The sequence below is a fragment of the Peromyscus californicus genome, unplaced genomic scaffold (assembly GCF_007827085.1).
Source record: "Peromyscus californicus insignis strain IS unplaced genomic scaffold, ASM782708v3 Scaffold_10__1_contigs__length_136768540, whole genome shotgun sequence".
Classification (NCBI taxonomy): domain Eukaryota; kingdom Metazoa; phylum Chordata; class Mammalia; order Rodentia; family Cricetidae; genus Peromyscus; species Peromyscus californicus.
In genome coordinates this window covers 28,321,240-28,465,418 of record NW_026294391.1, presented here as the reverse complement: position 1 = coordinate 28,465,418, position 144,179 = coordinate 28,321,240, and the positions used below count along the sequence as shown (strand labels likewise).

The following is a 144,179-nucleotide window of genomic DNA, read 5'->3' as shown; positions in this document are numbered from 1 at the left end:
CCACTCACTAATATTCTTCCCCTCTGAAACTTCTTGAGTTGTTCAAAATGCATCACCCCACAGTGCTCCAATTAGGATGGCCCATTAAGATCTGTTTAAAGTGTCCAACCTCTTTTGTAGTCCAAAGTCCCAAAGGAATATGGGAAGATTTCTCCAACAAACAGTGTGGTCAGGCCTGTCAGAGTAATCCTAGCCCCTGGTACAAACTTCTGTCTTAGTCACTGTTCTGTTCCTGTGAAGAGACACAATGACCAAGGCAACTCTTGTGGAAGAAAGCTGCCTTACAGTCCATTATCATCACGGCAGGGAGCACGGTGGGATGCAGGCAGATGCCAGAGCAGTAGCTGAGAGTTCTACATCCTGATCTGTAGACACACACACACACACACACACACACACACACACACACACACACAGAGAGAGAGAGAGAGAGAGAGAGAGAGAGAGAGACTCTGAGCTTGGCATGGGCTTTTGAAACCTCAAAGCCCACCCCAGTGACACTTCCTCCAACAAGGCCACACCTCCTAATCTTTCTAACCCTTTTGAATAGTACCACTCCCTGGTGACTAAGCACATTCAAATACATGAGTCTATGGGGGCCACTTTTATTCAAACCACCAAAAGGTACATACAGCCATACCTGACTTTTATATGAGTGCTGGAGTTAAAGTAAGTGATCTTATTGCCAGAACCATTCCCCTATCACTGTTGTTTTATTTTACTTTTTTGTTGGCTCATAATTGGACATATTTATAAAGTACATTATGATGTTTTGATACATGTATACATGATCTAATGAATAGGTTAGCATAGCTATCATTTCCTACACTTACATTTTATGGTAGAACATTCAAATCTTTTCTTCTATTTGAAAATATACAATGCATTATTGTTAACTACTCTGTTAAAGAAGAATGAAATCCTATTGTTTGTGATAATATGCAGGAACATGGAGGATATGATGTTGCAGCAAAGGTAATTCAGGCACAAAAGGACAGCTATTACATGTCTTCTTAAACCCACAGGCGTCAAAGCAACCAGAAGCCCCTCTTAGGCAAAAGAAGAGTGTAACATTGTATATCCCAAACCAGATATAGCAATATCAAGTCCATCATAGCCATAGCTCTACTCATATCTTCCATGTCCAGTCCACCTTTGTAGATGTAACCAACCGTCTTATTAAATAAGAAACACAAAGCCGATTCAGAGAAGAAAGCCAAGAGGTCAGAGCTAAGAGCCTCACCCTTCCTGATTCAGCGATCCTCTTCAGCCAAGAGAGCTCTCCGAAAAGGCCCTACTTTGTGTGTGTATGTCTTTATATAGTCTAGCTGTTCTGCCTTCTCATTGGTTGTAAACCCAAACATGTGACTGCCTCGTCACTGCCTGTATGTACCGCCCTCCAGGTCCTTAAAGGCGTGCGCCACCGCCGCCACACACTTGCTATGGCTCTAATAGCTCTGACCCCCAGGCAACTTTATTTATTAACATACAATTAAAATCACATTTCAGTACAAGTAAAATACCACCACAAACCTTCCTCCCTCAGTACTTTCCCTCAAATGTTTGCTTTGTTTCTTGGGTCTTAGTGGCTTCATCATCATGTGGAAGCAGCCTATTGATCTTTAGACACAAGAGAACTTGTAGGAATCTATACTTTGCAGAGGTTGATCTGAGCAATGGAGGAAAAAGACACACTAAAGACATAGAGGTTAACTTAGAAGCAAAAGTAACATCTAAAGCATCCAGTAAACTGGAAAATGTACACTCTTGTTCATCCAGTATTCTAATATATATAAACATTGTCGTCCTGAGTCCTGTCAAAATCCCATGTTCCTAGGGCTTCTAGTTGAAGATAATTGGGCTCCTCCAGGGGCCAACCTGAACACAAAGACACAAGTGCACATAGCTGCTTTGAGAACTGCTCTGAGGAAACACCATATAGAGAAGCACAAAAGTGAAACAAGACAGCCAAGGCAGCCAATACACGGGGCAATATCAAGGCAATTATCACTGCAGACAACTGGCATTAATTTCCCAGCACTTCCAACCTATCATATGAGAGTGCAATGTAGACCTCAGAGGCCAGAAAAAGCAAGAAAGTGCATGTTCTGGCAAGTGAAAGCCAAGCTGAAATGCAATGAAGTGGCAAGGATGAAGGAAAACAGGAAGAACAGCTACTAGCTTCTAACTTTACAGCCTACGGCATCTTGAGCTTGTGGATAGCACTTCTAGGGATCAAGTATTTATCTTGCCAAGCACCCTAACAAGCAGCAATTCTTCATTTTCCAAAGCATTTGGGTTGAGACAAATAGGATGGTTATCCTAAAATGATAATTGCTTTTTCCTGGAAACCAACACAGGTTTGTTTATATGCCATTTGTATGTTGCAGCATAAAGCACATGCACATCTCAAGCAGCTTGAAAAAGCAGCACAGGGACCCAGCACAAGTCTGCTCACAGACCTCCCCAAAGGATCTCAAATGGTATGTTATTTCCTCCTCTCAAGTGCAAGCCACCAACAAAGGAACCCTAAATACTGCAAGCAGTGGTCCTCTCTCTCTCTCTCTCTCTCTCTCTCTCTCTCTCTCTCTCTCTCTCTCTCTCTCTCTCTCTCTCTCTCTCGCAGCAGGCTATAGACATGAGATTTATGCCAGAAGAAGGTCTGGCATCCTTTCTGCAATGTGTCAGTGGCACAACGGGTGAATACTCAGCATGGGGAAGGTTGCTATTTTAATTTACATGCTATTGCTACCATATTTGGCTGACTTACCCAGAATGTCCGGGATACCCACTTGGATGGGAAATGTTCCGGATTTGGAAGACAGGCCATCTTGTGGTAATTGGTGTTTTGTCACTCTCCTGAACAGTGTGAATTTAGGAAAACGACTTACGTGTCTTGTTTGTATTACAGGATCCTAGCTACCCCCTCTTCTTACTTCCTTACCAGAATTTTTCTGAATAAAACTTGGAAAAGACAGAAGGATCCTTTTTGTTATTTTTCAAAACCATTCAACGTGGAAATATATGATTTTCCATTATATCATAACCATTGCTTACAAAATCTATAAGTAGTTTTAATGCCATAATTTTTATGTATTATTCACATTGCTTGGGAGAAATTTTAAATATACCAAAAATCATGTTTCTTTTACGGAATCTCTTCTTTCTATTTGCTGCTGGAATACTGATACAGTAAATAAAAATGATCATTTCTCTTTGACCCAATACAATGGTCTGAGTTGCTTTAGATACTTATTTGCAGAAACTATGTAGTTTTTAAAATTCTATTATTTTTCAACAAATGCATTATTGAGCTATTTTTAATTTAATGTTTACATAATGAATTTTGTTTATATACCATTCAAATTTCCATACATAAATATATACATATTTAAATGACAAATAGAGGGCCAGAGAAACTGATTGGCTAACTCCAGATCTTTACCTCTTCCTCCTCCCCTCCAAATCTAATACCCTAGTCTCACCCCGAGTTGCAGCCTTTCCTTCTCTGTCACCACTTCCATCGGATCACACACATCCTCAAACCTTCCTCCCGACTCATCTCTTTGTCCCAGCCCCTAAGCAAGCATTCCCTGGGAACCTGCGAGCCAACCCTGCCAGAGAAGCAAATAGGCCAGCAAAGCAGGTCTTCAAACTTCAGATCTTCACTCTCCCTTCTCTCCTCCAAATCCAATCACCCAGTCTCATCTCCAGCTCTGTAGCAGACTACCTGTTGTGGCCTCTGCTCACTCTCCACCCCCATTCCCAAGGGACCAAGCACATCTCAGTGGACCATCCTGCTTTCTTCCCTCCTATGGACCCCTTCATGCCCCCTTCTAGCCCATCCCCATTCTTTTTTTTTAATTTTTCTTTAATTTATTTATTTTTATTTTATGTGCACTGGTGTTTTGCCTGCATGTATGTAAGCTGCCGTGTGGTTGCTGGGAATTGAACCCAGGTCCTCTGGAAGAGCAGTCAGTGCTCTTAACTGCTGAGCCATCTCTCTAGCCCCCCATCCCCATTCTTAAGTGTCACTTCCAAATGCCCAGAAACATATTTGACCCTGAATCCCCGCAGGCTACCCTGGCAGGACCCCAGAAGAATTCCCTACCAGGCAACACACACCTTTCTAGGAACCGGAAAGGGCAACAGAAATCAAGAAACCAACAAAGACAAGACAAGATATCAGCACCTTGAATTACAATCATCCCAAATCCAGATGTGTATGTGCCAGCATAAAAACACAAAACAGCCAGGACAATATGTCTCCACTAGATCCCAACAACACTACTTCAGTAGGCCATGCTAAATACAATGTAGCTGAAGCACTAGACAAGGACCTTTAAATAGCCTTTATGAATATGATAGAAGTCCTTAAAGAGGAAATGAATAAAATAAACCTCTTAAATAAATCAGTAAAAAACAAATAAGCTGTGAAAGAAGTTAATAAAACAGTTCAAGCCGGGCGGTGGTGGCGCACACCTTTAATCCCAGCACTCGGGAGGCAGAGCCAGGCGGATCTCTGTGAGTTCGAGGCCAGCCTGGACTACCAAGTGAGTTCCAGGAAAGGCGCAAAGCTACACAGAGAAACCCTGTCTCGAAAAACCAAAAAAAAAAAACCAAAAAAAAAAAAAAACAGTTCAAAACCTGAAAGTGGAAATAGAATCAATAAAGAAAACTCAAACTGAGGGAACTCTGGAAATGAAAAATTTAGGAACTTGCATGGGAACTCAGAGGCAAGCCTCACTAACAGAATACAAGGGACAGGAGAGAGAATCTCAGGCTAATTTAAGACAAGATAGAAGAAAAGGATACCACAGTCACAGAAAAATATTAAATCTAAAAAAAATCATGCACAAAACACGTAGGACATCTGGAACATAATGAAAAGACCAAATATACAAATAACAGGGATAGAGGAAAGAAGAGAAACTCAGGCCAAAGGCTCAGAAACTATTTTCAACAAAAACAGAAAAAAATACTCAATTAAATAAAGAGATGCCTATCAATATGCAAGAGGCATACAGAGGACCAAATAGATAGGCCCAGAAAAGAAATTCCCCACATTACATAATAATCAAAACACTAAAGTAAAAAAAAAAAAGAATATTAAAAGCAGCAAGTGAAAAAAACCAAGTAATATACAAAGTCAGATCCATTAGAATAAAACCTGACTTCTCAGTGGGGATATTCTACAAACTCTAAGAGACCACAGATTATAGCTCAGACTACTATACCCAGCAAAACTTTCAGTCACAATAAATGGAGAAAGAAAAAGACATTTCTTGTTAAAAGCAAATTTAAGCAGTATCTGTATATAAATACAGCTTTTTTTTTTTTTTTTTTTTTTTTTTTTTTTTTTTTTTTTTTTTTTTTTTTTTTTTTTTTTTGGTTTTTCGACACAGGGTTTCTCTGTGTAGCTTTGCGCCTTTCCTGGAACTCGCTTTGGAGACCAGGCTGGCCTCGAACTCACAGAGATCCGCTTTACAGTAGGCTCTAGAAGGAAAACTTGAGCCTGAAATGGTTAACCACAGCCAAGAAACACAAGGAATAAATAATCCCAGACCAGCAAGTCAAAAAAGGGGGGGAAACACCACCACAACAAAACAACAGAAATCAACAAACACTGCACATTGATAACTCTCAACATCAGTGGTCTCAATTCCTCAGTAGACCCAGACTAACAGATTGGGTGCAAAAATAGGATCCATCCTTCTCCTACATCCAAGAAACATGCCTTAACCTCAAAGGTAGACATCACACCGGGGTAAAAGGGTTGAAAAAGACATTCCAAGTAAATGGACCTAAACAGCAAGCTGGTATAGCTATTTTAATAGATGATAAAATAGACTGCAAATTAAAACCAGTCAGAAGAGACAGGGAAGGACACTTATACATGCATCAAAGGAATACCAAGAGGACATTACAGGTCTTAACACCTGTGCACGAGACACAAGGACACCCAAGTTCATAAAAAAAAAAAAAAACTCTACAGCTTACATCACATATTGATGCTCACACACTGATAGTGGGTGACTTCAGTACCATACTCTTGACAATAGATGAGTCATCCAGACAAAAAACTAAACAGAGAAATGCTGGAGCTAACTGACATCACAAACCAAATGGACCTAACAGTTATTTACAGAACGTTTCGCCCAAACACAAAAGAATATACCTTCTTCTCAGAAACTCACGGAACATTCTACAAAATTGACCACATACTTGGACACAAAGTAAATCTCAATAGATATAAGAAAATTGAAATAACACCATGCATCTTATCTGACCACCATAAATTAAAACTGGATATCAACAACAACAGTAGCAACAGAGCAACAGAAACTGAACAACTCTCTACTAAATGCAAAAATGAATCAAGATAGAAATTAAGAAAAAAAGAAAGACTTTCTAGAATTGAATGAAAATGAAAAGACAACATACCCAAACTTATGGGATACAGTGAGGGCTGTTCTAAGAGGCAAGTTCATAGCAATAAGTACCCACATAAAGAAATTTGAGAAATCACATACTAGTAGCCTAACAGCACACCTGAAAGCTCTAGAACAAAAGGAAGAAATCATACCCCAAAAGAGTAAATAGCAAGAAATCGTCAAACTCAGTGCTGAAACCAATAAAATAGAAACAAAAATACTAAAAAGAATCAATGAAACAAAGAATTGGTTCTTTGAGAAAGATTGACAAACCATTAGCCAAATTAACTAAAAGACAAAGAAATGATCCAAATTACCAAAATTAGAGATGAGAAGGGATGCATAATATCAGACGGAGGAAATTGAAAGAATCATAAGGATGTACTTTTAAAAAACCTGTACTCCATCAATTGAAGAATCTAATAGAGACAGATAATTTTCTCAGTCTATACGACCTACCAAAGTTAACTCAAGTTCAGATAAGCGATTAAATCAGATCCATAACCCCTAGTGAAATAGAAGCAGTAATTAAATGTCTCCAAACCAAAAAAATCCCAGGGCCAGATGGTTTTATCACAGAAATCTACCAGACATTCAGAAAAGAGTTAATGCCAATACTCCTCAAATTATCCCACAATATAGGAACAGAAGGAACCTTTACAACTCATTTTATGGGGCCATTGTCACCCTGATATCTAAGGCACACAAAGAAAGAAAACTATAGATCAATGTTCTTTATGAACATAAATGCAACATTTCTCAGTAAAATATTTGCAGACAGAATCCAAGAACAACTCAAAAAGATCACCCACATGATCAAGTAGGCTTCATCCCAGAGATGCAGGGATGATGGTTCAACATATGTAAATTGATAAATGTAATCCACCACATAAACAAACTGAAAGACAAAATTCACATGATCATCTCATTATATTCAGAAAAGGTCTTTGACAAAATCCAATACCCCTTCATGATAAAAGTCTTGTAGATAGATATTAGGGATACAAGGGATATATCTTAATGTAATAAAGACAGTTTACAGCAAGCACATAGCCAACATCAAATCAAATGGAAAGAAACTCAAAGTAGTTTCATTAAAATCAGGAAGAAGACAAAGTTGTCCACTCTCTCCATACCTAGTCAATATAGTACTTGAAGTTTTAGCTAGAGTGGTAAGACAACTGGAAGAGATCAAGGGGATACAAATTGGAAATGAAAGTATCGATATTTGCAGATGATATGATAGTATACATAAGTGACCCCAGAAATCCTACCAGGAAACCCCTATCACTGATAAACACTTTCAGCAAAATAGCAGGGTACAAAATTAACTTGCAAAAATCAGTACCCTTCCTATACACAAATGACAAATGGACTGAGAAAGAAACCAGCCAAGGACACAGCATCTTTCACAGTAGTCTCAAGAATATAAAATATCTTGGGGTAACTTTAACCAAGCAAGTGAAAGACTTTTATGGTAAATAAACAAAAAAAAACCTCTAAGAAATTGAAGAAGATATCAGAAGATGGAAAGATCTCCCATGCTCATGGATCAGTAGGATTAACATAGTAAAAATGGCTATCTTGGCCGGGCGGTGGTGGCGCACGCCTTTAATCCCAGCACTCGGGAGGCAGAGCCAGGCGGATCTCTGTGAGTTCGAGGCCAGCCTGGTCTCCAAAGCGAGTTCCAGGAAAGGCGCAAAGCTACACAGAGAAACCCTGTCTCGAAAAACCAAAAAAAAAAAAAAAAAAAAAAAAAAAAAAAAAAAAAAATGGCTATCTTATCAAAAGCAATCTACAGATTCAATGCAATTTCCATCAAAATTCCAAGACAATTCTTCACAGATCTTTAAAGGACAGTTTAGGTTCTTATGGAAACACAGACACACAGACACAGATACAGACAGACAGACAGACACTCACGCGCACGCGTGTGCATGCGTGCACACACACACAAACAATAGCTAAAACAATCCTGCACAATAAAAGAACTTCCAAAGGTATCACCATCCCTGATTTCAAGCTCTACTACAGATCTACTGTAGTAAAAACAGCATGGTATTGGCATTGAAAACAGACATGTTGGTCAATTGAATATAATTGAAGACTCAGACATAAATCCACACATCTATGGACACATGACTGTTGGTAAAGAAGCTAGAAATACATGCTGGAGAAAAGGACAGCATCTTCAACAAATGGTAATGGTCAAACTGGATGGCTGCATGTAGTAGAATACAAATATACCCATACCTATTACCCTGCACAAAACTCAACTCCAAGTGGTTCAAATATCTCAAGATAAAACCAGATACATTGGACCTGATAGAAGAGAGATTGCAGAATAGTTTTGAACCCATTGGCACAGGAAAAGACTTTCTGAACAGAGCACAATCAACATAGGAACTAAGATTAACAATTAATAAATGGGACCTAATGAAAGTGAAAAGCTTCTAGATGGCAAAAGACACTATCATTCAGAGAAATGGGAAAAGATTTTTACCAACTACACATCCAATAGAGGGCTAATATCAAATATATATAAACTCAAAAAACTCTAGACAGTAGAGGCACATGCCCTTAATCCCAGCACTCGGGAGGCAGAGGCAGGTGGATCTCTGTGAGTCCAAGGCCAGCCTGGGCTACAGAGTGAGTTCCAGAAAAGGTGCAAAGCTGCACAGAGAAACCCTGTCTCAAAAAAAAAAAAAAAAGATGAAGAAACTAAAAAACAAACAAAAAAAAACAAAAACAAAAACTCAAAAAACTAGATATCTAGAAAACAAACAACTCAAACAAAAATGGGGTTCTGATCTAAACTAGAATTCTCAAAAGAGGAAACTCAAATGGCCAAGAAGCACTTAAAGAAATGTTCAACATCCTTAGCCATCAGGAAAATGCAAGTCAAAACTACTTTGTGATTTCATCTTACACATGTAGTTTCTTGAGAAGATGGGGAATAGATATACCTCAAGATCCAGCTACAACATTCTTGGGTATAGAGCCAAATGATACTTTATTCTACAACAAGGGTACTTGCTCAACCATGTTCACTGCTGCTCTATTCATAATATCTATACATTGGAAACAACCTAGATGTCCTTCAACAGATGAATGGATTAAAAAAAAAAAACGTTACATTTACAGAATGGAATTATTCAGCTATTAAAAATTAAATCATGAAATTTGTAGATAAATGAATCGAACTAGAAAAAAATCATCCTGAGTGAGGCAACTCAGACTCAGAAAGACAAATACGCTATATGTTCTCCTATATGTGGATATTGGCTCTTAAGTCAGTGATAATCAAGCTACAATCTGTAGAACCACAGAAGTTAGGTATAGAGTAAGGGACTGGGGAGACATATAGATCTTCCTTGGAAAGGGAAATTGAATAGTTAGTTATGGATGGACGAGTTGCAGGGAGTAGAATGGGAGGATCAAGCAGGGAAGGTGAAGAAAGAGGGAGATAAGGGAGAAAATATAGAGAGAGACAACATTAAGGGCCAGTCTCACTGGGGAAACAAACTACTTTTACTGGTAGGCTGCATGCCCAGCAGTAAGTATATGGCCTGCAGAAAATGAACTCAGTGGCACTTTGGAGGTTTCTTATCTCACTAATGTTGTGTCAGGGCTTTTTCTCTTTATTAGATTATATCATATTTATTATTTTCTCTCTTATTTTTACCCTACAAGTCTTTTATGTATATTTTATGGCTTCTGCTTTTTTGCTTTTATGGGATTCCTTAGTGTATTAACGAGTGGGTCTCAGAGTCTATATCTGTTTCTTGTGCCTTTTATTGGGCTCTTTTCCTCCTGTTTGTATGTTTTGTCTTGTTCTGATGTGTTTGTTGTTGTTTCATCTGATTATATTTTATTTTGTTATTATTGCTTAGATGCCTGTTTGTTTTCTAATGGAAGACTGAATGGGGTGGTTCTGGATGGGAGGAGAAGTCGGGAGGAACTGGGAGGAATAGAGGAAGGGAAAACAATAATCAGGATATATTGTATGAAAAAAACTTTTCAATAAAAGAAAAAAATAAATGACAGAAAACATTCAAAATCACAACAAAGCTCTTATAACTGCAGTAATATAATATATTTTAATGCATTAAAATACAATTTATCCCAAGGACATGCAAAGCTCATCGTTTTCCAACCCTAATTTCCAAGCTACTGTCTAATATTTTTACCGTATATCCTTAAGAGTTTGCAAAGTATGATATATCTTTGGGGGATTAATCTTCTATAAATAATGCATATCTGTGATTTGTTTAGAGGGTGTGATGTTCTTTCTATATTAGGAAAGCCACAACAATCACCCCCTACCACAAAAATGTTGGAAGTAAATCAAAGCAAAGAGAGATTGGGGATTTCTTCTGAGCATTCCAAAAAGTATTGATAGCAGATATTCAGCAATAAGACATGTCTACCCAGAACCTTAGCTACTCCTCTTTGACCCAGAGGCATATGTATATTTATGTATGTATACTTAAATTCAGAGGATGTAAGGTTTTAGCATTTCTATTTATTATATTGAGAGGTGGAAGTATTGTCTATGAGTTCAATACGTCTTTTGTTGAAGGATGCTACCATAAGCCAAGATGCCAGGAACCACTAGGACCCTGAAAAGGCAAAGACTTTTCAAAGGATGTAGGATCGTGCCAGCACCACAATTTCAGATACGGTCTCCAACACCGCTAGCGGATATATTTTTTCATTATTTGAAGGCATCTAATTTGTGCTAATTTGTTATGTATTCCTCCCTAGGAGAATAATAGATTTGAATACAGCCTTACAATTACAAATGCATAAGATGACTTTTTCTTTTATGAATCAAGAGAAAAAAGATCAATTTGTAGGCATAAACTGGTAGCAATAATATCAGCATTAAGAACATGTGTAGACATCATAGTGATACAGATTGTAGCCATAGTAAAAATTTTCAGTTAGCCATGATGGACACCAGGCTGAATTATTCCTATCATTTTTATGAAAAACTATGTAGTAAAAGTATTGTTATATGAAGAACCTAGCAATGGAAATAGTACATATCTCAATATTTCAGGAAATTAATGAATATAAGCTATGGTGTTATTTTTATTGACTTCTTGATATATTTATTGCAAGCTTTATTCTTACTCTAAATAAATATTCATTTCTGTACCTAATTTGGCATTTGCTATCTTGTATGCTTTTTAAGGGCCCTCCACCCCACACACTAGATTCTGTAAGCTGCAGGCTCACAAAAACATGGATCCCAGAAGACTCGACTCCAAATGAATTTTGTGTCAGCATCTGTTCTTGGTGTACTTTCCTGAAGTCTATAAGCAAGTTAAGCCGTCTGGAAGTTTATGTGGAAGTGAAGCAGATACTGTGTTCAGCTATCCTACGCCAACAGTAGTCTCAGGAGTAATGAAGTAACTGCTTCCACTCCTTGGAGCAGTTTGTCAATAGCATTTTTAATTGTTTTATTTTATGGAGGAGCTAGATGTGTTAGTTCTGTCAGGGCATCTTTTCTTTCATATCCTTCCATGGTATGATGCTACTGAATAAGTGTGAGGTAGTAGGGGGAGAGAGGGAGGGGGAAGGGGACATTCTAAACTAAACTGAAAATGAAGTTTTAAGACTGGGAAAGATAAAGACACGATCAAGTAACAAGCTGAACTCTTCCTAGGACAATGAAGAAAGCAAAGAGACCTTATCATTAAAAGGTCAAAAGCAGACTAGTAAGTAGGGTATTTTTTTCTTCTATCTTGGTTTGCTTTCATTTGCCACATGGAAATGTGATGTGAATGGAGCTGTGACATACTGCATATGGCTGAGGCTCCAGACAAAGGTCAACGCAATGGACTTTTGCCCTGGGCTTCATGAAAGTGAAACCTGTTGCTAATACGCAGCAAATTTGCCACCCGTCTCCTTTCCTAAGAGAAAGGTGATGATGTGATCTCCCAAAGAAAACTCCTAGAGAAGAAAACATGTGTCTAGTCTTAAAATACATTATCTGCAGCCATGATTAGAAGATAGCTATTTAAGTATCCCAAAAGCCAGGTGTCTTATAACTAACAGTAACACTCTCTTGGCCCTAATTTGAATTTTGAGGACATGTTTAAAGTAGAAAATAGTGACTGAAAAAATGTGGAACTGAGATTATTGTCTCTAGATAAACATCTTGCAGCAATGATAACTTGAGAATGTTGTGAATCTGGTAGAGCTGGACATTCTCAGTTATGTGATTTTGCAGTCTGCACAGTCTACATTCTCTTTGATGAGAATTACAAGACGACAGGAAAATAAATCAGGCATTCTAAGTGAAGACAGCTTGATTTGTCCCTTTAATCTTCATTTAAAGCTGAAGTGTTTTTCAAGAAGAGGGGCCTTGGGTGGAACAGGTCTTGGAGATCGTTTCAAGTTGCATTCTCAACCTCAGAAAGAGGTGGCAACATGAACGGCAGCGGCCACATGTAATGCCCTTGCTGATGTAGTCACCAGGAAGTTGAAGTCAGTCTGTCTGTAAGTGTGAAAAGGAAGGAAGAGAGGCCAGCACTGATGATGATAGCAGCAGTTTTTACAGCATGATGGACAGAATCCGGTGCGGATTCAGACAAGAGTGGGGCAGGTGATGATGACAAATAGTCAATTCAGTCATTCTAGGAGCTCAGGTGTAAAAAGAATATGAAATTAGGACAATGATTGGTAGTACATGAACAGTTGAGCTAGATATGCACACCATTTTAATTTCAATACTCTAATGGCAGAATAGAGAATTCCTGTATTAAGAACTTGGACAAGCAACCGAGTGAGACCAGTGTCATGGTTCTATACCTTGTGCACAAACTCCATACCTTATGTTCTGAAGGACCCTATGCTTGACTTAATGGCCTGTTGTCACCATCTTGAAATTCAAACTTTCCTTTTGTCCATGAAGTCCAATGAAACACAAAAATACACGCTGATATCTTAGAGATTCTCTCCCTTCCTCCCTGGAACTGGTCCTTGACAACACGTTTCTCAGATCTTTGGGCTCTCAGGCCTCCTGATCCCTAGGATGGGGATTAGATTGAATTGGTAGGGAGTAGGGGGAAAGACTTAATTGTCATTGTTGCTTTCCACCTCCAGTAGAGTCTGGACATGGCAGGGCTTGAGCTTGGGCCCATATTTTGAATATCTCAGCACATAGTGTGGTGGTGGCCATCTTGCTTCAAACTTGCACTGCTACAGTTTAATTGAGGCTGTGTCTTGGTGAGAGCAGCCTTGTCCACCTCCTATGCAGGTACCTGCTATGTCCTCGTACAACAATTTAAAGATTTCCAAGGTTTCCTCGTTTCCCACCAGAATCCAATCTTGACTTCCTCAGAGCTCTACCTCCCACCCAGCCTGTCTTGCTGTAGTAGGAGCAATATGGTGGTTGGTGAGAGGGGCTGACAGCCATTAGGCCCAAGTATCTGTGGTAAAATGTATGTGAATAATTTATACATTTCTTCTTTCTTACAACATTAAACAGCAACTCAAAACACAATGACAACAGGAAGAGAGACAGAGACAGAGACACAGAGAGAGACAGGGAGGGGATGTAGCCTTGTAATTTAGTGCCTTTTCCCCTGCTTCCTAAACAAAGAGCCTTGGGTTTTTGTGGGGCATACATGGGCTGCAAAGAGGGTGCCGAAAGAAATTTAGATAAACAGAGCTTAAGCTTTAAGCTGTTTGTGCAGAGAGTGGATACAAATGGTACCAGAGGAAGTTAGTTTAAGCTGTTTGTACAGAGAATAGATACAAAGGAAGGCTAAGAAAAAGTTAGCTTGGGTTGTTTGTATGGAGATTAAAGACAAACAGTGAGAAAGGAAGTTAGCTCAAGTTATTTATGCTAAAAACAAGAAATCATGTCAGGGCATAAACAACTTGTAAATAGGGTGCCCTTTAAAATGATTGGTTGGTTCCATCATCCCCTCCTAGGGTTTGGAGGTTTTCTGGTATAAAAGAAGCTTACCGCCTATCAATAAATGAGTTCTTGCTTGACTTGACTCCCCGCTGCGTCTGATTGTCTCCAGGTAAGAGGGAGGCTGGGAAACTTGAGCGGTGCGCACTTGCTTTTCCTCGGTTCCAGGCCACCTCTTCACAGGTGACCTAAGTTCCCGGTGGGGCAGGTCCCCACAGTTTTCATTTTGCACAGCCACCCTCACATCCCTAAAACTTCAGATGTAATGAATATATACAGTGCTGAAGGCAATGCACTCGACATTTTCACACGACTCTCCTGGAAATTCTGCACCATGGACACTATTCTTTGAGTTGAGGAAATGTACCATAGGTAGATGTTCTTGGTAGGAACAGAGAATGAGTGATAGGGCTTTATGTGCACTCCCTTTTGTCTATTGGGAAGTTGGCAAATGTTAAACAAACAGCTCCCTTGGTAAAAAAAAATAAAAATAAAAATAAAAATAATAGTCTGGGCACTGGAGAGATGGCTCAACAGTTAAAAGCATTGACTGCTCTTTCAGAGGACCTGGGTTTGATTCCCACAACCCACATGGCAGCTCACTACCTGCTCTAACTCCAATTCCAGGGGCTCTAACTCTCCCTTCAGCCCTCTTCAGGTATTGCATGCATATAGTGTACAGACAGGCATACACATAAATTTTGTTTAAATGAAGGAAATAATTTAACAGTAAAGTTTGTAACTTTTGCCAGTTTCCATGGGAGTAATTACTTTCATCCTGGCTGATTCCACGCTACCAACCTGATGAGAAATTTGGAAGAGAAATACATAGCCACATAGCCTTATGGAAGTTGGAGTGTTTTCACCATACGCTACAAGAGACACTGAAAAAAAGTCAAAAGCATAGATAATATAAGACACAATATAACTAATTAATTGATTGAGGATGGATTTGTGGACTTTAGTAACTTTATTATAAATGTATGTGATTGTGTGTTTCTTTAGTTTAATTTTTAAAATGACTATACTTAATAACCAGTTTGCACAATTCCTGAAAATTTGACAACTGACTCTTGGGAACTTGTGCAAGCTAGTGTAAGTGCTGTGACCTGATGTGAAGCCACTTGCACTGCAAGAAACGAGTAAATCCAGCTGGAGCACACTACTTCCTCAGAGGAGCCAAAATGGGGAGGGATGAAGTATGCTTATGGGTGCTCCTGAGGGATGGGCACCCTGAGAAGGTAAGATGTGGAGAGCCTGGTTTCACAGCTTTAGTCGTTGCTTGTCCCACATATTCATTCCCATTGCATCTACTTTTCTTTCTAGTTAGTCTAAAGAGCATGTCTAGATTGTTCTTGCTCCTTGCTCCAGGTTTTGTCCAACTGTACTCCTAATCTAGAAGAAAGCAGTTCTACTCTGCCCACAGCCTTCAGGGCCTCAAAGTTCCCACTTCCATATAGCCACTGGAGCTTGATTCTGTTGATAAGGAAGGCTTTGGTGTGTGGGGGGGAGGGGGGGGAGCCTGGCTGATTTTCATTCTTGTTCACATCTGTCTTTGTTTCTTTTCCTGTTGCTATGATAAAGTATTTTAACAAAAGCCCACAGTTCAAGTTCCAGTCCATCATGGTGGGGAAGTTAAAGCATCAGGAGACTGGAGCAGCTGATCAATCACATTGCATTCATAATCCGAAAGAAGAGAGGGATGAATGCATAGCAATGTTCAGCTCACTTTTCCCATTTTATGCAGACTAGGATCCTCCACCCAAGGAATGGTCCTGCCCACAATGGCCAGGTCTTTCCAATTCCACTAATACAATCAAGATAGTCCTCTCCACAGGTGTGCCCAGACGCCTGTCTCCCAGGTAATTCCAGATTCTGTTGAGTTGACAACATCAACCACCAACACATCCAAAAGCAAAGTTAGAAGCCAAGAGTGAAAAGAACCATAGGAAGTTACTAGTTCCCTTCTCGTTTTACTAAGTTGAAAAATGCAGTTTTTGAGAATGTCAGGGGCTGCCCCTAGTTCACTGCATACCTGTGGACCTGGAAAACACTGGGCAAGCTGTGCCTGTTTTTCTCATGCTGGCAGTACAGCTTTTGCAAGTCTGTTCTGTGCCAGGCACCACATGCTGGAGACTCAACAGTGACAAGCCTGTTAAACAGCCCATGGAAAGGGTGGGAATCAAGGGTTCACATTTGGACTTGCTAAAAATTGGAGGCTTCATCCAAACAGAACAAAGTTCAAATCTTGGTTCTGCTGCTTGGCAGCTGCTTAACAAGTCACTTAATCTTTTTAAGCTTTAGTTTTATTTCTTTTGTCATGTGTATATGGTCATTTTCTTGTGGTATTGTTGTAAGACTTTGAGAGGCAAATGCTAATTCATGAATCAAGGTACCTAAGAGTTCATTGTACAATGAGAGGAGGGGTGTACTGTCTTAGTTGCTGTGGGATGTCTTTCTGTATGCTGTGAATATGTGTTGCTTCCATTGGCTAGTAAATAAAGCTGTTTGAGCCTATGGCAAGAAAGCTCACACCCAGGTGGGAAATCCAAGAGAGATAGAGAAGAAGGCAGAGTCAGAGGAGACACCATCCAGCCACCTAAGAAGGAAGATGTGAAAATACTGGTAAGCCATGAAGCCACGTGACAATTACATAGATGAATAGAAATGGGTTAATTTAACACGAAAGAGCTAGCTAGCAAGAAGCCTGAGTCATAGGCTATACAGTCTGTAATTAATATAAGTCTCTGTGTGTTTACTTGGGACCTAGCAGCTATGTTACTGGGCCGGACACAGGAAGCTTCCAACTACACTTAGTTAGGATTTCTATTGCTGTGAATAGACACTATGACCATGCCAACTCTTATAAAGGAAAATATTTCATTGGGGCTGGCTTATAGTTCAGAGGTTTAGTCCATCATTATCATGGTGGGAAGTGTTGTTATTTGTTTTAACTCTTTTGGGGGGTCCACCACCCAGCTCCCAAATAAATCACACATGAAGGCTTATTCTTACTTATGAATGCCCAGGCCTTAGCTTAGCTTAGTTTCTTGCCAGATTTTCTTATCTTAAATTATCCTGTCTACCTTTTGCCTCTGGACTTTTCCCATTCTCGTACTTCTGTGAATCTTATTCTTTCTCTGTGGCTTGCTGTGTAGCTGGGTGGCTGGGTCCTGGAGTTCTCCTCCTTTTCTGGCTACTTCTTTTTTCCTTCTAGATTTCTCCTTCTATATATTCTCTCTGCCTGCCAGCCCTGCCTGTCTTTTCTCCTGCCTTGCTATTGGCCATTCAGTTCTTTATTAGACCATCAGGTGTTTTAGACAGGCACAGTAACACAGCTTCACAGAGTTAAACAAATGTGACATAAACAAAAGTAACACACTTTAAAATAATATTCAACAACAGGGAAGCATGGCAGTGTGCAAGCAGACATGGTGCTGGAGAGGTAGCTGAGAGTTCTACATCTGAATCTTCAGGCAGTAGGAAGAGAGTGAGACACTGGGCCTGGCTTGCACATCTGAGATCTCAAAGCCCATCCCCAGTGGCACACTTCCTCGAACAAAGCCATACCTACTCCAAAAAGGCCATACCTCCTAATAGTGCTACTCCCTATGGGCCTATGGGGATCAATTCAAACCACCACAGGTACTCATAGAAACATCTGGTCATTGCTGAACTTTGCCTGGTATCTTGGGCCACTCTTCAGAGTAGAGTATGGGGTGAAGGCTCTAGAACACACTTGTCCCACTTCATTAACCTGGAGGCAGTTGGCATCTCCTATAAACAACTACACCTCAAGGGCTTAAAGTAGCCAAGCCTCATTTTGCCTGAGCCTGGAATCCACCATCTTGCTTGACACCTGCAATATTCCTGGAGACCCTGCTCATACTAATCTATTATATAATGCATCTTCAGAACCTCCAGACACATGCTCTTCCAATAATAACAGGCAGCCAGGATAAAGACAGTATGCCATTTTACCAATCACCTTTAATGTAGCCCTAGGAGCCCATCCCTGTCCAACTGGGGAAACTGGACTATGTTGAGCATGAACATAATGAGTACTCCAGAAAGATGAGCAACACCAATATGTACACTGTAGGCAGGGCTGCTTGAGAGTCAGCAATTTGGAAAAGCATGTCCAGTCTCATACAGGCAAGCTGCCTTGCCTATATGTCATCAGTGGCTTTGTGGTTATAACCCAACATTTGGTCTTTGATTTCTGGTGTCTGCTACATTATAGGGAGATCTGTTCACCCTACCAGTAGCCCTGGAGGACTGGGCCAGGATTTTTTCTGCAGGAGAGACTGGCTTAAGAACCAAGCATCCTCTGTTGAGTCAGGACTAGGGACCTGTTACTCAACTGACCAATTCCATGGATTTGTAGCTTTTGTTCACAAAGATCTTGCACTTGGTTTGGTCCAGTTGACAATTGCCAGGTTTGAGGGAGAAGCTGCAGTCAGTAGACTCACCTATCTAGTATGTTTGCTGTTCCAACAGTCCCTAATGTAAACATAGTGTAGTCAGAAATAAAGACTTAAACTGCTCTGATTGAGGATGTTAGCGGCCTCCAAGTTGTCAAATCTTATGGTTAGATGTCAGTCCTCATCCTACTTGACCCATGAGTAGTAGGGACACAGACTGATCACTGTCTTTCTCTAGAGATTTATGAGATTCCATCCTCTCCTGGTTTACCCTTTTTATTTACTGACTTCTCACTATCCACAATAGTTAACCTTGGTTGTCTATATTATTGGATCTGGAATCAACTATGAGACATATCTCTGGGAGAGTCTGTGAGGGTATTTCTTGGAATGAATGATTAACTGGATGGAGAAGACTTTCAAACAGAATTGGCAGTGCCTTCTGATGAAATTACAGATATAAAGAGGTCTGAGAGAAAATGAGGGATGATTTTGCCTGCCTGCTCTTGCTCCTTACTGATGAAAGCATCCATCTTGTTGTTACCTTTGTTAGCTGGCATCAGAACCCAGCTACTTCAGCTTTCCAACATGAACTAAAGGCTACCGCCTCTCCAGGAATAGTCTAGGCCTTCAGTATCAGTTTGGGACTGCTGAAGCATGCAGCCACATAGACTGGATTCTCAGCGTCTCTAGTATGCAGCTAGCTGTTGCTGATCGAGCGCCTACTGTATTAAGCCAACCTAATAAGTCCCCCTTCATTGTATGTACTTATTCTATCAGTTCTATTCCTCTGGGGAACAGTGAATAATACATTATCCTTGTTGGTAAGTTCCATTTTCCCAATGTCGAAGTTTCAGAATCTCACCAGACTTGATTTTCTTATCCATCTTCCTTCCTTACTACCTAGGTGATTTAGGCCCTTGGCCTTGCATATTGATGCTTCCCTAGTGAGAGAGTCTAGTTCAGACCTCTCTTCCTTTCTACACTTGTATACCACCTGCCTAGTAAAAGTGTTCCCTTGGTGGGAATATATACCACACACTCTTTCTTACCATGGGAATACACCTTTCTAGTATTTCAAGTAAAAAACCTTGGGGGACACTGTTGTCTCTCTCTTTCATACTGCACATCCCATCCATCAAAAGAACTCGGTGTTTGCACTAAAAAGGCCCTACATGACTAAACAATCTATCCATCTATTTCTCACTTAACTCATTCTCTACTGCTATCATTGCTTGCTCCATTTGACACAACTCTCACTGAGGTTCTCTGAACATTTCAGGAATGATTACTGCCTGGGGCCTTTACTCTTGCCTTTTCCTCTGCTTAGAATATGCCTGCCCAGATATTCAATATGACCATCTTCATCTCATCTCTCAGGCCCTCTGCTCAAACATCACTGAATCAGAAAGGCTTTTACTGACAATCCCTCATCATTTTCTGTCTTTATCTTGATGGTATTTCCTTGTAGTTAATTTCACCACTTAATATATAACAATTTTGTCTGTTTTTTATTTATCCTTACCAGAATGCAAATTTCCTTGTCTTTATAGTATGTAGATCAGTCCTTGGTACCAAATAATTGATCCATAAACACTCATCTGTTTGCAACTTAAATCTTTTATTTTTTTGAGAGAGTATCTTACTTTAAATATTAGGTGGGCTTAAAACTCATTATTGTAGCCCAGGCTGTCATCAAACTTGTGGAGATCATCCTGTTTCAGCCTTCCAATTACCAGGACTGCAGGTGTATACCATCATGCCTGTCTCAAATTCTGATTGGCACAGAACCTGGATGCATGTGTCCTCTCCCAGGCTGTAAGGAATGCTGGGAGGTTACATTCTCACTTTTACCTTAAGGAGGTAATTCTTCCTACCCAGACAGAATTTTTAAAGGTTGCTGAATAGGTGCAGCTTAAAATTCCTTTGTATTTGTCAGGAAATTGGTGTTCTGACTCTTCTAGAGGTTGCCTAATCTTTTGTAGCTAAATCTGTGGTATCCAAACAAATGATCTTTTACCCCCCTGCCCTCAAATACCTTAGTCTGTCAATAACTTAGGCTCCTTATGTTCTTTCAACAACCAATTCAGGCCACACCCAATGAGCTTACAGAATTCTAATGACCAGAACATATACAGGCTTGGAAACAAACTCAGCTTGCTTTTGGTAGATATACAACTCAACTTGTGGTAACAGAACTGTTCTGGCATCTTACCCCTAGCAATTGTGGGCTCTGGACACCACTGTTGTTTAGATTAAATAACATTGGCTAATCAGGTGCACCAAGTAAGTAAGTGGATGCAGGTAAAGCAAACGTGTTCATGTTTTACTTGTTACTATTACTGCGTTTGGTTTCTGATTCTCTTTCAACAAAGGACACATCGTGCTCTTGTGTCTTCCCTGACCCCACACTCATGGGAAATCCTGCCTTTTCCATCTCATAAATCCTTGCTGATACATCTGTCTACTCCCCCACTGTAAGAAAAATTTGCACCTCCATTCAACTTTTGAAATAATATAATTGCAAACGGAACCACATTTAGAGTGAAGAAACTATATGGAATTTTAAAATTTATCATCCAACCAGGACACTTTTGACAGCAAAAGAGACATTAAAACTTAGTTTGATACAAGTGTAAAACTCAGGCTGTCTGCATTGGCAAACTAGGATATCTGATAATCTAGATACATAAAAATACTCATGCTAGAGAAAGTTTCTTCAAGGATCACAGAGACACTTGAGGGGGTATGTCAACATGATAAATTGTGTTTGGTGTATGTCATATGAAGGGATGCAGTAATTCTAAGAAAGCTTTTTTGGCTGTGGTATGTAGCATTCCAGAACAGACTGCCTGGGATTATTGCACAAGGATAACATCATCCTATCTGGTACAATGCTGTCTCCTATCTGGAAAACTAACATCTGGTTCTGGTTCCAAACCACTGAATTCTGGTATGTACTTGGACTGTGCCAGCCATCAGGTGATGGATACCACTTTGGTTATGCTTGAAAATGCCATAACCTGCAATTACATTGTGCACTGTGAAAATCCAAGATTGATAGGGTGTACCTGGAGCAATAGGTTGAGTCTTCCCAGCCCAGGTGCAGATTATGCAATTGAGCAAACTTTCAGATGATTTTAACTTCAGCCGTCTGTGTCATCTGAAAGAGTCTCAGCTAAAACCTGCCTAACCAAGCCAGCATTGAGTTCCTGACCCATAGAACTAGGAGAGACAATCAACAGTTGTTATTGTCATTGTTTGAAGCCACTGAGTTTTTGAGTGAATTTATGTGCATTACTGAATAACTAGAACAGGTACCTAGGTGCTATCTCAACCCAGTGCCCACTAATCGGTAGATTTTCTCAGCAGGAGATTTAAAGCAAAGATAAATACTGAAGATAAGTTGGGGGAGGACCTGCAAATGCAGATGGCTAAGAGTGCTGAACATGAAACGAGAGGCCAACATACCCAAGTAACAGGTTACAGAAGGATGTATTGTTGGAGAATTATGTCTTGGTTTCCAACACTCTACTTTAATGTAGCTGTGTTCTTATCTCCCTAACCACATTTTCTCAGTAGCTCTGTTGCCTTCTCCTCATTTCTTAGGAATCTAATCTTCAGAATCATGAGGCTTAGACCTTGGCTACTTGTCTCCTATACTGATGGACTACACAATTAGTTTTCTCTAAACCACTGTTCACCTCCATTTGGAGGTCTATGGAGAATCTCAGACTCAACATCCCCCAAAGCAAACTCTCAACTTTCTCTGAACGTGTTTCTTTTGTAGTCTTTTTCAACTCAGGAGATTTAAAAAAATCCACCACTAAAATGGAGCAGAATAAATTTTAGAGTCATATCTGATGCCTCATTTTACTTTACATGTTGAATTTATTGACCTTCAAAACACACTCAAGTCATCTTTTCCCCATTCCCACCACTTCTTCACTACTCCAAGTCACCACTGGCTGCCATTTGGTAGGGAATAGTGATGAAGAGACACAGTGATACACATAGAAGATAATAATTCTTAAAGCAAAATAAGTTTTTTAATTAAATTGAACTTTTAAATAACATTGTACATTCACGTGCAGTTAGGAAATAATACTTAGATATCCTATGTGCCTTAGATACGGTTTTTCTTGACAGTGATAGGTAAAACTGTAGTATAATATCATAAAATTATTCCCATTGAGATGGTTGTGATACAGACATTTCCATCAATAAGATCTTTCCTATGGCTCTTTATAATGACACCTACATCTCTTCCATCCCTTCACCCAGTCCATAACCAGTAATCAGTGGCATCCCCACTCTGTTCTCTAAGTTGCAAAATTGTGTTATTTCAGAATGCCATATAAATGAGATCATTTAACTTTTAATCTTTGGGGATTAACTTTTATTTTTCTCTCATCTTGTAATTCCATGGAGATTTGTTGAAACTTTTTGTGTATGCCTCAGTATTTTGTGGCTGAATACCACCATACTCTGTATAGCCATTCCCCTGAGGTTGTACATCTGGTCTGTTTTCAGTTCTAGGTCATTTTGAGTAAAGTGACTACAGACATCCATTCACAGTTTTTTGGGGGAAATAAGTTTCCATTTTTCTGAGATGAGTGCCCAAGGCACAATTTCTGAGTTGTATGATAGTTGCATGCTTCATTTTAAAAAATAATTGTCACTGCAGGCGAGGAACATCGAGATCATGATGGGAGGACGTGCAGAGATGACCGGACACACTAGTGGAAGCCCATGAACTGTGGACTGGTGGCTGTGGACTGTGGAGCCCCTATGGGACTGGACTAGGCCCTCTGGATACAGAAAACGGTTGTTTGGCTCAAACTATTTGGGGGGCACCAAGGCAGGGGGATCGGGATCTGTCCCTGGTCTATGGGCAGGCTTCTGGAACCCAGTGCCTGTGGTGTGACACCTTGTACAGTCTTGGTGCAGTGGGAAGGGGCTTGGACCTGCCTAGGCTCAGTGTGCTGGGTTTTGCTGACTCCCTGTGGGAGACCTCGATTTGGGGGATGTGGGGTTGTGGGGTAGCTTGGGAAAGAGGGCTGGGGGGGTGGGAGGAGGGAGGAGGTGGGGTTTGTGGATAGTATGTGGAGTGAGTAGAAAATTTCTTAATAAAGAAAAATGAAAAAAAATTGTCAAAATATTTTCCAGAGTAGCTATGGCGGTTTACAGTCCCCTAAGCAGTGTATGAGTGATCTGGTTACTATGCATCCTTGCAATCATTTACCAGGTTTTGGTTATGTGACTACTTTCCCTTTCTTTAGTTATATTCTTATAAGTACAGTAGTATTTCATTGTGATTTGAATTTATGTTTTCAGACATTGAACATCTTTGCACGTGATTACTTCCCATATGAATATTGCCTTTGGTGCAATATCTGTTCATGTTGTTTATTCATTTTATAATTGGATTGATTGGGCTTTTAATATAGAATTTTCAAGTCCTTTCTATAACTGAGATATAACCCTTTCTTGGTCATACAGTTTGCAAGTGTTTTCTCTCAGGCTATAGATGGCTTCAGGCTCCTCTTTTGGAGTTTTCACAGAGCTTTTAGTTTAGCTGAAGCACATAGACTCAAATACTTGAATGTATGGTTCCCAGTTGGTGGACTGCTTAGGAAGGATTACAAGTGTGGCCTTTCTAGAGGAGGTAGGTCACTGAAGGTGGACTTTGAGGTTTCACTGAAGGCCCATGTAGGCTCAGTCTCCCTCTTTCTGCTTCCAACTTGCAGGTCAGGATATATCTCTTAGCTGCTGCTCCAGTGCCATGCCTGCCTGCCTGCTGCCATGCTCCTCACCACCCAGATGAGGCTGGCTTCTTGATGCAGATGGAATGGCTTCTTGAAGACAGTTTCAATGGCAATTAGGTGGCAGTAGCCTGGAGGGCTAGGGAAAGCTTCAGCAGAGGTGGTATATGCTTTGAATCAGAGTCTACTATATGGTTCAGTTTCTCCCATAGCCAGGATCCACAGGTCCAGGAGTCAAGGGGTGGAAAGCGGAATAGTTCCACTCACTGTCACCCCTGGTGACCCACTATGGAAATTTCTGCTTCTTGTTCAGTGTCATTAAGTTCTGCTGGTCTAGACATTTTTGTTCCATATGAGAAAGAGCACTCCTACAACAAACATTCCATTGAATTGGGAACTAAGACTTCTCCCTGGCTACTTTGAGCTTCTGATGGCCATAAGCCAACAGACTAACAAAGGAATAACAATGTTAGAAGTGATTTATCCAGATTATTAAGGTGAAATTGGATTGGTTCTCCACAATGGAAGTAAGAAAGATTATGTCTGGAGTGCAAGAGATCCTTTGCAGCGGTTCTCAACCTTCCTAATGCTGCAGCCCTTTAATACAGTTCCTCATGCTGGGGTGACCCCCAACCATAACATTTTTTTCATTGCTACTTCATAATTGTAATTTTGCTACTGTTATGAATCATGATGTAAATATCTGTATTTTCCTTTGGTCTTAGGCAACCCCTGTGAAAGAGTCGTTTGACTCTCAAAGGGATCATGACCCACAGTCTGAGAACCACTGCTTTAGGACTTCATCACTTGGCATTACCATGTCCCATGATTAAAGTCAATGGGAAACTACAACAACCTAATCCAGGCAGGATAACAAAGAGCATAGATCTTTCAGGAATAAAGGTATGACTCACTCCTCCAGGAAAAGAGCCAAGACCTGCTGAGGTGCTTACTTGAGGGTTGAGGAAATACAGAATGGTTAGAAGGTAGTTATAAATGTCAGCGAAGGCCATGTGACCAGTTGCAGAAGAAACAAGGATTGCAATTGAGTGTTTCTGTCCTATTTTGGTAAGAATATGTATGTGTGTGAGTGTGTGTGTGTGTGTGTGTGTGTGTGTGTGTGTGTGTGTGTGTGTGTGTGTGTGTTCCCTCTCTGTCTTTATGATGTAATATAACATCAATTGAGATGGTATCAGTGGTTACCATATGTAAGTTAGGACACACTAAAATAATGCTCCTCAAGGACACTTATTCTAAAATATATAATGCATTTGTAGTTGTACATAGGTTAGTTTCATTTGCAGTTGTGTGTGGGAGCTCATTTTCAGGTTCCTCGTGGCTTTACCCAGCAGGTCCACATAGAGAGGATGATTAGGACCATGGGCCTGAGTGCAGGTGTCTGAGATGGTCTGCATTTGGCTGTGCTGGGGGGAGGTCTTTTGTTCCACCCCTTGGCATCTCTATAAATACCCTGGGGCAGAGACAGTCAGGGCTTGTTGGAATAGGTTCCAGGCCCTCTCGAGGCTCTCCTTTATTTTCTATCTGTTCATCTCCACAATCTAAATCCTTCTATCTAATATTTCCTGCTGCTGGCACTCAAGAAAACTCTGGGGAGCTGAGGGGTTGGTGGGTAAACTCCCTGAAGTTGTACATGGGAGTTATATCATATTAGGTGTAAATATGACTTGTTTATTTTAATTTGGAAATTAAGCATGTTATAAGGAGATATAATTCTGTGTCAAGGTGATAAGGGGTGAACTTGTGATGTCTAATCTTGGTTATCAACTTGACTACATTTAGAAGTAACTAAAACCCAAGCAGCTGGACACACTTGTAAGGGATTTTTCTTTTTTTGATAATATGAGGGGGTAGAAGACCCACTCTAAATCCAGATCATTTGAGGCCAGAAGATCCACCCTAAATCTGAGCCATTCCTTCAGATGACAGCCTACCTAAAAGGACATGGAAGAAGGAAGCTTGTGCTTTCTGCCTGCTTGCTCTCACTCTCACTGGCAAATTCATCTATCCTGAGCCATTCCTCCACTGTTGTTAGAATGTACTTCTTCAGGATTCCAATGTGGATTAAAAACTGGCAGATCTTTAGGACCTCCGTGGGACTCCAGCACCAGATTGAGACTGCTGAGACATTCAATCTCGTGGACTGATTCTTGGCCTTGCTGAGACATTCAATCTCGTGGACTGATTCTTGGCCTTTCAGGAGTCAGCCATTGTTGAACTATTCCAACCACAGCCTGTAAACCACTCTAATAAATCTCTGTCTATCTATTTATCTATCTATCTATCTATCTATCTATCTATCTATCTATCTATCTATCTATCTATCCATCCATCCATCTAGTTATATTATATTACATTACATTATATTATATTATATTATATATTAGTTAACTTTTTTTCAGTTCTGTTCCTAAGAGAACCCTAACTAATACAAGGCCCAATTCATCAGTTTGACTTTTATGGATCCTATCTTTGGTGTCAAGTCTAGGAAGCTCTTACTTCTAGATCCTAATAGAATTTATGCTATGTTTATGTTTTTTTTCTTAAATTTGCTATACTTTTACATTTTGCACATCTTTGTTACCTATTTAGAGTCAATTTCTGTGTAATATGTGAATTTTAAGTCAAAGTTCTTTAATTTTTTTCTTTCTTATCATATCAAATTGCATGAGTGTCACTTGTTGAAAAAGACTCTCTTTCTCCTTTTGATTGTTTTGGCATGTGTTGGAAATCAGCTGGGCACTTCTGTGTGGGTTTCTTTCTGGGTTTTATGTATCTGTCTCTCTAACAAACCACATTGTTAAAACAACAGTAGCTATCAGCAAGTATTAACATTAAGGTCATTCCTTTGTGATGGTTAATCTTGACTGTCAATTTGACAGGGTCTAGAATCACCTAGGAGACAAATCTCTGAGCATGTCTGTGAGAGAGCTTGTCGACTAAGTTAATTAAGGTAGGAAGACTCACCTTATGTGTACATGACACCATTCAATGGGCTGGGGGCCTAGATAGGATGAAAAGGAGAAAGCTCTCTGAGCACTGGTGTTTATGACTCTGTTTCCTAGGTGGAGGCAATGTGACCAACTGACTTATAATCCTGTTGCAATTATTTCTCCACCATAATGGGCTGTATTCCCCTGAATTGAGAGCTAAAACAAAATTCTCCCCTCATTAAGTTGCTTCTTGTCAAGTATTTGATCACAGCAACAAAGAAAGTAATTTATATGTCTTACTACTTTTCCCTTCTTTCCCCAAGTGTTTTAGCTAGCGTAGTTCCTCTGTAGAACAATCTTGTCTATATCTGCATAGCTGTTCTTGTTGAGATTTTGATACAAATATTATGAGACCTGCTTTTCCATTTGCTAAGAACAGATAATCTTTTCTGTGCTGAGTCCTTCAATCCAGGGGCACAGCATATCTATTTATGTATATCTTGTTCCTTGTTTGATTGTTATTTTGTGTTGTTTATTTTTGCTCTTTACTCTTTATTCTTTGGGGGTCTTGCCACCAAGCTCCCAAGTCATGACACGGAGGCTTATTCTTACTTATAAATGCCCAGCCTTAGCTTGGCTTGTTTCTTGCCAGCTTTTCTTAACTTTAAATTATCCCATCTACCTTTTGCCTCTGGGCTTTTTCCTTTTCTTACTTCTGTATGTATTATTTCACTCTTACTCCATGGCTGCTGTGTGGCTAGGTGGCTGGCTGGGTGGCTGAGTGACTGGCCCCTAGTGTCCTCCTCTCCTTGTTCTCTTGCTATTTCTCTATCTCCTTCAAGATTTCTCCTTCTATTTATCCTCTCTGCCTGCCAGCCCCACCTATCATTTCTCCTGCCTTGCTATTGGCCATTCAGCTCTTTATTAGGTATTTTAGACAGACAAAGTAATATTCACAGAGTTAAACAAATGCAACATAAAAGAATACAACACATCTTTGCATCATTAAACAACTGTTCCACAGCATAAACAAATGTAACACAACTTAAAATCTACAACAATTTTGTATTTTTCCAGCATATAAATCTTACACATTTAGTGGCTGTGAATGGTATTGTATTCTAAATTTTGATTTTCATTGCTAGTGTATAGTAGTACAATTGAGTTTTGTTTGTTTGTAGTGCCTCCTTCTTGGATTATGCATTCATTTAAAGTGTTTTGGAAATTTTTGGGATTGACCACTTACATAATTATGTCATTTACTGATAGGGACAGTGCATGTCACAGTAAGCTGGTGGAGATCAGAGTAGTTGGTTGTCTCCCTCAACCATTTGGGCCCCGGTTCTCAAACTCAGGTTAGCAGGCTCAACAGCAACCACCTTTACCTTCTTAGCCATCTCGATGGCCCTAGAGTTGTTTTGATTCTCTAAACACTTAGAAAGATTCACTAATTAAATGATTTAGTTATGGAAAAACCTTTGGGACATGGGGTGTGTGTGTGTGTGTGTGTGTGTGTGTGTGTGTGTGTGTGTGTTTGCGTTTGCATATGTATGTATGTGTATATATGTATCAATGTTAATTTAAAAATGGACATCATAAATTTGTGAGAGAATGGAGGAGACACAGGAGAAGCTGGAGGCAGAGAAGGAGGAGTGGAAATGGTATAAATACAGTTCCCAGGTATGAAATTCTCAAACAATAAATGAAAAAACAAAAAATAAATACAATTGTAAATGTAATCTTGTGGTTATAGAACTATTCAAATAATCAATTTCTTATTGAATAAAGTCATTGTAGTTTACACTTTTTGAAGACATACTCCATATCATCTAAGTTGTTGGATTTATGCATGGAGACTTTTCATGGTGTTGCTTTGTTATCCCTTTGATGTCTGAGGGTCTAATGCCTAATACTGGCAATTTGTGTTTTTATTCTTTTGTATTTGTTAGTCTTGCTAGAGGTTTGTCAGTTTTGCTATTTTTTTTTGTTTTAGTAAAACAACTTTTTGTTTCATTTATTGATTCCTCTGTTGTTTTTCAGTTGTCAATTGTTATTGGTTGTGTTTTACTCTTAGCTTTTTTTGAGGGGCCCACCACCCAGCTCACAAATAAATCACACATGGAGGCTTCTGCTTAATTATAAATATCTGGCCTTCACTTGGCTTGCTACTAGCCAGTTTTACTTAAATTATCCTGTCTAGCTTTTGCCTTTGGGCTTTTACCTTTCTTTATTTCTGTATAACTTTCATTATTTCTTACTCTGTGGCTTGTTCTGTAGCTGGGTGGCTGGCCCCTGATGTCCTACTCTCCTTATTCTCTTGTTCTTTCTTCCTTTCCTCCCAGATTTCTCCTTCTATATATTCTCTCTGCCTGACAGCCCTGCCTATCCTTTTTCCTGACTTGCTATTGGCCATTCAGCTCTTTATTAGACCATCAGGTGTTTTAGACAGGCACAGTGACACAGCTTCACAGAGTTAAACAAATGCAACATAAGCAAAAGTAATACGTCTTAACATAATATTCCTCAACAGTCAATTCCATATATTACTTGCATCTATTATTTCCTGCCTTTTGCTTTCTGTGAGTTTCTTTTGCACTTCTTTTTTTAAGTTCTTTAAGTGGGTAGTTATGTAACTGAATAGAGGGTTTTCTCTTTTTGATGTAGATGTATAGTGTGATAAATTTTTCTTGCAGCATTAGCTGGATCTCACATATTTTGATATATATTTTCATTTAAATTCAATTCAATGTCTTCAATATTTCTTCAAGTTTCTTTGACATGTTTCACTTAGAAGTATGCTGTCTAACTTCCAACTATGAGAAGAGTCCCCTGGTATCTTACAAATATTGATTTCCAGTTCTAATTCATTGGTATTCTAGAACATATTGCATATTATTTTAATTCTTGTAAGTGAGTTGAGGTTTGTTTTATGGTCAAAGTACTGTCTATTTGGGCATATGAAACTTACAGAGAACACATATTCTTCTGTTATTGAATAGTATGCTGTATAAAAGTCTATTGAGTCTTGTTTATTGTTGAGTTTATTGAATTCTTACATATTATTTAATATTCTGTCTAGATGATCTATCAACTGTTAAGAGAGAAACACTATAGTTTTCAAACAATTTTAGATTTATCCATTTCCCCTTTCAGATCCATATATATTATTCAATTCTGTCAGATAATGTATGCATACTTAAGATTCATATGTCTGCTTTGTGGATTGACCCTTCTTCACTATAGGAAACAATATCTCTGGTAATTTTCTTCAAAGCAAATTCTACTTTATGTAATGTAACTTAGCTGCTTTGGCTTTATTTTAGTAATAGCTACTGTTTGCATGATATATCATTACTAACAAGCTACCTATTGCATCATATTTGAAGCTAGGTTATTGTAAATACTGTACAGTACTATCATGCTTTTAATTCAATAACCAATACTGCCTGTTGATTGGTATACTTAAACTGGTGACAGTAAATGTAGTTATTGGTATGTTAAGGAATAAATATTTGATAATTTTTTCTATTTCTACTCTATTTGAAATACTTCTGCCTTCATGTAGGATATTTGAACACATTTAGATATGAATTATGATTTATTCATGGCTTTTTTATTTTATTAAGGGATTTTCTATTAATTTTACATATCAACCTCAGATCCCCCTGTCCTCCCTCCTCATACCCCCAGCATTCCCTCCCAACCCAACCCCCATTCCCACCTCCTCCAAGGCAAGGTCTCCCATGGGGAGTCAGCAGAGCCTGGTAAATTCAGTTGAGGCAGGTCCAAGCCCCTCCTCCCTGCACCAAGGCTGTGCAAAGTGTCTCATCATAGGCACTAGGTTCCAAAAAGCCAGCTCATGCACTAGGAACAGGTCCTGGTCCCACTGCCTGGGGGCCCCCTAAACAGTTCAAGCTAAACAACTGTCTCACTTATCCAGAGGGCCTAGTCTAGTACCATGGGGGCTGCTCAGCTATTGGTCCACAGTTCATGTGTTTCCACTAGTTTGGCTAGTTGTCTCTGTACTTTTTTTCCAATCATGGTCTCAATATCTTTTGCTCATAGAATCTCTCTTCTCTCTCATCGATTGGACTCCTGGAGCTCAGCCTGGGACCCAGCTGTGGATCTCTGCATCTGCTTCCATCAGTCACTGGATGAGGGTCCTATCATGACAGTTATGGTATTCAGCAATCTGATCACCAGAGTAAGTCAGCTCAGGCACCCTCTTGACCATTGCCGGTAGTCTATGGTGAAGTCATCTTTGTGGATTTCTGGGGACCTCTCTATCACTCTGCTTCTCCCTATTCCCATGGTGACTTCATTTCTCATGGTATCTTTTCCTTGTTCTCCCACTCTGTTCCTGGCCCAGCTCAAACCTCCCACTCCCCTAAGTTCTCTTTCCTTTGACCCTTGCCCTCCATTACCCTCCCCTCACTCCCAGTTTGCTCCTATAGATCTCATCCACTTCTCCATCGCTGGGTGATCCCTGTGTCTTTCTTAGGGTCCTCCTTACTAGCTAGCCTCCCTGGAGCTGTGTGTTGCCATCTAGTTATCCTTTGCTTTACATCTAGTATCCACTTATGAATGAGTACATACCATGTTTGTCTTTATGAAGTCTGGGTTACCTCACTCAGGATGATATTTTCTAGTTCCATCCATTTGCCTGCAAACCTCATGATGTCATTGTTTTTCTCTGCTGAGTAGTACTCTGTTGTGTATATGTACCACATTTTCTTTATCCATTCTTCAGTTGAGGGGCATCTAGGTTGTTTCCAGGTTCTGGCTATTACAAATAATGCTGCTATGAGCATAGTTGTGCATGTGTCCTTGTGGTATGATTGAGCATTCCTCAGGTATATGCCCAAGACAGGTGTAGCTGGGTCTTGAGGGAGATTGATTCCCAATTTTCTGAGAAAGTGCCATATTGATTTCCAAAGTGACTGTACAAGTTTGCATTCCCACTAACAGTGTAGGAGTTTTCCCCTTGCTCCACATCCTTTCCAACATAAGCTGCCTTCAGTGTTTTCGATCTTAGCCATTCTGAAGCCAAAACTGTACAATGGAAAAAAGAAAGCATCTTCAACAAATGGTGCTGGCATAACTGGATGTCAACATGTAGAAGATTGCAAATAAATCCGTATCTGTCACTGTGCACAAAACTTAAGTCCAAGTGGATCAAAGACCTCAGCATAATCCAGTTACTCTGATCCTGATAGAAGAGAAAGTAGGAAGTAGTCTTGAATGCATTGGCACCGGAGGTCACTTCCTACATATAACACCAGTAGTGCAGACACTGAGAGCAACAATTAATAAATGGGACCTCTTGAAACTGAGAAGCTTTTGTAGGGTAAAGGACATGATCAATAATACAAAACGACAGCCTACAGAATGGGAAAAGATCTTCACCAACTCCACATCTGACAGAGGGCTGATATCCAGAATATATAAGGAACTCAAGAAACTAGACATCAAAATACCTAACAGTCCAATTAAAAATGGGCTATAGAGATAAATAGAGAATTCTCAACAAAAGAAGCTCAAATGGCTGAAAGACATTTAAGGAATTGCTCAACATCCTTAATCATCAGGGAAATGTAAATCAAAACAACTCCGAGATACCATCTTATTCATGGTGTTTTTGAGAATATATCCTTGTATAGCTTTTTTTAATGATTTCTCTAGTTATTACATTATAGATATATAATTTATCAGAGTTTACTACATATTTGACCAGTTTAACTATGCTAATTTAGAAACACATCGGGCAGTGTATTTTTTTTTGTTTAAAAGATAATTCAGAAAACTAAGGAGAAGTAAAATGTATTTACTTGCTTCCTACTCTGTTGTTCTTTCTTCTTTCATTGTTTCCTTTCTGTTTAAGGAATTTCCTTTAGGGTGTGGGATGGGAAGGCAGGGTAAAGGACAGAGTATGGAGAAGGGTAACTAATGCAAAAGACCATTGAAAAGTCCATAAAAATCCACTATTATAGATACTTCCTAAAATATATACGCATATCAAAAAATTAAATGGAGTTACCCTATGATGGGGGAGGGGTGCCCCCAGACTTCAAAAGCTATCAAATAAAAAACTAAGTGCCAGATATAGGTAACAACTTTTTTGAATTGTAGGTCAGTGGGGTTCTATAGACACCCTCAAAACATTATAGGCTATTAACATTGCTCTTGACACCCCTTCAGAATTTGATAGTAAGACAATTTTGCTGAAGACACCACATACTTGAGTCACAGGACATGAAGAAGTCAAGCTGAAAGATTCATTCCCATGGGGTAGCTTTCACAGTACTGAAAGATTTTTACCAGGTTGTGAACTGTGAGCTACATACAATAACTCTGGATTGGTAAGATATGACAACTGGTACAGTTGTAGCAATAGTGTTATGGGAGTAACCAATCAATTTCTGATTGGAGTTAAGGCCTGCTCTACAAGGTCCTAGTTCCATTAACTTGGCCAGAAACCCATGGCTAGCTAGGTTGAAGGATACAGAGGAGAACCTAATGTGATTATTCTGTAAAATGGGTATAGTATTAAACTGCCCTCAAGTTCTTACCATGATACATAGATTAGTGCATGGCTCAACCCTCATCAGAGAAGCTTCTTTTTGCAATAGATGGAGACTTATACAAAGAACCACAACTGGTCCCTGTGCAGACAATAAAAGACTGTAGAGTGCTTATCTCCAAATGGGATATCTATATCACAGCCCCTTCCATCAAGGCTTAAGGACCATTGTAGAAGATGATATGGAAAGATTGTAAGACTCAGAAGTAGTGGACACCAACAAGGAAACAGTATTTGCTGGACATGACAGAGTTATCACATCCATGAATTCACAGTGACTGTGATTGTATGCACAAAACCCACACAAGATGGAGCCAACCAAAATCCCAGCATGGATGGGGCAGGGGATCACCCCTTGCTGAGAATCTATTAGCAATTGTTGGCTGATGGAGGAGAGAGAAGATATTTTCTTCAGGGATGTGGGCTCTGAAAGGCTACCCATGCTCCAGGAGGAGATGATTCTACACCCATGCACATATTGGCAGCATTAAGTGGACTCAGTGGCTTTAAGAAAGAGCAGTTGGAGGACTGGGAAAGGATGGAGGGTGAACTTGATCAAAATACATTATATGCATGTATAAAATTATCAAACAAGAAAGCATTTTTTAGCCATTCTTTCAGATAGATATGCATTTTTCAGCTCCATCATTTTTCCCTCTCCTTCCAAGATTTCCATGACCCAGATGCTAGATCTTTTTTAAATGTAATTCTGACCATTTTTCTAGTTTATATTTTTTTGTTTTCCACACTGCTTAATCTTTTATTGTTCTTTTTTCAACTGCATTAGTTATATCCTTTTCTTCTCAATTTTGTATTTGTACTCACTTATTAAGTGCATTATTTTAGTTATTGTATTTTTAGATCCATAATTTCCATTTGTTTCTTCTTTACGTCTCCTCTTTGCTTAGACTTTGTACTTTAATAACTTGCTTCAATTATATTTGTAATTGCCCAGTGAGGCGTTGTTATGGAAGCTGTTTTTAATCCTAACAATTCTGCCATCTCAAGCATTGATTTTATTTAAAACTTCTGCTTCAGTTGACTTCTGATATTGCTCTGGAAGGGAAGTAGGATGGACGGTCACTGTTCCTGCCAGGTAAGCACAGAAGTCCAGGTTCCTACTGAGACTGTGCTGTCATCTGAGGAAAGTTCCAACTGTCCTTGTAGACACCATCTTCCTGGATGGGAAGTCATATTACTGTTTGGTGGTGAGAGCCTCCTCTGGCACCACCCGAATGGATAGAGAAAGTGCCTCATTACCACCAGGTGGGAGTGAAAGATTGTTGCCATCCAGGGATAAAGTTTTGACCTCCTCCTCAGCCTCTTCTAATGCTGCTCTGGGAAGCTGAGAGACTTCATTATGACTATGCATAGTAGAAGTCTAGTGTCTTCATCTGGCCTTTTCTGGTGACTTTTTTTTCTATTGAAAGGGCAGGGAGGTCTTGGTTCTTTCTGTGCTCTTTAGCTGGAATAGAATATTTTTGAAAGTTTCTGTCCTGTTAGGCAGAACAGTACATCATCCTGCCTAGTACTTTGGTTGCAGAGAACACTTTTGCCTATTCTTTTTTTTTTTTTGTCTCTTCCTGTTGGTGTTCCCAAATTACAACTGAGATTGTAACTAAGGTAGAGGGCTTGCTTAGTATGTACAAGGCCCTAGGCTCAATCCTTAGTACAACAACATGATAATAAATAATAGAAATATAAAAATAAATAAATGAGCAAGAACTGAAGATTGGAGGGAGAACAGGTGGATGATCATGCTAATTTCTACAAAACCCAGTAAATAAGATAAATGCAATGTACTTAAGAGAGCTGTTGGAAAGCCAAATTCAAACGAACACTATGCAAAGGATTTGACAGGACAGAAAGAGCAAGAAAGGTACAAATCAGAACCAAGAAATTGTTAGTTTATAACACGGAATGGAATATATGAATAAGTGTTTATGTATGAAAGATGACATAAAGCATTGAGTGCCTAAGTGGTCATAGATGAATTTGGGTGCTATATAAAGGCCTGATGACAATATAGCCCTGGATCCATAGTGGCTGTGAAATGACTTCTGCTATGATGGGAGATAGCTGTGGCAATGCTATCTGCACCTTTGGGTTCCTTCACCCCAGAAGCATACCAAACCCTAATATAAATAGCCTCAGATAAGAAGAGTTTAATTTCCAAGTCATTCAGGGAGAACTCTGGTCCACTCATTCACTGATTCCACCTGTTATTTTGCTGTTCTAATAACATTTTCAGAAAACCAAGAATAATTCTTTTGCATCTAGGCATCGTGAGTATACATTTTTGGAATATTTGAACACAGAGGTTGTCACCTTAAAATAAATTGTGATTATAATAATTGTGAATGCAATGAGTTCTTATGAGATGTCACATGATACTCTATTTGACAAGTTTTAAGTCATTTTATTCTTACAATGATGGTAAGGTACACACTAATTATTGTATTATATCCATTTGTGCATGATAAACCTAGGGGTGTGACAAAGAAATCAGAATATGTTCACAATTTCCATTGAATTAAAACCTGGCAATGGCCATCTTGTCTGTTGCCACATTCATTACAAGAGATTCACAAAGAGCCATGCCTTCCAATTCTTTCCCCAATAATGACTGCAATTCAGCTCTTGCATTATTTCTGTTGCCAGGGTAAAAAGTAGCGGGTGTGAGTCTCAGTCCTTTTATCTCTGCCAATTCACTTGATCCGTTCCCCTGTTTTTCCTGCCTTCAAAATTGGGACAGTCATACCAAGCCACCAACCCTCTAGGCACAGAGAACAAAAGCAATGAGATATTATTGCAAAACATTCTGGAAAAAAAAAAACAAACCCTGAACATGTCCTAAATTACTATTCAACTCCCAGGGAGCTGAGTCGGGGCTGAAGGAGAAAAGCCGGAAATGGGGGAAACACAGAAGAAAAGAGGGGTTGCCTAGTGAGGTGGAAACCAAGAGAACAAAGGCACAGGGAGTCTTGGAGATGCCAGATGCTTGTTTTGAATCTGATCTGCCTCCTGGTTGGCTCAAACCTCCTTTAGGCATGGCCCATGGGTTTACCTTGGTGTCTCCTCGATGGTCAGATCAATGCTTCTTTGGATCATTTCCCAAGTCTTCCCTCTTGTCTCTCATCCTCCTCCTTTATCCACTTTCCCAAAGGTTCCCAACATATGGGTTTTGTATTTATGAAGAAATATGCCTGGGCAACTCTCTCAGGAGCAGAACCCCTGGACAGTGCTCAATGGTCTGTAGGTGACAGTTTATGCATGCGTGTATGTGTGTGTGTGTTTACAGCAGAATTCTTCTGCCTAATGTAGATTTCATGCCACACCGCTTGCATTTATCTGCATAGAGGAGGAAAAGGAGAAGAAATTCAATGTGATCTTATTATAAACCATTTTTAAACATTGAAAATTCCCCCTTAATGATGCACTTCCAGGGTGGAGCAAATTTGGATCCTTTTTGAGTCAAAACTATAAACAGAAAATTCCTCACTCCTGCATTGAAGGCCACCACAGATCAACTTACTGCCTGAAAATCTGCAAATTCTCCCATCACACTGGCACAGACTCTGAGCAGACTTGAGGATTTCCATGCTGTCACTTTAGGAAAGGTTGAATAATGGCAGTTCAAAGCCCAGACCCTATGTATTTGCATACTCTGTCTTCTTTCTTGGGAGGAATGCTGGCCATGTTTCTCACCAAAATATAACCCCTCAAGAGGCACGTCTTTCTGCATCTCCATTTGGAAAGAATAGAATATAAACAGAATTTTAAGAAATTTAAGTAAGTTTGCAATCTTTTTCACGTCCTTTCTGCATTCATCTCTTCTCTGCCCCTTGTACAACAAATACGGTATATATTGCTGTGTACAGCACTGTACTGTCCTTCTCCAATGACATGGTCATTGTTACAGCTGTGATTACCTTCATGAGACCAATGGAAGACTGAGCCTGCTAGCATTGCCTCATGAAAGAGGAAGAAGGCACACAAGACTCCCAAGGAGCATGAGGTTCCTCTCTTCCTTCTCCCAGGATACATAAACAATGAATGCTGGGGGTGGAGGGAGATTTCTTTCATGGAGTAGTTGCCAGTGCTGTAAATAACCCCTCATTCGCATTCCTTTAAGTAACCTCTATTGCACTCACTGGTTCACAAACTAAACGTGGCTGAATTGTTTCTTTTGTCTGTCGTTGCTCTCTGTATCTGAGATGTATAGAAATAGACTCCCCAGCAAAAGTCATGTAATGATAGCTGACAGATCCGATAGTCCCAAAAGAAAGTTTCGATTATGACTTCTCACTACTCAAAGGCATTCAGTGACTCCCATTTGCCTATAGGATAAATTTCAAAATAGGACCAGTGTGAAACAGTATCTTCTGGACATGACAGGATCATTGTACTCATGAACTCACACAGCTGTGGTTTCAGTCACAAATCTGCACAAGATCAAGCAGTCCACATTTTAGCATGGAAGGGGAAAGGCTTGTGAACTCCTACTCCTGATTGAGATGTTATTGAAAAATTAATGAGTTCTGGGGGAGGAAAGCCAGTTTTCTTTAAGGGTGTGGGTCCTGGTAGGTTGACTATAATCCAGTGAATGGCTTCATATCCATGAATATATGGGGAGCACAAACTCGATTCAGTGGGTTGTTAAATGAAAGAAGAGGTGGGGAGATGGGAGGTGGATTTGGAAGGAGTTATGGAAAGTAGTGAGATGAATGTGATCAATACATTTATGAAACTAAGAATTAATAAAAAACACTATATAGAAATCTTGCTAGAAAGCTACAATAAGTAATACAGTGTGATCATATCACTAGGAGTTATAGAATGGTGGACTAGAATGGAATCTGGAAACAAACCCTTATATTTGCAGTCAAAATATCTCTTATACAGTCTTTTGTGGACTATTAGTTGAAGACATGCTATATTTGTTTATGCTGTGGAACATTTGTTTAATGATGCAAAGATGTGTTGCATTCTTTTATGTTGCATTTGTTTAACTCTGTGAAGCTGTATTGGTGAAATTATTAAGGCCACTCCACGTAGTTAAAAGGGAGGTTTATAAGTGGTGTAACTTACAAATGAAGGGATAGGTAGGTTGCAGGGTCTGGGGAAGATGTAGCGCAGTCCGACGGTGTTCTCTGGAAAACTCTGCTTGGTCTACCTCTAGCGTCCAGGGTCCAGGAACCAAGAGAGTGCGGTGCATCTAGATCTCGGGTCTTCAGGGCCCTCTCTTGGCCCTGCCTTGTAGATGTGACAGTTACCAAAGCCTCAATGGGGGTTGGAACTTCCAGAACAAAGCTAAAATGGCTACCCACTACAAAGCTGTGTTACTTTGCCTATCTAAAACACTTGATTGGTCTAATAAAGAGGTGAATGGCCAATAGCAAGGAAGGAGAAAGGATTGGCGAGGTTGGCAGGCAAAGAGAATAAACAGGAGGAGAAATCTGGGAGAAAAAAATCAAGGAGCGAGAAAAGGAGGCAAGGAGAATGACAGGGGCCAGCCACCCACATACACAGCCAGCCACGGAGTAAGAAGGAAAGAAGAGTATACAGAATAGAGAAAGATAAGTCCAGAGGTAAAAGGTAGATGAGATAATTTAAATTAAAAAAAGTTGGCTAGAAACAAGCCAAGGTAAGGCCGGGCATTTATAAAAAATAATAAGTCTCTGTGTATATTTATTTGGGAGCTGGGTGGTGGGCCCACAAAGAGCAAAACAAAACAAAACTACAGTCTCTTCAGTTTGGAATCTTTGTAAATAGATCTTCTTCTTTCTCTTACCTTATTTCTCTTGACTTTGTTCTCATGTCAACTCTTGACAGACCTCTCCCTTCTGCATATGGAAAACTCTTCAGTGAAGATCTTCAAGTTCTAATTTCCAGACCAGCAGCATGAGCTTCACTTGGGAACTGGTGAGAAAGGCAGATGCTTGCTCTCCACCCCAGACCTGCTGACTCAGAACTTCTGGTGAAAGGATTCCACAATCTGATGGAATGGTTCCTCCAGCTCTAACAGTCCTTCTGATCATGAACTACACACCTCCTGAACCTTTCTAGATCACTGGAGCCTCCCTCTGAGTTCTTGAGAGACTTCCATGTTTGCCTTTCTTACTTGGCAATCATCATAAACAGCCTTCTTTGCAAACTTCTTTATTTCCTTTGTCTCCCTGCTGCTCCCTCTCCTCTCCATCTTTCTGCATCTACCACAGAGACTCAGTTAGCAACTACTGATTGGCTGTAGTTAGGTGGCTGAGCAGAGTTCACACATTTGGAAGGTATCTTCTTAGCTTTGACATCTGCAAGGAAGACATAACCTTTCAAAATCTATCCTTTAGTTCTCAGGGCTGAAACAGAATTTTGGGCTGATGACTTGTGGCTGTGAATCTTGCAGCACTTCTTGAAATTTATTTTTCTGGACAAATAATTGATATATACCACTATAACTCACTAGTTACCAATAACTAAGGCAGGTGTCAGAAAAATCTTGACTTCCCCAACTTTGTTAGTCAAGTTACTTAAGGCAAAGGGTCACTAAATGGTGAATGAGAAAGGTAAATTTGATTGACCAGTAACCGTTTGTGGCTTTCCAGTCACATCTGCCTCACTGGATTGAGAAGATACCTTTTACCACAGGATGAACATCTCAACCCAATATCATGAGAGACAAGACAATATCTCTGAACTCACTGGTAAAACGAGGCTCACTATCACAGCCCTGAAATAGTAATGTTTCAGTATCATCTTATTCTGGTATTTTCTATTCTCTATGAATTAAGACATGAACCCAAAATTTTGACATTTTCATTTATAAGACAACCTGCCCTTAAATGCTGTGATATCCAAAGAGAAGTTAAAACACAACTAGATAGTTAAAGTCCACTGAAAGCAAAGAAGGAAGGTTCTTTGTATGGCCCCTCTGGGGATAAACAAGGCTTCTGTGTTTTAACTCTATGACTCTAGTCTAGCCTGAAATGTTTCAACAGGATGTTTTCATGCTCATAAACCATTATGAGAGGAGTGAACAACAAAGCTTTTTTTGATCTAGCATATATTTAAATTAAAAGATTTTGACCATGAAACATTGGTGTTTTAAATTACATTGATATTCTATCACTATGTTGTATATTATACATGTAGTATGAACATAATGATACATATATAAAAATACATTTTGAAAGGGTCAGATGAAGATAAAATAAATAATATTGATATTTTCGTATTTTAAAGGAATTTCCAATCATTATATCTTCCAACTCTCCTTCTCTTTCCTTCCTTCCCTTCTTCCTTCCCTTTCTTCTTTCCTAACAGTCTATGTAACCCAAGCTGACCTTTAACTCCTGATCATGCCAATGCACCCAAATGCTGAATTTACAGGAATGCATCACCATGCTCTGCTCTGCTATCACTTTCTGATAGCTCAAGGGATGTTATGTTGTCACAGGAATGATTGTTGTGCTGGCAGACACCAGCAAAGCCCAACCGTAGCAATCATCTGTCAGAGGTTCCTTTGTGAGAAACGGCTCTCATGTTTCTCTATATGATAGCTTTCTTCAAATGTTAAAATGATTAAAGTGTGAATAGTATGTATGGAGACACCTGAAGTTCTGAAGACCAAACACCCCAGGAATGACTCCCATTCAGCAAGGACAAGAGTCAGTGAAGAAATAGCCCAACTTTTTGGAGCCTCAAAAGGACAAACCAATAATCAGTCTGTCTGTGGGTTCTCAGAAGGATAGAGTCCTGGTTGCAACAAAATGGTAATCCAATACTCAACATACTCTATGGGCTTTTTAGTTTTGTATGTCACTTTCCTGCCCCCAGAGGGTATTTCCTGGAATTGTCTCTTGAATATACTTGCATACAAATCTTTCTTTTGAGGTTTGTTTGAGAACGAGTAAGATGCTTGTTAATAGTTTTTGAGAAATAGTCTGTGATTATGTCTGTGCTCTAGCTATCTAATTAGAATGCCATTATTTTGTGTAACATGGCTGACGCTGAGTTCCTACTAGGGTAGACCTGTCAGTGCTGTCATAGTTTTCTGGTTTGACATACTTACATAAACAGCAATACCTTGACTTGTACTTTCCTTAGGAGGACAATATTTCAAGCTACATATCCACTTTTGGGGGGGTTATTAGTTATATCCATGTAACATAGTTTGCAATGCTACCTCACCTAGAATGCAAAATGGTGAGACTTTGAAATACACTGACAGGTACAATCACATAAGACCTCCATTGTCAACTCTTCCCACTGTGAAACATTCCTAGTGTCCTAGGGAAGGACACTGATAGAAACTTAGATATTGAATAGCAGTAAAATTAAATCTGTGTATCTATTCATTCTAACATTTGCTCTCTACACCACCGTAATTGTACCATTCACTTTGGAGGTTTCGCCTTTCCATGTTGGAGAGCATTGCTCTTCAAAATCTAAGGCCTTATTTAAAGAGTCAAAGCCAACCAACAAAACACTGGCTTACAACGTATCACTTACCCTGGAGGCTTGGAAGAGGATAGAGTAGGCTGAGCAGAAGTTCCATGGTTTAATGTTCACAACTTCTTGAGTGTATTAGTTCTATGTCTGAAGGAAGAAAGAGGATTTGGGTACATGGAGTACGGAGGTAGAGAAAGCTGGAGGAATTTAGAGTGTTTTTTTCCTGTTTTCATGGCATGATTTTGATTTTCTGCAGAGAACGGTAATGAGATATGACATGGAAGAAGCCATTTGATGACATATATCCTCTGGTGAGACTGACACCAAGTAGTTTTGCTTTGGAGCTCAGGTGACAAAAAATATCAGACAGTTGAGAAGAGAGACATTCTCTGACTGACTGCCCAAAACAGAATGTCTCGCTGGGATTGCATCATAGACTATTTAGAGAGCATAGCAACACAGGGAGCTTGGTAGAGAAACTGGAATTCTCACCACCAGCCACAGTAGGCAGAGGCTATTGCTCCTTGTCTGAGCAGATGGCAGTGACCAGGAGAAGCCATTGTAGGAGAGAAGGAAATCTTGCTCATGGTGGAGGTGTAGGGTCTGAAACTGCCATATTTGTTCCTAAGACCCCTGTGAAATTCTACCAGGGACATCCAGAAACACTCATTTGGGAAAGGAAGGACTATTTCTGAGAGTTAGTAACACTAAGTAAGCAATTAGTATCATGACGCCAGGAAGTTTCAATTAATTTGACCTCATGTGTATCCTCAAAGGGACATTTGAGTTAGAATACTTTGGGTTCCTTTACTATGAAATAAGCAATTCATCATTTATAACAAGTTATTTCTCCACCTTGACTTGGCAGGACGAAGCTGGCTCCACTGAAGGTGGAAGGACAATGGCTTTTCTAGCCTGTTCACGACAGGGAAGTTTGGTGGAGGATAATATTCCAAAACTTCACTTGATAGTCTGATTCAGAACAAGCGAGGAGGGGAACTAATAGTCAGCAGGTGTGCAGGGACAGACTTCTTGCTTCCCTGAGTAACAGAATTATATGTGCTGAGTGTGCCATCTGAAGGAGTGCATTGTTTCTCATGGTGATCATCTGTATATCACTTGAATAGTTTGTGAACATAACTTTTAGATTCTTACATGTAAAGCAGGAGTTCCTACTAACAAACACATTCTTGAATGTGTAATTTATAAATCTGATTGTCCCCCATGCAAATCCTTGCCACCTCACCTCATTCTACTGTCATGATCGACTGGCTCAGCTGTGAGGTGAGGTCTCAAATTATCAAGAAGCCATAACGCCCCTTGGGAATGCTATGGGACATTTGAGCAGAAGCTAAGACCTCCTGAAATGAGCTAAACCTCATGCAGACATGCCAGCTAATCAAAAGGCAGATCCTTCTGGAAAATTGCTCTGCATTTTTTCAGGTGGGCATTTAATATACTCAAGGAATTTTGGAGTGGGAGACATGGCATGCTGACATGTTTGAAGTATTCATAGATTGTCCTGAGGGTCCCTTGTACTTCTAGTTAGGTGTTTCCTATCTTTTAATGTAACAATTGCCAACAGTCAATATACATAGACTTTTTGTACTGCATAGCTAAGCAGATCTTATTTTCATTGACGATGCTCTCTGTACTTGGGCACATTTGTGGGTAATTTCCATGAAGGATTTGTTTTGAAACGGGTAAGAGGGAGGATGCAAGTTAGATCTCTTGTTTCAAGTTTCTTTGAAAACTAATATTTCTTTGAAAAGGAATCTAAATCTATTATAAATATTTCCCAGGATCAAATTTTAGAAATATAATAAAAGACTCAAATACTTTTAATCAGAAAGTAGTCAGCTTTTATTTGAAGTCCTGTATATACTGTTGGGAACAAGTGTTTAGCTTACATGGACAATGGGCAAATAAAACTTAGAGAAATATAATTTATTAGAAATTGTTGTGAATAAATTGTACAAGTAAGAGCCTTCAAGGGGGATATAACTATTGCTAACAAACTTATTCAAATTCCAATAATAACTGAACAGTTTTTCTCTAAAAGTAAGCACTTCACTTGGTAATTATCATCTCAAGATGAAGTCTTGAACATTCATTAAGTGTTCTCCAAGCAGCATGACTAAGAGGCAATTAATAACAGACATTTAATACTAGTCAGATTTAGTAAACATTTGTTTTTATTGAAACTTGTTGGTCATTTGCCAGATAGGCAAAAGTTTTACTTCATGAGTACAGTATATCTTCTAAAAAAGTTATGTTTAGAGTTTGAAAGCTAGTGCTCTGGGAAACAGTATGCTGTTTCCATGGTCTTGAATGTCATAATCCTGAATTCTATAATCATCGTCCAGTCAGCCCAAGCAATTGTAGGCAAGCAGCCTAATGCGTCAGATCCTCTAGTGCCTAGCCCCATGATAAAAGAAATATAATAATAACCCAATTCAGTTTCTTAATACTATTCCACCCTTAGCTGAAGGCTGTTCTCTACAGTCTTTCCAACCTCTCCTTTGCTTTGGCTGCTCTTGGTGAGACACCTAGTATATTTGACACTCTGAGATCACTTTAAAATGCTTTCCCTTTTGTGGTGGTATTGTGTTCCCCAAAATATTGTGTGACCCTAATAAACTTATCTGGGGTCAGAAAACAGAACAGCCACTAGATACAGAGGCTAGAAAATGGTGGCACTCACACCTTTAATCCTAGCCTTCTGGAGGCATGGATCTCTGTGAGTTCAGGGCCACACTTAAAAACCTAAAGGTATTTAAGGCATGAGGATGAGGAACTATAGCTGGTTAAGCTTTTAGGCTTTTGAGCAGCACAGTTCTGCTGAGACCCATTTGGGTGAGGACTCAGAGGCTTCCAGTCTGAGAAAAGAGGATCAGCTGAGGAATTGGCAAGGTGAGGAAGCTGTGGCTTGTTCTGCTTCTCTGATCTTCCAGCATTCACCCCAATACCTGGCTCCAGGTTTGTTTTTATTAGTAAGACCTCTAAGATTTCTGCTACACCCCTTTTTGCTTTCTGTGCCAAAACTATTTTAATATAAATCATATGATAATCATCATTTTCTTGAATTGTTCTATAATTTTAAAATAAGTAAGTAACAGCTGTAAAGTTTTTGTCTGGAGAAGATGACTTAGGCTCCTCAAAACATATCTCTAAACCCTGGAAAATATTAGTGGCAGCTAAAGGAGAACTCTGAGAAGTGAGGAAGGCAAGGCTTCGAATCTCACGACTGGAGGGATGACACAGCAGCCGTTATCTTCTGTCTACTCTCCTCAGTAGGGGAAGGCAACTCAGAGCTGGCATTTGCAGATCCCTATCCTGGCAACACAAGACAGCTGTATTGGTTAGTTATGATTGTCATCTTACTGGGCTTAGCAAGCACCTAGGGCATTAGCGAAGCACAGTGTTTGGTGTGTCTGTGAGTTGTTTCCAGAAAGGATTCGCTGAGGGAATAACTGCTGCCCAAGTGCAGGAAGCACGGTAGCAAGGGCTAGGGTCTTGGATCGAATAAAACAGGAAAAGGCAGCTGACCACTGGCAATTCCATCTCTCTGCTTTGTGAGCTACCAAGATTCAAGCGCTTCTCCCAAGGAAGAGCACACCAAGTGATTGTCCAGTGCCAAATAGTTAACCTTGAAAACACACATACAAGTAATAGTATGTGGACTGAACAGGTTGTGTTAAAGAATATATGTGTATACATACATGCATGGAACAGCATTTACTGAAAAAAGAGACCATGAATGTGAAAGAGAGTTGGAAAAGCATATGGGAAGGTTTAAAGTGAGGAAAGAGAAGGAAGAAATATTGTAATTGTATTATAATCACAAAAACCCTGTTTAAAAAAAAGAAAGATTGGAGCAGATTCCCATCATAATTCCTTTCTTACTATGGTGGATTATATTCCCTCAAACCATACACCACAATAAATTCTTCTTCCTTTAAGTTGCATTTGTCAAGTATTTGGTCACAACTAACACAACCTAAGAACCCCCACTCCTCTGCCAGATCAAACCATCCCTCTGGCAATGTCAAGTGAGCCTGTGGTGCTGGCAAGAAGGACAAGGGAGCCCCTATAAACAAGCAGCTCATGCAAAATCTGAAAAATTCTTCTTCTGTTGAGGAACGCTGGGTTGCAGATTAGTACCAACACTGTGCTATACATAAAGAGCTGCCTGACCCAGATAGCCTTCTTTAGCCCTATGGGTCAAACCTTGAGTCAACAGGTGGCCTTGCCTGGGGAAACCACTTTGTTTCCCAAGAGAGAACCACCAGGGACTGTTGAGTGCCTCAACATAACAAAACAAATGACCCACATTAACAAGCATTGCAAAAGCTCTGAGTACTAAATGATTATTGAAATTACAGTCTAGAAAATTCTATCAGGATTTGAATGCCAAACCTAAACAGGGTGATTGCCTCCTAAAATCAAATCTATAATAACCATTATTTACTAACATAAGAGCGAAAATTTCTAGAATACCAATGAAAAAATTTTTCATATCATCAAGATACAGAGAAATGATGACTTAAAAGAAAAAACAACTGATATGAACTAAGAGATGAATCAGTTGACGAAATTACCTGACAAGGACTACAAAACAATCAAGATTTTAATTAAAATCAAGCTTCAAATAACAAATGAATTCTTTTGAAATAAATGAAAAATAGAAAAAAATATCTCATAAATGGTACAATTTATAAAAATAATGAAAAAGAAACTCTTCAGCTGAAAAATGCAGCATCCAAACTTTTGAATTTATTGGTTCGACTAACTAATAAAGTGACTGTGCCAGCAGATAGAATCAGTGAACTTGAAGACAAATTAATACAATTTCTTCAGTCTGCAAAAGCCGAAAACAGATTGGGGAAAACAATGAACAGATTCTTAGTGACCTGTGACACACTAATAAAGGATCCAATATTCATAACATTGGGGTTCCAGAAGAATAGGACAGTGAAGCTGAAAGAATTATAACTCTATATTTATCACAAAGAAATACATAGATACAAGAAACAAAGCAAGCCTCAAACATGATAAATTCAAATGAATCTAAATCAACATACATCATAATTAAGTTCTGAAAATAAAAGGGAAAGATATGCTTCTTGAAAGCAGCAGAGAAATGATGCATTACCTATCAGGGAACAAGAATTAAAATAACTGAGTTTTGTATTGGAAAGCATGAAACCAATTCTTAAGAGCAGGAATATTCTTCAGGAATGACATGGAAATCAATATATTTGCATATGAAGGAAAAGGAGAATGTATTGCTCTCAGACCAACCTTTATACTGACTAAGGGGAATTCTTCAAGATGAAAGCAAATTATGAAAGAAGGAATCCTAGGGCATTGAGAAGGAAATAACTGAAATAGGAAAAATATGGTGCATACAATAAAATAGCCTCATGAATTTTAGAAATTGTATTTCATAATTAAAACAAAAGTTACAGTATCACCTGATATCAAAATCAATGTTATTTTAAAGTATAAAGGGATGAAGATGAAAGTAGATGTTCTCCTCTTGACTTGAGGTGGAAAAATTTTGTTGACAAGAAATTCTGGTACAACATATATCTAATACCTAAAATTCATTTGCTATTAAGAAAGCAAACTGAAGAGCTACACAGAGAAACAATATAAACAATTCAAATTGGATTTATTCAAAAGTTTAAGTAGCTCATGTGAAGAGAAGAGAAGAAAAACAGAAGGTTGAGAATTTGAAGACACTGATTAATGATAAAATAGCAGAATTAGTCCCCCGAATACCAGTATTTATGTTAAATATGAATGGGGGAAATTCACCAATAAGAAGACTGAGATTACTACAGTAAATCTAAAAAATGGCTCAACCATGTTGTTGACAAAAATGTCACCTCAAATCCAGTGGCATACATAAGTAAGTAGAAATAAAAGGATGGAAACAGAGAAACCAAATAAACATTAGGTATAACAATAGAAAGAATGTTGATATTAAAGTAGAACTCAAAGAAAGGAAAATTGGTAGAGACCGAGAATGAAATTGCATAATGCTAATGGTAAATATACCAAGAAGAGGTGTGTACCCATAAAAGAGCCACAAAATTAATGAAGCATAAACTAAGTGAGATGAAAAGAGAAATACATAAATTTACAGTTAAGCAAGGGATACAATTACTAAACAGAAAACCAGAGAGGATGCAAAAGAGCTGAGCAACAGAGCCAGCCAGTGAGAGCTCCATGACACACATAATACACCACATCCAACAATAACAAATATACATACTTTTCAAGCATCCATGGAATAGTCACTAAAATAGATAATCTTGAACCAGAAAGTCAATCTTAATAAATTTGAAAGAGCTTAAATTGTTCATATCCTCTGGTAATAACAGAGTGAAACTATAAGTCAATAAATTTTAAAAAATTAAGTGTCAAGAAAATAAGCAAGAATTTTAAATAATCTATGTGCCTAGGATAATGTCCTAAAGAAAAAAACTTTAAAATAACCATATAGAAATGAATGAAAAGGAAATACAAAATAATTAAATATGTGTGATACAACTAAAGAAATGTGGACAGGGAAATTTATAGTACCAAAAACTTACATGAAAAAAGAAGAAATGTTTTAAATCATAACCTGAAAACTATAAAAAGTAAAATAAGCTCAAAGCAAGCAGAAAGAAAGAAGTAAATGATGAAAATCAAATAATCAATAAAATTGAAAGTAGGAAGAAATAGTATTAGTGAAATAAAAAATAGCTCATCAAAAAATAAAGGCATTAGTAAAAGATAGAAAAGAAAGAAATCATCAGTATCAAGAATGATTGGAAAGATGTCACTACAGACCTCATAGAAATTGGAAGGATTATAAGGAAATACCGTAGAGAATTTATATTAATATAAATATAAATTATATTATATATTATAGATATAGTATATAAATTATATAAACATAGATATAAATTTATATTAATATAAATATGAATTTAGAAGTAAAGAATGAATTATTTAAAAAACACAAATTATCAAAGCTCAACTAAAATAATATAGATAACATGAATAGTCCTATAACTCCTAAAGAGATTGAATGTATACTTTAATAACTTCCTCAAAAACATATGAAAACCCAGGAAGTTTCATAATGGTCCCACCTACAGCAGTACAGGATTTTCAAAATTCTGCCAAGACTTTTCTATCGTTAATAAGACTGGTATTCCTTATAATCCTCAAGGACAGGCTATAGTAGAACGCTGCCATTGTACCTTAAAAACATATATTGTTAAAGTAAAAAGGGGGAGCTAGGGGCTCATCTCTCCTCTCCACATTCTATTCTTTCCCTTGTTTTATATATTTTAATTTTTTTTATCGGTGGATTCTGCTAGAGTATCTGCTCCAGATAAGCACTGGAGGGCTCCTGTTGCAAATCATCCTTTGGTGCGATGGAAGGATCTTTCTACTGGCACTTGGAGGGGACCCAATCTGGTGTTGGTGTGGGCCCAGGGATCTGTTTGTGCCTTTCCTCAGGACAATGAGGTTCCTCTTTGGGTTCCTGAGCACTGCATGCGCCCTGTGGCTACTGCTGAATCCCAACATGACAGAGACCTATCGGGCCTTCGTGAAGAACTCTCCCCTTCTGATGCCAATGGGAATTGAGGGCCCAATATGGCTAGCCTTGGCAAACATTAATGTAAGCCTAGTAACCGTAGCCATGCGGTTGGATTCTTCAGAAGGTAATGTATGGTAACTGCTCTTTCAAGCATGTTTGAGAACGTATCACCCAGACACCTTGGAGTTTAAGGATAACCATGAAGGTCACTGACCTCTATTTGTTAACAGTAGCATGCCAGCTAAGCCTTTTCACCCTCTTCAAGCTGGTGTAGTACCTACTTTTCAGGAGTGGCTCTGTGATAGGCCTCCTGAAATTCATCTAGCCTCCTTTTGAAGATACCTTAAAACTTGTGAGCCTGAATGTAGCCATTATGAGACCATTAGTTCTGCTCCTTGTTTGCTGTCTGTTTTTTTTTCTTTATGGTTCTTAGTTGTTCTTTTGCAGAGCTGCCAGCTTAAGTCATGCTGGGATCAAGAAAAATGGGCCTTGGTGGTTCGTGTTCCTGGAGCTGTGTCCATGTCAGTGGACAGTTAGACACAGATGATGCTCACATGCTCCAGAAGAGAATCTGACATCACTGTTGTCATTGTTGCAAGCGGTGGTGGCCACTGCTGCTACTGTTTCTGGGATTGCTATTTCTTAATTGGTTACTGCAGCTAGCACAATGGAGACCCTGGCAGCAAAAGTAGCTACCACAGTTAATTAATCTTTCATTCTATTGGGCATGATAAATTTAATTCTACAGTTATATACATTTGAATTGGCTTTATAAGTTGTAAAATTTAAAACTCAAGTTCCATTTGCTTTTGGGATACCATCTTAGGAGGACTCCAATTTGTATAAGGCTCGAAGGAAGGGAATGGCTCAATTGCCTTTAGCCTCCTGGCTATGGGTGGGTTAGGACTTCTGTTGGTCTTTTCTGTGTCACACAGATTGCAAGCCCAGCACCACTTTGAGATCTTTGGCAACAGTTTACTCTACAGCTCACGTGGTTGAGCCTGTATGATCATGAGTATTCAGAGACGGGTAATACTTGGGGAGCACCACCAACCTAAGACAGAGCACTTGTGTGGCCTGGGCAGGTGTCTCCATGACGGGTAAGGTGACCTGCTGACGTCCCATGCAACCTAAGTCCCAGAAGCTCATTCTTTAGTAAAAAAGGGGGACCTGTAGGGCCCTGGTCTCCTCCCATATTGAGGAAAGCCATTGCTTGCTTGCCGATCTTGACCAGATGTCCTCCCTATGCTAATTCCCTGCCAGTATCCACCCTCCTTAATGCTTAAGGGAAGTTCCTTGTTTGTGTATCCTGCATATTGGGCGTTAACAGATTAGATGCAAGAATGTAGAACGTTCTGTAGTGAACTTCTGCCCTCTGGGGTTCTCCCATTGTGCTGTATTTAAGGTTTCCTCCCTCTTTCAATAAACGGTATTCAGCATTTGGCATTCTGCTGAGGTGAGTGACCCACTGTCTTTGTCTCTCTTTTTCGATCCACAGCCCCTCGCTCGGACATGGTGAACGGTTGGTGGTAGCACAGGCATTATTGCTACACATAACTTTTTCTAGAAAATAAAAGTGAAGAAAAATATTCTAATTTATACTGTGAGGCAAATATTAACATAAAAATTAGCACAAAAAGGAACAACAGATAAACATCTATATTGTTCATGAACTTAGACACAAATATTTTCAACATTATATCTACTAGAATCTAGTAAGATGCAAAAATATTACATCATAACTGAGAGGAATTTAAGATATGAAAGTCTGATTCAACATTAAATTATGACCCTTTACATCAGTAAGAAGAAACAGGTGATCAATATTAACTGATTTGGAAAATCCACTTGACCAAATTCAATATTCTTTCCTTCTTGATTTAAAAGTCAACCTCTCATAAGGTAGATATAGAGAAATTATCATCTTCAATTGACAAATAATATGTACATTTAATCTGTAGATAACATCGTGCTTACTACTTAAAGACTGAATGCTTTTTAACATAAGATTAAAGGAATAAGGTAAGGTTGCCTACTGTCAACATTCATGCTCAACATAGTACTAGAAATTTTAGTTGTCACGGCAATAAAACAAGGAAAAGAAAGACATACACATTGCAAAGATAGAAATGAAACTGTCTATATTTGCTGATGATATTACTGCCTGTATAGAAAATCTCATGGTATTTCTATTTTTAAAAAGACCTCCTGAAACTGATAATAATAATTACATAAAACATCAATCTTATTTCTATGTACTGAAAATGAACATATGGAAGTAGAAATTTAAAACACAAACCATTTACAATTATTTCAAAGAAAATAAAACAGGCCAAACTGTAGCAAGTTATGTACAGGATCTGAACTCTGAAAACTGCCATGTGCTAATGAAAGAAATGGAAGAACTGAGTAAATGATGATACATTTAGAGTTGTGGATTGGAAAATTTCGCATAGCAAAGATTTCAGGTTTACCCAAATTTATCTAAACACTTAAAGCAAATCTTACCAAAATTCCTGTAAATTTTTCTATAGGCATAGAAAACATTATTCTAAATTTTTATATAAAAAAGACAAAGGAGGCATGTATTGGTGGTATGCACCTTTAATACAAGCAGGCAGAAGGCAGAGGCAGGAGGGTCTCCATGAGTTTGAGGCCAAACTGTTCTACATAGCAACTTCCAGGACAGCCAGGACACTTTCTCTCCCTTCCTCTGTCTCTCTGTCTCTGTCTCTCTGTCTCTCTGTCTCTGTCTCTCTCTCTCTCTCTCTCACACACACACACACACACACACACACACACACACACACACACAAATGAACAAAAGGGAGGGAAGGAGGGAAGGAGGTAGGATAGAAGGAAAGAAGGACAGGACTAGAACAGCTAGAACTATCTGGATAAAGAAGAAAGTTGGAGGATACACTCTACCTGTGATTAATTAATTAATACTCAACCTGGTATTAATGTTTGCTGGACAGTCACAGTAACTATGACTGTCTGTAGGAACAAGAATAGGCACACAGCTCAATACTGTAATGCAGAATCCAGGACTACACACACACACACACACACACACACACACACACACACACACACACACACACACGGCCAATTTTTGAAAAGATACAAGAGTAGCTGAAAAGAGGAAGAGTAGCCTTTTCAATAAATAGTGTTCAAGCAATCGGACTTCCATAGATAAAACTAAAATAAATCTAAATAAAATCCTTTGCTCCATGAAAGATCACATTAAGAAAATGAAAAGACAAGAGGCAGAGAAAACATTTGCAAAACCATCAAAGGATTAATGAATTAAAAACTAGACTAAGGAATTTTCAAATGTGAACAGTAAGAAAACCAATAATTCAATTATGAAATGGGAGCTGTGAGTATATGTTTCACTGAGAAAGACACAGAGTCAAATAAGCACATGGACAGGTGTTCCACATCGTTGACTACTAGGGAAATAAAATTAAAACCACAACTGACTTTCACTACACACCAATTAGAATGTCTCAAATTAAAACAAACAAACAAAAATCTCTGATACCAATAGTGGCAAGTATGTGGAGAAATGGGATCCTTTGTCCATTTCTAGGAGCAATCTAAAATGCTATGGCCACTCTATAAAGCAATTCATAAAAACAGCAAGTGTCCAATTACCTTATGACTCAGCAATTGAACTTTTCAGAGTTTATCGTGGAGAAATACACTCCAGATGTACTCAAACATATGAATAGAGAAAGAAACTATGGCATGTGTATATCACATGAACTCTACTATCCAGCAAAAAGAAACTATTGATAAACACAGCAACATGATGACTCTCCAGTGAATTATGCCAAGAAAAAATATCTCCCAAGGTTACACACTGTATAATTCCATGTATATAACACTTTTGAAATGACAACACACACACACACACACACACACACACACACACACACACACACACACTTAGATGAAAAAATTGAAGCAATCTGAATAAGACTGGTGAATTGTATCAGTGCTAATATTCTGGTTGTGATACCACACTACAATTTTGCAAGATGTTACCATCGAATGAAACTGGAGAAAAGGTACAGAGACCTCACTATATTGTTTCTTAAAGCTGCATCTGCAGCTATACATATGTTAAAATGAAATATTTTGTTAAAAGGAGGAACAGCGCCACAAAACATACCCAACAGCCCCAAAATAGAATCTACTAAATAACAACTTAGTATTTGCTTAAAAAGAAAGTACAAATCAGTAAAGAAGGGATTCCATATTTAAAATGTAGAGACATTTGGACAACTGCTTGTACAAAATTATACAATTAAAATTTCAAAGTTTTGATTTATGCTTCCCTAATTTCTAGGGATGATGAACGTTTTGTGAGATATTTCTTAGCCAGGTTTTTCTTCTATCAAGAACTCTATGTTCAGGTCCCTGGCACACTTTTTTTTAAAAAATGGGTATTATGTTTTTTGTGTATTTGTTTGTTTTGGTTTTTTTTTTTTTTGCTCTTTGTTTTTCGAGTTCTTTATAAATTCTGGATATTAGTCCTCTTCCAGATGTATAGCTGGCAAAAATTCTTTCTCATTCTGTTGGCTTCCTCTTTGTTTTGCTGTGCAGAAACTAGTTTCATGAAGTCCTGCTTCTCAATTGCTGGCCTTAATTCTTGGGCAAATAGAGTCCTATTCAAGAAGTCTCTTCCTATATCTACATAATATAGAGTACTGCCTATGTTTTCTTCTAGCACTTTCAGTGTTTCAGGCGTCAGTTTAGAACTTTGATCCATTTAGAGTTAGTTTTTGTACAAGGTAATAGAGATAAGTCCAATTCATTCTGCATGTGGACATCCAGTTTTTCCAATGTCATTTTTTTGAAGATTCTTTCTTTACTCCAGCATACATTTTTGGCATCTTTGTCAAATGTTAAGTGGCTGAGATTATGGGTACTCACGTTTGGGTCTTTGACTTTGTTCCATTGGTCTATGAGTCTGTTTCTGTGCCAGTATTATACTGTTTTATTACTATGGCTCTGCAATGTATCTTAAGATCTAGAATGGTAAACTCCCACTCCCAGAATTGTTCTTTTTGTTTAGGATTGCCTTGGTTATCCTGGGTATTTTGTGATTTCATATGAATTTTAGGAAAGTTATTTTTCTATTTTTGTGAAGAACAAGATGGAGCTCTTTGATTGGGATTACATTAAATCTACAAATAGTGTTTATAAGATGGTTATTTTCACAATATTAATTCTACCAATCCATAAGTATGAGATTTCTAAAATCCTACCTTACAAAAAAATAACAAAATCTTCCAAATGAATATAAATGGAATTATTTAAGGTATATTAGGTTTTACCTAAATAACAGAAGGAATTACAAAACAGATAATTGGTATACTTAATTTTACAAAAAATAAATAATTTTTGTCTATTTAAAATAACAGTCCAACACACAGGACAAAAAGAAAACAGGATGATATTTACTTGTGTTAAAGAGTATGTACATGCTAATAAGATGCAAACACTGTGATTTCAAGAAGAATGAGACAAGGAAAATAAATTGACAATTCCATTAAATACACAAGTACCAAGCTCACAAACAAACAAAAACCTTGCTTCTCTAGTAGTCAGAGAAAGAAATATTATGGTACTCATGACACATGCGCCCGCCCTCAAGACCTCATGTTTCAAAGGTTAAGTAGAATCTTCTTTGAAAATCAGCTTGACAACACATGAATGTTTATGATCCTGTCCCCAAAACATTATAGCAGTGTACTTTTCCTGATAACTCCCTTTTTTCAGGCAACATTTATATACACAGAAATAAAAATGTTTTTATAACAGCAGAATTTCTAAGTATCTCCTCCCAGTACAAGGGGGGGAAACAAGTATATGCTAATGAATCCACTTTAAAAAAATCAAATATGACCATTGAAAATGTTTGTTATGATTAGGTAATATTATTAAAATACGTATTATTTGACTGTATTAAGAGACCCGAGGAGGACTAAAATTATCCATAATTTTATTTCAGTTGAGATGATACTATAAACAGAAACACTTGAACAAAACATCCAGGTCATTGGAGGTACTTGTGATTGAGTGTTTATACTGAAGCTAGGATAGCCTTCTACATGTAGAATATTACATGTAATTTTTAAACAGGCATTATAACAAACAATCCAATTTAAAGAATACATTTTGCATATCCCCCAGTACTGTTACATTAATTGTGACTTTTTTCTAAAGCCATAATATATTTTTCCAAAAGTCATCTCTATTTCATTTAAGAATGTTTTGTAGTCATAAAAATAAGGATCTGTCTAATAAAATGGGGGGTGGAGGGAGAGGGAGAGAGAGCGAATGAACTCAGATGATGGCAGTCCACAGTTTCTGCACCATGTCCACTAAGTCCGAGGCCTGCATTTCGGGAAAGATGCCAGTGAATGAGAAGCAACTCTGTACGATGACAGCCAAGGGAGGGCAAAGACAGGTGGGGACACTCAATGGATCTGTGCAGCTGATCTGAGAGCTCTGCACATCTTCAACCCCAGGAGCCTAGTTCCATGTCTTGGGCCAGGGTAGGAGAGGTTACAGAGGTGATGATTGGCAAAAGGCTGTGGCTTTGTTCTTGAGTGATGCCCAGTGTACTTCCCTCAAGAGCTTAAGAAGCCTGTGTGAAAGAAGCCAGCCTCAACTCAGACCCAGCTCTCTGGTAGTATGGCTCAAGGATCAAGCCAGGATAACCTTAATGGTGAAAGAGTATCAGAGACTTTGCTGAGATGAGCCAAGTTGGGCAATCTTGTGAGAGCAATTAGATGTCGATCAGTTATAAAGGCCACACATGCAATACACCACAATTAAAAATGCCAACCAGGCTGGACAACACATGTTTTACACTTGTACTTTTTTCCACTGATAAAATGACTCAGTTCATAGGGGCTGGAGTACAGCTCAATGCTAGAGTCCATGCTCAGGATGCCTTGAGCCCCAGTTCAGTCCCCAGCACCACCCCTCCAAGTGGTTTTATACGTAAAGAAGTTCTACAAGGTGAAGAAAAACAAAATGATTAAAGTCTCTTTTGTATTAGACATTACTATCCTGTTCAAAAATGAATGACAGGGCTGGAGAGACTGCTGTTTCAGAGGACCCAGGTTCAGTTTCCAACATCTATATCAGTGCTCTTCAATTCTATGTCCATGGCATCAAGTGCCCTCTTCTGGCCTCTGCAATGCACTTACACACATGCAGGCAAAACTCCCACACACATGACAAAAATAAATAAATAAATATTTTTACACATTGAGCAGTACAACTTTGCAACTCTTTCATCTCTTAAAGACACAGTCACAGAAACACCACTGGTTACATTGGAGAGATTTTTAGCGAATGAAGCAGGGCAAACTTAACTGACCTTGGACACACTGAAGGGGGATGTTAGAATGACATGTGTGTTGTGGCAGGCACCATCTGCCTGGGAAACTGATTGCCACAGTCTCTTCATGATACACATGCTAGCAAGATCAGACAGGCCATATTGGTGGGAGGACAAAGCACCTTCCAGCAGCCAGCAGGGTTGGTGGCTGATCAAGTCCTCAGCACTCAACAGCCCTCCTTTCCAAAGACTGCTGCTGGCCTCAAGTCTTGTACTACCCATAGTGCTAGGCACTAGAGGGCTGTGCTTTGGGGATGACTGGGGTTATCCATGGGTCACAGCTTGCTACCTCATGTAACAGTAACACTGTTGCATTGGAAGCCCTCAGCAGCTAGTTTTTAATGATCGATTTTGGATATTCTTGTTGGATAGTCTAATACTAATTACTAAGGGTACTTTCCCTAAGTTTTCCTTTCTCAGAGATAAATCTGGCTCACCTGTGAATGAATTTTTTTAATTAAATTTTTTTTTCTTTACATCTCAACTGAAGTTTCCCCTCCCTCCTTTCCTCCCAGTCCCTCTCCCTCCTTCCCCCTGCCCCCAACTCCTATGTTCCTCTCCAGAGAAGGGCAGGTGTCCCATGGATATCAAGCAAACATGGCATATCAAGTTGCAGTAAGACTAGGCACCTCCCCTGGTATTAAGGCTGGACAAGGTAATCCAGTAAGAGGAAAGAGTCAGAGACAGCCCCTGCTTCCACTGTTAGGAATTCCACAAGAAGACCAAGTTACACGACTGTAACATATGCAGAAGGCCTAGAATTGTTAAGACAGAAAAGATAAATTAAATATCTGGAAAAAGAATAGGATTTGGCACATATAGATGTATGTATGAGGGTGTGTGTATGCGTGTGCATGTGTATGCACATGTGTGCATATTTCTATGTGCATGTATTCATATGTGGGGGGTGTGTGTGTGTGTGTGTGTGTGTGTGTGTGTGTGTGTGTGTGTGTGTGTGCAGTTCTTTTCTGAGTCTCCTTTCCCTCTCAGGAGTTTGCTTTCTATGGCATCATTTCTGAGCTACCTTGTCTTTGCTCCTTCGTGTGCCACACCCATGCTACAGTTAGCAAAGATATTCTATCAAACAAAAGAAGTTACTTCTTCCAAACAAATCAGGGTTCATTTTCTGCTCAAAGAAAATTTACTGCCTTATTAGCTCATGTATCTGACTCCAAATCTCTATCCTGGCTTTAATTTTCTTCTGGCCATTTGTTGGTGACTTTATATGGAATCTACTATGTCTCACAAAATCTGCCTTCTCACTTGCCTTGTGCAGAGCTCTCTGCTGATGTGGCAAATCTCACAGCCTCAGATGATAGCCATATAATTCCACCCCTGGCTTTCTTTATTCATACCTCATCTTCACTCAGTAAAGGAAAGTGCATTTGGTTATAATACTTGCAGAAGGAAGTGGATATCAAAGTTCCTGGGGAATAGGAGAGCAAACACAAATGTGAAGGAAGATAACAATGAATTTGACAACCACAGACCTAAGGCCTCACACATGGGAAAGTTCAAGTGGAGCTGAGGGAAGATATAAGCATAGCACCCTCCCTTGATGTTTAAAATTAATCGAGAAAGGCAAGACATGAGGGGAAAGATGGCTGTTGCGGATATAAGAATTAACAGCCTCAAAAGAGAAGCTGTTCAAAGCCACAAGGAGCAGTGACAACAGCAGACAAATTCTTCTAGTCCCCAGCACAGGAGTCCCCTGCTTTGTCAGAGGCAAAAACATGCATTGAAGGTTCTGTTAGAGTGAAAACCACTGGGTGTACAGATGGTCTGCCAAATTCAGCACAGCCATGGATCATAGCCACGTGCCTGTTTATTAATGTCTTTAAGGTAAAGTTATGCCTGCCATTCTTAATCTACTGCTTCTCTACACCTTTTATTATGTCTATCTCAAGAGTAGCCCTTATTTCTGAGATGGGACTAAAACAAAGCAACGACAATCCTAGAATGGTGTATAGATCTTAAGATGCTTTCAGTCTGCCAGCAATAGAGATCAGACCCAAAGAAATTGAACTGAAAAAGCCATGCACTCATTTACCTGACAGGATGGACAGGGCACTGGCTCTAGAGTTGACTGTTGTAATTTAGTAACAGTCATGGCCCTCAGTTCTTCATCTTGCCTGTGTTGCCCTCAGCAGCAGCATCTCCTCCTGGACCTACTTCTCAAGACCCAGGTTTGGCTCTTGCATAATTGTTAATAGGAGCTACTTTCACAGTGACATGGCCTAGATGCTCAAGCAGGTGATTGCTGGCATTACATTTTGGCTGTCAGTTGCACATGGAGTTATACTATCCTCACATCCATTGGGAGAGGGAGCAATAATCTCCTAGAGAATAGGAACTTACCTATGAGCCCTCAGCAAATCTCTCCTTTTATCTATTTGACCCATCTTATAACAGGAGGGATACAATTTTTCTTAGATCAAACAGATCCACCCTAAAGCTAGGATCAAATCCTAAACCGCCTAAGTTTTACAGGAGAGGGATGGGCATCTGACTATTAATGTTCTGCTAGACAAGAGAAACAGAGACTACAAAATGGCACTTCCATAAGCAAAAGCCCTCTATAATGAGCTTGTTTCTTAATCGTGATACTTTCTCAAAAATCTCTGTGAAATGGAAGAAGCTGATTGAGAGATCATACAGAGTTCCACCTGGACCCCAAGAAATTTCAACACAGGAGAAGAATGTTACATTATTATTCTTTGCATTCTAGCGAATAATGTAGTGTTAAAAAATCATTGTTGTTTAGCATATGCTTATCAATCACTCAACCAAAGGACAAACTCACAAATCCTTTGTTCTAGACTTTGATAATTTTATCCAAAGTGCATACATAATACAGATGAACACTGAAGCCCTCACCTCTACCCCGCACAGACTACCTTAGACATTACCATTCTGTCGTCATTGTCATTCTATCAAATGTCAACACCTTTCCCTTTTGCCCATGGGCTCTTCTATTTCTTATGTAAAACTGTCATTTGCACTGAACTGTTTCTCTGAATGGTTTCTATCCGGTTTCCCTAAGCCTGTATTTGGCTTCAACCCTTTGTGTTTCAACGGACTCTTGCATTTTTTCATTTATCACTCTCCATTGTGATTATGCTGCCAAATACTCACTTCACTCATGCACCCAGTAAACATTATTCACCCCCAAATCATTTGAAAGCGCAACGTCAGCATTAGGTACATCATTTACCTTCAGTAAGTAAAGTACAAATACTGTACTCCCACCCACCAACATTCTGTCGTCTGTAAATTCAGAGCTTTCATTAACTCCTTGAGATCCTCAGGTGTACTCATATAGGTCATGCCAGTGTGTCACAGGGTAATGTTCTCAGTTACTAAATCAATTCACATACATCTTCTACAGAGCTAGCTTACTAGTTCCCACTGTCTCAACCTATACCCAGGCTCTAACAACTTTATAATCTTGGTCTTCTGCTTAGATTTTTGAACTCTAGATCTGCCTATGTGGCTACCCAGCAGACCCATGACTCAAGCCAAGTTACCCAGAACTCCCTGAGACAGACACTGGTTGGCATACCACCCAGTCATTGAATGTTACTATTTCCATGTGCTCCTCATCCATGCAGCTACCACTATCTCCCTCTACTTGATAAAGACTCTCTCAATCTGCCAGAAAATCAGTACCCCTTACCTATCTTCTTCACCTCTTCATTGAGTGCCCAAGAGTTCGCCTAGGGCTTTAAGCTCCAGTCTCCCAGGGTGGAAATTATACCCTGTCTTGCACTCTTGCACTGACATCTCAGTTTGCCTTCTGTACTACTCTGCTAGTGTTCTCTTAAGCTCCAAATCAACTTTTTACCTTCCAATCCTTGTCTCAGGATCACAATTCATTTATCATCTCTAGCCCCAGATCTGTTTCCAAGGGACCTCTATCTCACTAAGTACACCCTACCCACCCTGACACATGAATCAAGCATTCCACTTTCTTCCCTCCCCGATCATTAGTTGCTTCTATATCCTGAGAACTACTTGGCTCCAGTTCCTACTCTTCATTGGTGCCTATGCTACCTTGACTTCATCCCTCAATACTACAAATATAGACAGTCTTACTTTGTCTCCCAGCTGACAATCTCTCCAACCCCATCCATCACGCATTAACATCAAACAACAAACATGTCAGCCCTCAATCTACACCTTCCTTTATCGCTTCATGGCTTAACACCCTTTATTATAATGAAAATCTCCTTTATAGGCTAGCGCAGGGACCTCAAGGGACACCTAACTACTTTGTTCCTCCTTCTCTGCTGTTCTACGCAGCCACCATTCCAGATTCACAAAATATTTACAGTGTCTAAGAACATGCTTATGTTCAAGCATTGCTACCTGCTGTTCCCTCCATTTATAATGCCTTCCCCTTATTTCAGAGAACTCCTGTTCATCTCTCAGCATTCTGTAGCTGTCATTATGCGTGTTAAACCTTTCTTGACTTCTCTGCCCTACACCATTCCCCACTCTTCCTGGTAGATGTTCACCGAGCCTATTTCATTGCTTAGTGTGTGTCCAATTCTATCATGGTGTGTTAAACTTTATGCAACTGTTTGCAAATTGGGGTCAGCAACCATGTGTTAGCCATCTCCCTAACTGACATTTTTTAACTCAGTGACTGGGTAATGAGTATGTACAGATGTTTAAGTAAAGATTGGTTTTTTCATTATTTAAATTTAAATTTTATATGTTTATATAATGAATTTATACTATATTCATATACATTTCTATCTGTTACTTAGAGTCACCAAATAGTAAAATGACAGGTCTCAAAACACTCCCTTGACCGACCCTGGAAGCTCATTGTCACTGTTCCCTGCGGTTCTGCATGTCCTTTCTTCCCTCCATCTTCCTCAGCGCTCCTTCCACATTGACGCCCCATTTCTTTCCCAAAGCACCCTCTTACCTCCAGACCAGACCAGCCCTTTATGGGCCCCTCCGCTCTTTTTTCTTCTCTGCAAGGCCAACCTCAGTAGGAATGTAGAAAGATGCCACTGTGCATTTCTTTGGGAATGGGAGTCGTGATGCCTGTTTATTACGCATGGGTTTGAATCAATATAATCATTCTTGAAAGTATATATACCTCAAGGGCAGCTATATGAATCACAACTGCCAGCAAGGATCAAACATTAACCCACCATTGTGATCAAGCCAACAAAAGAAACAGGCTAGTAATTGCCTTACAGGATATATATCAAGTCTCTACCTTACACGCACATTCCCCCACAGCACACACAAAACGTTTATGGGCCTTTCATCCATGAACTTTCTCAATTATAATTGCCCAGCTGTGTCTTTAGTTGTATTCAAGCCAGGTTCTGGCAACTGAGATTTCACATATCTGATCCAAGAACTCTGAAAGTTCCCAGCTAAATGACTGAAGACACAGTCATAGGTAAATATTTCCAGAGGTACTGTGTGCTCTAGGCTAGTTTGAACTCCCCAATCCTGTCTGAATCCTTATCGGCTCTCAAAATTCGGTTATATATCTTTCTGCCCCTATATCAACTGACTTTGAATTAAATGAACTCTTTTTCAAAAATGAGCAATATAGTATGGGCACGAGCAGGACGACTCCCACTAACACTGCAGTGTTAGTGGAGGTACAGTATTTGGGGGTACATACAGAAATAGTCTAAAGAATTCAAATCAACACAAAAAGATGCTTTAGTTAAAGAAACTGAATACATGTTATTCAACTTTACACAGATGCAATTGTAGTGTAACTTTTAATATCTTTTTATGGAGAAAGTCCACCAAGTGCCCACAGAGGTCATAATTTGGCCCTGGATACTACCACTTTAATTTGCATCACATCGTGGTTAGAAGGAAGCCTTTCAAATTCCAATGCAGGTTCCCACTAGTTATGAGCAGGTGAGTAAGGTGGAAGCTGTCTAGGTATTCTGTATTCTTGTGGCCATCCCAAATCCTAGTAGAGAAATGCCACTGTTAATACCCACAATGTTGAGGCTTGAAGGGGTTTGAGCACACAAAGGACTACAAGATTCATACTGTTCTCTGATTTGGTTGAAGTAATTCCTGCTATATCATTCTCATTCAAATATCATCATCCTGTTTTGATTAATACGGAGACAAAATCCTCTACGACTTTGAGGATTCATTAAAACAATGCAGAAACTCCTTTTGCCTTCTTAAAACATTTTTAAAGGATTTAGACTTAAATAAATTTTGATGATCAGTAATATTGTTGATTCATACTTTTTATTTATGAGTCACCAACCATGTATTCCTCATGTCTATAACTCCAGCTTTTACATAGCCCAGTACCGGCAAACACTAGGTGCATAATACATGTTAGATTAATATGTGGCTCATATCTTATTTGGAAATGATATTTTGTTGCTGGACTAATTTTCTCTTCGCTAATGTCCTGCCTTAGAAGTGTCATCTCTGACCTAGACCATGATCTCCTGGGGCATGTTAGGGTGGTAGCTGGCTGCTCCTTCCCTCACGCCCCTGTTTCCATCACCCAAACACTTTCTCTCTCAGGGCTCTGCTCTTCTCTCTCTTTCATCAGAAGGTCTTGAATGGTCCCCAGCTCTCCTGGAAGCAGCAGGATCCCGGCTCCTCCGGGCTTTCCCAACCAGTCCCCCCCTACACACACCCCTCGCCTCCAGCTCCCCAGCCTTCTGTCACCCCGCACCGCCCACAACCACGCCCTCCCCGTGGGCGAGATCACCTGTCCCTCCTCTGCCGCCGCCTCCTTGGGTACCCTTTCGCCCCCCTCCTGCTCCCCTTCCTCCGCCACCTCCCCCAAGCCCTCCCCTTCCCCGCCTCCTCCCACCCCTTGGTGTATATAGTAAAGGCCAAGCGCTGCACGCAGACACACACTCGCCGGGACACAGGCACACACGCACACGCACAACCGGCAGCGGCAGCGGCAGCGGCGGCAGCGACAGGGGCTTGGTGACAGTGGCAGCGGAGGCTCCCACCGCTGTGCACCCCCTCCAGGCGGCCGGCGGCGAGGCGGCCAAGAGAGTTCCCACACCGACGACCACCCCGTGGCTTCCTGGAGGCGGCGGCCCCGATCTCGAGGTAGCGGCCGCGGCGTCCCGGTGCGGGCTGGGGTCACCCCTGCTCTTCCCAGGCAGACCTGCCACCGGGACGCAGGGGGCAAGCTGGGCTGGGTGCGCCTGGCGGAGCCCGGCGCCCGGGGAGGGGCCTGCCTGCTCCCGGGGGCAGGACAGCGCCCGGAGGCCGGGGCCAGCGGGGAGGGCCGGGCGGGGGCGGGGACGCGGGCCGAGGCCACCACTTGTGCTGCACGCCTAGGCCCGGCTCCCGCTAGCCGGCGCCACGCACTGGCCGGCCCGGCCGGGGACAGTCGGGAAGGCAGCGCCGGTGGTGGGGCGGGGGCCTCCCGAAGTGGGTTTCAGGCCGCCACCCGCTCTGGCACTGGGCACAGAGGGCGGCGCGCGACGCACTCCTGCCAGGGCACCGCACCGGGCTTGTCTCGGTATCTGCCATTCTGCCCCAGCCAGGAAAACCCGGCGCCTTCCAGGCCCTTCGAAAGATGGATTCTGTTGACGTATCTGGCGGCCCTGGCGAGCCGGGTGGAAAGTTGGGTTTTGCCAGATCGTGCTGGGATCCTCTTTGTGCCGCTCAGCTAGTCCCGCATCCCGCTGGAGCAGGGTGAGTGCGCGTCAGCGCCCCGGGAGCCCCGGTGCCCCCCAATGCCCAGACCCAGGGTGGCCGCACCAGCTCCGGCTTTCTGCCATGTTAGGCACCAAGCAGCGTTGTCGCTGCCTTTTGCCTTTTTTTTTTTTTTTTCCCAATGCGTGCATTTCAGTGGCGCCTTTTGCTGCGGAGGGAGTTATTGCCTCTCTGCGCGTTAGCTCTTTTTTTTTTTTTTTCGGGGCTCGGGTTGTGCTCTGTGTGTTTGCTTGTTTGCCATTTAAAGCCCTACTATTGTTCAGGATAAGCTCCGCCTGGGTGGGGAAACGGCATCCCATCACAGTTGTTGGCGAGGGGTCGAAATGTTGCCAAACAGCTGCTGCTTTGTGTTTCCCTATCCGAAGTCAGCGGAGTAGGCTTGGGGCACGACGGATGGGTGGAGAGACAGATAGGGCATGAAGGAAGACGGTGGCTTTGGGAAGAGCGAATTGTCACCCGCCCCATGGCACTCAGTCAGCTTCCCCTCTGACTGCCAAACTTTTATGAATATTCCTCTTGTGGAGGAGAGAAGTCGGACGAATTTAGCCCATTTTTTAAAGGAGGCAGCCCAGCTTTAACAATGGTTTGGGAACTTAATCAATGAGAAAGAGAGGGGAGGAGGAGAAGGCGCTGATACCATATCGGGGATGTGGCTGCTTCTTGCCGAGTCAGGTAGAGGAGAAGTGGGGAGGCTGGGCAGGGCGCAGCGTTTGGGGGCCGCGTTCCTACAACTATTGGTAGCTTTTACCTGTACCCGCCGGTACCACCCACCCCTATGCCCTCAACCTTCTGGGCTGCCCCGGACCTGGCAATGGGCTTGAGAGGCAGGCGGCTTGCGGCAGCGAGAGGGCCAGCCTCCCTCATCTGGCGTTTTTAAGGATATGTAAATATTTTGCTGAGGATAAGTGACATCAACAGAATGATATTCCGCAGAGCCCGGGTGTGCAGCGATGATAAATAGATACAGCCAAACAAAGTTTTGATAACCGCGTATTCTCCTGGCTCACTCTGTTTCGTTTGGTCTTTGTTTTTGTTGGTTTAGCATTATCTCGTATCCTCTGGTGTGATCCCTTTATTTAGCCAATTTTGGGAGGTTCTCTTTAGAACACAGAGAAAAGCAGCCAGCAGGGAGAAAACAGTTCGTAGGCTTTTCTGCATCAGGCAAGATTTTTCGTGGCTTTCCCAGGGTCTCTTTCCCACCGTCTTCTAGATATCTTTCCTTGTCTCCTTTTTAATCCTCGCAATTGTGTGCTGGTAGACCAAGGGACTTCAGCTAACTTCGACAACGTGTTGTGGTAGAGCCTTTGTTATAGTAGTGTACCAGGGGGACAGCAGAGAGGCTAGTGGGCAGGGAGCCCCTCCCCAGGGTGGCACTATGCACCCACTCCCTGCTTTTTGTTCATATTTTCTTGCAGAAGCAAGGATGGGCCCAAAGGCACAGATTCATAAGCCATAAGCCTGACTGCATCAGAGTTCCTCTGGCCCTTCGGAGCTCAAGGAAGTTACTCGCCAGTTACAGCCCCACCAGCTCCCCACAGATACACTGTATTCTGCCAATGGCTATACCCTTCTCAGCCTGACAGATGCCCACTGAATGCATACTCAAGGTGGCCCTGGCACTTTGAGCCATCAGTTTGAAACTTGTGGGGCAGGGAGGCACTGGTTGTTTTGGCACCAACTCAGAGGATCGTTCAGGCCTACCTAAGGGGGCTCCTTTATTATTCAAAGAATCCAGGACCACCTGCAGAGAGATTTGGTCCAGGAAAACCTGCTCATCCCTAGAACAAATGAGAAAGCTGTTTCCCAGGTGGTGCCAGTTGCTTGCTTGAGAGCAGGTTGATGGGCACTTAGGCAAGAAGTATAAAACCAACTACAAAATCTTTTATACAGAAAACAGAGCAGAAATAACAAGACAAGACAAAACAAAGCAAAACAAAAAGCAACCAACCAACCAACCAACAAAAAGCCGGTAGGTTTGGAAATGTGTGAGCTGGTGTGGCCTGGGGAGCTTCAACGCCAGAAGCCAGAGGATTCTAGCTCTAGTGACCCCGGGACTGGGGAGAGTACTGGTCTCCCAAATCCTTTGAGCCGGAATGGAGCTATTCTGTATGTGCAGACAGCCACACACATGGCGTGCTCTGAAGCTACAGGAAGAAAATAGCAAGTGTCTGTTCTCTGGCTCCTCCCCAATCCTTAGATTAGTGGGGAGGAGGGAAGTGGAGGGAAATAAATTGGAAAGGAAGCTAACATTTGTTCTTGCCCTGTCTGCCAGGCACAGAATATGTGGCAAACCTTCTCAGTGACTCTGTGACCCCAGTGAAGCATTATTTAACAGATAATTCTCAGAGAAATTGTCGGTCCTGATCTGATTCCAGACTTTGGTGGTTATGATTTAAAACACAATATTTCTCTCTGCCCCTGATCAAAGCCCCTTATTTATCTCTCCCAAAGGCCAGAGTCCTCAACCCATACCTCCTTTATAAAATATAGCACCTAATTAGTGTGTGTGTGTGTGTGTGTGTGTGTGTGTGTGTGTGTGTGTGTGTGGCGGGGGAGAACCTACCAGTGGACCTGTGCTGCACACATATGTGCCAAGTAGATCCAAACCAGTTCCTGACTGCTTCACATGGTGCCCTTTCATTTAAGAACCCCCAAACCTATTGTTACTAGATAAATGAAAGTTGAGTGACTAAATGATGGAGTCAATGGAGTGAACAGTGGTGGAGAGGGAGCCATAAATCATTGTCAATGGAGATGGAGCAGAAGAAATCCAGAGGTCTGTATGTTTGATGTGGACTCATAGCTTTTAGTGTCATGCCCCAGTTTGAACCCCATTCTCACAAGCCCAGGTTTAATCCTTACAAACACCTATGTGAGACTGTGAAGCCAGAACAATTAATTGCATTATGCAGATAAGAGAACTGGGATGACCAAGGTCCATGGTGGGACCAAATGGTAGGTGAGGGAGTTTTGATTCTTTACTACCTCTCAAACACTAAATAAATATGAGGAGGGGATTTACTATGCAAATCTGTAAACCTCCTTCCAATCATATGATAGCCTTTAGACCCTAGCAATTCCAGAGCCACCAAAGAGCCAATATTTGAATTCGTAAACGAGGGGCTTCTGACTGCCACACCTCTGATTGGAATATGAGGAGGACCTCAGAGAACGAGGCTTTCTATGAGGGTAAAGATGGCTAATTGCCCTTTCCCCTGCACAAAAGCTTGTGTGGGCTTCTGAATTCAGCTTGATTTGGGGATCTGGGTGACATCCTTGCTGTAGAGTTGGAAGCTCTTTGTCTTTGGAGAATGCCTCTGATTGCCACTTCTCCCTCCCACCTGAGCATCTGCCTGGGTGCCCATCGTCTCTCTCATTCTTTCTGCACTCATGACCTTCTCCTTTGTGACTCACAATGTTTGATGAGCCTCTTGAGTCTACCGCTCCTCTGTCCTCTGATGGCAGCTGGGGAGAAGGGCATTTGGGCAGCCACATTAGTACTTTTGGATTTCACACATGACTCCTCTTCTCTGTCTTGCCAAGAACACACAAAACACACACGAATGCACAGGCACAGACACAGGCACATGTAATTTGATCATGTTTCTGTATCTGATTCACCAAATTAGATTGCTAACCGGCAATTGCTATTGGAAGATGTACTTGGTTTTGGGGATTTTTCTTCGAAGCCTCTGCCTTGAATAAACCAGAGTAGGTAAGATGGAGGTAGTTCAACCAGCAGCTGCCTAGAGCAATGGTGGTGGTACTTTCTGGTTTCCTCACAGCTATGGAGCAGCCTCTGCAATGTGGGCATGATCTGTTTTAGCCAGTTTGGGCTATAAGCATTTTAGTAATGAAAATTTGTCAGTTCCAGAGACTGAGAAATCCAGAATCAATTTGCTATCAAACTCACTGTCTGGTGAGGGTCTTTTAAAATTCATAGAAGTGACTTCTCATTGTGCTCTCCCATGACAGAAGGCAAAAGTGAATTCTCTAGATGTTTCTTTCTGTCTCTGTCTGTCTTCCTCTCTTCTCTCTGGTGCTAGGGACTGAATCAGGGCCTTGTGCATGTTAGGAAAGTGCTCTCTCACTGATTCCCTTGCCTGCCCTCTGGGGTCTCTTTTTATAAAGGCAATAGTCCCTTTGATGAGGGTTCTGCTCTCATGATCTAATCATTTTTGGAGGCCCCCACCCCTTAATCCAATCACCTTGGGGATTAAGATTTTGACATAGGAGTTTCTGGGGAGGGGACACATACAAACCTTCAGATCATGCATCTTTTCTGTGCATTTCTTAAATGCCCATTTTAATCTCTCCTAGGCTTCTAGAACACCCCAATCTTCATAGTTTCCATTTCTATTGTTATCATCAGCTTTAACAATTCCATACTTATGAGAATTTGGGAGCACACCCTTTTTACACCTGTCACTCCCCTTCCCATGGCCTTTTAGCCTTTCAGCTCAGCACTAATAGGAATTCTTAATGGTCATGGAAACATTCTATATGAGTACTGTACAATACAAAAGCCATTGGTACACATAGCTATGGAGTGCTTGAAAGGCAGCTTGTCCCAAACAAGGTATGCTATAATACATGTACTGGATTTCTAAGACTACAAAAAAGAATCTAAAATAGCTCATAAATCATTTGAAATTATACTGTGATGTCATGGTGAAATGATATTTTGGATATATTGGTTAAATGATATAAAATTAATATTGCTTATTTATTTTATTTTTAATGTGATTACTAGTACAATGTACATTGCTTATCTCTTTCTATCAGACAGCAGTGCTCTGGAGCACACTGCCCACCAATTTTGTGATGCCATAGCGCCGCAAACGCGCTGGGGAGCGGGGAGCTAAATACCTGTCTCCACGGCAGACGGGAGGCCTTGTGCTGACACGGTAGGCACAGTGGCTGACATTAGACGATTGTCATTTTCAGTAACTAAGGTTCCATTTAGAGAGTTCTCCAGCAGGCATGCCTGTGAGCCTGCTCTGAGAAGTGTGGGCTGCAAAAGCCTAATGCAGAAATCAAGGCAGGGTGGGGGACTAACGGCTAGGCTAGCTTGAACAAAATGGCCTCTTCTCTTTCTTTTGGTCTCACTTCTCCAGAGCACCCAGCCTATGCTCTCAATTGAAAGAGTTATCTCCTGCCCACACCACTGATTTTTTTCCCCACCTGCCCTAGTAACAGCTGAAAGGACTATCTTTCTCAGGGATTTGTGCTTGAAGAATAATGTGCCAAGTGGGTATCCTCATGCTGAAAATGGGTTATTTGGGAGCTGGGGCCATCCTTAAAGAAGAAAAGAAGACCCACACTCAGTCATCTTTTGACAGCTTCATACAGGCAACAACAAAGACATCCAGTTTCTATAAGGAACACAGAATTATTTGAAAGAAACACAATATTGAACACTCCAATAGTCCCACAGATAAGGCTACCTGAGGAAAGAAACCCCCAGGAATGGGAGAAGGATTTCAGCTGGCACTGTGGGGTCATCTCAGCCACACATTCCTGGGCCCTTCCCTGGGTGCTAGGCAAGGCATGAATAGATGGGAGAGGGATGGAATAATGAACTTGGGACTGTGGTGATTTATAGGTCAGGCGCCTGTGGCTCTGGCTCCTGAGGGCGCTGCCCCCACAGGGAACCCTTGGCTGACCTCCTCAGGCTCCTCGGAAGGAGCTGGTTTTGTTTCCCATGGCAGAAGCAGACTGTTTACTGGAGCACAGGAAGAATCCGACATTCTGGCGAAAAATAATTCATTAACAGCCAGGGTATTACCAGTTCCCTGGAAAAGCTCCTCCAGCTGCACTAGAGCAACTGTTCTTTTTCAGCAACAGAGCAAGCCTTGCTGGCAGCCAAGACTGGGTGTGTTGAGGCGTTTTTTTTGTTGTTGTTGATATTATTTTTGTCCTTGTACGTATGGCCACTTTTGCCTTCTAATTCAGAGAAAGAAGCAGAGGCCTGGAAGAGCCCAAACGATGTATCTGTCAGCCCACCTGTCTTTCACAATTCAACCCTGCAAATCTAAGCTGACTTGAAGAGCATGGTCTATTCCCCCTAGTCATCCCCCATCCCCCAAGCTGGGGGCACTGCAGATCCACATAGAATGTTCGAGAACTAAAGGAATCCCAGCACCTGCTTTTCCAATCCTTTGAAAGAAAATTGGCTGAAATGTCCTCCTCCAAACTTCCAACCACCACACACACCAGGCAGAACTTCCTGTCTTGGTTCTGTGGAATTCTTTGGCTACTATATATTGGTACAGTGGGGCCAAAGCATGTTATTCATCATCCCAATTGTGAGGGCATTTGGACAGCCAAACAAGCATAACCGAGAGAATGAGCTGCATGCTTTGGTCACTAAAGAATGATTGAATCTATAGGAATAAAATGAAGTGATTCCAGAAGCTTATAATGATCTGGAAAAATTGGTTTTTAAAAAAGGGTTTTGTCTATTTTTTTTTTTTGATGTTTCATGCTCAGAAGGGTGTTCCCAGCTAGCAAAAAAGAAAAAGAAAAGGGAAAGAATGTCATTTCCTTGTTTTAGTTCTTTTAAAAGAAAGAACCCTAATTGCAGTTTAAGTGAGACACAATATATTGATTTTGGTTTTGTATGGAACATAACTAGACAATCATTTTATTTTATGAGATATTAATTTCCATCCGTTTAGACTGGTGAAATATGCACTTTAAATGCCCATCGTGGTGGTATTTCTTTACTGTTCCAATACACTGGCTGAGAATCTTTTTCATGTATGCGGAAAAACAGCACATATGTTCTTAGTCAACACATATATAAACTAACCTTAGATTTTTGAAGAAAGTAAATTTTTCCCCTTTTGTTGACTGCCATGATTATATGTGTTAAAAGCTAAGTATCTTTAGCTTTATCTGGAGCAGTTTCTCCTTCTTTGGCCCTATTGACATTTGGGGCAAGCCGGTCTTTGTTGTGGGAGACTGTTCTGTGTACTGTAGGATGTTCAGAAATCTTCCTGACATCTATTCACCAGAGACCAGTAGCATCACCCCTTCCTCTATCCTGAACCTTGCCAAATGGCCCATTTGTGACAAAATCACCACAGTTGAGAACCACTGGTCTAGAGCAAAATTTAATAAGTAATTTGTGGTTTTCAGAAAATTCAATTTGAAATAATCAAAGACACAATGTCCCTCCTCTGAATCTTATATATACAGTTCAATGGGGGTGGGGTGGGGTGATTAATTAGCAGTTGGAAGTGGGTCATGTGCTTCATTTAATTGTGCAAGTATCTATACAATTTCTAACTACTAGGGTGGGTTTAAAAAAAAAGAACTTTTAAAGGCAGGCAATTGAATAACTCGTAGGTAATTGGAGGGCATGTTGTGGGAACTTGCAGCTTTTTCTGCCTAAGAGAACAGGCTTATTCTCCCTAATTATTTTTCATACACACCTGATTCCAGGTATGACATCAAAGCCACTAGACATTTTCTTCAACTGCCACTCCTTCCACTGTTATTTTTTCCTGTAGCAGCTTAAGTCAGAGCCCTGTAGTGGACTTAGGAGCACTCTGCTCCACCACCACATTTCAGACTGCGACATGCCTTCTGGCCACCACTACATTGTGTGTTTTCTAGTGCTCTTGAGAACAAGAACCAGAGGTGCAAAGGTGGCACAGTGGCCACATTGCTGGACCTTCACACTGAGGTGGCCCCTTGACCCTCCCATGTTTATTTCTGTGCGGGAACGCCTCTGTTTGAGAAACTCCTCCAGGAAAAAGATGCCAGCAGAGGTCCTTTGGGTAGCAGGAAGACATGACAAATTATCACCAAGACAAACCCCGAGCCACAACTTTTTTTTTTTTGATAGTCCCATAAAAGCCTAGAAATAGAAATAGTTCCAGAAAGGTATTGTGGGGGAAATCCATATCCTGCCCATATGTAGAAAGCAAAAGACAGAGAGGTGGATCCTTGTATATACAAGGAAAATGTTCCCAGCTCACCCTGGCCATACCAGTCTCTCAGAGTGGAAAGATTGTACAGGTATACTAGCAGAGGGGCAGGTGTTCAGAAAGGAAATCAGTGGAAGATGGTGAATTTTGTAGCCACTCCAATCAGGCTGATCTTTTCCACAGAGTATCTGTGGTATTCATAGTGTCACATAGAGAAGGACTCCCTGGCAGGCTTAGCCAGTGTGGGAGGATGGCAAGGTGAGCATTTACTGACTTGCCAAGGTAGCAGGCCACCTTCCTTGGTGAGTTCCAGCCTCTATTAAAGAGTGTCTTGAGTCCTCCCTATTGTTGGAAAGGGAAAAGCAATAAGCTGGCAGTGATCCACAATGTGCTCGACCCAGGCGGATAAATAATTGATTTGCAGCAGGAGACACTTGGTCATACTGAGCTGCCAGCACTTGCAGATCAGGATTTGGGTGATGGTTGCAACACTGGGAGAGGAAGCAGGATCATAAATCTGGGCTTTGGAGGCTGGTGGCATGGTGCAGAGGCCACTGGGGCCACTGGTGTGTGCTCCAGAAGCAAACAGACAGGTCTGAGTGGTATGTTGTTCCTCAAAATAATGGCAATGGAAATGGCTGTGAAAAACATTTAGACCCTTGTCATAAAAATGCAAACAGTCCTCCTGCTATAGGAAAAGGCTAAATAAACTCTATTGCAGCTGTATTAAGTAGAAACAGATTTGAAAATAGCGGGTTTTTTTTTTCTTTTTCTGAGACACTTATTTATAGCAGGTTGGGCAAAGGCTGCCACTATCTTTTGTGACTCTGGAAGAGTGTTTTCCAGATGGTCCTTGATGTTTTTCTCTTTATTAAGCTTAGCTGAACATGCCTCACTTGGGAAGGGTCATAGAAATCGGTGTTATTATTTTTTTTCATATCACAGAAGCCATTGATTGGCTAACAAATCAATGGATGGGAATGGGCTGAACCTGCACTGATGTATTTCCTTTTGCATTTTATAAATGAGACAAATGTCAAGGAAAGCTCAAAGTGTGGGTGCTCTGTTAACTATTTATAGCAGGGCTTTGAAGACCATACAGGGCTATTTTTCCTATTAATTTGCATTTATTTTTTCTAATACAATGCTCTCCTCTGCTAAAACTCAGCAACATTACTGTTTCCTCTTCAACAGCTCATCACAGAAATGCATGGCTACATTTCAGATTGAGCAATTAGCTCTGGCTGCAATTTCCCTTCATGAAAAAACAAACCTCACTAACCCTTCACACTGAATATGAAATTACTGAATGTGAAAATAACAGTGTGAGATCATTTGTCCTAAGATCTTTTGTGGCTCATAACTTGATTTTTTTTTTGATTTGAAGAAGAGAAAGAGGATTCTTTTCTGCCCTTCCAGATAGGATACACCCACTCCAGGACTTCCAGCTTGGTGTACACTCTTAGTAGCTAAGTAGATGGACCTGAGGTCAGCAGAGCTGTCCATTTTTCTTAGTGTTAAAAATCTCTTTAAGATGGATCAAGATAGCCAATTACATTTCGTTTTTAACATCTTTATTAAACAAAATCAAAAGTTGTTTTTTAAGTCTTCTGTCATCTATTTTTGTGTGTATGTGTACCTGTGTGTACCAGTGTGAGGTGTGCTCCCATGTGTGCATCTGCGTGTGCGTGTGCGCGTGTGGGTGCGTGTGTGTGTGTGTGTGTGTGTGTGTGTGTGTGTGTGTGTGTGTTGTTATTGTCTTATTGTCTCTGTGTGTGTATGTGGAGGCCAGAAGACAACCTAGGCTGTTATTCCTTAGGTACCGTCCACCTTGACTTTTGAGATGTACTCTCTCATTGACTTGAGCTAACCAAGCAAGCAGGCTAGCTGGACAGTGAGCCTTCGGAATCCCCCAGTCTTTGCCTCTCCAGCACTGGGATTCCACATGCACTCCACCATGCTCTGCTTTTTTAGTCTGTGGCTTCTGGGGATCCCACTGAGGTCCTTGTGTACAGGCACTTTACTGACTGAGCTCTCTCTTCAGCCTGTATACTGCATTTTAAACAGATGTGTTTTATGTTTAGTTTTTATGTATGTGTATATATATGTAAGTGAATGTGCCCATGGAAGCCAGAGGCATCAGATCCCCCTGGATCTGGTGTTACAGGCCTTGTGAGCTTCCCACTGTAGGGGCTAGCAACCAAGTTCTGTTCCTCTGCAAGATCAGTACACTCACTCTCTTCACCCCTGAGCCATCTCTTCAGCCCCCATCCTCCTTAGAAAAACATGTTGTTCATCTACAATATTAAGAAGTCTGGGATTCTCCCCAGGAGACAGTATATCAGTAAAGGTAGCCTTTGTTAAACTTCCTGAACTGTGAAGGAAAAACAAAACAAAATAAAACATGAGCAAGGGTCCTGGGGCTGCTACTGCAAGTCCATTACTCAACTCTCCTGATCTCTGACCCATAGAGAGCTGGTTCTTCCTAAAACCCATATGAAAGATGGACTTACTTCTTTAGATGAATATGAGGGCATTACACACTGACATCTGGGCATGCAGCTTTCACCCTTATCTTTGGTTTCTAAATGCCAGCATTGCCGCCTGTTCCCATTGACTTAAATGTCCTTCACCTTCTCTTCAGCTCTGCCCACCACCGCTCTGAATACAAACTTCAAAAGTATGCCCCCTGGCCTGGCCTGGCCTCTGCCCTGCTCTGACTGATTTGTGCTTAACTGCTGTTCCATGGGCCTGTGCCAGCTTCCTTTTGCTAAAGGGCTTCTCAGGTAGCGTCTTCCCAGCTGAAGAATATGTTCCTGGTGAGTTAAAATAAAACCTCACACTTGAAGCTCTCTGTTCATTTTCCTAACCCCTTCTCCTCATAGATTTCCTGACTGGCCTGCACTGAGGGGTCCTGATAGGTTGTCTCTAGGTTTGGAAAACTGTTCTGGGATGGGTTCTATTTAGCATATATGCAAGCCAGGGTGGTAAGAATTAACCAGAAGGCCTCAATATTTCTTGAGCATATTCCTAGGTAGGAAAAACCCCTGAAGTCTAGTGTCATTATGTTAGCTGTTCCAGCCATTGTGGGGTTTAGTGACAAAGAAAGACAGAAAGGTTGACAGACAGAGAGAGAGGTTGGGAGAGGGAGAGGGAGAGAGGGAGAAAGAGAGAGAGGAAGAGGAGGGAGAGGAGGAAGAAGAGGAGGAAACAACAAGTGAGGGAAGGAAAAAGAGAAGGCCCTCACCCCCTCACCAAATGAGGTTTTCTGCCTTCAAGAATGACTAATTCCAAATCTCTCATTCCTCTGGGTCAGGATGCCACCTCTTGGGCCTGCTAGCAAGAAGTAGACACTGCTTCAGCGTGGCACTCTTGCTTTGTCCTATCTGAAATTTGTGATAGAAGCAGTGAATCTACCCTTAGTAGTGTAGATGATCCACCAGAAAATCCCAAGAGCAGCAACACTCCCTGCCATCCACCAAATTCCTGTTATAGTTTGGACAGTGGTACCAAGTGATTTCCATGTGAAGTGAATATTTGAAGCCCCATTTCACAGAGAAGCGCTCGGAGTTCAGAGAAGATTAGGAATTGGCACAAGATCATACTGCCCATAGACAGTAGAGCTTGGATCTTAGACATCCGTGCAATAGAACTCTTTTCAGTGATGGAACGATGCTGCATTGATCATTCTAGTAGCTGTCACCCATGAGCACTAGAAAGGTGGCTAACGTGCCCCTGGCCTGACGTGTTAATTCTCCTCTCCTCATGGGGCTAGGAGCAACTGCACTGGATGGAGCAATACCGGAAGGCACTGATCCTGGGCCCTACTCTTCCTCTCTGTTCTCTGTTTTATGTACCATGTTGAGTCTTCCTCCCCCCCGCCCTCATCCAGCGCAGTCCATCCTTTCCTGGGAGCCCAGTGTACTCCAGTGTGCATTAGAATCACCCCCACCCCCACCCATGCTGCAGATGGCAGTAGCCCCTGGCTTAGAGCAGCTGAGAGAAACTTCCTTCCTGCTGTTGTGCTAGGGAGCTGACCGACCCCGCTTCTAGTCCCACCTTTGTTTGGGTAGCAGCCGAATTTGGTGACTCCCTCTGACAACTGTTCTAGAAAATACTGGCTTTACTGTGAGCAGCTTGGGGACGGGGTGTTGTGGAAAGCCAGGCACAGGATGAAGGAAGAGGCAAGGTCTCTAGGAATGGCCTGAGCACCCTGGTGAGTCAGGGCACACCCTGCCAGAGTGACCCATTTGCTGTCCCATCTGCTGCTGTCTGTGATCAAATGGGGACAGAATACTTAGCTAGGAAAGAAGATGAGGGAAGCCAGTAAGACAGATAAGGAAACTAGGTTTTCCTCCCTTCCCCCTTAGTCCCCCCCCACTAATGACAGTCTGTCCATTTGGGAGGGCAAAAGCTTGCAAGCCCTGGGGCTAAAAAGCCGGATGTGGCCTTGTTGACTCTTGATCAACAGCATTTTGAACAGTACCAGTTTGAACAATATTGAGGCTTCTCTTGGTTGTTTTTTTTTTTTTTTAATGACAGGTGGAAAGACACTGCTACAGTTTCTTATAAAAGGAAGTGCTAAGGGCATTTTCCTTGGGAATATGGAAGCAATGTGGAATTCTCTTCTCTTTTCTAAGTATGCACAAATCTGTTCTTTTTTTCCCCCAAGAGAATCTATGCCTGCTTGCTTCCCTCTGTGTCTTGCCCTCTGTTTTCTTCTTTCTTTTTGGATTTTGGTTTTTGTGTTTTGAGAGCAGAACTCATGTGTCATTCCTGTGGCTTGGTCTCATACCAACATTCATTCTCTTGAGCCAGGCAGCACTTCCTAAAGCCCATTTGACTCCTAATCTCGGACAGCTTAGCTTTTCCTGGCTCCTGCCAGTGTGCCCATAGCATCTAGAGGCAGAAAGCAAGTTCTCGGGGCCTCCTTTCCTCTGTCATAGGGTGTCTGTCCCCATTAATTGGTGGCAAAATGTGAAAGTCATGTGCTTTTGAGGACTTTCCCCTTCCTACCATTTAATTCTGTACTACCTGCTCCTAAATGAGATCAGCCAGTGCAGACGCCTTTAAATCCCAGAGCCTGGCCCTCTGGAACCTTTGCCACTGTCACTCACTGAGCTGAGCCCACCTTCCTTTAGTGAACTCCCTCTGCTTTCAGCTCCCTCACGGGATGTGGAGCACAAAGCTCTTCACCTTCCATCCACAGGAGACATTGCTGTGCTTACTTCTAATGCACTGCTTGCCTCTTTCTTTCTATGGAAGACCATGCTCAATGCTCTACCCTGTCATTTATCACTTCCCAACATTCAGAAGCTGGAGGTGAGAGACTGCACATCCTCTAAATCCAAGATAAATTGAAAGAACCTGACCAGAATTACTTGTTAGAAATATATATTTTCCTTTGTGGATAAGTAAACCAAGGTGGCCAAAGGTAGGTACAGAGCCGTGCAAAGAAAAGGTGGCCAGGCCCAGATCATAATGGTTCTTGTTGATCAAGTGTTGATCAAGAACTTGGACTTCATCCTTAGCAGTTTTACAGATGCCAATGACACTGTGTAACTTATGTCTTTGATCTTTCTCCTGGTGGGGAATGGACCAGGGTGAAAGCTGGGGAAGGTGTGTGTGTGTGTGTGTGTGTGTGTGTGTGTGTGTGTGTGTGTGTGTAACAAACAGACCCCATTTCTGTGATCCAAGAAGGGAGACAAGAAATAATGGAAGCAAAATAATGACCCAGGTTGCTGGGGTGAGGTTTGAATCCAGAACAAAATTTAATAGGCTAACTCTGGGACTTGGGAATGGCTGGGAGCTAGAAGAAACTCACGACATCCTGGTTTCTATCCGGTAGGCCCTTTGGTGGGTTAGGGAACTCCTAAGGGAGAGAGTGGGTGTCTGTACAACACCTCTTTCCCTTTACAGTCAGGAGTAATGGAAGCCTAGTCTTAGGTTATTGGTCATAAAATCTTGCAGTGACCCATGTCACTATCTGAGACCCTAATTCTGAATAAAATATGATAAAAACAAATGAACAGGTCAGAAGAGTCTTTTAAAACTCCTCAGGGTCATAATCAAATTGGACAGACAGGGACATAACCAAGAATACCTCTCATTAGCAGCCTTAAATAGACTTTACAAATACATACGTTTTTTTCAGTAGGCCAGCCTCTTTAAAAGCTCTGGCATGCCAATGTTCTTGCTGGTTCAGGCTTTGACCAGGCCCAGCGAGTAAGAGGGAGTTGGCTGGTGGCCTACCACTAGCGTGACTGGCCATCTGTCCTATTTTTTTTCCCTGATTGAGAAAGGTTCCTAGGATATGAGATTTTCAGTTTCAAAACCCAGACAGTCCCAGCAAACCAGGATGAGTGTCTCATCCCCCATCCCTTTCCAAGGGAAGCATTGCAACATGGACAGCTGAACTGGGTGGGGCCCGAGGAATGGAGACAGTTCAGTCTGGGGATTTGGCATAGGGATGCCACCACAAAGCAGAAAGGGAGCTTGGGAATAGGAAAGGCAGGAACATATCCCAAGCCCTTTCACATATCTTCTTGCTTCCAGATGAAATGCTTCTCTTGGAATAGGAGCCTAAAAACTCCATTCTGCTTCCCCAGACACTAGATTCCTTGTTACCCTGCCCTTCTGAGGCCTTGTTGATACATTTCAGGTGAATGTCAGGTTTAGTGAACAAACCCTTTGGATCCTGCCAGAGTCTAGGACTTGCAGATCTTTCATGGACACGGGACTATTTTAAACTGGGTCCTGGGTGATAAAAACAGTTTCTTTATATAGTATGCTTCTATATCTTTGAAATCGTGCTTAGAAAAGACTTCTTTTTGTAGGAGCACCAAAAAGCTGGCTCATCATCAGCATTCAGCCATTCAGCTCTTTATTTCTAAAGTGACTGTAGCTCTCCATTATTCATAACTCTTCTGAAACCAAATTACAATTTTGAACTCTTCAAAAGTTTCCCCTTTCCACCCCCATCACAACTATGTCTTTTGCAAAATGAACCTCAGAAAACACATTGTAGATGGTGGGGTGAGGAGAACACTTGAAATAAGAAGCTAATGAAAGGGATTTTTCTTCCCTTTGAGGCCTGGTATAAGCCTTCAACTACATTCAGCATTCAGGGGAAAAAGTACTGGAAAAAAAGGAGTTTGAACATTTACTATAAAGAAATAATAATTGTTTGAAAAGATAGATCTATTTAATCAAATTTGAATGCTATACAATATACTCATGTATTGGAGTATCACAAGTATCTTGGTACATTGTGATACTCCAATACATGAGTACAATTTTTTGGGTGAATCAGTTAAACATCAGAAAAAGAAAAGTCAAATTCAAAAATACATCAGAGGGAGGCAACACACTCATCTTAGAACACCAGTTCATTCTTCTTGCAGCATCTGAACCCTCCACAGTAGGAATAAATGGGGCAGTCAGTCCAGGAACAATTCAGTTCAGAGAAATAAGAAAAAAGAGGAAATAGGAAAAGGTGCGGAAAAAGGAATAATGCAATTCCTCTGCCCACAGGCCTCAGACAGCAAAGGGTGACAAAAGCTTCAGTGAGACTTGAGTCTGTGGAAAGACACAATCCTTTAGGGCACTACAATGTCCTAAAATGAGCCTGTGGCTGACAATGAGCCTTTTCATTTATCTGTGTCCTTCCTTCTGAATCACCCTGTGAGGACCAGGCATTAATCAGGGCAAAATTGCCTACAGTATATTCTTCCCTGGGCATAAAAGACACATCGAGTGAAACCTTAAATCACAGCATCAGCATTTTACAAAGGTTTTTTAGTTCACATATAATTTAAGGAGGTCAAAAATTTGAGGTAGTGGGGCAACAAGCTTATGCCTCTGAGTAATGCTTCATTTTGAAAGTATCCGCCATATATATGGGAAAAGCTCTCAAAATGTTCCATCCTGGATTTTTATTTTCAGATTTTGGTCTAAAATCCTGAGAGATACATGCAGAAAAATACCCACGTATTACTAAGTGTACAGCTTGAAGAAGTCCCACCAATAACATACCCGTGTCAGCAGCACCCCAGTGGAGACGAGGGCTGTGCCAGCCCCCAGAATTCCGGCATGCCTTCTTCACCACCCTTGTCAACAGTAGCTGTGGTCTAACAGCTTAGATTAGCTATGTCACACAGGAGAATTCTTTTTGATCGTTTTGTTATGCTGTGTTGTTTTATGTCGGTGTCTCACACCATAGTCCTGGCTTTCCTGGAACTCACTATGTAGGCCAGGCCAGCCTCAGGCTTACTGCAGTTCTGTTCTCTTGCCTTGGTATCTTTGGTGCTAGATTTCCAGGCATGAGCTACCACACTCGGTTGAGAATTTTCAAACTGTAATTTGGGGCATGAGTACTAAAGGAAAGGGAAGTTCTTACAATTTCTTAAAAGAGGTGGAGAGGGAAGACAGTTTGCAATGGTTTATTTTCTGGGGCTGCTCTGAATTAAGGCTATTAAGCTAGACGGTTCCAAATTGGGCTCTTGCTAGTATAGGATTTGGGGGTGACTGGTCTCTAATGCCTGGGATTACAGCCAGGCTATAATCTGGTACAACCTGCTCTTCTCAGCACCTCTATCACAGGCAGCCACCAAGCTTGCTTTATCTGCCTTATCAAAGCTGCTGTCAGATCTTTTAAAGCCACATGACCGGAAGCATTGAGCACAGGACAACAAAATGGCCGATGGTGGCCCAAATGTATTGGCCTTTTCAAAAGCAAGGCCAGACCCAGCTGCTGAAATAGCATATCTGATGTGGACATTTTTCCTCCAACTTCCAAATGAGATTATGATTGATTAATTTCACATCCTCACAGGTCTCGTCATATTTCTCGATGTGCTTTCTGCTCCTTTTCTTTTTTTCTTACTGCAGGAGGCAAACAGCATGGAGGCAGGAATAAAGCAATGGAACATACATCGTAATGTGTCTGGAGCAGCATCAGAAAAGGACTTATTTGTTCTCCTGGGCTGTGGAGTGCCGAGTGATTGAATGCTCGCCAAGCTGTCAGTTTTATGAAACAAATTCCCTAACCTCCTTGGCCCAGAGCTTTGCTCAGTCTGAGATGGAAAAGAAATAACTTTTAATAGAAAACTCATTGCTAAAATCTAAGATAAGATTTCAGAGTTACTTCTCTCCTAAGAATAAAATGAAATATTGAAGCAAGCATTTGATGGCAGAGAAGGGGACAAGCTATTAGGGAACCTTATTTTTTCAGTTCTTGGTTAACACACTGTTAATAAAAATATTTAGACTTTTGTGATGCATAATGCATTTTTATTCCTAGTGAGCTGGCCTGTTTGTATACACAGATGTTTCCTGTGCTCTTTCTATCATAGCTGCTATTTGTTCTAAAACAATATTTCAAGCAGGAAACAGAATCTTATGTTAAGAACTTAGGCCTCTCACAGACTCTGTTGGTCTGAGTAAGGATATTTTCATTTCTAGGTATAATACTTAAGGAAGTGGGATGGGGAATCTCTTTTTACTCAAGAGTGTGGAAAACACTTTAATAAAAAGCAAATGCAAGGAATTTGGTGTATGGAGACACTAGACAGTTCTTCCTTTGCCTTCAAGATTAAACCTGACTGATTCATCCAGGCTAGTCCATTGCTGAAGGGCTGCGTGGCTTTTCTGTCTCCTTTCTCACTTTGTCAAAGCCACTGTGAGTAATGCCTGCCCTTTCATCCAAACCCTCAGTGTGTTCAACTGGGTTTCAGAGTCTTTCCACAGCATTGTCCTCACAGAGCTGCAGCTTCCATTCCAGCACCAAGAACGCTGTGGCAACGCGGCTCACCAGCTCGGTTCCTTTGCTGCTCTGCCGAGGCTGTGGAAGTAAATTAGAATAAAATGCACAGGCGTGTGTGCTAAGGAAGGAAAATGAGGTTTTACACATCAGCACTTCAAAAACAAAGAGGTGGCCCTGTCTTAATTGAAAAATGGCAGAATGCCCTAATGAAAAGCCAGGCTTAGGATTCGGTCCCTCGTATCTCCTCCGGTGGCTACCCTTGTGAGTGAATTCTGAAATGATCAGGCAGTGTGTTCAAATAAGATATCATTAAGTATGACTACACAAGCAGCACATCACCCTGTGTGGCTAGCTTGCCAATGGCTGCCTAAATGCCAGGAGAGGATGGAGCACAAGGAAGTCTCATTTTCTGTTTCTTTGCAGATCTATTCTCTTTAATCTCTCACTAATTCTTTATGATTCTAAGATTAATATATACTTTTTACAAATTAAGTATAGAAAGATGACAGGAGAAGAATATCATTCATAGTCTCACCACCCAAAGATTGTCTCGATCAATATTTTTGCTTTATGTTCTTGGAGTCTTTTCCCCACTCATATATCCTTTGTCTTATCCAGGAGTTTGAAAAGTGTATCCTACAGTTCAAAGTCTCCTTGTAATTAAGTTGATGTACCTTAAAACTCAGCTAACATACATTTTCCTAATCATTAGCATGAAGCGTTATCTGGCCTATTGCCTCTCCTGTGTGACCAAAATATTTAATAAATCTATTCCTCCTCTTCTCTTGCCAACACGTCATTCATTATTGTTGACTGTCAAATCCCTCAGCACCTAGACCAGCGCCTGGCATCTAGCAGTTTCTTAGTAAATACTGGTGAATTACTGAATGGATAACAAGTTTATCCTCACATTACTTTCAGGATGCACACATTGTCTCCTGAGGCCAACCTCTTCTCATCACCCTCTACTACTTCTCCATAGTAGTTAGACTGAGCTGTAGCTGTCCCTTGACAGAGTGAGTCTGCTCCCTCTTATTTTCCATGTCAGAAAGTAGTTGAGGGAGGCAAGGCCCAGTCTTTGGAAGTGGACATATCCAATTCTCAGATTAGTACATAAGGAAACAAGTGTCTTTCTCTGGGCCTCAATGATGCCTTTATACAACAGGCAGTGATGATGCCTGTCTGGCAGGTTGTCTAACAAGTATGCACAAAGCCTGGTTTACAGGGGGGATCCAACATCTGAAGCTACTAGTATTTTGCCTACTTTCTAATGACAGAATAAATAGAGTGTTGGAGACCCTGGAGCATTGTTTTTCTCTCAACATGCCCACTCATTTAATCTAACAAACATATGAAGATTTCTGGTGACTAAATTTGTGTCTCCATGCCAAATAAATCAGAGAAGTAGCAAAGACGGAAAGGCTTTTCTAATAATCTTTTTATTGGCCTTCTGCTGTGATTGCACATGCTTCCTCCACAGCAAGGCATCAGCTGCACTGTACCTATGTATTCCTATAGGTAATTCTCCCACCAGTTAGTCAGTGTACCTCCCATCACGGTGTCCTCAGTCTGGGACCCACAGTGCCCGTTTCTAAAGAACTATTCAGTGCATACTGACTCAATAGGTACAAGAATGAATGAGTGGAATATATCACATTGTACATATCTTTCCCTGATATCAACTACCCATATGGACTTCATGGAATTTCCTAGATGAAATGAAAAAAATAAAACAAAGCAACCAAAGCTTGGAATTATATATTGAGCACTTGACTCTATAATGTAAGCCTCTGACACACAGACACAGAAGTATTGGTTCTGCCAAGTGCTAGCTTAAGGGCAAAATGACACTTCCTCTTTGTTTTGATGATTAAGTCCATGGATTCACTGGCTAGCATATAAAGTTCTTTTGAGGAAGAGGTGGCAACGTGTGTGCAGTACAGTTTCCTGTCTGCACTTTTAGCTTGAGTTATATGCATGCTGGCATCTCTTCACAAAAAATCTGACGAGCTGGCATTTATTTCTGACAGCATCTCAAATCTTGTGAAAGTCAGAGTCAGGGGCTAGCATTGTTTTTTAGGTTCATCTCAGATAGTGGCAGGACAACCTTGATAATAAAGAGAGTCTTTGAGATGTTTTCTTAGAATGCTTCCAGAATAATAATTTTAAAAACATAAAATAGCAGTAAAGGAAATAGCTTAGCTTCCCAGAGCAAAGACCTCCTTATATTATCAGCTTTTCTGAGACTGGCCACAAATAAACACATAGTCAGAGATAGGTTTTCTGCCCTCATATTTTGTACATCTCCCTTGACACCAAGTTAGACTACATTTCCCAGCCTTCCATGTAGTTACATGTATAGCATGTGCCTGAGTTTTGACCAAAGAATGGAAACGGAAATACTATGTGCCCTTCTGGTCCAATCACAATGCATCCTAGGTTTCCTTCCAGGCTCTTTCCTAATCTGGCTGTCAGAGATGGACACAAGTCTCATGGACATCTTGGAAGCTGCTTTCAAAGATGCTAGTGCCTTTTCTACCTAGGGAGTGTCATTTCATGACATAACTGCCTAATGTGCAGCGCTCATCCTGGACCATTACTAAGCGTGAAATTAACTTCCATTAATGAGCCATTACAAGTTGGGATCCTTTTGTAAGAAGGCTTGCCCTATCTTAACTAAGTCCTTATTGGGTTTTGTCTTAAAAATGGCTGTCAGTTTTTAAAGGCAAAGGCCTTGATCAGGAATTGTATGTCTGCATATATCAAGAATTGTTATGGTAATAATAATCCTTTCAGAAATTCTGCAAAGGTACCCTCCCTCATTTTTTAGCTGTAGATACAATTCTAAGTGGGAAAGAGCTAAGTATTGCCCACCACAGTTGGCACATAGAAGTGGAACTGAAGAGGCTCTTTGATGAGATACGTTAACAACGGAGGAAAGGAAAGCACTTTTGTCACATTCCCATGGTGCACAGCTAATAAATAGTGGTGGCTACTGCTGAATCTTCTACCCAGCTTCAGAATAAAGTTGCCCCTGAGAACCAATAATCAAAGATACTTAAAAATGAGTGGGAGCCCTTAGGATAAATGTGTTAGTCTCTTACTACCTTCCTTCCTTCCTCATTTCTTCCATTACTCACTCCTTTCCTCCTTTCCTTCCTTGAGATGGGGGTATCATTTAGCCCAGGCTATCCTCAAACTCACTATGTAACCAAGGCTGACTTTGAACTCCTAATCCTCCTGCCTCCACCTCCCAAGTGATGGTATTGTAGGTGTAGATACAATGCCCAGCTCATTTCTTTCATTCTTTTGAAGGAGAGTCTCAGCAAGTTTTCGAGCCTAGCCTGGAACTGAATGTTCATCCTGCCTTAGCTATCTAAGTACTGAAACTACAGACATGTGCCAGAACCCCTGACATTTATCCTATGTTTTTCTGATTGGCGAAAGTAACATTATTTTGCTTTAAATAATTTTCTTGGACATTTCTATGTCAAGACTAACCAATCTGTGTCATGTTTGCTACGACAGAGTAACACTGTGCACTAACCTGTGATAATCAGTATGTCTTGATTGACATTTAGGTTGTTTCCAATCTTCCTAATGAAAAAGAGCTGTGATGAACGTGTTTGTACATGTATCTTTGGGGTAGATTCCTAAAAGAGAAGTTGTGTGTTCTAGTTTGGTTTCCATTGCTGTGGCAAAACATTCTGACCAAAAGATCTCAGAAGAGGAAAGGGTTTACTTGGCTCACAGATTACAGTCCATCAGTGAGGGCAGCCAAGGTAGCAACGCAGGAAAGGAGCCTTAAGCAGAAACCAATGGAGGGACACTGCTTCCTAACTTGGTCCCCAGAGCTTGCTCAGCTGCTTTTCTTGTACAGCCCCGACGGAACTACCCACAGTAGGCTAGACCCTCCTACACCAATTACCTACTAAGAAAATGTCCTACAGACATGCTCCTGGGCCAGTCTAATCAAGGCAATTCTTCATTTGAGGTCCCCTGTTCCCAGGTTTGTCACGTTGATGATAAAATTAACTGAGACATTGTGGGTATTCTAAGAGACATATTTCACTGTCCTCCATGTGTGGAGCTCTATTTATTCAGAAGAAGCAGATAATCAACAGTTCTGGAAATGGACTCAATGGATTTAGTTCTCCAAATTCCAGTAACTAAGAAATCAGAAGAAAGGGTGTCCGGAGTATCTGAAGGCTGCAGCTGTGCTCCAACCCCATGGCATGGGATAACAGTGAGGAGATACATCCCAAAGGGAGAGAATGACACCTTCCAAATATTGGTTGGATTCTCTACATACTTCTGGCAATCAAGCCACCATTGTCTGGAAGGTCAGGGCTGATCTGGGCACAGGGATATGAAGCAAGGCTTCTACTTGCAAAAGCCTGTAGGATGGAGAGAGGGGGAGGGGAAGACTGTCTAGGCGAGCTGTCACTGCAAGATTCCTGTTAAAGCTGAAGCTGAGGGTTTCAGGACACTTACTCCTCAGAAGAAGGCATAAACCTGATGTGTCCGGACAGATTTTATGGCTAGTAGGTGGCTCCAGGCAGACATTTTATACGTCCAGCTGTGTGTGCTCTGAGATGTCCCTCTCCATGAGAGTTATTCCAGGAGCTACGATGATGGTGATGATAATGATAATAACAGTGGTCATGGTTGCAGGGAGAAGGAGATAATTACCCAGGCAGTGCTGTGACAGCTTAAAGTGGATTACTCTGCTATGCCTGTGTGTGTGTATGTGTGTGTGTGTGTGTGTGTGTGTGCGCGTGTGCGTGTGCATGTGTGTGTGTGTGTGTGTGTGTGTGTGTGTGTGTGTGTGTGTGTGTGTGATGTGCATGGGCTATACATTAGAATGTTCTATGTAGTGTGTATGTAATGTGTGCAGTACTACATGTGTCCATTGAAGGTTTGATGCAGTGGTAGAATGGAGAGTGAGTGTATGTGACATTGTAGGCTAGTGTGGAACACGGGGTAGAATGTCTGTGGATAGAATGGTGTGTGAATGTGTTACAGTTTTAAAGGGGAATAGATTAAATCTCCTGTACCACTTGCATGTCTACCAAATACTTGTTCATTTTGAAGATTTTTCTTCTGCTTTCACTATTGCCTATGGCAAAAATCAAATGAGAACCCTTTTAGCTAGGTTCTTCCTCAGAAGGACAAGATCTAGTGAAGGGCTTAATTTTTCATTGGTAACAGAGAGAGGGAGCCAGAGCATCTCCAGAGTAGCCTGATTTTACCTGATAATTTTTAAAGTTATTATTCCATTGTATTTTCTTATTGATATGTATAAATATAATACAGTGGAGTTTGGTGATAATCTAACCCAGGCCCTTGCACATGCTAGGCAAGTACTCTACTACTTGTTAAGAACTGATGGCTTGTGAGAGCATTTATTTTCTCTCATCTAACCACCTCCAGATCAAAACAGAGTCTAGTTCCAGATGCCCCAAAGCTTTCCTGATACCCACTCTAGCCAAGATCTTGTGAAAGCAAACATTATTCTGACTTCTGTCTCCCTGGATTAGTTTTGTCTCTTCCATATTTTCACATAAGTGGAATCACAATGTATGCAGCCTTATGTAGCTGGCTGTTTTCACTTAGATAATGCATGTGAGATTCATCGTGTTGCTGATAGTGTTCATAGTTTCTTCCTCTTTATTACTGCATAGTGTCTGATTGTATGGGTGTATCACAGTTTGTTTATCCAGTCTCCTGCTGATGGACATCTGGGTGGTTTCCAGTTTGGGGCAATTGGAAGTAAAGCTGCTAGGAATATTCTTGAACATATCTTTTGGTGGCCATATGTAGAGCTGTCTTAATGTTGCCTGTGATAGCATTTGACAAAGATAGAGCTTGCAAAAAGTAACCCCTTGCCAAAAATCAAACAGCAACAACAACAAAACCCCTGAATACCCCAGCCAGCTTAAAAACTGAAGCAGTCGATTGTCTGGGGCCTGTCTTGAAACTGACTGCTTCTCTCCCTTGGGAGACAAGGACATTGTGCAGGAAAAGAGGACAGCCTCTTTGGGATACAGAGCTCTGCTGCAAAACAGACATCATCTCTGAGGGTTTCAATATTTATGGAGCCACTACATACAGTGAATAATTACTCTCTGGGTGTACATTGAGGTCTTTGAAAGAGACACTGGTTGCTTCAGATTCATTGAATTATGACTTGGGTGCTGATGCCAAGATTTGCTTATTGGATTCTGGGTACTCTTGCAGCTCTGCTCCAAGACTTCAGGACTGGCCCCCAAGGAACATTTGATCCATGCAAAGGACAAAGCAAGACCCCTGGTAGCTTATGACCCCAGGAACATCCCTCATCCAACCTTGCAATGGAATTGTAAGCCCCAGCTTCCTACTCCTCAAAGGAGAGGAACCTAGGGTTAATTTCCCGTGGCCTAGAGCATCATTGCCTATAGCAGTTAGCTGCTCATTGGCACATCCTGGCTAGGCTACCTTTCTTTCTTTCTTTCTTTCTTTCTTTCTTTCTTTCTTTCTTTCTTTCTTTCTTTCTTTCTTTCTTTCTTTCTTTCTTTCTTTCTTTCTTTCTTTCTTTCTTTCTTTCTTTTGTAGTTTTTTCCAGACAGGGTTTCTCTGTGTAGCTTTGTGCCTTTCCTGGAACTCACTCTGTAGCCCAGGCTGGCCTTGAACTCACAGAGATCTGCCTGGCTCTGCCTCCCGAGAGCTGGGATTAAAGGCGTGTGCCACCACCACCCAGCCAAGGCTACCTTCCTTTCCTGGCTTGGGTCCCCACTATTCCACAGGCACTTCTTGACAGTCTCATGTACACTAGATACACTTGGATCTTAGTGTCAGCATTTGCTTGGGGGATCCTTCCCAAGTAAGCTACACTCTGTCTCTAGCATGACACATGCATTAATACTGTTTGAGAATTTGGAAAATTCCATAGTATCCTTTGCTTTGGGGTTAAGTCGCCACCAGGTATCTTTGCTGTGGAGAAGTTTGTGATTAGCGGCTGGCCCAGGGGAGGCCCATAATAAATAGTATTTAATTTCCAAGCTGCAATGAAGGGAGACAGGTTTGGTCCCACTGCTCCTTGTCACTGTCACCACCAATAACTGTGCACAATGGATTCGAGACCACAGAAAAGTGTGGGGAAATGGAATCACTTAAGACATGGGGGATTAGGAAGGGATAGTGTGGGGGTTGGGCGTGGGGGTTGCTACTTAGGAGGATTCTAAACCTAACAAAAATGCCTTTATATAAATCACGAAATCAAAGAGAAAGGACAAAAAAATTGTATCTCTTCCATGATAAGCATTTCCTTAGAAAAATAAAGTGAACGCAACCAAATAAATAGTTCCGATTTGTTGAAGGCAGAAATCTTTGTCCCTTCCCTCCCTCCCTCCCTCCTTCCCCTTCCCCTCTTCTTTCCTGACTTCCTGCCTTCTGTCTTTCTCTTGTTTGTTTCTTGAGACAGGTTCTAACATAATCCAGAATGGCCTGTAACTCACTTTATGCTATGTAGCCAAGGCTGGCCTCAAACTCTTTAATATTTCCTTTCTCTACTCCCCGAGTTCTGGGATTACAGGCATGTACTACCATACCCAGCCATAGGACAGAAGACTCTGAAATTATTTGTTTTTGCTTTCATTTTTCCAAAATGCAGCTGTAATGTAGACATGGACATTTTGAGGAGAAAGATCATAATGCACAAAGAAGTTTGTCTGGTTCCTTTAAAATCTTTCCTTGGAGGAGGATTTTTTTTTCACATAATTTAAGAAAGGGAGCAGAGGGAAGGTGGGGCTCAGGGAAAAGGGATAAAATTAGTCACAGCGTTTCAATGATTGGAGTCTGAGTTCATGGTTCTGCAAGGATAAACACACGGACCTATCTCAGTGTGGGACTGGGCAGGGGAGGCCTACAGCATTTGGAGACTGCAGGATGTCCAACTGCAGATATGGAGTTTGTTTTATACACACTCAGGGCACAGCTGGATCAAGAAGGCTATGGCAGATGAATCTGAGGGCAAAGATAAACTCAGGCTGTATAGGATGTTCACGGGTGGCAGAGAGAATATGTGTGTGGGGTTTCTGAAGGGCTCTCATTTGCCTGGTGTTCCTCTTCACCTGGGGCAAGTTTGGAAGCACACAAGCTGTTTAAGTTATATTCTATTAACCTTTCCCCAGCGGCTGTGCTTGCCTGGTCTGATCCAGCACACCACCACACACATGTTCTAATCGTTTTTGCTGTTTCACTGATTGCAGAATTAGAAGCATCCACCGTCTGGTAAAAGTGGGTCACGGGAGCTCCTGATTCTGCTATGCTGCTAATAGATTTCTGAATGGCAGTGTAGGGGGTGCCTGAATGTGACATTTGAGCAGAAGAACAATGATGATCGCTCACTGATGATTTTGCGCTTGAATCATCCTTTTCTCCAACATTACCATGTGTGGGGGAGGACTCACAGATTACAGGTGCTGGGGAAAAAATGAATGAGGCAGTGAGATGCTCATCTGAAAGCAAGTGAGTGCTTTTATCGGGCTTTATCGCGATAGCTCCCTCTTCCTGGGCCAGTATGCCATTCTGCCACTTGCCTTTCTCATCGCCACTCTCTTCTCTGGGCTTCCACCACAGCAACTTTTTCCAGGCCTGCTGCCCAGTGAACTGGCAGGGCACCTGAGATAAGCTCTTTCCACAGCCCATCCCCCTCTCCAGCTCCAGGCCACCACCACGTAGAATCTGTTCTTTCCGTGTTGCACCGTGAGGTGCACCCCTTGCTTGGTCTTCTCCTGAACCTCTTCCTTGCTCTTCTTTGTGTCTTGTTCTCTTCCCTTATTGTTCTAGTTCTATAATACTGCTGTCTTCACGCACTGCATAGGAAGTGAAGCCACACCGGTTTGTAATGAAATAATTGAACCTTTAGGTTTCCCCCAGGACAAAAAGGAAATTGAATCAAGTGATAAAGACCCAGACATTGTCAAATTCACCATATGGGCATTGTTCTTGCCAATAATCACTTACATAGAGCAGCTGTGGGTAGTAGCTCTCTTACTTGCTGCCGCCTCTTATTTGTGAAAGTGCAATTTTGCTTAAACCACGTCTTTCTTTTAGCTCCACAAAATGGTGATCATAATCACGTCTGACCCAAGCCCATTGCTTATGTGCGTTCATGTTTAATTTGAAACCTGTCAACAGTGATTCCTCCAAAGCCTCCTGTTCTCTCAGAGCTGCTCTACCACTGGGTGCACTGGGATCCTAGAAGAAAAAAAAAAAAGAATAAATCAACGTAAAATGATGTAATAAAGTCTTCTTAAATAACAACCAGGTAGTAGATGAACATATATGTGACCTTTGAAATGAGCATGTACAAGGAAGTTGAATCCAGCAAATAGCTGGCTGCGTGCCTGCTCTTTACTAATAGGCTGAGAGATACAGCTGCTAGAAAGATATTTAAAACGTGACTTCTATAAATACACACATACACATAGACACACTCCATTTCCTTCATTTGACAAACTCTAATTTCATTGGGATTGACAGCATTGCCTTTGTTGAGCATGCATTTAACAAATGAGATTAAACAACTATCCCACTCAGTTTCATCTAATTCCATTTGACAGCAAAGCAGGTAGCTAGAATAATGTAGTTCCCGAGGAGCTAAGAAGGCTTTCCTTGGGGTTAAGTGACATAACTTCCTGGATCAGAAGTACAGCAAGTATCTCTTCTGTTGCTTCTGTGTTTTTTGTTTCATTTTATTTGTTAAAGTATAAAATCAGTAAAGTGAACCAATCAAGTGAACAAGTTAATAAGTTTTTGCTAATATATATATATATTTGTAAAAGTATCCTCCAAATCCAAATATACAACATTCCTGTCTGCCAAAATGCAAAAGTTCATTTCCTAATCAATACAGCTCCACAGCCCCATCCTCATGGTAGCCACTATATTATCTTCTAATAGAAAAGATCAATTTTGCCTGGGTTTAAACTTCATGTACAGTGCAATGAGTAATATTTTTTCTTCGTTTGGTTTATTTCACTCAGGATAATGTATTCCAGACTTATCCACACTACTGAGTATATCATTAATTCATTTTCAGTCATTGCTTCCTGTTATATGACACGGTGCTTACCATTGGGGAACTTGACTGTTTCTGGCTAGGCTCTGGCCTCCATGTTTTATTCTCTTTTATTAATTTGTTCCTTGACAGTTACATACATGTATACAACACATTCTGTTCACACTGTTCCCTCCACCCCTTTCCATTGTCTTTACATTTTCTAGCAGTCTATAGAAGGACTCCTAGAAATGAGCAAGGATGATATGACTGTGAGTCTGTTTGCTCCATACTAGCAGGAAACTCCACTCACCACGCATAGACGCATGCTCTAGACTTGGAGTGGCGGGCCTGAGTTAGGTTTTCTTTTGCCTAAGATTCCAATTCAGCTCCAGGATATGTTGTCACATATCTGACATAAGTGTTGGGGGACCACACACTTCAGTGCTTCATCTCCTTAAACCCTGATGTGGGAAAAGGCAGGTGGCCTTAAGGAACAGATGGCAGTTAAGACCTAGAGAGGGTCTTCAGGAATCCAGGAAGGAAGGAAGAGGAGCAGTTTCTTGTCTGGAATGCTCAGGTATCTGGTACCGTGCCTGCCTTTGGACAGATCCAAGGACACAGCTTCATTTTGGTTATCTTTGCTGGCCATTCTGACACTTTCTATTTTCTGACTCCTGGAAATAAATTCTTCTTGCATCTTATAAGAAAACAAACTGTCCAGATGGTATGGCTAGGGTAGGCATTGGACATTTGGCAGAAGCGGGCACGAAGGGATACCCCTCCCTTCTAGCTGTCAGATGAGGACAGCAGCTGAGAGTACAGCTCTAGAAGCTCCTGGGAAGCGAAGGCCAGGTGTGCAAGCTGGATCTGGTGTTACGATAGTGTAAGAAGGTGAATTGTTTAACTGTGCCCCTTTGCCTGGGATTGTCCCGGTTCAAATACTGAGCAGCCCTTGAGACTTCCATAGGAAGCCCCTTATTCTAAGGCAAGCAAGATGGCTGATCTCCTTAGAAGAGGAAACCATTTTCATGTACTTATTTATGCACTCAATAGACAAATGCTACTGTGCTTCTATTATAGACCAAGCACTTTGGGGTTTGGGAGGATGGAGTGGTACCTGACAAGGCCACAATGATTCCTGTCTCCCTTCTAGAATATTTTCTCTGGAGAGAAAAGGGTGGGACTTAAAGAAGTCATTGTAATGCAGTGCAATGCTTGCCTGAATAGCCATAATAAGGCAAGGAAGGCTTTAGTTGAAAAAAAAATACCAGGGGCTGTAGACATGGTAATCGACGACCAGTCCTTCATCTCCTAAGCATATCCACAGAATTCCAGAGCTGAGAGAAAAGCAGCTCACAGCAAAGTCAGGTGTTCTCATAGTGACTGGAAAAAGAGGGTGGGAAGATAAGGAAGCGCATAGGTGTAGGCCTCTGGATGAAATCCCTTTGTGCTGCTTAGGTCTCCAGGCACATAGCAGTGCTTCTTTTCCTTCTTTGAGAGTCTCTGTTGGATGGTGCAAAACAGTGAGTGTGTTGTGAACAGGAGTCTTTGGCATTGTCCATGCTCATAAATTCAGATTGACAAACATGCCCTGGCAAACCTTCCACATCCTTTCAGGTCATACAGATAAAGTGGATAGGGGCAAGGATGATGCACTGGAGCTAATAATTCAGTATGTTTGTAAACAGGGCTCCAGGGTTGAAAAGCTAGTGCCAGATCTCCTACATGTTATGTTACAACAGAACAACATGTACTTCTAGATATCTTAAACTAATGGAGATGTACTCTTGCTTAAGAGGCCCAGTTATTGTTGGTTAAAAAAAAACCTTTTTAGTGCACTTGAAAAATATGATAGCTGTTATAAAGGCTACAAGGCCAACCTAATGCAAGCTGGTGGATACGAATACATCCACACACACAGAGTGAGGGAGTAAGAGGAGAGAGGGAAAGAGACAGGAAAGTAGAAGAGAGGGAGAAGGAAAGAGGAAGAATTAGATAGACAGACAGACACAGACAAACAGATCAGAGACAGAGACAGAGAATACCTTTTGAATAGTTTACTTTCCATTCAGTAATTATACAACAAAAAATAAATCCCTTACCTGGATGAGAAGGCCCAGCCATTTAGTCCAGTGCCAGAGGCACATCCAAGCAGGACAAGTCTTGAACCTCAGCTTTTCTTTCTTGTCTTCTTCAACTCAGAGGTACTACTAATGATGTTTCCCTGAAAGGATGTGTCCTTCTATTGAGGTCTGTTGAAAACATAAGGATAGGGATGGGTGCTGTTTTTTTTTTTCCAACCAGGAAGTTTCTGTTGTTTTCATTAACTGTTAGAAATGGTGCAGATATGTCGAGCCAATTTCTTCTTCTTTCTCTACCTTGACTACCATGCAAGGAAAATAGAGATTCTCCCGAACACTTTTTTTTTTTCCTTTGACTGGGTGTCACCTGGGAAAGCAGTGGCACACTAGCCTTCTCTGAATCCTGACCCTTCCCGGTTTGCAACCATCACACAGATCTTTCCAGTCTGTCTGTGACAGGTGGAGGAGGAAGCACGGCAGCCTCCCCTGGATGACCTCCCAGTTTTCCTCCGCAAAGAAGCAATAACGGAGGCTTATCCATGAGGAACGAAGTGCCTCTTCCCTTTACAGTTTCATGATGCCTTTCTTTGTAGCGTGTTCAGCACGGCTTGGCTTGATTTATGATTTTTTTGCCATCTGGTTTATTTCTCTTGTTGTTTTGTATTGTTTTAAATCTGCTCGAGGCCATCTTTGACTGAGCTTTTTTTAAAAAAGACAAATTACAAAAGCAAATCCTAAGAGTGTCATCTGAAGGTTAGGGATGAAAGAGAAGTTTAAATAGGACTCTGATCGTCCCTGTGAAGTCCAGTAGCTAAAAATAAAGTTCCTTTTCCTTTGTTGATTATGCAATAGAGCACAGTCTCACATGTGAGTGTGGTGGAATGTAGCAGTTGTTGTTGGGAGAATTCCTGCCTGGGCTTTCTTCAAGAGAGCTCCAGTAGTTCTGTGAATAACTGATTTCACTCAGTTAGTGATTGAGCACCCACTGGGTGCAAGGAATGCTGCTAGACACGTTGTGATGTGGGTGAGTTTTAACCAGGCCAAGATTTCCTTTTCACGTGGTCTGGGCTCAGTGTTTATCCCACGAAGGAAGTGATGTCACTGTATCTAAAAGCAAAATGAAGCAAGAATGAAGTGAGAAAGGGGTCCTTCCTTCTAGAGGAAGAAAGAGTGGAGTTGTTTGAAGGAGAAGGGACTCCTTGGGTACTGGGTGTTGTCTGTGTTCTGGGAAGCCATGAAATATCAGTGATCTGGATAACTATGTTTAAGCCGTGTTCTTATTAAAACCAGCAGGCCTGGCTTTACCAGACAAAGAAATTCTGAAACAATTTTGGAAATACATTTACAAGAGTGGAATTCATAAATGGAACTGCACAGCCATCAGTTGTACTGTTTAGATACAAGGTTGGATGAGCAAAAGAGAATTTTACAAGTATGGCTTCAAAGCTCTAAAATGAACTTGCCTAATTGGTAGTAATGATGTAGAGCATCTTGCTGGAAGGCAAACAAATCTCATATCTAAAAATATTCTCTTGAATGTAACAGCAAATGGAGCGTCAAACAATGTTTGCAAAGCATCTTGGTTAAAGATGTTGGAAGGGAGTCGGGCGGTGGTGGCGCACACCTTTAATCCCAGCACTCGGGAGGCAGAGCCAGGTGGATCTCTGTGAGTTCGAGGCCAGCCTGGTCTACAGAGCAAGATCCAGGAAAGGTGCCAAAACTACACAGAGAAACCCTGTCTCGGAAAAACCAAAAAAAAAAAAAAAAAGATGTTGGAAGGGAGTTAAGGACTGTAGGTTAATAGCTAGTACCTGACAAGCTGGTCCAAAAAATTTGGAAACCTTTTCGAGAGATTCTTCAATCCATCTAACCTTAGAATCACCTTTCGAGAGTTTTGGACCTGCGTGTTCCTGAGCCCAGTCTGGATGGGCTAGGTCTACTTTTGCCTTGCTGTGATGACAATGCCCATTCTGGTTAGGTTTTTATTTTGTTTTGGCAACTTGACACAAGGTAGATTCATCTGGGAAGAGAGAATCTCAACTGAGAAGATGCCTCTAGAGGAAGACTGGTCTATAGGCAAGTTTGTGAGGTATTTTCTTGATTAACGATTGATCTGGGAGGGCCCAGCCCACTGCGGGCAGAGCCACTTCTGGGCAGGTGGTCCTGGTGGTATAAGAAAGCAGGATGAGCGAGTCATGGAGAACAAGGCAGTAAGCAGCGCTCTTCTCTTCAGTAGCCTCTGCTTCGGTTTCTACTTCCAGGCGCCTACCTTGAGTTCCCGCCCTGACTTCGTGATGGGCTATAAGCACAATGGTGGAATAAAATTGTCTTTGTAACAGCAATGGAACCCTAACTCTGACACTGCCTGACAGAAACAACTTAAAAGAGGAAAGAATTGTTTTGGTTCGTCGTTTCAGCCCATCATGAAGGAGAAGACATGGAAGTGGGAGCTTATGGCAGAGGCTCCATGCGTCACAGTAGAGCATGAAGCAGAGATGTCATTGGAACAAGGAGCAGGGCTATGACTTTCAAATGCTCACTCCAAGTATCCTACTTCTGCTAGCTATGGATTCTTCCAACTGCCTAAAGGAGCCACAGCCTCCTAATATAGTGTGATCAGCTGGTGAACTAGCGTTCAAAACACAAGTGCCATGGAAGACATTTCAGGTTCAAATTATTAACACCATTAGACTGATTGCGTCATACTTTTGAGTGTCAGATGGAGAATCTGTGTGCCCAGAGAGCATTCCAGGGTACTTTGAGTTAGAGAACTGCTGCCCTGCTCCATTTCTCTGTGAAAGCTCCTAACTGTATCACCCTAGAAAATTTTGTCTGCAAGACAGAGCAGCATAAAATAGCAAATCTTAGGATATACCATTGACTAGATTGTACATGTGTTCATTAGCTCAAGACCAATTTTAAATCCCAGTCAATGTTATAATTCCTTCAAAGGACTGCAAATCAAGTCACACACAATGGTTCTTGAAATTATTCATGTTCATTATTATAGGGCTGCGTTCTTAAGACACTCAGCTCCTCCTAGGTTGGAGAGCCAGAGACATAAACAACTTTTTTGATTCCTTAGCTTTCAAGATGGTTGAAAGGATGACTAGTGATAAGTGAATAAAAAGTGGAACGTCAGTGAGCGAGCAAACAAAAATTCAATGACACTCTACTGTAATCCATATGCATTGTAAGGACCTTTTGTAGCCACCCCCTGACCTTCACAGCATCTTTATTTAGGCGTCTGGAAGTACATTTCACACAGGAGAAGGTTGAGTGGTGATCATAGTGACAGCTCAGAAATGGAGCTAGCAGTCAGGTCTAGACCATTAGGGTTCACTGGACCATTTAATTCCCTTCCCCTCTTCCATCCTAGGTCTGACCCTAAGGGGCCACAATCTGTTTTATCCTTCTTCTTCCCCCCTTCTCCATCCCCTCCCTTTTCCCTCATCAAGAACACTCTAAATCGTGATTCTCGCTGTGGGGTCCAGCTTAGAGATCTGCTTTGGCTCCTGCTGGACTCATCCAGGTCCACTTTTTTCTCCAAAGACCTTGGAAATCTGTTTGAAAGTACTTGTATGTAGAGTTCTCAGCTTTGCCATGCTTTAGCTAAATCAAAGGTAGGACCATTTGCTCCAGAATTATATGTAAGTTCTCTTCATCTCTAGAGTGGAATTAGGCAAAGGGGCTTTAGGGATCCCAAATTCCAAGCTGACAGCATTAAGAAGCTGCCAAAGGACATGGGTATTGGCAGCTTCTGCTATGTGCCATTTGAGGCCAGGGTTGTGCTCAGCCTCTGGGCTATGGTTCCAGAAATTAGAAGAAAAGGAGGCAGGCAGCAGGCAACTAGAAGGGGCAACCTTGCCTCTTCCCCAGAGATTTTGTAGAGGTGCAGCAAGTTTCAGGATAGAACTTCTCAGAGGTTCATGGATGACTTTACCACCTTTTTCATTCCTTTTCTGAAAGGTGGTCCCTGCATCATGACCAGGATGACTCCTATTCACACTACTGACATTTGAAATTAGGTGAATCTTTGCTGTAGGTGGGCTAGGGTTGGGGGATCCACCCATAAGAACTTCTCTGGTCTCCCCTGCCTACCAGCTGCCAGTAGACCTCCTCTTCTCCCAACTATGATAATGAAAAATAGCACCTTGCTATTGCATCAGACAGTGTTGTATCAGGCCAAGTACCACTGGCCTAGCATTCTAGTAGAAATAGGAAGGAGGAAGAGATGTGCTATGGTTGCAGGGACACTAGGTTGGGAATGCTGGCAGGGCCCCCAAAGCTCTCAACTCCTTTTATTCACTTAGCCAGCAGAGATACCACCAGGAAGTAGCACGTAGAAGTGTATGGACCTTTACTACCCAGTGTGATACCAAGTTTGTCCACTTATGCTTTTCCATGTTGTCCTCTTCCTCACCAATCCTTGGTACACAGTTATGTGGCTCTAAATACCCTAAGGAGCCTAGGCCAGTGGTTATGATAGCAGACTTCGGACCTAAGGCTGTGGTAGGTTTAAGTCCCAATTCTGCCATTAGAGAGCAAGTTTCTTATTATCTTCGTGACTCAATGCTTTCACCTGTAACATTGTGGTAACAATAGTATTCTCTTTGTAGGGTTGATGTTTGTGTGGGTTGATTATGAAAAGCATTTAGTAGAGTTCTTGGCACATAATAAGTACTTTGTTTAAGTGTTTTGTAAATAAAACAAAGAATCTGGATGGATAAGATCTGATAGACACAGTCATTCAACAATTGTTTATTGGGTGCTGAACAAGGCTCCACCCTTACCTTGTAGTTGTTCTGAGTTTGGTCATGATGCCACAGTAACTTAAGTAAGGTTCTGAGCCATTGTTTTACATCCTAAAGGGGATTCCAGAGTTGACTGTCTTCATCTCTGGACTAGAGGCTACTCTGGGAGCAGTGCCCATGGAGGGGCTATGCTCTCTTATACAGTGTCAACATCAAACGCTCTGCATTCCAGTGGACATGCCACATGGCTTTAGGGCCACATGCAGTGTTTCTTACTCATCAAAAGGCGAGTGCTAATTTACTCTGCATGGGTTCAACATCCCACACAACAATGACTCAACCCTGTCACTCTTCAGTTATATATAAGATTTATTGAACCCATTATTCACTATTTCATGCCACTTGTGTGAGAAATTTGAGACATATTTTAAGCACATTCATTGGAAATATTATTCTCTCTCTCTTTCTCTCTCTCTCTCTCCCCCTCTCTCTCTCCCTACACCCCTCCTTCCTCTAAACAAGTACCCACTGAGTACCAGCTGCCACTATAGATATTGGGGACAAAGTAATGAACATGGCAATGGGACTTTCATTCCAGATAAGGACTATAAACAGAAGTCAAAGGAAAGAGAATAGTTTATTGTAGTTGGAGTTATCTCCAGTCCTGCTCTGGCCCACAGCCACTCAGACCCAAGTAAACACACAGAGACTTATATAACTTACAAACTGTATGGCCATGGCAGGCTTCTTTCTATCTAGTTCTTATATCCTAAATTAACCCATGTCTATTATTCTATACATTGCCACGTGGCTTGTGGCTTACTGGTACTTTACTCTTGCTTCTCATGGCAGGGGCTGGCTGCATCTCCTGACTCAGCCTTCCCATTCCCAGAATTCTCTTCTCTGCTTATCCCACCTATACTATACTTCCTGCCTGGCTACTGACCAATCAGTGTTTTATTTATCAATCAATCAGAGCAACACATTCACAGCGTCCCCAGCAGTTTATCAATGGGATAGTCCCTGGAGAAAAGCCATGCAGAGACTGATGTGAGACAGAGTAACTGGGATGGAGATAGTTACAGAACCTTCCCAAGACAGGGGGCTGTTTGGATGTAGATGTAAAGTCTGAGGAAGATCCAGCCATGGTGAGGGCTTTGCAAGCTGAACATACAGTCTGTGGACAAGCTCCAACACAGGAGAAAGCCTGGTATCTTCAAAGGAAAAATGAAAGATGTATTCTGAGCAAGGAGGAAAGTTGCTGGGAATGAGGCTGGAAAGAGTTAAAGTGGGTTCAGATCAGGCAGGCATTGCTTATAAAGTACAGTGAGATGCCATCAGAGAGCTTTATGTGGATGAATAAACAATCTGATTTATGTTTTTTAACATTTTTAAAGATACATGTTTTATGTGTGTGTGTGTGTGTGTGTGTGTGTGTGTGTGTGTGTGTGTGTGTGTGTGTACCCAAGGAAGACAGAAGGCATCAGATCTGTTGCAGCTAGAGTTACAGGCAGTTGTGAACCACCTGACATGGGTGCTGGGAACCAAACTCAGGTCTTCTGCAAGATCAGTAAGTGCTCTTAAGTGCTGAGCCATCTCTTTAAGCAGCCCCTGATTTATGTTTTAAAAGGAGGGAGTAGGTAAGTATGTTGAACACTGTTGACCTAAGATAAGAGTGAAGAGATTCAGTATATCTGGCCACATGCAGGTCAACTTGACCTTAGCAAGAGCATTTGCAAAGTAGAAGTGGAGAGCAGCTCCTCTCTTTGCCTTTTTGTTTCAGAACACAACAGTGCTATCAAGCACCAGGCATTTGCATTTAATGAGGCTGATAAGTCAATACTATTTAATATTAATTTGGTCATTTTTTAAGGAATGAATTTCTTTTATTCTCTCCAGAAAAAAAGACATTATAATTATAATGGTCACAATGGTAGTGGTGATGCCATCCTTGAAATCCAAGATGATTTGACTGCTTGCCATTTTGTAGCTTGTCAGTGTGTCAGCACAGGCTCACATCAACACACACACACACACACACACACACACACACACACACACACACACACACACACAAACACACACATACACACACACCATGCCCTGATCCTCCATACCAGCAACAGCCCATGTTCATTACAAAATGGCTGCCCACTGCTAAAAGCTGCCTGTGACTTAGGATAACTACCAGGCCCCTTATAAATTGGCTATGCAAGATATAGAAGTGGCTGGGTAGTGGTGGCACATGCCTTTAATCCCAGCACTCGGGAGGCAGAGCCAGGTGGATCTCTGTGAGTTTGAGGCCAGCCTGGTCTACAGAGCGAGATCCAGGACAGGCTCCAAAACTACACAGAGAAACCCTGTCTTGAAAAAACAAAACAAAACAAAAAATACAGAAGGTTTACCTCAGTCTCCTCAGAGATGTGATCTGATGGTTGTCCTCTGTGAGACCTTTTATTTCCAAGTCCACCCAGCCTCATAACTATGTGTGAACTTTTAAGTCCAAGAACGGTAGGAAATCCCTCAGCATAAATCCTTAAAGGGGCATTTGACAAGGCATATAGAAACTCATTCTTGGTGGAAAGTGGCTGCAGAGAAAAACATGTTTAGCACAAGCTTAAATATTAGCTGTGTTTTTTATGCAGTCTCCCACAGCATTTTGAAACCCAGACATTTTTCCTGACTGATCATTCCCTTTGATTTTTTTCTTCCAGTGCTTTGATTTCATAATACAAGAATAATATTTTTCTGGATTAAACTTCTTGTAAGTAGCCTTACCCAGGGGATATTTTAAACTATAAAGATGATTCTGTTTTCTCATAGGCACCAAGAAGAGCAAACACAAACATCTAACAGGTTCTGATGAACTAGCTAGCTCTTTTAAAGGCATGCCTCCAAATTTTCTTTTTCTTGATTCTAGATCTTAAGTTAAGGTTCCATAATTTTAGTGCTGTTGCATACACAGTGGAGAAGAGCCCCCATCAACTTGCATTCTAGATAGACGTCTGGTCCTGAGAGCTTCACACTAATGCATTGTGCCTTCAAGGTGTACTTAAAGCTTGTCAACCCCTGCAAGTTAAATACCCATCTTCAATACGCTGACTAAGGCCTCAAAATTTGACACCTTTGTTCCTCCTGGCTGACAAAATTGAGTCACATTAACCGCAGAGGCACCTTCTTTCTGCAGTTAACACACTCTGGGCAACTGATAGCTGTCATGATGAAAATCAAGCATGAAGCCTTCCCTTCCTGGCTTGCTGTGTTGTCGAAGTGCTTAACTGGCAGGGGCTTCTTATAAGCTTTCTTCTATCTACAAGAATCTCTTGTCTTGGGCCATTGAACTCCAGGTCTATGCTGAGTTTTTGTTTTAATATTTCTTATTTAGTATTTGGCATTTCATACATGTATACTATGTGCTCTAACCATGCCCTTGAATTATCCTCTTCAATCCCTCTCCTACTCCCTCTGGATCTCTTCTCCTCTACAAGTTTTCTTCCTATTTTAATTACACTGAGTTCTTATCTGAAAGTCTAAATCCCAAACCATAATGCCCTAAAGGGAGAAAAGCAACTGTGGGCCTTGCCTGAAGTACCCTTCTCTTGTCTTCCAATGGAAGTGAGATTGTAAGACCATGGTCACCCTGGATCTCTCTTTAACCAGCACTTCGCATACTTAGGAGGAGAACCAGCTATGGACTGCATTTTCTTGGGGTGATTCCAACAAACAGATTTTCTGGGTCAGTAGATATGAATGCTTTCAAATTGCCCTCCAGAAAGTTCTTAACCGCTTTACTTCCTTATCAGCATGCATTTGTTACAGTGTGTTCTTCATTCGCTTACTCATTTATCTATTCTTTCACCTATTGATTCAGCACCAAGACTGTGTACCAGGTAACAGCTACGCAGAAACAGATGCACTAATGACTTCCTACCTAGGCTTGGGCTTGAGTTTTCTTTTAGCCTCCTTTAAGAGCTGTTGAGACTGGATCTGGGTTGCTCAGAGACTGACCAGACAAGATAAGCTCTCCACTTATGAGGTGGGGATTGTAGGTAGGCAGACCACAGAGAAAGAGTCCTCAGCCCTGTCTGCTCCTGCCAACCACCCGAGGACTTCTCTTACATCCTGATTTCTAGGTTCCATTGTGGAAGATTCAGATTTCACTGATCTGGGCTGTGACTTGGGCATCCTGATCCTTCAAAGCTTCCTCATCCAGTCTCTTGTGCAATTACCAGGGTTGACACTCCCTCCAGATTCTTTATCTAGGGGACTCTGGCTTACCAACCACTCTCCATTGGGCCATGATCTACTACCTTGGTTCTTGAAGTTACAACTTGTCACTTTAGATTTGATGTTTATTGTTGTTTCCTCATACACATCTTTCTCATGATGGACCATGAGAAACCAGCCAATACCAGGTTTATGTTTGAATAGATTAACCATTGTCATGGAAAACTGTTGTTGAAGAAAAAAATCACCTCCTTTTCATCATATTTATTACTTATTTATAATTTCAAATGTGTCTTGTTTTATTAAGCTTTCCACAAAAGGGTACTTTGACATTCTATCTTTTATTATAATAATACCAACCCTGTTGTATGGGTACCATGTGCCAGGAACAATTAATTCTAAGTGGTTTGAATCTGTTGCTTCATTCCCATTAACAACCCTGGGGCATCCACATAGCATCATCATTCCTTGTACCTGTGAGGAAACTGAGGTGTACATGGGTAATAGGACTTGCTCATACTCACATAGCCAGCCACTGAGCTGGATACCTCTATCTCATTTAATGACATATGGTCTCTGTTGTACAAATCCAAAGGTTTCCTCTCTGTCTTGTTATGTCTTTACATTGTATTTTCCTTCTTAAGTTAGAACTACAGGGAAAGAGTGAGTATGCACCTGGGAGCCCTGAGGGTGCCCCTCAGCTAACACCATGACAGGGGGCTCAAGACAGAGTTGGGAAAGAGAATCACTGGACTGCTTAGAAGTCAATCGTTTTTGAGTCATTTAGGCTGCACCCACTGTACTGAGTTGTCTCGGTCTTGTGGAGAAACAGCTTAACTAAGTAAAACCAGATGGTTATCACCTATGCCAAGGGATGCCAGTCGCTTCTGCCATTTGCACTGTCATATCTACATACTTTTAGAATAGTCTCGGGGAAAAAAAGAGAGAGAGAGAGAGAGAGAGAGGCAAAGAAAAGCCTGGGCATGATTCAGAAACAGCTTGGATTTGTCTGCCTTTGAAAATACGAAGCGCTTCTCATCTGCTTATTCTCCTGGGAGAAATCAGCGGCTCTCAGAAGTCAGTAATTGTGATCTCTTGAGTCACAATTTCTGCAGTTGTATCAGAGCCCTGTGTGGAGATGCAAGATGGAGACAGCACGTGGGTCTGTTGCCATAGATGAGTCAGAGAGTGGAGGGGCTGAAACTGCCTCTTAGAAGGAAGAAATCAGCCAGGCTGAGAAGCAAATAGATTTGAGAAATGCATTTTGCCTGAAGGTTCAATAGGGAATGCAGGTCAGATTTACCCAAATGTCTTTAGTCACGGTTCTCTCCCCTGTTTTTATCTCACACCCAGCTCAGAGTTTCAAAAGAAAGGGCAAAGGTGAACCTTTACACCCGTGCCTTTGATAGTTCCATCCACATCGGTAGAAATAAGAATTCTTATCAATTTCTAAACTGAAGGGAGGTTATTAAAATATATGCAAAATCAGTATTCTACTTGTATATTCCTCAACTATTTTCAGCTTATTAAGATGGATTTCTACTTCTGTCTTTGTGATCATAGCACTCAATTCAAATTCCAAAGAATGTCACTAACATACCTTTGTTTTTTCTCCTGAGAATAAATATCACCTATGGTAAGAAAATAAGTTGGAAATATTCACATGGATTTTGACATAGCCCTAAGGAGTTAGTCATTAAAGAATATCTGAATCCTAATTAGCCTTCAAATAATCTTTTTCATGGTAAAGCACTTCTGCTTGGAAGAACACCATTTCAATATACTATTTGTCACCTCATTACCTGAAGGCTGCTTGGAGGCATTTTGTGGAATTCAAATCATTTGAGAGCACAAAGAGGCTGTATGATGTCACAGAAGATGTATAGAACTTTGAATCCTAACTCTAACCCTGTTGCTAAGTAGCTCCATGGCTTGAGACAAGCTACCTCTCCTGGGCCTTTTGTTTCCTTGTCTGTGAAACGGATTGTTCTAATTTTTGTCAAATGAAAATCAGAAGACTGTATGTGACAACCTCTCCCTGTCTTTCCTACTATGTGAATTGCCGGTTGCCTTCTTTCACACACAACACATATGCGTACACAAGCACACACCCACGCAGACACACACACAAACATATGCATGTACACATACACATACTCATGACCTTGCATAGCCCTCTCCTCAACTTCTTGGAGTGGGAAATTCTATCATGCTATGGTGTTTCTTTTCCTTTTAGGTCTTTGTTCACAGAGGCCTTCCCTGGCCACCCTCTCTGAAGTAGTGAGTTCCATGTCCCCCAGCTTCCTACCACTCTCAATCTGCTTTCACTGATTTACTTTCTTCCTGGTGATTAGCAGCACTGGAAAGCCCAATAAGGCAAAGATGAAGGAGCTGATGGCACAGAAAAGAAATTCCAGAGATAGACTCGGATGTTGTTCAGGTGGTAGATGAATTCACCAATGTTCATTCATTTATTTTAAATGTTATAACACTAAAAGTAAAACTTAAAAAATAAAACAACAAAAAAGTGATCCATGAATGGAACAATACCATGAAACTTGTAATTTTATAATTATGCAAATTTTGTCTACATGAGGCCCCAAAATTAAAAAAGAATCTTAATGTGGTTGAATGAAGCTGCTACTGACAGGTTGGCACAGACATCTAGAAAGCTCCTTAGACCTCAGTCATGATTCTATATTGAACATTTGATAGGAATTAGGAAATTCCTACTTCACTAATAGGTATCATTTTTTTCCCATTTTATAGGCAAGGAAAACTGTAGCTCAGAAGAGCTAAGTCATTTTCCTAAAGCCACACAGATTTCCCCAGGTAGAATCAAGGTTTGTGTGTAGGCTCAACTCACAAGTCCCACATCTGTGCTAACAGATCACAAAGCTTCTGTTATGTTTGCTATTTGAGGGCAAAACATGGTGGATGCAAGTGACTGTGCCTAGCCTTCTAATAGGGATATAGAATATTCCTCTCTACCATGTAAATTAAAAGCAAATACCTTTGCCTTTAAGGAACCTCTGACTGTCTGCCTTTCTACTACACATCTTGAGACCTATGCAAGAGGATCAGAACCAGTGCTCTGATGTTCCTGGCACAGGACCTTTGGTGGAACAGCATCCATTGTCAAACTGACAACATATTTTGTCCCTAGCTCACTTGCTTGTGATATCCTTTCTCTCTCTCTCTCTCTCTCTCTCTCTCTCTCTCTCTCTCTCTCTCTCTCTCTTTCTCTCCTTTTCAAGATGCAATATTGGCATTTCATGGAAAGCAGTTTTGGCTCAGAACCTGCTATCTAGTCCACAGTCTGAGGCCAGCTTCCCTTGGGGCCTCTGTTATTTTATTTCAGTAAATGCTTATATCTGGGGCCTGGTGTTGCTGCTTCCTTTGTGCCTGTGGTAAAGGGCCCCTGGCAGGTGCCATGGGAGGTGCCCTTCCCCCTTGCCACTAGAAACCTCTGCTCTGTATACCCTCCTCATATATGGGTCAAGAGTGAGCAAAACCCACAATGCTTGTACAGAGAGCCACAAGGCCTTTTCTATGTCTGGAATAGTTCCACAATATCTGAACTGTCTTTCTCCTTAAAGCATGTGATACACAGCATGAAATGCAATGATTAACAAGTGGTCAGATGGTCTGTGCTGACAACTGACAAGCACCTGTGTAACTACCACTAGAAAGACAATAAAAATCATGCCCACCCCCACAGCAAAGCACGTCAGGCCCATTCCCAATCTGTTCCCCCTTCTTCCTTCCTATGACAACCACTTTCTGATTTCTAGTATCACAGTATAAATATTTTGGATTGTTTTCCCCATTTGTATCAGTGAAATTCTGTAAAATGTATTGTTTTGTGTGTGGCTTTTGCTCAACACAGTCTTTTGAGCTGCAGCTGTATCATCACAGGTAGCAGCAGTTCATTGTTCTAAATTGCTGAGCAGTATTCCATTGTACAAGCAAGCATGGCATAGCCTAGTTATCTATTCATCTGTTGACAAACATGTAGGCTGTTCCCAGGGTGTGGAACCTGTGAATAGAATTGCTGTAAATGTCTGTTCTAAGTAGGTGTGTGACTATATGTTTGGGTTTGGAGGAAAAGGACACACATGAATGGAATCTTAAGCATAGAGGAGGCTAGCATTGGACTTTATAGGAAGCTTCCAGGCCTGTACCAGCATTCGTTAAATGTTTCAGCATCTCCATATTTCAGTGATAGGATCACTTGTGTGTGTGTGTGTGTGTGTGTGTGTGTGTGTGAGAGAGAGAGAGAGAGAGAGACAGAGACAGAGACAGAGACAGAGACAGAGAGACAGAGAGAGACAGAGAGAGAGAGAATGGGAGGGAAGGGGAGAGAGGTAAGTGTGTGTGCTTATTCATCTAAATGGGTGCAGGTGCACACCCACAGCACATGTGTGCAAATCAAATGGCAGGTGTGCGAATCAGAGGACAGGCTGCTCATGTCAACTGTCACCACTCCACCTTGATCTGAGACAAGGCCTCTTTACAGCTACACTAGCCAGGCTAGCTGGCCTGTGAACATCTGAAGACGCTCGTATCTCTGCATCCCCTCTCCCCATAGGGGCCTGCTGGGGTTACTGTGTTACTGTGTCTGGCTTTTACACTGGCTTTGGGAATCCAAATTTAGGTCCTCAAGCTTGTGCAGCAAGTGCTTTTACTCATGAACCTACCCCCCCCCCTCACTGCGCACTTGCTGTTTTGTTGTTTGTTTGTTAGTTTGTTTGAAGACTTTTCCAAACTGTCTATCACTGCCAGCTCAGACACTGAAGGTCCTGTGTGTGGGAGGGAAAGCGGGTATTAAATTTGTATGGACATGAGGTTTCTGTTCAGGATCTCTATCCCTAAAGCAGTCTTTCAGCCCTAAGGGGTATCTTGGGGCTGCCACAGGGCCAGCTGAAGGCCAAAGCGGGGTGGGGTGGTGGTGGCAAGATAGAGAAGAGCAAGGAGGCAGAGAAAAGTCAGGACAGAGGTGGCTCATGCACAGGAAGCACAGAGGCACACCACAGCAGCCACAGGACAAGTCTCAAGGGAAAATGGTAACACACACACACACACACTGACACACAGAAAATAAGAATCTGACACGTAAGTAGCTAGCAGGCACAGCCCACTTCATAGGGTCATTCAGGGAGAACCATCAGGATGTCATTTTATATTGCTATCATTAATGATTACTATAATTATTTATAATAGTTATTATTAATAACTGTTCTCATTATTATTATTTTGAGATATGGTCTCATGTAGCACAGGCTGGCCTTGTACTTGCTATGGAGCTGATGGCTTTGAAGTCCTAACCCTCCTTGTCTCCGTTTCCAGAGTGCTGGGATTACACATGTGCATCACCACGCCCTGTTTATGCAGTGCTGGGGACTGAAACAAGAGCTTTGTGCATAGTAAGCAGACACTCTATCAAGTGAACTGTGTAAGTCTCAAATATTGATGGGTGTGAAGAGATGACTGGACCTACAATGGAGCCTTAGGATGACAGCTGCTGTGCCTCCAATGTGAGAACTGTAGCTGACAAGGCGAAGGGCTTCACCTGAGTCCAAGACAGGACATATCCTTCTGGAAAGACAGACATCACAGCTTCTATTTCAAGTGCCTAGAAATCCAGGGATCTTATAGCTACTGAGAAATTTACCAACCTTGGATTGGGGATCAGAGAGGCGAGAATGAGTTGAGGGTCCCATCAATAAAGTAGTAATGACCCCTGTGGACTTCTTGAGATGGTATTTAAAGTTATAGAAGCTATTTGGATATACCCTTTGCACATACAAGCCCCACTTGGGTAGCAGATGTTCTGATCAGTTTGGTCATTCCAATGTGGCAAGAACTACTTGTGTCCTCAGATGAACCAGTATTTTTGGAGAGGAACCCAAAAAGAATGCAATACTGTTAAAAACAAGGCAAAAGTTTGCTATTGATGACACTCCCCTGGGCGATGGCTGGGGGGAGACTCTTGACTGACAATCTTTGCCTAGGAAATAAATATATAGCACAGCAAGGGGATGGGGTCTTAAAGCATGGAGCTATAGACGGTGAACTCTCTCAGAGGATAACCCACCAAGACCCTCCTATAAAGGGTCTGGTGTGGGGAAAAGGCAGCACATCCAGCTTTCCCTGTGCTACAGACCGGCAACCCAACAAAAGGGCCAAGGAGCAAAGGAAGTGTTGTCCTTGGAGTTTCCTCTAATGAGAAGTCAGGAGGACTGGTTTTCCAGGCACGTTTACCTGTGTTATACCAGGGTCCCCCGCTTTGTCTTCTGCCATCCCCACTGACTGGCATAGGCCTGGCCACCTGAGGAGCTTCAGGGCTTAGGAAACAAAATGGCTGACTGCCCTGCCTCTCCCTGCTCCCTGGAGGCAACTCCCTTTGTCGCTGTAAATGCTGATGAAACACACACTTTCAGTGGCTCATTTATGTAGTAACCACACCAATAGTACAGAACCCACATTTATACATCAACTCAAATCAAGAAGGAGCAGCCCAGAGTGCTTGGTACTTTGACAGCAAGAAAGTTAGTATGATGGAAGCCTGGGATCTGGCTCGAACAAGCCACTTTCGTTAACTCTCTCTTTCAGAGGGTTTGGGAGGCTCTGAGCATAGAAGAAGAAACTCAGCAGATTTTCCCAGATGGTAAAGACAGCCTGTCTGCCCCTTACTTAGTTTTGTAAACACATGATAGTGGGTCCCAGGAAGTACTGTATGGAACTGTCAACTGTTACAATAAGTCAATGAGTTGTAGTAACAAATTGAAAATATACTAAGGCTTAAACATAATGAACATTGGCTTCTCAATCACATAAAGTCCCCAGTGGATGTTCCTGATGAAGGATACCTACCTCTAAGACAAGAGAGGGGCATATAGTCCTTCACATCTTGTGTTCAACTACCTTCATTAACCGGGATTCCCAAAGGCCCCTATGAAAAGGATTGGAGCAAATGGAAGGAAGGTTTATATGAGCCAGACATGGAAGTGGTTCACACCACTTTTATTCCCAGTTGATTGGCTAGCACTCAGACACATGACCATCACTAACTTCAGGGTAGACTGGAAATTGTAGTCCAGGAAGAAGAGGAAATAAATTTCACGAACAGCCAGTCAGCCAACTGTAGATGAAATGTTCTTGGATGGGCTGACGATGAGCCCTTGATTGGGATGCAGGTTAGTTCTGAGGCATAATCAGCTTTCCATTACTGTCACATATATCTGAGCCAATCTTATTAAAAAGAAGGTTTACTTTGGCACTCACCTTTGGAAGCTTCAAACAACAAGGTTCCTGTTACTTTATTGCCTGTGGCAAAGTAGCACGTTGGGGCATGGAGTGCACAGAGAAGCAAAAATCATTCATCTCATAGCCAGTAAGTGAAGAAGAGAGGAAGAGAAGATCTGGCATCCCATATTCCCCTCAAGAACATATTTCCAATGGTCTGAAGATCTTCCATAAGGCCCCATCTCTTAAAGTTTCACTAGGCCAAAGATTAAGCTTTTAACACTTGGACCTGTGAGGTACACTTATTCAAACTATGTTACATAGGAAACAAGAATTGAGCTCTAAAACGGTAAGGGACAGTTAATTCAGGCTGTATCCTTCTGGGCCCAGTAAACACTAGGGACAGTGGCGGAGAGAAGGAAACTAAGGCAGGGATTGGCCAGGAAACCAAAGTTAGGCAGGCCTGTTCAAAGTCCAGAATCAGGGCAAACAATGCCAAGTTTTAAACTAGGAGCCTGTTCCCTACTTTGTGCCCTTCCCTACTCTCCCTGCCCCCATGCAGGCTACTAAGAGTCTCTGCTTTGCCTGCCCCCTCCCCTCCCCTAGACCTACCTTCCCCGCAGTGAATGTTGTTCATGTTCTGGAAAGCTTTGTTCCTCTCTCCCATCAAAACAACCATTTCCTGGGGATTCACAGGGGTGGAAGGAGCTAGGAAACAACAATTCAACAAATCAAATCCCACCAAGGTGGTACCAATCTGCCGGGGTTGCTGAGAAACAGATGAGAAAATGTATGTAGAGTGCTTTGCAGGGTGCCTGGCGCATGATAAGTCAGAGCTCAGTAAATAGTTTATCATTATCTTCCTGTGGCTGTGTGAAAGAAAGGCTATAAAGAAGCAGGTATTGAGGAGCTAGCAAAGTCCTGGGAACTAAATTGCTTCCTCCTGTCCTCCCCACCTAAAAGTCTCATTATTGAACTGAGGCCTTGTACTCATTGAAAACTGTGAAGATATAAAAACTGTATTGGTTGAGTTGGCGATCCTTTAGGGCATGAGGTTCATTGCTTAGGGTGACTGAAAATCCCTGGAAGGGCTGGACATTAGTCTCATGTTCCAAGCATCCTTGTCTCTTTCCAGAGGTCCTTGCTAGTCTTGGGTTCCAGTTGCCCAGCTAGCTGGACACACCTGTCCTCTTGTGTCTTTCCTTCAGTCCTGCACTTGTAGAAAACCCTCCTCCATTCTCCTATTCCTTCTGCTGAGATGCTGACAGAGTGGCGAGATTCAGTGCATATTACCTATGCGACAAAGGTTTAATAATGATCAAACACTGTGAATGAAGCAGATGGGAAAGAAGAGGAGTAGACATAAATCATGATTTGAGTATCACCCTTGTTTCATTCCTACTTGACCACACATGGTGTGTGTGTGTGTGTGTGTGTGTGTGTGTGTGTGTGTGTGTGTGTGTGTGAGTAATCACATGCATTCAAAAGGAACTCTTTCCCTAAATAGGAACTAATGCTTATACTCTCCATTGCCAACTAGCCAGATGTTAGAGAGCTGATCTTTTTCCTTCCCCATCTGAACTCTGTGTTGTTTATGCTACATTAGCTTCAACCATGATACTTGCTTTAAGAGAAATACAATGACATTTTAGTGACTTGAAACAACTCGACATCTGTGGTTGATATATTGTGCACCCCAATAAACTTATCTGGGGGTGAGAGAACAGAACAGCCATAATATTAAACATAGAGTTTAGGCAGTGGTAGCACACGCCTTTAATCCTAGCATTCCAGAGGCAGATATCCGTCTAGATCTCTGTGAGTTCAAAGCCACACTGGAAACAGCCAGGCATGGTGACACATGCCTTTAATCTCAGGAAGTGATGGCAGGAAGCAGAAAGGTATATAAGATATGAGGACCAGGAACTAGCCTGGTTAAGCTTTTAGGATTTTAGCAGCAGTTCAGCTGAGATTCATTCTGGATGAGGACTCAGAGGTTTCCAGTTTGAGGAAACAGGATCAGCTGAGGAACTGGCGAGGTGAGGTTAGCTGTGGCCTGTTCTGTCTCTCTGATCTTCCAACGTTCACCCCAAAACCTGGCCCTGGGTTTGGTTTTATTAATAAGACCTTCTAAGATTCCTGCTACAGACATCCCTAAGATTCTGCCAAGTGTATTGTTCTTAAGAGAGTTACCCCTAGGCAGAGGGATGCTTCTGAGAAAACAGAATTCCAGAAAGAAATCACACTGTTTAAAATATGAGCCTTCCCCACTCCATCCATGCATTGCCTGCATACTTTTCAGATCAAGGTTGTCATCATCATCATCATCATCATCGTTATCATCAGGCAGTATGCACTATGAAGCGAAATGATGTTTGATTTGGGCCCTTGAGTTGGAACACAGGATTACTAGAGGAGAGACTTCCTCTGTGATTTATCCCAGGGAAATCTTGCATTCCAGATGACACAAATAATATTAAAAGACCTTTCTGGAGAGCTCCAGATACATTACACCATCTCTTGAAATTTTTGCTTTTGATATCTAGTCCTGTCTTGCCTCCTTGTGAGTCTTGCTGTTTATGAAATCTTGAATCACATTCCTCATGAGCTGATTCCTTTGAGGCATGGACATAGTTATTTAAGCATGATGTCATCTTCACATGGGTTATAAAAGGTTCCACTTACTGGGGAAACACGTGACCCTGTATAGTGACCTAAGTTAGTGACATTATGGTCACATAATAATCATTGACACTTTTAGGGTCTTGTTGGCATAGGAGTTGCTGTTGATATCCTGCCATGGTCTCTCACACCTACCTCTTACTAGATGTGGCTTACTGCAAACACCTGTGACTCTCCCTAAAGGTTTATTGTTTTAAGTTTGGCCTCTGGAGTATGCTAGGCCTGGCCTGCATGCTGGGTTAGCTGGAAATGTCAAAGAATGAACACATCTTCCACTAGCCCTTGACCAGTGATGGTTGGAGTCAGTGAATAAATCCCAACTTGCTAGCCTCTCAGTTGACATAGCTCTGGAGAACGTGCTCTTCACTGTCTCTTGCCATTCCCTAGTGCAACTGAGCTCCAGTTGTTTGCAGTGGTAAGTTGCTTAATAATTTTGCTTTTTTTTTTTTCCTTTCCAGTCTCTCTGCTTCATTCCTTCTCTGGTGTTTTCTGGAATCCTCCCCCAAATACACTATCTGCAGTGAAATCTTTGTCTTAAGGTCTTTCTATGGGGGAACCCAAGATGCCTAGCCAGCTGGGCTCACTCAAAACCAACCTTCCTCACCATGCTCATCACTATTGGCAATGACCATCGAGTTTCCATTGTGGCTGGAACCTTATATGTTATATGTGAGATATGGTCCTGTACTTCTTGCATGGTAAGGCAGAAACCAGAATATCAGGTGGCAATCAGTCCAGTGACCCAGGCCCATGAAAGAAAGGCAGTCTTGATACTGCCAAAATCTCCATACTGAAAAGCACAAAATCAGCAGTTTCCTTTTGGGTGAGAAATAAGTGTTTGCTTGTTGACTCTATAAAGAGATGAAGAACTGACTCACCTTCATATCTTTTCTCAACTTAGAATGCCTTAAGGTGGAGGCCATCATGTTGCACTCAGGTAACTTTTTTTTTTTTTTTCAGTTTTTCGAGACAGGGTTTCTCTGTGTAGCTTTGCGCCTTTCCTGGAACTCACTTGGTAGTCCAGGCTGGCCTCGAACTCACAGAGATCCGCCTGGCTCTGCCTCCCGAGTGCTGGGATTAAAGGCGTGCGCCACCACCGCCCGGCGCACTCAGGTAACTTTTAATACTGCCAGCTAACTTGGTCATTAGTTGTAAGGTCTTGTCTCTATGGAAAGATGTCAGCATAGACAGAAGGTTCTTCCTGATGATTAGTGTCTTGAAGTTTCTCAACTAGAATCCCATTTATTTTTCTGTGGCTTTATCATTCCCGAATTGCATTAATTATATCTGTAAGGGAAACATAATACTTGAGCTTTATCAGTCTTATATGTAATCAAGACAGTCAAATACTACATGGAGGATTAGTTTATCAGTTTCTTTCTAGAAAATCAAATTTTGAGAGGAGAAACTCAATTCTGACTGCCCAAGGTGGAACGGGGGGTGCCAGGTGTGTGGATAAATGCAAATAAAGACCAGACACAGTAAGAAGGCACACAAATGTAGTTTTTCCTAGGACTGAGAGCACAGCAAGTCCTGAGTGAGTGTGCTTGGTCGTTTCAAAAGCAGTGAGAAGCTCTGACAAAATGAGGACCATCTTCCTTATGCTCTTGTGGTACTTGATCTTGTGAAGTGTACCCCCAAACTCCAGTATTCCTTATGTCTCCTCCCCACACACCGGGAAGCAGCTAAGCTGCTGCAGCCTTTGCACCTTAACACCGCCCCCTTGTGACCCACTGAAGAATGTTCATTCTGTGTTTGTTCTCTCACAGCTTCCCTTGGTGTTCTAACACTTTGGCCTAGCAAGCTCTTTCTCACTTAGGCCTACATACTTTGGAACGTCCTTTCCTTTTACTTTGGCCTAGTTATCACAGAGCATCTCTTTGCTTCCTGCTTCCATCTTATCCTTTCCTTTATCTTCCTGTTCTCCAGGAATCCTTTGCTTTTGTGAGTCAGAAGATGACCCTCCTACCGCTGGTGACTGGGGAGAGAAAGCTACTTAGGCCTTTGTGCAAAGAAGGAAAACTGTAGGATCCTGAGTGAAATTCTACATAGCTAAGTGGCAAGAAGTTCAGAATCCTTGAAAGTGCTCATGCGTTCATATGTGCAAGATACATGCTTTTGCTCTTGTTCTTTCTCCTCTAGTCTTCCTGCCAAATGAGAAATAGTTTTCTATATTTATTAGTGTCTCTTGTGGGGAGTTTACCCACCACCCCCACAGTTCCCCAGAGTTTTCTTGAGTGCGAGCAGCAGGAAATATTAGATAGAAGGATTTATTGCGGAGAATCTTGCGGAGATAAACAGATAGAACATAAAGAATAGCCTCGAGAGGGCCTGGAACCTTTTCCAATGGGCCCCGACTGTCTCTGCCCCAGGGTTTTTATAGAGACGCCAGGGGGTGGAGCAAAAGACCTCCTCCCCCAGCACAGCCAAGTGCAGACCATCTCAGACACCTGCACTCAGGCCCGTGGTCCTAATCATCCTCTATGTGGACCTGCTGGGTAAAGCCACGAGGAACCCGAGAATGGGCTCCCACAGTCTCTTCCTACCATCTTTGATTTCTAATATTGTGATAGTACTGTCCTCTCTTTTCACTGGGAATGTTTGAGAGTCTAGTGAAGTTGGAGTTGAGTGAGCTAGGGGCTTTGCCTGAAAACCTCACTACCAGGTGATTTTCAAGCGAACCTTTGACCAAACAGGGTTACAAATGAGTAAACCTGTTCAGATGCCAGCGAAGCTTTGATGACACTATTCCGGGAGCTTGGAGAAAATGTGGACAGTGGGTCCAATAAGGAAGAAAGATAAGGATGCCGGGACAAGGTGGCAACAAAGATGGTGGCAATGGTGATAGCAATGGCAATGAGAATGACAGCTAAGAAATCAGTGGCAACTGCACTGACCATTGGGGTGAAGATGAAGATGATGATGACAAGTGATGACGGAGCCAAAGAGGACAACGCTGACTGTCTTGATGGAGCATCCCACGTGCCAGGCACTGTAGCAAGTGCTTTACTTAAATGAGCTTTCTTCATCATTACAACCATCCCACATGAGAGGTCTTTATTTTTCGGTCTTCATCTTACAGGGAGGGAAACTGAGGCTTGGAACTGACTTTCCCAATGTCATACAACCGGCAGTTAGTGAAAGATGAAGTTTGCACCTGGGCCTCAGTTCCAAGTTTTTCTTCCTTATCATTCTCAGGAAGGCACAGTGCCCAGAATGAACTGGCACTATCTCCACACCAGTAGTTGATGAGGGGCTCACAGGCCTTAGGAAAAGGGAAAACACTGAACTCAAGTCCTTTGTACTCTAGAATTCTACAGACCCTTCCTTCTATAGACCCTTAGAGGGTCTATTTCTGGCATAGTGGTTTCTGGAAAATGTCCTTCTAATGACATAGGATTATAAACAATCTTTTTTCCCAGAACAAAAATTTAACCTTTGTATCTCAATCTAATTAGAAGTATTTTCTCTTCCAGAAGGCAGGTTTTCCCCCCTCTTCATTCCAAATTTAAGAGGTTTCTTTGTTGCCAGAAAAATTTCCTCAGACCATGGTTCTTCAAGACAGTAGACCTGGCCTGAGACCTTCGACATGACTTGTGCTTCTGTGAAAACTGCCCTTCCAGCTCAGGCACCCGAGGATGTTTGGAGGCTGGGTGTCTGGTGCGAAGTTGTAGGGACTCAGCTGAACGCAGGGACCAGCAGTTGGTAGTTCACACAGTCTGCTTAGGCATGCCCTGCCACCTCAACATTTCCTCCTGATTGTCTCCTGTGATGCTGAGGCAGTTTTCTTACCTTCTACAGAAACTCATCATAATGTGAGGAGACCATGTCTTTCCTCCTAATGGCAGTGTCAGCCCTGTCTAAAAAATAAACACTGCTCTCTACAGGTCCTTGTCCTTACACCGCACCCCCTACAGCTGTCTAGGAATGGGCATTCATCTTTTAGAAATTTATTTCTTTATCTCCATAAGAAATATGGTTCTTGAAGGAACCCCAGAGAAAGCAGAAAACCTTGGGAAAGGGTGGATTTGCTTCCTGTCTTTAGAACTAAGCCAATAAAGAAGGTGATGTCCCTTTAGAGAAAGTAGAATGGGAAATGAAGGCCTAGCACACAGTAGGTCCCCAGGTCACTTTTGAAAGAATGGATAAATGAATGAATACAAATCTGGTTTCTTACTCCTGCTTTATGCTAGCTAAGACCTGCATGATCCCAAGAGCCATCATCCACCCTTAGGAGGCAGGCTAAAGACTGTTGGGACAGTAAATGAGAAAATAAATGGAGAGACTTAAGGCATTGTTTACCAGAAAGAGAAAGGAGGTAGAATGACCTCCCCAGCCAGGGCTCCCAGATTTTTTTTTTTTTTTTTTTTTTTTTGGTTTTTTGAGATAGGGTTTCTCTGTGTAGCTTTGATGCCTGTCCTGGATCTCATTCTGTAGAACAGGCTGGCCTCAAACTCACAGAGATCCACTTGGCTTTGCCTCCCGAGCGCTGGGATTAAAGGCATGTGCCACCACCACCTGGCGGGCTCCCAGATTCTTCTTGACCTCTTCTAGAATCCAATAAAGCCTTGGAATATCAGGCCTGAGAAGTGGAGGTTCCCTCTCTTCAATCCTGCTTGGCTCACGTGTTGCTCGGTGTCCTTTAGCATTTGAAACAAGGGCAATGGGTCAGATGATGTGCTTTGCTGAAAGAAGCACGGTTTTGAGCCGGTGTACACTGTGCTGTGTGAACTTGAACAAGCTACTTGACATGTGAGTGTCAGCTTCCTGCTCTGTAAAATGGAAAGGATGGATTGGACTAGTGACCAGTCTAAACTTATTTAAAGAGAAGAGCCCTAGAAATCAAACTGGACTCTGCTTGTGAGATTCATCTCTCTTGCTGAGTGGCAGCATTTCAGTCTTATGCTGCTCTCCAGGAAAACGGAACACACCCCCACACATCCTCATCAACACCATGCTTGTGTGTTCTTTTGCTTTTGTATTAACATGTTCTACAGAGATAAGAAAATGAGAATGTATAAACTGAACATACATAACTTTTGTAGCACCCCAGGGCATGCATTTCTCTCCTTTCTTCAGGATGCTTTTCAAACTGTTGATGTCAGTTAACGGTCCTGGATCTGTCCTCTCCATATTCTTTTAACCAGTTTAGGAGGAGATCTAATGGTTTTACTCCCTTCCTGATGGGACTTTCCACAGCCAATGCCTAGCTTCACTAAGGTTGATCTCAGGTGAAATCTGGATGACCACCACAGCTTTAATAATTTAAATAGTGGGTTGGGCAACTCATTTCCAAAGTCAATTTGGAGCACCACATTCCTTTTGGAGGACCGCATAAGTCTCTGCATGTAAAATACAACCAAATGTAAGGCAGGTGACTACTTTGTGTTATTTTTCATATTGTAACCAATTTGGGAATACATTCAAGTAGTAATTATGTTCACAGCTTTGTTAAAATTAAAGGGCCTTGCACTGATGTTTAAAGCTCAGAAAATTCAATCGCTGGGGCAAGTAATTGACAATTACTACACCCTGTGGGGAGAGAAAACCCATTTTTGAACCCAGTTGGAGTTGCTTCTTAGATAGTGCACCCTGGGTCCTAAATGGTGAAAGCATATGTATATACGGTATTAAGGGACAAAATATGCTGGCTCATAGTTAATGACTAGTGATTTTTATACAGAGTTGGGTCATTTATTGGGGGTGTTGTGGAAGTCCTAGTTAAAAGTGAAAAATAGACTAAGAAAAAGGAGTGAATGGAAGGGAGCAAGATTTTATCATCGGTCTCTAACAAACCAGCCTTGCAAGAGGAAGAAACTTCTCTCCTCTTTATGAGATTAGGGTACATGGGGAGACAATGTAGGGGCCAGAGGGAGGCTGACAGGGTTTGCGATGATAATGGTTTCAGTGTTTTCTGTGACATAAGAAGGCAGATCAGCCACTATGAAAGCCAGATCACTAGCTGTCCTGTGTTCTAGCTGTAGGTTAAGAGTTCCAAACCTGATTGCATATTAGAATCACCTGATGAACTTTATGTACTCCAGGGCCCAAGCTGCATCCCATAACAATTCAATCAGTCTTGGAAGTGGGATCCAGGCATCGTATTTTTTTAATAGATTCCAGGCAATTCCAGTGCACAACTCAGTTTGGGAACCAGTAATAAGCCAGTGCTTTTCAAATATTAATATGCATACACATCACCCAAGGATCTTGTTGACATGCAGAACCTGATTCAGTGAGTCTGGGTTATGGCTTAAGATTCTGCATTTCAAACAAGCTTGTGAGTGATGCTGTTTTAGCTGCTCCAAGGACTTCAGTTTCAACAAAGGTGCAGACAGTCCTGCAGACCAGACATAATTGATAACTGGTACTTGCTCCATATAAAAACTAAGGCTATTGATATTTTACCACTGAGAAAAATATCTCTTAGGATATACAGCCATGTGCCATGTAACAATGCTTTGATCAATGATGGACTGCAATACAGTGGTTATTCCTCCGTAATACCTCAACAGGGATGGAGGCCCAAAGACCAGACTTTTAAATTTTTGCTAGAGCGTCTTAGCTCAGAATATGCCCAAACTAGCCCAGATCATTAAAATTGTTTTCCCTGAAGCTAAGTGTACTTTCTGAGTGACCTCAGTCCAGTAATCTCAAGGGCTTCACAGGGACTTCAAGCAACAACCAATTTTGGCTCAAGTTGCTATGAAATAAATCCCTCCCTGCTTGCCCTCCACACTAAAGTAGTCACTCCTAAAGTCTTTGCTTAGAGGTGCTGGATTCCTTAGACGGGCCCCCTGGGCAATCTTTCAGCTAGCGTCTGTGGTGAAGATGCTTTCAATTCACAAAATACAGTCAAACCTTCATCTAGAGGGTGACCTGGGCCTCGAAAAGCCTCCTAGTGTACCCTGTGAATTCTTGGCTCAGGAATCAGGCTCTCCCAGAGTCAGGGACTTTGTCACTGGAATTCAGAGCACGCACGTGCTGATGTTCCTTGAGTCTGGCTTGGCACAGGGTCTTCAGGGGTGCTCTCAGTAGTATGAGGTAGGATGTGGCTGAGGACATTGGGGGTGAAGATAATGGGATATTTGCAAGCGCTCGCTCTCTCTCTCCTCTCTCTCTCTCTCTCTCTCTCTCTCTCTGTGTGTGTGTGTGTGTGTGTGTGTGTGTGTGTGTGTGTGTGTGTGTGTGTGTGTGACACTCAGTGTTAAATATCCACAATAAGGAAATAGACGAATTTTAGCTTCTGGAGAATGTCTCAATTATCTGAGTCGTGATAATCAAGTAGTTTGCTTTTTAAATGACCTCCTTATAAAAAAAAAGTATCATTTATATGAATGTATGTCAGCTTAAAGTAGGTTCTTATACAAAGTTATGGAAGAGATAGCCAGAGACGCAGGATAGCCTGCATGGATGGATACCCAGCAGGGTACAGGTGTGGATCAGGTCACTGCCTAACCATCTGGGTGATGTACCTGAGCTCATCTTCATTATATAAGTAGTTCCTTATAAAGAAAGTAGTCATACAGCAGACAAACACAGGGTGACCCCACATCCTCAGTCCACAAAATACTTTCACATATATACTGTCTCATGGGAGTCCCACACAGTGGAGGCGGTGGCCACCATTATGTTATCCTATGACACCAAGGGCCCCACCCTGTCCTCTTCCCCAGAGTTCATATACCTCTGTAGTAACTGGTCTTGGTGAATGTTAGCCATTCTGAGTCCCAGTCTTGGTGAACATTGGCCACTCTAGGTCCTAGTTTCCTCACCTGTCAGAAATGTCTGGAACAGGTTAGAGAAAATGCTATAAAGTCTAATGCCCCAGTTCACCATGATTCTACAAATGGCAGTCCTGTGTTCAGAAGACAATGGATGACAATAGCCTAGAAATGCTTGAATATTCAATCATGTACCAATTCATCCAGAAAGCATTTCCTAAGTGTCCACTCTTCACTAGACACAGTGCCAGCTACAAGGAGGAAGACCGTCTGCTGCTCCTGGAGAAACAAGGGACTAGAGAAGTCCAGCATGAGGGCAGAGTCAGTTCTAGACAAGGTTAAATCAGAGTCCAGTGGGATCTCAGTGAGAATGGAGGAAGTGAGCCTCTAACATCTAACCCATAAGCAGAAGTTAGCTGGGTGAAGACAAAGGCCAGAGAGGACTCCAGGCTGAGGGGGCAGAACCTGTCTCTGGCATCATTTGATGTTTATAATATAGCAAGTCTGTGGCTTTACAAGCATCTAGGCCCAGCTATGATCTCAGACCTTCCTTTCCCACTACCTCACATTGCCATTTCTCCCAAAGTCTACATCTGGGGAGCACATAGGCTACAGGGGTGAGGCCCTAGCAACTGGCTAAGGACAGAGAATGAAGGTAAGTCCAGATTGTCCATGTTCTAGGCCACATGGCCATCATGTACTAGATCTCTCTCTCTCTCTCTCTCTCTCTCTCTCTCTCTCTCTCTCTCTCTCTCTCTCTGTGTGTGTGTGTGTGTGTGTATGTATGTATGTATGTATGTATGTATATATATGTATGTGTGTGTATGTGTCTTCTCTATTCATCTCTCTTCATCATGCCCCAACACAAGTGATAATGGACATATGCAAAATGATTGGTGACCTCTTTAAAGCCATTTGAAAATGAAGTTTTACAAAACCAAAACACAAGGACACATTTCCTGCTCCCTTTGCTTGAGCTTAAGTTAGTGGCTGCTGTGATGCTCTTTGATTCGAAAAAGCCCAAGCCCACCCTCTGCCCACACTAATCAGCAGCTTGGCTGAGTGGGGAGGATGAGCCTCTGTCGTCTTCGAAGTCATTAACTACCTTCTGGGCTCATCCTCAGGTAGATAAACTTACCCTTTGAACCTTGAATTCGTAAGCTGCTGTTTTGGTTCTCAGTGCATACATAGCCAGGGCTTCTAATAGCAACTCCTGTAACAACAATGTCCGAGACATCACAGTCTATCACCACACCTTGTCCACTGCTAACCCGGAGTTGTAGGAGGGCATCGTATCGGTTGGCAGGTTGAACAAGGGGAGGAGGTACAAGTAGAAGAGAGAAAGAGCCTTTCTGGAATGTGGAAAGGTGGACGACGGGAAGCTGTTTGTATTTTCTTAACCTGGGTATCCATGAGAACAGTGTTATACCTGCTAGAGATAAAGTAGCAGAAACAACCTGTCTTGGCAGGCCACTGGCCCTCCAGAGAAACAGATGGTGTTATTCCCAGGCAATCTTGGGCTGGGAACTTTTACGGCAAGGAAGGTGGAACTGAGATTTTGTCCAGTGGCTTTCTTTCTTTTTTGCTCCTGAAATACTTCCAATTTATTTCCTCCACCTGCACTTTGGCCTGACCTGCATGCCATTTAGCTTGTCATATCTGTTCCCAGAAACAAGGAGGCCCCAGAAAAGACCTGTACATCTTCCTCTCACTTCTGTGACCTGAGGACAGGTGGGTGCCGGATAGTAGGCTGAGGGATACCCTGCCATCAGTCCTCTAGTAGCATTAGCATGGCCACTTCAGGCTGCACTCCCCAAGAACAGAAACTACAGTGAGGATGAGCTAGAGCAGCCCCAGTGGAGAAACTAGACTGATGACAGATTCATGAAATTTTTGGGAAACTCATGGCTTCTACTTTGAATAGGCCTTATTCTCAAGTAGTCTTTGATGCAGTCCTCCTCAGACACACCATGGACTCCACGTTGAAGCAGAGGCCACAGGGATTATTCTTGCCAGAAATCGAAAGACAAAGAGGATGCCTGGGACTGACTTGGAATTCTAATTCCAGTCTCAGAGTTCCCTTAAGCTGGTGATTTGACTTCACTGTGGAATTAATTTCCCTATTGACAAAATGGGCATGATTCTTGGCCTCTGAAAAGGTCATCTCAAGGATGAGCAGTCAGTCATGCTTTGGAAATTCTCAGCGGGCACAAAGCAGATGCGCAACTGCTCCATATCTTGCTGTCTGGGGGAGGCACCCGACCCTGGAAAGGTCCCCTCTTCATGGCCTGATCAGGGCGATGCTGGAGAAGATAGCAGGCCTGTTGGGGTAGAGGCTTCTGGGAAGGACCCTACCCTGGCAAGATTCCATCCTCACACCCTAATCAGGAGAGTTCTGCAAGAGGTAGCATGCCTAGATCAGGGTCAGGCTGAGGGAAGAAGGGGGGTTTCCCAAGAAATGGTGAGGGCTAGCACATGAGCTAAAGATACGTGCAAGTAACAGGTGAAGGGGCATCTAGAAAGTTGTTTTCTTTCCTTTGGGCATGGGTGAAGGAAAACTGAAAGAAGGAAGGACACACAGGGAGGGAGACTACCACTAATGCAAGTGCAAATAGACACAGTCTTCAGAGGAAGTACAGAAAACTCAAAGGTGGCCCAGAACGTGTCTTGATTTCTGCTAAGTTACCCCTTAGTCGTCAGTCTTGGATGGGTGGCCTGGGGTGACTTCTCCGACAGTTGCTGCCCTTGTCCTTATCAGTCCCACCTAAGCTTCCCTTCATCTTTTCCTCGTTCTTTCACGGGAGTTCTCGCCAGTGTGAGGGACCAGTTGGACCACTGTGGAGGACATCTTAGATTCATAGAGCCTCCACGGGACTATGTGCCTGTGCAACAAATGTCTAACCTGCTGGAGCTGGCTGCTGCCTCTTCTGGTGTGTTGTTTCCCCCATTCATGCTGCAGATCTTGTCTGGTGGAAGACATACAGCTTCACTAGACTGTAGTGTCCATGAAAGTAGAAGCCTCTTCGCTCACTCATAGCTTAAACTCTAGTCTTCAGAATATAGTAAGCATATACAAAATAAATTGGTTACATGAGTGAATGAATGTATGTACAGGAGAATGGCAGTCATGTTGAAAGCATGACATTTTCTGGGCTGAATTAAAGACCAGCCTTCTCAAGAATAACTAAGCCCTTTTGTGAGGGTAAGTGCCCTCAGCCTTTCTAGAAGTAGGCTGCCTCCCAACTGTCCTAAGGAGATTTCTTGCCAACATACTGGGTCAACTTGTAGTTTCCAGAGGGCATATTGCCCACAGGGACATGGGCTCTAGAGTCCTCCCTTGGAATTACTGCAATGTGTCTTGCCAAAAGCATGACACACCAGTTATACTCCACAGAGCTGTTTGCACAACATCCTTCACGTTCCCCACCCCCTCCTTCCTCAAAGCAACTCCTTATTCTGTACATTTGACATGTTTTGATGGCTTGAAAATGTCATGGAATTGTTCATTTGTTAAAGCTGCATTCCTATAGTAAGACTGTATTTATTACACCACGATGTGCTGGGTCACCTCTCTCTCTTGTTTGAGAGATTGTGATGACAGTTTAGGGGTGAGAAGATAAGGACATGATGACCATAGGACCAAAGTCTGCATAGGTAAGACAGGTGAGGTCAAGAATCTGGTTTGCTTCAGGTTCTTCCAGTGAAATTGAGGATTATTGAATTATTATTAAGCCCAACCACACTCCAGGGCTGCACAGATCCCTGAGTTAGACATGGTGCCTGCCTTCTCCATGGTAACGAGGCTAAATATGGACACGTTTCCATGGAGAGCCATACTGCAGCTGCAGCCCTGCTTCCTCCAGGAAGCATCCTCTCTGGGCTTCTTTGGCCCCCTAGGAAGTGGCCATCAGTGTTCAAGAGGTATCTAAGACATCAAGACCATGTCTTTCACCTTTGAGAATTTTTGTTTCCAACAGACATTTCATTTCTCCTAGACCTAGTCCCATCAACATTCCTTTCTCTTAGTAAGTAGATCCTGGGAGAGGCCACGGGTCAGAAAGATGGACCCATGAGCCTGATGGGCTCAATGACCATTCATGAAAGCCATTCCATCTTCCCTTTGCTCCGAGGAGTGGGATTTCCTATTATCAGAGCAAAGGGAATGTGATTGGAGAGTGGGAGACAGTGAGACAACTATAATGAGCCTTGGGTAAACACACTGCTCTTTAAGTCTCCAAACCTTTGGAAGAATTATTGCTACAGAGTTTTTGAAATGCTTTCTGAAATTTTCCACAATTTGAAAATGTCATAATTACATCTACAGAGAATTTTTAAATGTGCCATTCTATAGTCATAGAATATTCAAATGTGACAAGGCTTTATTTTTCCTTAAGGAAAAGTAAGGCTACTGCCTTTTCAAATTTGAACTAGTTCAAATCTCTGCATTTCTTAACTGTCTGACAGAGCAATGTGGAATGAAACTTTGTTTTTGTTGAAAGATCAAAATATAAGCTGAGTATTAGGCTTAAAAATACCCTGTTTAACATCACTTGGCTATTTAGAGATTACATCATGTGTGTTTATAACTTGATCGCCTGTTAAATTGGGTCTTTATAAGCACAGCTGATCATATGGGTGTGTTCGTGTATATTAGGACATATCCATAATTCGTATGTATACATAGGGAACTGGGTTGTGCTGCCTAGTTAACTAAGCTATGGAAACTATTTTGAGACTGGAGAGATCTCGTAAGGCAGTTATAAATAGTCTCTTAAGAAAGATTCTTATCGTGTGTTCTGTGTTGCAGGCCACGTGGCACCAGAGCCAAGTGATGGATGACCTACAGTCCCAGAACCTCTCCATGGACATGACTGACTCCCCTCCCACTTTGGCCAATAACAGACTGGAGAATGGCATGGCCCAGCTGATAACTACTGAGGCCTGGAACATCAACTCCACTGACCTGGTAAAGAAGGCCCTGGTGACCGTGCCGGCCCCATCCATTCTGAATCCCCCAGCTGAGTCTCAGAGTGGCATGGCTCTGAAGGTAGCAGCCACTGTGCTGCAGCCCCTGTGCCTCGGGGAAAGCCCGGTGGTGATGCCCATTCACATGCAGGTGGAGGGAAGCTCTGCACCAGAGCTCAACCCCAACGGCAATGCCACCTACGTTATGACGACACAAGGCCCTGTGCAACTGCCGGTGGTGTTGGAGCAGCATGTTTTCCAGCACCTCAACTCCCCTCTGGTCCTGCCACAGGAGGCCCCATGCTCCTCCAATGCTATCCACAACAACCTCTTCCAGGGGGCCGAGGACTCCGAGGCCCAGCCTCAGCTCCTGGACCTGAGGATCCCAAGCCAGCCACAGGAGCCCACATTACCATTTGAAGCTGTGCTCCAGAATTTATTCCCCACCCAAGGCTCTCTGGGCCCCCCACCCTGCCAGCCTCCTCCTGGCTATGCTCCAGTGCCTCCCCAGCCCTTTAACTCTCCCTTGTCCCCCCTAGTCCCACCAGCTACCCTCTTGGTGCCCTATCCTGTGATAGTTCCCTTGCCAGTGCCAGTGCCCATCCCCATCCCCGTCCCAGTGCCTCAGAGTTCGGAATCCAAGTTCAGCCCCAGTTTCCCCAAGCCACCATCTTCCTTCGGCCTGCACTCCTTTAAAGGCACCCAGAGCACCCTGGGAAAGGATGAACTGAAGTCCTTAGACATCCTCCCCCCAAAAGAGTATTTCCAGCTCAGCCGCCACACAGTCATCAAGATGGGAAGTGAGAACGAGGCCCTGGATCTCTCCATGAAGTCAGTGCCCTGGCTCAAGGCTGGTGAAGCTAGCCCCCCAATCTTCCAAGAGGATGCAGCCCTAGACCTGTCTCTGGCAGCCCACCGAAAGGCCGAGGCTCCCCCAGAGACACTGTATGATAACAGCAGGTCAGCAGACAGCCAGGGTCACACTGTGGTCGAGAAACTTCCCAGTGGTATGGAAATGTCCTTTGCCCCTGCCAAATCTCATGAGGCCTCAGTCATGATGGATGGTCACATCAGTGGCAGCAATGGCAGCGAAATGGTCAGCCAGCCCAGCCACCCCAGCAGTGAGGTGAAGGCCGAAAATAACATTGAGATTGTAAGTGAGTCCCAGGCAGCCAAGGTCATTGTCTCTGTTGAAGACGCCGTGCCTACCATCTTCTGTGGCAAGATTAAAGGCCTCTCAGGGGTGTCCACCAAAAACTTCTCCTTCAAAAGAGAAGACTCTGTGCTTCAGGGTTATGACATCAACAGCCAAGGAGAAGAATCCCTGGGAAATGCTGAGCCCCTTAGGAAACCCATCAAAAATCGGAGCATAAAGCTAAAGAAAGTGAACTCCCAGGAAATACACATGCTCCCAATTAAAAAACAACGGCTGGCCACCTTTTTTCCAAGAAAGTAAATAAGGGCTTTAAAACATTTTTATGATTATGACGTGGGGAAAGGTGCATTGGTTTTTTAAAAAGTCATCTAAAACAAATTATCTTTGTTAATTATTTTGGGGCGTAGGTGGGAGGCAGAAAGGCAAATTAGAATCATTTTCTTTTTTAATTTTTGACTTTTCACAAATGAGTAAATAAGAGCAACCTATTTTTCAAGCAGATTGCACATTTTTTTGCAGCTTTAATGGAATATTGGGTGAATCAGAGGGGTAAAAGCTATTTTCATTGCCACAAAGTGCTTTGATGATGTAATACCTAATAAAGGGTAGGATGAATATTTCACAATAAATGTTTGTTTGCACTAATTGGTTGCAGTATTCTGTCATTTGTAAAATTTACATTTTTCAACTGGCATGGCTGGCCTACACTCTTGCTTGTAAAGAGCTCTAATTTATTAGTGTTTAGAGACCTAAGCTCTTCAGGCATGTTGGGAAATATTGCCTTGTGGCCCAGAGAAGGAGGATTCAGAGTGTGTATGGTCTCTAGCAAGTCACTTTTCCCTCTGGCTGTTTTGTGTGTGTGGCAAAGGAGTAGGGAATGGGCAAAGAGGTGAGTTGCAAGTACTCAAGGCCTCTTTCAGTTCACTTAGCTCTTGAGTGTGTTGAGTTTTCTTCTTGAACTTCCCCCATGCTAGAAACATATGGCTGTAAAAGGGGGAAAAAGTGCCTTTGCTTGGCATGGTGTCCCATGCCTGTAGTCCTACCACTCTGGAGGCTTGTAAGCTGAAGGCCAGCCTGGGCTTCATAGCAGGACCCTGTCTTCCCTCCTCAAACAACACAAAAGTACCCTCCTTCTCTCCCTGGACCTCAGAGTTTAGCTGGAAATGGCTGCCCTTTGGCAAGGCAATAAGAGCATTGTTCTTAATGATTTGAAAATCTTGAGTCAAGTGTTGCAGGCCACTCAGAATCAGAGAGAAGTCAAGTTCATGTGAATTTAGACCACAAGAAAGAGAAAGTCAGTCTTTGTTGGATTAGCTCAGTTGTTCTCAAATGAGGGTGATTGTGTATCTCCACCCCCCCCCCCGCCCCAACCACCACCACCAGGGGACGTCTAGCAATGTCTGGCAATACTTAAGGATGATTTTGGCTGTCATAATTGGAGGAGGGGCTTCCTACCATCATCTAGGAGATAGACCAGGGACACTGCTACTGTTGAACATCTTATGATGCACGAGATAACTCCACCCCCAAAAAAGAATGACCTGAGCCACAATGACAACTGTGCTATGTGGTGATATTTTATCTGTGTACCCCAATAAAGCTTATCTGAGGACCAAAGGAAAACGCCAACCACTATATTAAACATAGAAATCAGGAAATGGTAGCACACGCCTTTTATCCTAGCATTCAGGAGGCAGAGATTCATCCGGATCTCTGTGAGTTCAAGGCCACACTGGGGAACAGAGCCAGGCATGGTGACACACACCCTTAATCCCAGCACTAACCATAAAGGTCTGGAGGTCTGTACTGACAGACAGGAAGTGACGTAGCTGGGCAGAGAGAGGAAGTGAGATTGCAGAACAGAAAGGCATCTAGGCGTGGGTATACAGAAAGTAGGTCTCTTTGGAGACTGAGGCATCTGTAAGGTGAGGGTGTCTGTGGCTTTTCCTTTTCCTCCAATCTCTCAGGTTTTTACCCTAATATCTGGCTCTGGGTTTTTTATTAATAAGTCCGTTTAGCACTTCGTGTTACAGTGCTGAGGCTGCAAAACCCTGGCTAAGCCACTTCTTGATGGATAGAAGCAATGCACTTGGAAGGAGAGAACAGTGTGTTGCTCTTCCGTGACAACATAAAGCCACCCACACAAACGAGGAACTGTGAGCAAGTGTCTAAAATAGACCTGCGAGGTGGCACATCACACTTGTGTCTGAAACTATGCTGGCGAGAGACTGATTAGAGCATGCCTGCTTGAAAACTTAAAAGTTCTTTCTTTCACTTTTTGCAATTAGTATGTATCCAGCTGTTACTGTGAACATGAACAGGAGGGAAAGCAGTTGTAAGACTGTTCTTTTATTACCAGTCCCTCTGTGATTAGAGTTACAGTTTTAGCTGGTCCTGTATCATAGAACCGGAGTGGATTTTTCTCTTTCCTGCACTTTTTCTGTGCTGTTAGCATTTCTTTTTGCAAAGTGTGACCAAACAGCTGGTCAGCTGACTGGCCAGTCTCACTCTACATCAGCCAGACACCATCTTTTCAGGCTCTCTATATGCTATAATAGTCTTTCCCTTTTTTTTCTTCCAGTGTGAATTTCTGGCCATGTTTCCTAAGCACAGTGTGCATTAATTATAGTTTCAAATCAAATAGAGCTAGGGACTAGTGTTGCCCATTTGCTTGCTGTTGTTTTCCCTAGGCTTTGGGTAGTATCTACTACCATGTAGCATGGCATAGACTTCCTCTCCCAACCAGAAAGGCCCATGTATTCACAATGGATTTGAACTGGTTATCTAGATTTGGGGAACAAAGCATACAATTTGCTGTTAGACTCGAGTCCTTAAAGCAATAGACATACAAGTGGTAAAGAAGTATTTGTAGCCCGCAATTACCTTCAGAACCTCAAACCACAAATTTCTCTAAGGGGATTCTAAGGGATTCCCTTCTGTCTTCAGATGGAAGCTCTACTTTGGGGAGGAAGAGTAACTCCATCTCTAGGTTTTGAGACAATGGGAGCCCTGGTTCGATTCCTGAAACAGCCCTTCCCCAACTGAGCCACGCTTGATGTGTGATCCTTGCTATTCATTTCTTGGGGGAAGAGGGAGAAGTGTGTATTGTGAGTGCGCATGGTAGCATTGGAAGACTTGCTCATCGAGATCCATGTGCAGAATATTCATTGTTCTGTGCTACTGAGGCAGGAACATTCTTTGCCTGTCTTTTGTGCCAGCCTTTGATGAAATGTATTTTGTGTCCTGCTGGTCAGGGAGTCAGGAAAAAGGACAGAGCCCATGTTTGTGGCCAGACTAAGCCCAATTGATTTAATTCAACATTCCTTCCCAAGTCAGAAGTTAAGCAAATTTTCACATCGGCCTTGGGGCTAGCAGCCTGGAGCTCTGGTTCCTTGTCTGAGGAATACGATCCCTGTGGGTCTCACCAAGTGGGGCACTAGCAAACTCTCCAGGCACATTGTTTTTCTGCCCAGTTCAGCCCTCCAGTCAGTCTTGTGTGCACCCATCACCACTGTATCCAGGTAACCTACTTTCAGGTTTCAGCCATGACAGATTTCCATCAGCTTTCCCCATTGACTTCATTTTCCATCTCTTCTCACAAATATTTTGGGCCAACTAGCAGAAAGATCAGCTTCTCATTTTGTGGTTTGTAAGAAAAAAGGCATGATTAGTGCTTGGGAATGTTGATATTTGCTAATACTTGTCAAGATGGCTTCAGCTGGCTTCAGTTCAAAACTGATTTTATAAAAAGGAAGATCACAAAGGTCCGTATTGGGGGGCAGAAATTCCCCAGTAGGGCAAAACTTCATTGATCTAAAGGCAAGGAAGGACTAAGATTTAAAGAAGTTACACTTACTATCTCACCAAAGGAAGCCATGGCCAATAAACAGAAAATTCTAAAATGTGGTTAGGAAAAAGTTTTGTTAAGACTTAAAGGCAAAACTATCATAGTTTAAGCATGAAAATAAAAGTCTTCAACACTGAAAACTCCAAACCAAAAAAAAAAAAATAAAAAAAGAGGGCGAGGCAGAAAAGGAAGGAGAAAGAGGAAGGAAGGGAAGGAGAGAGGGGAAGGAGAGAGAGACTATTGTATTGCCGAGAGAATATGTCAATAGCCTCGTTATCTTCATAAACAGCATAATTAATAAAACAGCAGGAAATGATTTAGATTCCATTTTACAAGGGAGGAAATAGAGGCTCAGTAGTTTTCTGCTTTCAGTTTTTAAGCATCAACAACTCAAAAATATGCACTTTGGGGTTATTCTTAAATATTGGGTCTTAAACCCAATGAACCCACAGGAATTTGGACTCTTTGGGGGCAAAACCCAGTATGAATTAGTGATGATTCTGAATTACAGATTCTTTTTCAATCATTCTAGACAGCATTCCAGTTAGCTGGAATGCTCAGAGCCCTTGGCACAATTGCTAAGGGGAGGCTTCAAGCTGAAGGGTGGAGATGCCAAGCCTCTAAAAGCCACACTTCCAAGCTGCTAAGCGGAAAACTTTAACAGCAGGGAAAAAGTGTTAGAGGTCATTCTGGCAGACTTTACTCCTCATTAAATGAAAAAGGCAGTTTTCCACCACACTCTCTTCCACTAGGTCAAATAACTGACCTCCCACATCAGTGAGACAAAGCAGGGTGTGTTGGACGCCCTTAGGGTACTACCCCAATAAATCTGTCATTTAGTTAATTAACATATTGGTGGATTTGATTTAATTCTCAAACATTGCAAATAATCCACCTGCCATTGTTATAGACCTGGGGATTTCTAAGCCAAGTGAGATATTAGTTATGTGCTGTTAAGATTATGAGTAATTCCAAGTTAAAGGTGATGAACTGCTGAGGATTACCATATTAACTTAACATGTAGGCTATTTCTCATTCAATTCTGTTCTATATGTCAGTGTAGACAAAACTAGGCTCCCTCTACTGACAGAGACAGTGAAGGTCACTTGGAAACAGCCCCTCCTCAGTTACTTTTCAAAGCTAAGATTTACTAGGCCAGGCAATTAATAAGAACGTATTATATCTTTTCCACATTAATACCTTCATGGAGTTTTCTTTATGGTGACTTCAAATACAGTCTCTGATTTTTCTCTCAAACACATTTTAGGGGATATGAAAAAGTGCAACAATGGGCAGACTGAAGTTCTAGGGAGCAGAAATTGAGTCTCATTTCAAGCTTTCTCAACCTCAGCACTGCCAACAGTGAGGGCTTGATATCTCTCTGTTGTTGAGGAGGCAGGAGGATATGCAGCAGTGTTGTTTTTTTTTTTTTTACTTCTTCCCACAAGATGACTAAAGCTTTCTAGATATTGCCAAGTCACCCCATCTAGAACCTCCACTTTTTCCTAGACACTGTCTGACACCTGAGCCATAGTGAAACCTCAAAACACCCTTACTGAATAAATGTACTCAACGGGTCAGGAAGATGGATATGGAGCTGTGTTCTCTGATGTCCCACTCTTATTTCCTGGTTTCCTACCATGAGGCTGATCTAGACAGGAAGCGATTACTTGGTATAACTGTTTCCCTACCCAAAAGTTGTCCCTCACCCCACCATGTTATAAAAGAAGCTTCTCCCCAGCAAAGGCTCAGCAGGGGCACTCCACTTGACAGAAAGAGCAGATGATGGCAATCCTCATGGAAAACCTTATTATTTTACTCCCCACTTGAGCCACGCATGTTTCAAAACTCACCCTGTGTTTTCATCAGTCTTATTCCCAATGACAGTGTAACCCAGGAACTCACAAACATTGCCAAGAAGCTGTTTGTTTTAATTTTCCCGTCTTTTACCTAAGTTCTTGCCGCAATCCAGACCAGTGGTTTGTCATTAATGGAAACAAAAGCCAAATCTCATCCCCCACTCCATGCTTTTTTTGTAGATCTTTAAGCACCAGATAATCTTGTCGCCTTTTCCTCTTAGATACAAGAGTCCCATGTCCTGTCTTTCCCCTAGGGTTGCCACCTTATAATACCATCCAGATTGCCATTACCCAATTCCTCCAACTACAATGTAGTGTCAAGAACTCCAGGTAGGTGATGAAATGTTCTGAAGTTGATTGTGGTGATGGTTGTAAGGCTCTGTGAAAATACTTTTAAAATCTTTGAATTGTACACTTCTAAATGGGTAAAATGTATGGTATGTGAATTATATCTCAATAAAATTATCATTTAAAAAATCAATAAAAGAACACCGGACAGAAGTTGGGAACTGATTATGGATGTCAGCAAAACCTCCTGGAACTGCATAGCTCCTCTCAGGGTTTGGTCAGTTACAAATAGGTTACACAGCCTCCTTTCCAGGGGTCCCGCAATCTTTAATTAGCTATTTTCCCAGTTCTCTTCAGATTCCACACACATGAACTTTACTTTGTAATCCTCTCCTGTACCTCATTTCTTGGAATCTGGAATCATCTTGCCCAGGTGGTTTGCCCCAAACAGACCTTCACAGGCTTTCAGCTTGGGGCCTACTATGTGTCTATTAGAATTTAAATTGCATTTCGCCACAGGCTCCCTGATGGAAACAAAACTTCATGACGAAGAACACTGCACTAAAGCAATTGTGGAGCAGCAGCCAGGCTGCTCTTTGTCCTGTATGGGCTGCACATATGGTTGGACGAAGTTCCCTCATGATGGTGGCGTTATACTTGCCCTGAAACTGAAGGTTTATGTCAGCTTCTCAGCAACATCTCCCATCAGGGCTCGTGGCCATGACTTTTTACTTATTTGTCTCGTCTTTTACAAAGTGATAAAAGAATCATTTTTGGTATGTGGGTCCTATCAACTTATAGGCTCAGAACTAGGAAAAAAACTGGTTCCTGATCATCATTTCCTCCCCCTGAATGTAGCTAGTCTGGGACCCAGAAGAACAATCAGATGTCAAGTACTGTCCCCACCAAACAAGGATTCCCAGGGCAATTACAAGACGCTAGCAGCTGTCAGTCTAGTAGGTAGTTGCAATGGCAATGCAGGGCATTGAAATGACTTAAATGTGTTCAGGAATTCAGTGCTTGGGTTGCCAGGGCCAGCATACAAGGTTAACAATTTCTTGCTAGCAATCGATGTTTTTTTTAACACATCTTTATGATTTCAAGTACTGATGGAAACTAGCTAACAAGGTCTTGCCTGGCAGAAGTCCTCGGGGGAATTGTATTAACACAGAGATAACATTATTTGGAAAGAGGGTATTAACTATTCTTGAATGAATGGGTACTCCTGAGGTACTTGACGGTCGGTGAGATCAGTCTATTTTCTTTGTGTGGCTGGGAAATGCTACTCACTAAGCAGTGGGAGAGCTAGATAATGGAGGGCTAATTCTTTAAGCTCCGAAACCTTTTATTGCAACTGTTTTCAATGGGAATCTTTTCAAAAATGCATTAACTGTCTTGGCATAAGGAAGCTTTCTTTGATTCGGCCATTGTTACGGACATTGGAGACTGGGCCTGGGCTGGGAGGACATGATACCCTCCAGGCTGCACAGAGAAGTGGGGGTTGTTGTCTCCAGGTGGTACTGGCTCTCTGACCCCAGTACCCACTCCCCACTAGTATTTCTGTTCTCTTATTTCTTTTCATTTGTGTGTGTGTGTGTGTGTGTGTGTGTGTGTGTGTGTGTGTGTGTGTGTGTGTGTGTGTGTGTGTGTTCTTTTTAAACTCTTTGCATCTTGCCCCTTCTCAGCTTCCATGACAGCCATCACTAACTAACTGGCTCTTATCCAGAAACTGACCCACAGCATGAAATGGCTTTTGTTCCCCTGTGAGTGTGTCCTCTTAGCTCTGCATCCGGGAGGTCTGTTGAGGCTGAGGACCTCTTCCCCCTGGCTTCTCTGAGGTGGGCATGGCAAAGGACGGCATTTCCCCTTTTACTGAACCAGTGTCTGCCCCTTAGGTAGTAAGCTTACCGACAGTAGGCCCACACAGTAAGACTGAGCTCTATCTCCTCATCTTGGCATCCACAGCATACGGTAGCTGGGTAAGCCTCAAGAATTGCTGACCACAGCCCCTTCTCTACTTACAAAGGTATTGGCCCTGCCCCAGGCTCTGTCTGCCCTTTCTAATTTGAGCCTGTTCTGAATCCAGGTGAAAGGTGTCCGCACAAGCACCAGCTGGAGGGACTGCTGTCCTTTACACATTTCACTCATAGCTCATCTGTACTATTTCCTTGGTGAGAACATGAAAGTTAAAAATCAATTAAAGGAATTTCAAATTTTTTGATGTTCTAATCAGTGGCTCACTAAGTAAAGTCCCCCCCATCTTCGTCTTCCCTCTCCTTTCTCTCTCCACTTTACTTTCTCTTTCCCTCTCTTTTCTTCTTATTCTTTTCCCATTCATTTTTAGCATGTCACCCTCCTAAACACTGCTTCTACTGAATTTTAAAAGCGACAATAATTACCTAGGGATCCACGATTGTCTCTCAGGCAGGCTGGACCTTTCTGACTATGTCTCTCAACTCATCCCGTTGCCTTCCTCAAATGTGATGCTGATGTTGCAGCCTTTTCTCCATTTTCTGTTTCTCTTTCCATTGTAGGCTCTATCCTAGAGCCATAGTCCTTCGCGTACTGCATGTTCCCTTCGGGTGACCTCACACACTCTCTGAGCTACCTTCAATGTCTTCACTGCGTCCGCTCACTTCTAGCTTCTCTCCCACTCACCTTCCAACCTTCTATCTCCACAGGGTAGGGCTTCCTACTCTTCATACCTAAAGCGAAACCCGGCAGAGGCTCCTGCCTGTCTCTTCCCAATCCAGCCAGTACTCACACTGGTTTCCTTCTGCCACCTTCTTCCTGGTTGCCCGAGAGGAAACATGGATCTCTTTGCCTTGATTTCTCTCTCATCTGCACTCCACAGGCTCCTGTTTTCCTTACCCAGACTCCTCCAGTCTATAATTTCTTCCTTCCATACTGTTCTTGACCCAGCCCATACCATCCCTTGCCAAGACTGCTAAATTGACCTCAGAACTGAATGAGGATAATGCCTTGACTCTTCCTGCCTCTTTCCTCTATACTGGCACCAGAATGATTCTGGTAATTGGTAATTCGTACCATGTGGTTGTGGTTGACTCTCTACCCATACTCTGTGGTCTCACGTGTGAGCAGGCATTCTGAGGTCAGGCCCCAACCCAGTTTTGTGTTCACAACTCTCTGCTTCCCTCGTGTGTAAACTTAGGGAACACAGAAAGGTTAGGCGCTTCCAGCACATGTCTCATACTCATGAGCACCCTCCTCCTAACACCCCTTCCCACCTCCTTAATCTGGCCACTCCCTCAGGGTAGAGTTCAAAATAATTCCTCCTTTAGAAAGCTTCCCTGAGTGCTCTGGCAGTGGAGGCTAAGAGCCCCCTCCCACCTTGTAACATGCACAAAGATATCACCTTTCTCAACTCATTCAACTGACAGCATGACACTCTCTAGGGCGAAAGTCACAATTAACTGTATCTTACATGTCTAGCAGAGTATTGAGATTTAGGGGCCCTTGTCAAATGTGTGTGTACTAAATTGAACCCATGAAGAAAGTACAAATGTGCCCCTCATAGCCAAACAACACAGTACATAGAAATCCATCCATACAAAAGAAATATATCACAGCGCTTTCTAAACAAAAGACATTCTTCAGAAAGGACTCCGGCATTTTTATTGACTTCTTGGGAAAGGTTCTCTTGCAGTCCAGGCTGACCTTGAGCACACTGTTGTAGCCATAGGAGACTCCTTAAACTCTTGATCCTGCTACCTCCATTTCTAAAGTGCTGGGATTCCAAGTGTGTACCACAACACCCAGACTATTTCTGCATTCTTACACAGGAATACACATAGAAAATAAAGTAAGCAATAGTGAAAAATCTCATCACCGGAATACAAAGAAAATGTTTGGATATTTGCCTTCCTAGAGCTTGCGGGTGTTTAAAATAAATAAATAAAATAAAATAAATTACTCCTGAGCAAATATGTACATTATAAATATGTGCAAAAACCAAAATTTGAAATACAAACCCAGTATAAATAGGTTCAATATTTTCTTTCTGTACTCTAGTTCATCATCTTATGCATCTCATGAGGCAATAGCGAAATGGGAATATTCTAAATCTTTCAACCAGCTGAATGAAAATGTAAATCCTCATATAGAGTCGGACATTCTTTTGTTCTGAAATATGGACAGCCCTGAAGCACAGGATGCTTCTGCATCAGAAGTCATTTTGCCCATTACATCTGACAAAGAGGTGGCTGAGAGATCCTGAGTGGGAATTCCTAGTGTTCCCGCCATGGAATCTGGATTTAATTATCACCTTTGCTCCTTTCTAGCCAGGTGACTTTGCGCCAGTCATTTAATGTCTCTGCCTCCAATTCCTCATCTATACAACAGAAACAATAAAGTGACATTAAGACTGTGGGTTAATTTATCTGGGCTACCAGAAGCAGAGGACTCAAAATAGAAGTACATGATGTATGTTCAGCAAATTTGCTCATACTATGTTATACTTTGATTATAGATATTAACAGTGGGCAAGGCCAAGAAAGGCCAGTCAAATCTATGATTTTCAAAAGGATTCCATTCCAGCTAGTAGACTGTTAGATTCCTTTTGCCTCCACAGAGGTGACTTTCTAGCCTGGCCCTTTCAAGCCTACCTTCAGACTACTGACTAATAGTTAATCCCATGTAGATGTCATTTTATTGTCTTTCCTGTTGGCCCGAGGGAGTGGCTGATCACTTGGCCATCAGAGAAAATTGGCTAATTGGAAAAAGGGGGAAAGATGCATGTTCTGGAAAAAAGCTCAGAGCCAGCATTGGTCACGCAATGGATCCAAGTGGCACCTGTTGTAAAACCTCACCAGGATCTTCCTCACTGTCACTGGTGAGATAACTATGTGGACCAGGACTATAAGGAGGAGGTGTGTTTCAGCCGCAGTCCTTTGTTTGCAGGGGGTAGGCCCCAATTAAGGATGGTGCTTTCTGGCCTCCAAAGCCAGGGACAGGACCTTGTCCACAGGCTGCTGACTACCTCGAGGACCATTTCAGTGTTCCCCCATCCCTAAGGACAGCACTCTAGAGACCTTGGGATGGTCTGCACTCTTAGAAGTCTGCAGTCTAGTAAGTAAAGGCCCTGGAGCTTCCTTGAAAGCAGACTGCATAGAACTCACTTTTATCAAGCCATTCTTGAAAGAATCTGGTATCTTAACACATTAAAACATTATTTGCTTCTTCCTATTCTCATGTGGTCTTCATTTACCACGGTCTCCTATTCCTTGTTCTCCCTCTCTGTTCTTGATCCAGCTGGGATCTCCCGCTCCCCCAAGCTCTCTTTCCCTGGACCCTTGCCCTTCATTACCCCCACTCATGTCCAGATTGTTCATGTAGATCTCATTCCATTTCTCTGTCATTGGGCGATCCCTGTGTCTTTCTTGGGGTCCTGTTTTCCAGGTAGCCTCCCTGGTGATGTGAGTAGCAGTCCAGTCATCCTTGTTCCACATCTAGTATCCTCCTATGAGTGAGTACATACCATGTTTGTCTTTCTGAGTCTGAGTTACCTCACTCAGGATGATATTTTCTAGATCCATCCATTTGCCTGCAAACCTCATGATGTCATTGTTTTTCTCTGCTGAGTAGTATTCCATTGTGTATATGTACCACATTTTGTTTATCCATTCTTCAGTTGAAGGGCATCTAGGTTGTTTCCAGGTTCTGGCTATTACAAACAATGCCGATATGAACATAGCTGAGAATAGGAAGAAGCAAAGTGCTAGAGAGGCCCACAGAAATCCACAAAGATACCCCCACAACAGACTGCTGGCAATGGTTGAGAGACAACCCGAACTGACCTACTCTGGTGATGGGATGGCCAAACACCCTAACTGTTGTGCTAGAAACCCCATCCAATGACTGAGGGAACTGGATGCAGCGATCCACTGCTAGGCCCCGGGTAGAGCTCCAGGAGTCCAATTAGCGAGAAAGAGGAGGGTTTATATGAGCGAGAATTGTTGAGACCAAGGTCGGATAAAGCACAGGGACAAATAGCCAAACGAATGGAAACACATGAACTATGAACCAATGGCTGAGAGGCCCCCAACTGGATCAGGCCCTCTGAATGGGTGAGACAGTTGATTGGCTTGATCTGTTTGGGAGGCAGCCAGGCAGTGGGACCAGGTCTTGTGCTCATTGCATGAGTCGGCTGTTTGAAACCTGGGGTCTATGCAGGGTCGCTTGGCTCGACCTGGGAGGAGGGGACTAGACCTACCTGGACTGAGTCTACCAGGTTGATCTCAGTCCTCAGGGGAGGCTTTGCCCTGGAGGAGGTGGGACTGGGGGATGGGCTGGGGGGAAGGTGAGGGGGGGCGGGAGGGGGGAGAACAAGGGAATCCGTGGCTGATATGTAGAACTGAATTGTATTGTGAAATAAAATAAAAAAAAGAACATTATTTGAACTAGACATCTAAAATTTGCTTTACAGGCCAGAAAGATATTTTCTTTTTCTTTTCCTTTCTCTTTTTATTATTTTTTTCTTTCCTTCTTTCTTCTTTCTTTCTTTCTTTCTTTCTTTCTTTCTTTCTTTCTTTCTTTCTTTCTTTCTTTCTTTCTTTCTTTCTTTCTTTCTTTCTCTTTTATGAGTGAGCTTTCTTGAAGTCTTCACACAACTCTAACCTAACATGGGAACACATGTGCTCTGTAAAGCAGGAGGAGGCAGGGGGGACCTGTATTTGAAATAACTACCAAAAGGTTTGTGAGGTGAGTCGTGATCCATTAAGAGTTGCCAACCTCTCCACCACGTAAAGAGGAGGCAGGCTCCTTTGCAGCAAAGAAATTCTCCAGAAGTCCAGCCAGGGAGAAACCTTTTTCTGTCTGCTTCATCTGCGCTGGCAGACAGTGCCCCATGCTGGTAGAAGTCAGCAACAGCCATGGGAAACTTCAATTTAGTCGTCCTGACACAGATTACCTGGCCAGTGACTTTGATGCCCTGAAGGAAGCTTATCTGTGTTTTAGGACAACCCATCCAAACAGGAAGTCCCAGTGTTTGGCAGGAAAATCCTTCATCCACTATTAAAGTAAAGCCAGGCCGACTATGCCTTGGAAGCAGGCTTGCTGGCTTGTGACTGCAACATTGTCCAGCTTAAAATAAAAGCTAGGAATACCTCACACTGTGGTGTGTAGTACTGCAGAGAGGGTCTCCAGGTTTCTGATGCCAGGGAAGCAAGGCATCTTTGTTAGTAAACTGCAAAAGCTCTGGGTTTGGTGTCCCAGGTTTTGGCACCAAATATAAGTAAATTGATGGCTGAAACTGCGAGGAGACAGTTCAGCCCTAGAGGGTGAGGTATCCCGGACACCTCAGAGCTGCTTAGGACAAGAGCTCTGTCCTGAAGGTGTCCCGGACACCTGAAGCTGTTTAGCACAGTTGTGGTGGCAGAACTGGAGACAGTTCAGCCCTAGAGGGTGAGGTATCCAGGACACCTCAGAGCTGCTTAGGACAAGAGCTCTGCCCTGAAGGTGTCCCGGACACCTGGAGCTGTTTAGCACAGCTCTGATGGCTGAGACTGTAAAGAAACAGCCCAACCTTGGAAAGGAAGGTTTTCTGACTTATCGGGAGAGTCAGGCCTGGGACTCCTTCAGCAAGGAAGGGTATCCTGACTCTTCGGGAAGGTCAGGATATACCTGGTATGATGGTATGATGGGGGATGGTTTCCCCGCAGGACACAGCAATCCTGCTCCTCTCCTGGAGAGCCACAATCTCTGGCTCAGTGTTACCAGCTCTTTCTCGCTCAGTCCACTATGGGACGTCCCAGCAAGGCTCTTCTGTTCAGCTCCCCCTTGCTCAGTCCACTATGGGACTTCCCAGCAAGGCTCTTCTGTTCAGCAGTCAATGAAGGTCTTCACCCAATACTCTTTTGAGAAAGAGGTTTATTTGGGAAGGAGGAGTCCAGGAGAGTAACTGCCTCTACCAGGGTGGAGAGAACAGGTCACAACTAACCCGGCAGGGCTGTTTATATAGGATGTCTAGGGGGCGGAGTCAACTGTGATTGGTTAGTTTATTTTCTGCCCAGGGATTGGCCAGTTTTGTGAGCAAGGGGCAGAGATGGCCCTGATTTCAGGGCCAAACTGTGTTTCTTTCACTGGCCTTTCTTGGCTTTTTGACACTACCTCTAAGGCCAGGGCACATTTCTTTCACTGACTCTGATTTTAGGGGCCAAGAGTGTTATTTTGGTACTAGTCTCAGAGTCAGGGCATATTTCTTGGGTTCTGGGTTTGGGGATAAAGTGTTCACTTCTCTGGCTCAGGTCCCAAACACAGGCTATGTTTCTTTCCCTGATCCAGGGCCCTAGGGCCAGGATTCTACTGTCCTGCTCTGTGATTGGTTGATTTCACAAGTCAGTTGGACAGGGGCAGAGATGGCTCTGATCTGAGCTAAACTGTGTTTCTCTCACTGCCTTTATCTGAGCCATCCTTCCCTAATTCTGGGCTCCAGGGTCAGGGTGTGTTTCTCTAGCCAGCCTCTTTCCCCTACAGTCTTGGAATCTGCGAATGAATGGAGGGGCAAGAGGGCCTTGAGGGAGCTGGAGGAGGGAAGACAGCCCTTGAGAGCACTGGCCCAGACTGGTATTATTGCCCTTACGTGGGGAGGCAGGCTAGAGGCTCCTTAGGTCACAATTGGTAGCGGTTATGGTCTGATGGCTGTTTTTCCACACTGTCGGCACCGGGGTCACGGGGACAGCTGTAAAAACCCTATATGTCAAGCTTGGGCTATATTACTCCTGTGGCCCTGGGCAGAACAGCCGGACACCAGTGCTGTAAATCTCCAGGGACAGTCCAGACAGCCAGGATAGACATATCGCTTTCTGCTGCACAAGGCACCTATGCTTCAAAGTGCTCCATGCCCACAGCAACCAGGCAAAGTGCAGAGCAACCCAATTCCCTGCTGCTGAGGTGAGCAAGCTAATGCTTGCATTGGCCAGAAGAGGATGCAACGATTTTGAAATGTGCCGGCAGCCTTCCCTGGCCAAAGTTTGCCCCAGTGCTGTGGGTCCACAGAGCTCTGCGTCCGCCAACCACAGGCCCAGGGCTGCCATGACTTCTGTTCCCTGTTCTAAAAATATCACAGCAGACCCGAGCATAATGGCAACACACTTTTTATCCCAGTTCTCAAGGTAAGAGGTAGGAGTTTGGGGCCGATGTGAGCCACACAGAGAGACCCTGGCGAAAAACCACAAAGCCATCCAACAACAACCCAGGGGGTCGGTTGTGCTAGGCACTAAGAGTCGCCACTTACAGCTGTAGCCCTTGACCTGAACCCTGTGAAGCCCACAGCTCAATTAGCAGCCCTATGCACATGCCCAAAACCAACTCAACATTGTTCTCTCTGTTTTGCTTCCTCACTGGGTTCGCAGTACTTACTGTTTGAGGGGCTTAGGATTTGGGGTCTCAGTTTTGTTTTTGTTGTTGAGGTTTTTGTTTTCCTTTGCTTTAGTTTTTTTTGTTGTTGCTGTTTTGTTGGTGGGGTTTGGAGGTTATATTGTAGTTTTTGTGGATGGGATGGGTCAAAAGGGCTATAAAGACCTCTATGTGAGATAGGGAGAGGGAGTGTAACCACAGGGAACAACTTGGACAAGCTCACATTTTCTTTGTCAAAACAGGGAAAGGTCTAGAAGAGGTCAAAGAACACCATGAAGCTGTGTCCTAGAGTTTATTTGAATCACATTGCTTCACCAACTGGGGGGGGGGGGGGGACAGGGACAGGGGGCGGGGGGCGTGTCCTGGGGCCGAAAGAGCAATGAGGTAGTGATGAGTCTGGGCTCACACCTCCCCGTTTTTTTATTTTACCTGTAAACAGGTAAAATTATCCTCTGGTGGATGACTACTTGCATGAAAGTTGTAATTTGTCCCGTGTAAATCTAGTACTGAATACCCTATAGAAAGAGTGCTACATGTGACCTCAGGAGGCAGGATCAGAAGAGATCTGAGGGTCCACACTGACTGTCACCTCTTCCTATAGCTGTCAGACAACATTGATGGCTCCCAAACACACATCTCCTGGACCATCTTCTCACCTGCTTTGTTTCTGGGGTGGGGGGAAGCATATCCCACTTGACTTCAGGAGCCTGGGATAGAGGGCAGTCTTCATCATCCCCACCCTTTCAAATACCCAAGAATGTAAGCTTCATGACACTCTGGCCTCTTGCCAGGCCTGGCACATTCTGATTCCCTAACCAGGGATTCTGCACCCTCAAATCCAAGGAGCAAGCAGTACAGGCTCCTGGTGCCTTTGTGGATCCTTAACCTAGATATTTCCATCCTGAGAAATGAGATGCAAGTGAGAAAGGTAGTCTCACATAAAAAGTTCTGCCCAAAGCC

The 144,179-nt window shown here is 42.2% G+C and overlaps 1 protein-coding gene across 3 annotated transcripts; it reads left to right on the top strand.

Annotated features, from left to right (window-relative positions):
- The first annotated feature begins 64,369 nt into the window (after positions 1–64,369).
- On the top strand, positions 64,370–128,495 carry Rai2 (retinoic acid induced 2). Of its 3 annotated transcripts, none has more exons than XM_052721519.1 (2): positions 64,370–64,653; positions 126,537–128,495. In XM_052721519.1, exon 2 carries the CDS (start codon positions 126,561–126,563, stop codon positions 128,148–128,150), a length of 1,590 nt encoding a protein of 529 aa, XP_052577479.1. In that variant the 5' UTR covers positions 64,370–64,653; positions 126,537–126,560; the 3' UTR covers positions 128,151–128,495. The 3 variants fall into 3 exon arrangements, with proteins under 3 accessions (XP_052577479.1, XP_052577486.1, XP_052577503.1); XM_052721526.1 differs by lacking the exon at positions 64,370–64,653 and adding an exon at positions 64,877–65,247; XM_052721543.1 differs by lacking the exon at positions 64,370–64,653 and adding an exon at positions 109,445–109,530.
- Positions 128,496–144,179: the final 15,684 nt, after the last annotated feature.

Bases quoted from the DNA above. Each gene is read 5' to 3' on its own strand.
- Rai2 (XM_052721519.1), top strand. From the start codon at position 126,561: ATGGATGACCTACAGTCCCAGAACCTCTCCATGGACATGACTGACTCC.